The sequence below is a fragment of the Salminus brasiliensis genome, chromosome 22 (assembly GCF_030463535.1).
Source record: "Salminus brasiliensis chromosome 22, fSalBra1.hap2, whole genome shotgun sequence".
Classification (NCBI taxonomy): domain Eukaryota; kingdom Metazoa; phylum Chordata; class Actinopteri; order Characiformes; family Bryconidae; genus Salminus; species Salminus brasiliensis.
This window is the reverse complement of record NC_132899.1, coordinates 23,477,513-23,581,922: the sequence shown is the minus strand read 5'-3', so window position 1 is coordinate 23,581,922 and position 104,410 is coordinate 23,477,513. Positions and strand designations below refer to the sequence as shown.

The 104,410-nt window shown below is 40.7% G+C and overlaps 6 protein-coding genes across 9 annotated transcripts; 3 read left to right on the top strand and 3 right to left on the bottom strand.

Annotated features, from left to right (window-relative positions):
• Positions 1 to 1,817: 1,817 nt before the first annotated feature.
• Positions 1,818 to 27,292, top strand: tex2l (testis expressed 2, like). Of its 2 annotated transcripts, none has more exons than XM_072667276.1 (12): positions 1,818 to 1,920; positions 7,543 to 8,872; positions 12,034 to 12,234; positions 13,669 to 13,951; positions 15,518 to 15,765; positions 16,645 to 16,785; positions 17,748 to 17,847; positions 20,243 to 20,375; positions 20,570 to 20,710; positions 21,717 to 21,926; positions 22,699 to 22,819; positions 26,527 to 27,292. In XM_072667276.1, exons 2-12 carry the CDS (start codon positions 7,574 to 7,576, stop codon positions 26,683 to 26,685), a joined length of 3,036 nt encoding a protein of 1,011 aa, XP_072523377.1. In that variant the 5' UTR covers positions 1,818 to 1,920; positions 7,543 to 7,573; the 3' UTR covers positions 26,686 to 27,292. The 2 variants fall into 2 exon arrangements, with proteins under 2 accessions (XP_072523377.1, XP_072523376.1); XM_072667275.1 differs by having other exon boundaries at positions 21,714 to 21,926.
• Positions 27,293 to 29,109: 1,817 nt separating this feature from the next.
• rnf151 (ring finger protein 151) lies at positions 29,110 to 33,073 on the bottom strand. Its single transcript, XM_072667872.1, has 4 exons — positions 32,986 to 33,073; positions 32,252 to 32,397; positions 32,065 to 32,161; positions 29,110 to 29,696 (listed from the first exon to the last, which is right to left on the bottom strand). The coding sequence occupies exons 1-4, from the start codon at positions 32,986 to 32,988 to the stop codon at positions 29,202 to 29,204; spliced, it is 741 nt and encodes a 246-aa protein (XP_072523973.1). The 5' UTR covers positions 32,989 to 33,073; the 3' UTR covers positions 29,110 to 29,201.
• Positions 33,074 to 40,560: 7,487 nt separating this feature from the next.
• Positions 40,561 to 45,927, bottom strand: noxo1b (NADPH oxidase organizer 1b). Its single transcript, XM_072667365.1, has 8 exons — positions 45,776 to 45,927; positions 45,563 to 45,643; positions 45,383 to 45,455; positions 44,878 to 45,061; positions 44,534 to 44,742; positions 44,205 to 44,318; positions 43,316 to 43,433; positions 40,561 to 42,602 (listed from the first exon to the last, which is right to left on the bottom strand). The coding sequence occupies exons 1-8, from the start codon at positions 45,839 to 45,841 to the stop codon at positions 41,993 to 41,995; spliced, it is 1,455 nt and encodes a 484-aa protein (XP_072523466.1). The 5' UTR covers positions 45,842 to 45,927; the 3' UTR covers positions 40,561 to 41,992.
• An 18,800-nt stretch (positions 45,928 to 64,727) lies between these two features.
• On the top strand, positions 64,728 to 71,049 carry atpaf2 (ATP synthase mitochondrial F1 complex assembly factor 2). The gene is made up of 9 exons (XM_072667320.1): positions 64,728 to 64,804; positions 64,989 to 65,131; positions 65,270 to 65,314; positions 67,045 to 67,193; positions 67,292 to 67,389; positions 68,660 to 68,740; positions 68,854 to 68,966; positions 69,637 to 69,752; positions 70,629 to 71,049. Exons 2-9 carry the CDS (start codon positions 64,996 to 64,998, stop codon positions 70,764 to 70,766), a joined length of 876 nt encoding a protein of 291 aa, XP_072523421.1. The 5' UTR covers positions 64,728 to 64,804; positions 64,989 to 64,995; the 3' UTR covers positions 70,767 to 71,049.
• A 338-nt stretch (positions 71,050 to 71,387) lies between these two features.
• Positions 71,388 to 85,807, top strand: tom1l2b (target of myb1 like 2 membrane trafficking protein b). Of its 3 annotated transcripts, none has more exons than XM_072666792.1 (15): positions 71,388 to 71,579; positions 72,385 to 72,469; positions 73,084 to 73,162; positions 73,258 to 73,407; positions 75,357 to 75,491; positions 75,643 to 75,813; positions 76,264 to 76,380; positions 76,578 to 76,711; positions 77,476 to 77,524; positions 79,991 to 80,156; positions 80,870 to 80,987; positions 82,055 to 82,130; positions 82,735 to 82,794; positions 83,394 to 83,430; positions 84,518 to 85,807. In XM_072666792.1, exons 1-15 carry the CDS (start codon positions 71,528 to 71,530, stop codon positions 84,670 to 84,672), a joined length of 1,584 nt encoding a protein of 527 aa, XP_072522893.1. In that variant the 5' UTR covers positions 71,388 to 71,527; the 3' UTR covers positions 84,673 to 85,807. The 3 variants fall into 3 exon arrangements, with proteins under 3 accessions (XP_072522893.1, XP_072522892.1, XP_072522894.1); XM_072666791.1 differs by having other exon boundaries at positions 75,637 to 75,813; XM_072666793.1 differs by lacking the exon at positions 82,735 to 82,794 and having other exon boundaries at positions 75,637 to 75,813.
• A 12,597-nt stretch (positions 85,808 to 98,404) lies between these two features.
• foxl3 (forkhead box L3) lies at positions 98,405 to 101,259 on the bottom strand. Its single transcript, XM_072667617.1, has 3 exons — positions 101,083 to 101,259; positions 99,693 to 99,861; positions 98,405 to 98,824 (listed from the first exon to the last, which is right to left on the bottom strand). The coding sequence occupies exons 1-3, from the start codon at positions 101,187 to 101,189 to the stop codon at positions 98,405 to 98,407; spliced, it is 696 nt and encodes a 231-aa protein (XP_072523718.1). The 5' UTR covers positions 101,190 to 101,259.
• Positions 101,260 to 104,410: the final 3,151 nt, after the last annotated feature.

Below are 104,410 nucleotides of genomic sequence, written 5' to 3'. Positions count from 1 at the left end.
TAGTTCTATGGTTTCATCCTACTCTAGTCTGGGCTTGTTCTTCTAGGTCCTAGTTCAGCATTCTTAGCTTTAGTGTATTTGGTTGTAGTTGTTTCTTTACGTCCTTTATTATTAAACTGGGCTTGTATTTGCATCCTGCCTTCAGGCCTGCTTTCTTACTGCAGCGCTTCACTTCTACTGTCTAAAATTTGGTGGTGCGCACCAGTAGTTTCACTTCTCATTAAAAGGGGAATCCACAGATTTTTTTCCAGAATGGTTTGATATACAGTCAATGTTTAATTGTGGAAAATTAGATTCTTCACAGAGTTTTTCCCAGTAGGTACCAGAGGTCACAATTTCAACAATACAAATACAGTACAGCCTTTTGGTTCACTATCCAAAATAACCAGTGCAGCTACAGGCGTCTTACGAGTTACACATGCAATATGTATAATAGTAAAAATTAGTAGTAAATAGAAAAAATATATTTCTTTGGGGACTGTTTTTGTTACAATGTTTGTTATCGGAAAGTGGACACACACTGAACATGAACAGTAATATAATGGCAATATTGGCCTTTCAATAATTTCTTCAAACTGGTGCAGAATAAGTGTTCAATAAGCATTTTTGATTTGAAAAAATCAGTTTACAAGGCAGTTTTTATTTTTTTATTTTCTGAAATCAACATGTCTTTTAACTAGTGAAGGCCTCTTAACTTCCTGTTAGTGATCGTGATTGACTACAACTGGTAGCTTCTCACTTTATAATGCTTTGTCTGATAGCACCCATTGGATTGACCAGCAGACGTAATGATGTGAAAGTCCAAAGAGCTTAGACGTGCAGAGGTGCAGAAGGAGAAGGAGAAATGTAGATTTACACAAGGCAGGACTTGCAGTTTGCTAAGGTTGGCAGCTGACCACAAGGACAAAGAAAAAGCCTTCTGGGGAAAAGTTTAACAGTCAGATGAGACAAAGATGTCTGTGAGTAAATGAGAGACATCCAAGCCCAAGAACACTGTACCAACTGTTAAGCATGGTGGTGGTAGCATGAAGGCGTATGATTTTCACCCTGTGTTGATTAAAAAAAATCTAATTTAATCAATAAAAATGATTCTTTTCTGTTATTATTTTCTAGGGCACTTATTCTGCCCTAGAAAAAGTCACTAAAGCCCAATATTGCCATGACACAACATATCTGTAACCAGTTCATGTAAAAGGTTCCTGTAAGGGAGCTTACAACTGTCTGTTCTAACAACTGAATAATGCAGAACTTTGGAAAATTCGGTGGAATTGCCCTTTGATGTGCAAATGTAACATGCACCCAGCTCAGCATGTGCTGCAATGTGTTTGAGGGTGAGTATGTTGGGGCTGGGGGTGCTTAATCTGGATTAAAGTGGACTGCAGCCATGCACTGCATAATCAGGATTGGTGAGCTGCTGCTGTTGGCCAAATCACATCTGTACGGAGGCAGAAAAGGGGGAGGTGTTTGACTCAGTAGAGGCTGTGTCGTGCGACTGCTAGATTTAGAGCTCAGAAACACACACACAAAATGATCAGTATCAGTGTGATTTCACATCCATGCCAACTAATACCCACCCATATGTCCAAACCAGCAGGACTGGACACCCAACAACAGCAGCAGCTGCTCATCCATTAGGTTAGTTTTCACACTCCTGGTTCAGTTTCTGCTCCGCTCGCACGAGAGAGAGAGAGCGAGAGAGAGAGCGACAGTGAGAGAGTGAGAGAGAGAGAGAGAGCGACAGTGAGAGAGAGAGAGAGGGAGAGAGAGACTCTTGCTGCTGCTGCTGCTGCTGCCCTGAGCTGCATCTCCAGCTTTCTGAAGCTGAATGGTTTGAGGAAAATGAGCACAAAGTGCCCTCAGGATATTTCGCTGTGTGGAAGATTCACATTGAAGCCCAAGTGTAGGAGAAACCAGAACTTGGTAAGTATATATATTTTTTAAATTCTCTTTTTTATCAAGGTCTCCTGGAAGTAGATGTACAGGACTGACCATTAACTGCTCAAGCTCAGCAACCAATCAGCAAAAGCCTTTACTATCGTCAGTATAGCATTTTCTAATATACAGCATATAACTGTTTAACCTTGAAAATATAGATCAGCTTCCTTGTGTATAAACAAGAAGTAACTGTTACGCCACAGAAAAATAGCAGATGATTATTAATGTACAATCTGTCATTCTTCTGCAAAAGCATTTAAAGTAATATTGAACCATATACATATGTAAATACATTATTATTATTATACACTATGTGATTGTTTCAGGTTTTACAACCCTGCTGAAAAAAAGCCTGTCCAGCTCAAGGAGATCAAGTTGGTTAACCTGGTTAACCGGCTTAGCTTTTGCCCCGCACAGGTTATGCTGGAGTTTGAGTTAAATGGTGTAGCTGGTCTACCAGCATGATCAACCTGACCAAAATATCCTAAGCCTGTTGAACAGCATGATCATCATGACCATGCTAGTTGACCAGTAAGACCATGACTAAGAGGGTTAACCTGCATGACTATTGTGACCAGTGCTGGTTGACCAAAAATGTCAACCAAAGGTTTACCAAACTTGACTGCTTGAGGACCAGCTTGGTCAAGTTGGTCGTGCTGATAGATCAGCTGGCCCATCAGACAGACAGAACCGCCTTGACCATCAAGGACCAGCTTAGACCATCTGGTTCTGAGCTATATGTTGGTAGCAGGGTAGTAAAAGCATTACTAATGAAAACTTGGGTAGGTTTGTCAGTTCTTTCTGCTAGAACATTAAGAAGAACTGGTCATGGAGAAAGGCAAAGGCATCCAGCACTCTTTCTGAGACCACATTATGGATCAGTCAAATAGCAATCCCAAGATGCTGGGTAAAACCGGCCCTATAAAGGAAGTCCTTCATGTGAGCAAATGACTTAACAGGGAATTCCAATGATTTTTCACAATATCTGCATAATTAAATGGTTAAAAAGTCGTTCAGGTTTAGCATGAAACTTACAGAGTCAGAATTTCACAGTGTTTACTGAGACGGTAAACTGAACCAGACGTCTGCAATGCCTTCCAAAGCTACCTGACAGCTAACACTGGTACGTTTACCCACAACACACCAATGGACATTAAACCACATCTGTGCAGACATTATGAGAAGTCTGTGAACTTCCCCTTTAATCATTACTTGGGTATGTATTTATATAGTTTGGCGCTATGCACTTATCTGTTTCAGTGAAGCCTTGTTATTATGAAGATAATCCATGGGAAACATTTGTCTGATGTGACACTTAATCTGTTATGCTGAAGCTGACTGTCTCTTTCAGGGCATGTTCAGCGCACTCTTCGGATAAAAAAAAAAAAAATTCTCTTTGGCTTTTTTTAGCTCAAAGAAAACACTGATGAGGACCAAAATATGTAAAAAGCTGAATGATATTTGCTGTCAGAATGTCCCCATCTTACATAATATATATTTAAAAAGAACTACTTCAAACTATATATAAATAGTTCCAACTATTTTTAACACTTTTATCATCTGGTCATGTGAAAAAATGAGGACACCTAATGAAAACCCTTAATGGACATTTGATATTGATTTGAACAATCTTGAGAGGTGTGAGGAACATTAAGTGACTACATTAAGGGTCTGTTTACACCTGGTATTAACATACACTTTCTATCCGGAAAGAATCTGGATCTACTTTGACCCCGATTCTGTTCACACTTGCCATTTAAATGCATCCCCAGTGTGATTGAGTGTGACTGATTCTTCCTGTAAACAACAGTTTCTCATCAAAACTATCCTGCTCCGGGAGACTGTAAACAGGATACCATCCAGATACTGGTCACATGACGTGATCAGGTGTAAACAGGTTCTTTGAGTGGTTTTATTGAAAAGTGGAAGCATTGAAGAACCACAGCAATTTAGCCACGAAGTAAGAAAACACGTAAAGTTACAGAGCGGGTCTTTGAGTGCTGAGGGGCATAGTGCGTAAAAGTCACCAGCGCACTGCTGACCTGTTTACTGCAGAGTTTCAGACCTGCTGTTAGAGCAGGTTTACAATGGGATGGTGTGAAAGGGCTTGTGGGTTTAGTGTATAGGTATCCCAATACTTCTGTCCATATAGTACATCCATGGCAAGATCCAAAGAGCTTTCTGAGGGCTTCAGAAAGAAGGTTGTAGGTGCAATTTAAGTCTGGGAAAGAATTTAAAAACATCTTAAAAAATAGAAATCAGTATGAAACAGACCGAATGGCTTATCTGCAACATTGAAGTGCTGGTAATCATATTATTAAGAATTCTATGGACTGTTGGTTTTGCATTATAAGCAGTCCAGGATGTCATCACTGTCCAAAAACAACCATATATCTCCAAAACACTACATTTACATTAGAAGGAAATTATTTGAATATAAATGAATGTAACTAGATTACTACTAGTAACTAGATTTTGTATTTTTATATTCTATTTTATTGTATTCAAAGTGGACTTTGGATCATTTCTACTGGCCATTTCTACTGGCCATTCACCATGAAATGTTGTGATGACACAATGTAAAGGGCAGCTGCTGTGTGTTCAAATGGAGAACAATGGTGATACATGGCTTTGACAATATGACAGCAACAATGTTCTGCATGATCTAAATGCAAACAAATGCAGTAAGATGAACATCAGCACTTTCGAGCAGTTAGTCTAATGGTCTATTAACAGCCATTACTTTACTGATGTTACAGTACTACTTAATTGTCATTTAGATGAATGTAAAGCCCACTGAGGCATTTCCCAATGTCCTGCACCAGGGTGAGACAGAAATGCCTATATAGTCCAGAAATGGATAGCAGTGTCCTAATCAGATTTAAATTAGTAAGGTCCTTTACCCCAAAATGTAATCCGCCAAGACTAAAGCTCCTTTAGACTGGCACTGGAGCTGTCAGGCTAGCATTTACCTTAAGCTTATACCACACCATTAGCATTAGCATTACACAAACCTCACCCCCAAATCACATTTTTTCTCAAGCCTTGTTGGGTTTGGTAATCCTAAATACACTTGCTGATGTGGTTTCTGTATGACACATTTATGAAAGTGCTCAGAACTACAGACAAACTCCAAACTTAAAGATGGTTGCTTTCACAACACTAGTGAGGGCAGACCAACACAGGCCCCCTCCAACACGTGCACAGTCAAACCTCTCATTTTTCGAACTGCTGCTGATGTAACATCACCAGGAACCAACACGTCTGGAGGGATGCGCCGCATACCTGGCTCAAGCACACCAGCCTGTAGACGCCAGTGGCGGCCAGCATCACAGCAAAGCGTTGTGGGGAGAGAGAGCGCCTTCTACCCACCCTGGAGAGGCCAATTGTGCTCTCTCGGGGTCTCGGCTGGGATTTGAACCAGCAATCCTCTAATCATGGTGACAGCGCCTTAGTCCGCTGAACCATTCAAGACCCAGTATTAATTTCTGGTCATTTTTTGTGCAAAGTTTCCATCAAAATGAAAATTTGTGTAAGTTCTGTCCAGACCATTGCTTTAACATAACCTAATATGACCTAGTCACTAATAATGTGTTAAAACATCTCTCTACTCTCAACCCTGTTCACTAACCCTGTTTGTTTGTGGCCAACAGCTCAATGTGTTTTTTACTTATAGTAGTAAAAATCTGAACCAAGATCTATTCCAAATCTGTGCTGTTTTACAGAATCATTTCAATTTAAAGCAACTTTATATAGCATTTTCACCCTAAAATAACAGCTTCATAATTATTGAGATGCTTCACTGACTTAGACACTCCGGGCTTGGAGTAGCTATGCTGCAGTATGTAACTTTGTTGAAGCAGTCAGGACTGCGCTAGTGGGAGAGCTGTGTAACGCAGTGTAACTCCAGTCATATTTGTGTAAAATATAGTAATATTACTCTACCACGTCAGTCCACATGCTTCCTTCACCTTTCAGTGGCGGTTCTGTATCTCTCAGCTCGTCCAGAAAAACGTGTCCTTAGTGGCGGCTCAATGTGGCTTGAACCATAGTGTTGCTTTAAGTCCAGTGTTTATTAGCAGTTTCTTAGCATCTCCCTTTGTAAACCTATGTTCCTTGAATGCCTCTAAAAGCTACATCACAGAAAGCAGTTAAAGAGACTCTGCCTAATGCCTGAGACATTGCTTTATGATAACAGTCAGATTTATCATTATTTTCGAAATTATTAATATCTACTGTCAACATTACACACAAAATTGCTGTATAGTATAGTATAGTAAATAAGATGGTTATATGTTAGCTGTTGAATTGAACAATCCCTGGTTTCCACCACATCCACTGTAAAGAAATTGAGGGGGTGTGTTTAACTGCTTACCTTAGTCAGTTGTGCAGAATGCGCTACGCCTCACGTGGTACTTGTTGATGACTGTTTATGTAGTATAGGATTACATATGACAGAGATTCTACTGTGGCAGGTGTGTGCTTTGTGTGTTTAGTCTGACATTGCTGTTTGCCTGCTATCTCATCCAGCGGAAGTACAATTTTAAGGGAATTCTCCTACTTCTGCTGCCACTGCTGCAGAATGTGTGTCACAGAGTTACATAACCGCAGGAGGTAGTCTTTAACTCGCTTTTAAATGCTCTGTTTGACCCAGAAAGATAGGGGAAGCTCGTTGCCTTTGATACAGCTATACTTGCTAGTATCCAAATGATGTGACTGCAGTACATGTTTCCCTGACAGATCATTCCCCCCCTTTCGTTTTCAGGAGGATTCTTCATCTGCCAAGGCCCTGATAAAGCTACGAGAAAAGCGCTAGTGATTACCAGAGCATCGCTGCTGAATTGTGATCAGTTCTCATGTGTCTTAAGCATTACATAAGCTTTCTCCAACAGCTCCAGCAGCTGATGCACAACGGCAGCGGCCTGCGCCAGATAACATTCTTTAGTGCATGGAAACGGCCACTGCGGCTTGTTTTCTCTAAGGTGGAGCGTGTGCGAATCGTGTGCCTTTGGGGCAAACTCTATTCCCAGTGCTTTATGGGACACTGGCATTGCTCTACCAAGCAGAAGGTGAACTACCATAAGGAAATCCAGCCATTCAGGGAATTACATCCTGCTCCAGTAGTTCGGAAACGACACGTCAATATGTCGCTTGAGAAAACGTTCATGTGCAGTATTAGGGTTTAATCCACATGGTGACTAGCTTCATTGACTTTCTAGACTGTCTGTGATGACAGCTTAACGTAATCACAGATTGGGCCTTGTCCTCATTTTTTACATAATGTAAAAAAAAAGAAACAACAACAATTTGCCCTGTTCTATTTTGGTGTATATCTAGACCCTGTATTAGTGTGTCTGGCAGCAGATGGAGAACCGATTGCTGCTTATATCAGAAGAGAATCTGGCTGGTGCTTTATATGAAAAAGGCAAAATGACTAAAGCAATTACCCAAAGGCAGTCAGTCGTTCAGTCTCGAGTCAAAACTTAATATTGAAATATAGTGTTGATTTATGATAAACTGTGAAAATGCTACCAAATAATTGAATCATTTCATATTTGTGAGGCAAAGTAGTTGATGACTTTTATTGTCTTTTCTTTTCACTTAAAGGTGGCTCGCGTCTGCAGCGCTGAGATAAGACATGGCAGGAAATGAAAGATGCCCCGAGCTGTCTTGCGGGGCCCAGTGTCCGTCCCGACAGCCTGGTCCCCCTGAGCAGCATGAGACTGCCAGGAGGGGAATAGTCATCCAGCTGACTGGAACAGAGGGTGAATGGGACAGTCTTGATGACAACGAGCTAATATTCACACTGGACAAGGATGGGAAGAAATCCCTCAGCTCTACAAGCTCCCTCCCAAAGCCCAGGCCATGCTCCATGGACATCCGGGCAGATGACGAATGGAGTGTCCCCTCGTCCATATTTCATGTGCCCCTCTCCCCATCTTCCCCAGGTTCTTTGGGAGATTGCTCATCCTCCTCCGGCCTGGGCTTCCTCTCCCCCACCCATCGCCCACTAGCCAGCCTGGTCAAATCCCTGTCCACAGAGCTAGAGCTTAAAGACACTTCCTCGCTCAGGCCCAAGCCTCTGCTCAGCCTGGTCAAGTCCATCTCCACTGAGCTTTCTCGCAACGAGCCTGAAGTTTCCCAATCCAAGTCGGATTCCAGGCTCAACCTGCACCTTTGGTCGCAACTGACCCAGTCCAAAAGTCGCAACGGGGACTCGCGTACCGCCCCGCCATCCCCTGTCGAGCTGTCCCCTTCTGAGCCCAAAGCAGGCTTCTTCAAAACGGAGCTGGAGGACACCCGCCGCAAGCTGACCGAGGCCATGCATGAACCCTTGAGTGTCTTCAGCAAGATCATGCGCGAGGACAGCATGGGCAGCCCCAAACACCACAAAAGCACAGGCTCCATAGATTCTCTGTTTGGAAGATCAAGTGGTGACCATACAATGCCCTGGGAGGGTCCAATGAGGACTGGTAAGAGAGTGGAATGCGATGGACTTCCCATGTGTAGCTGGGCAGTGAGACGTCGTAAGAGGGGTCTTCAGAGATCATACCTTACCTACAGTCACCACAGCAAACCAGAGGAAGCTGAAGCCATGCCAGAGGTTTTCACAGATGGAGGTGTGCTGCAGACTGGAGATACTACCCACAGAAGTAGCCTGGCAGCTGACCGTGCCCTAGAACTGTCCTTTTCTCCAGTTCCAAAAATGGCTCTGTGCTGTGTTGCTGCTTTGTCCTACTGCTACTTCATCTTGCCTTGGTCCCCTTATTGGTCCGGAATGTTTATTGGATTGGCATTTGGAGTCATGCTAGGGCTCCTTCTTATCCGATTAGGATTGACCAGGCCCAGGTTTGCTGGGCACCCCTATAGATTCATTGAGGATCCATACGACTTGACTCACAATGAGACTTTCCAGAGCAACACACACATGCTGAAGGTATATTTTATTGTAAAAAAAAAAAACATAAATACACTGATTATGAATTAGTAGTAGTATTAGTCCTCTAGTAGATTGTCTATGAACACATAATAGGATATTGACCTTTACATTGCGAACGTATTTAATATGTCAGTGAGCCCCTCAACCAATCACAATGTTTGCTTTGAGCATCCTGACCAATCAAAGCTCTATGGTGTTCTGAGTGTTTCTAAATTGGCTTTGATGAATTAGGACTGGAGATTGATATCAGTAATGATACTGATACTGTGACTTTGGTACTAATTGTTTGGATAAATATATAGAATATCATAGCATACTAAATGTAATATAGGCAGATTACCAGCAGCCTAACATTTAGAACAAGCATGCTTATTGGCTCATGGATGCTAGACTGACCACCGATCCACCATGGCATTAAAATCACTGACAGGTGAAGTGAAAAACACTGAATATCTGGTCACATGTCAAAATTCGGGATTTACATATTAGGCAGCAAGTAAACATTCAGATCTTACAGTTGATGTGTATAGAAGCAGGAAATTTTTTGGGGGATAAAATATTTCTAACAAAATTTTTTCTTTGCGTTTCGCATTTTATGCTCTCATTTTTTTCTTTACTTTCCCCCTCTTGTGTTCCGCTTTTTTTTTTTGTTGTTGTTTCATGTCATAAATGTTTAATGTGTACAGCTGGAGCCATCGCCTCCCTTCCTCACCAATTTAACAAATGCTATTATAACTGACGCTAGCCAAGCTGGACCACAGCTATTTATAGTTTATAAGTTAACATTAATAATTCATTAGCATTCATTAGCTTTGTTTTCAGTGTTTGCAGCCAGTGACTGTGATGATATTCTAATATGGCAAGCAATTTTAAATGTACAGCCGAACGGTTCCCATGGCTGCACATGCTGGTGTTGGCCCCTTCAGTTCATGCATCTCTCGGGCTCGTGCATTGACTGCATGTGCATTAACACTGGATGTTACAGAAAACAATACCTGTGGTTCAGCTTTGCTAGCATCTGTTATGTTGGCATTAGTTGGATTGGTGGTGTGGCCAGTAGAGAGGACATTAGCCTCCTGGCTGAGCAGAAAAGCACAGTAGAGAAACAGGCTGAGAAAACAGTGGGCTGTACAGCGATGGCTCCAGCTGTAGATGTTACTTGTCCATGACACGCCTCTCCATCTTGGCCACACCTCTTCTTCTTCCCATGCCCCCCACATCAAAATAAGGTCAAAACAGACAAATAAGGCAAATAAGAGTCTAAAACATGAAACCCCCAAATATTACCATTCATACTTATAAATCTTATACATCATAGATAAATGGGGAATTGTAATGATCTGAGCCAATCTGACCAAATTGTGATGGCTAGGGCCAAATTGTGATGGCTCAACAGATGGGTCATTTGGGTCTTATTGGGTGTTTCTGGTATGCTGTAGCCAGCACCTACCAAAAGAGGCCTAAGGAAGGACAATTGGTAAACCAGCAACAGGGTAATGTACACTCAAGGTTAAAGCAAAGGTTAGCTTTTGTGGTCTGATCCCACAGAAGAGCTACTATAACACAATTTGCAGAAAAGGCTGGCTATGACTTGGGCAATTAAAGTCTCAATAAGGCAGATCTGTATTATTAGGCAGGTGGTTTATTGTTATAGCTGATTGTTATGAGAACTGAAGTTCAGATGTTTCTGACTATAAAAACGTACTGAATTTTATTATCCAGACCTAATCAAGATATTGATGGATCCTTAGCAACAATGCAAGCCAGGTTAATTGTTTATAAATGTATTTTCAAATATATTATCAAGCATAATGCAATTGCAATATTCACTAATGGAATGACAACACTAGTCTAATTCTACAGACTCTTTCAGCAGACAGCCATGGCATTGCTCCCCAGGTAGCAGTCAAACGGCAAACTGCTGTTCAGCTAAAGCTTTTACTTTTTATAATGCTAGAACATTGGTCCCTGGGGCTTTATTAACTTAGAACATGCTGTGCTGACTCTCAGAGTGTGCAATTAATGTCTGGCTGCCCTTTTTTCCCGGAATGTGCCGAAGCTTTCATTAGCGTTCTGGCCTGTGAAGCTCAAAAATGGCTGATGCAGAACAGCGGTGCCCACGGCCTGTCAGAGCCACACGCTGAGTGTAACGACATCTTGACTGCTTCACACGAGAACTTCAATGGACAGTTTGACATATTGAGATTTTACTGCGCTCCAAATTTAGTTAATCAGCCAAGACATGTTGGCAAAGTATGCTTCTTATTGTTTGCCACCAGGGCTGTCCATAAATCATCAAACACTTATCACAGTGTCGAGTAGGTCTGTCAGACTTCAGGATGGTTTTTACCTTTGTAATATTTTATTTATATATATTTTGTAGGTAACATGGTGTCATAATGCATGCCAGAAACTGTCAGTTACTTTCACAACTTATTATGTTGGATTGGATTGGCTGAAAGAGAAGTTACATAAATATATGTAAATATAAATGGGACATTTAAAGACATGCCTTTTTTAGGTATCTATCACCAACTGTGAAATTAGACCACTCTGCCAGTTGTTGTGGGCTTAAATGAGAAAACATGTAGTTAAGATTTGGCTCAGCTTTCTACGTCCCAAGCTCTCTCATCAGACTTATTCCACCCCTTATCTGAATATCTCCATCTAGTACCTTTTCTAAGTTTCAAAAGGCAGCTACTTTTTTGGGCTTCTACAAACAGCTAGACTGTAGACAGCAATACATGACAAGCTGCATCTTGTATATCAAATCTGGTATGAGTAGCTGGAAACATATGGAAATTCAGATACAGCAGACTACAGCTGGAGGAAAGAGACAGAGAGAAAGAGATATGAACTCAAGGTGAAGTAAATGTTAGCCAGATGTTAGCAAACAGTGACAAATTAGTATAAACTTAGACGTATAAGAATTTGTGTAGACAAGAGGACTAATGACAAGGGTGGGGGGTAGCTGTGTGAACAGTGGTTTATTATCATTTAAAGAAACAGGTACTTTAACTTTTACAGGCTGTAAAACTGGGTGACAGTAGGTGCTGTGGTGCTGGATCCTTTAGGTACTTTGACCCTAGCATGCCGCAGACAACTCATTGAGAACCGAGAGAACTGAGCAAACTTTGTGTATTGTTTGTGTATTGCAGGGCTGGATGAACGAGATGTATGTATATGATCCAGAGACCTACCATCCGTCCCTAATGCACTCAGTGTACGTCACACTGGACGGACAGTGTCTTCGGCTGGATTATCCCAGAAACAACATCCCCCGCTGGGCCACGTTCGATGAGCCGCCCCATGACAAAACGTTCATCTACACTCGTACATTCCAGCTGGATGGCAGCAAGGTCTGTGCACCTTGTTGTTAAAATGGTCATTTTTTTTTTTTTTTTTTTTTATAAGACCACTTAGAACAGGATCATTTCCATCGCTTTATTCTTTAGAATTAAATAGACTCTTTTTGTAACTCTAAAATAATGTAAATGATCTCTGTTCTGATTGGATACTTGTGTTGTGCTTCATTCAGACTGAAATGTACAGAATAATTTTTTTTAAAGCTTAAAATTAACATTTAAGATATTGGATGTCCTGATTGGACCAAGATGTTTGGGTTCAGGGCAGATCCATCATATAGTAATGGATCAGGCATCAGCTATTTTATGCCAGATCCAGTTCCAATCTTTTGTTTTTCACTGTGTTCCAGCAGAGCGCCCTCTTGTGTCTTGTAGGCAGCATTAACAAGCATTCGATACACAGTTGTTGACAAAAAATGAAAGAGATCAGTTCTGAGTGTGTACCACTATACACACATCACACCCAGGGTCGGGCGATATCCACTTTTTTTATACTGTTTAAAAATATTATTTCGGTATACGGTATAACCGGGGACGAGGAGTAGTGCAGATGGTCCTGTGTTTACATGGTTTCCAATCTTATCCTGCCTTTAAAAACAAAAACGTCTCAATCTAATTGAACACCATGCACACTTAAAATTAATCTTTTATTAAATGTTAAATCATCACTCGACTACAGATATACTGAGTATTAGTGAGTGAAGTCGAGCGACTGGTGTTGAGAGTAACAGAAAGACGAAAGACCACAGCACAGACTGTGTACCAGCTAACTGAGGCTCGATGAATTAAACAAAACTAATTGGAGGCTCTGAGTGGTCCAGTGGACTAAGGCTCTGCCGCTATGATCCGATGATTGCAGGGTCAAATATCAGGTCCATCAGCAGCCAGAGTCAGAGGAAGCACAATTGGCCTTGCTCTCTCAGGGGTGGGTCACTCCTACTTTAATTTTGGTCAGTACAGGTCTCTGTTAGCTGTTGTATCGGAGCTTTGGATGCCTAGGGGTGCTGCATTAGCAACTGTTCAATAAGAGATTGGGAATGGGTAATTGGCCTTTCAAATTGGGAAGAAAATGGGGTAAAATGAGTAAAATTGGAGTGTAACTGAATCATCAGATGTCTGAAGAGCTCAACTTCAGGCACTTCTACACTTTAGATGTCTGGAGCCTTTGGAAAGCTGCAGTGATAAATGTGCTTTCTGATAGCTAGGAACAGCATAACATTCAATCGATTCTCCACATCTTACACTCCAATACCAAGGTTCAACGTTGCAGCATCACAACATTTTCATATATGGACTAGTTCATTAAGCTGTATGTCAAAAAGTGAAGGTGTTCCATAATATGACCCCTTTTAAAAGTCCCTCATGCACAGTTCCTTCAATTTAATACCACAGAGCATGAGGCCATGAAAGCTGTTCTTTTGGCAACAGGTGTTCCTGCTGCCCCCGGTCCTGGCACGCAAGAGAGTGTGGAACAGAAAGTATCCCATCTGTATCACACTTGCTAGAGGAGAAGAGCGAACCGAGGAGGTGGCACGGGAGACTCACCATGAGACGCACAGAGCTGAGAAATTAACACACCCCCAGTCTAAAGCCAGCCACCCTACCACACTCTTCCTCTTTGGAAGAACCGGGAGGGAGAAGGAGGAGTGGTTCCATCACCTTATATCTGCATCCAGTGTTACAGAAGAGGGCCAGTGTGAATCTACTTCTGGTAGGAATGCTCTGATCTTCTACTAATGGAGTGATATCAGTTGAAAAAAGTCATGTTTGGTGTTTAAAGCTTGCTTATTTAGTTTTGCACTGTTGTCCATCGATCTTAAGTCCATCGATTTGTCCATCTGTCCTTTTGTCCACTTCGTTCTTTTCGCTCGCTCGTCTGTCCAGCCGACAATTCAGCAGTAAAGAGAATCTTACCTTCTTTCAGGCATTCACGTAATGCAGAGGTGGCAAACTTATTTGAAGTAACAGGCCACACGGCCTGATGTCAAGGGGACTGGACTCATTTATATTGGAGAACTTGACCCTGTGTCCACTTCTGTTAAAAAGTGACATAAAGTGACAGGTTCTTAGCACAATTTGGCTGAAGTGTCAAATGAGAGCCTTCTCTGAACGAATGAAAGGCCACTGGGCCACTGACTGACTGACTAAGGGTGCTTTCACACCTACCTTGTTTGGTAAACAAAATAGCAGTGTTAAAGGTGCCCCGGAACCACATTTCGGACTGAAGGACAAAAATATAGCCTGACTAACAGAAGTGGTCAGCACCGCTTCTGTTATTAGAGGGGCCTAATAAAATACTCTTGCTCCCCAACTTTTTACTTTGATGAAAATTGGACTTCCATTGTACCTGCATGAGGATATTACAGTTTTCATGTAAACAAAACACACAGAAGACACACAGTCTTGGTCTCTCAAACTGAACCACAGGTTGTTTCATTTGCAGAGCTGCAACTGCAGCAACCTGTCAAATTGACAACACGCCCAAGTCAGGTGCTCGCTCCACTACAGACCAATCAGTGTCAAGTATAGTGGGACACAGCCTATGTAGGTGATGACAGATGATGGGTATATCATGCAGCTCTGTATACAACCATTGTCAGAGCAATAATATAACAGTATGCCCATTTCAGTGCACAGTGCTCTAACCAGCAAACAGCTGCTAGCTAACATTTCTGTGGAACATTAAGTCCTGTTTTAGTGAAGCAGCACAGGTTCAACGTCAGGAAAAGTCTGAGTTTGACAGCTTGAGAATCTGATTAGTTCTGCTTCTGAGTTTAATGGCCTGTTGTCACACCCCCTGCTGAAATGGATAGTTTGATTGGTTGTGCCTCTGAGTTGACTGTTTGTTGTCCTGACCCCTACTATAACAATGATTCTGATTGGTTCTGCCGCACAGTTTGACTGTTTGTTGTCCTAACCCCTGCTATAACAATGATTCTGATTGGTTCTGCCGCACAGTTCGACTGTTTGTTGTCCTGACCTCTGCTATATAACAGTAATACTGATTGGTTGTGCCTCTTAGTTTGACCGTTTGTTGTCCTGACCCCTGCTATAACAATGATTCTGATTGGTTCTGCTGCACAGTTTGACTGTTTGCTATCCTGGCCCCTGCTATAACAGTGATTCTGATTGGTTGTGCCTCTTAGTTTGACTGTTTGTTGTCCTGACCCCTGCTATAACAGTGATTCTGATTGGTTCTGCCGCACAGTTCGACTGTTTGTTGTCCTGACCCCTGCTATAACAGTGGCCAAATCTAAGTCACTGTTGTCTCTGCTAGATGTGTCTGTGACGCAAGATGAAGGCTCCTGGTGTCCAGTGCAGGCCACTGGGGTCTCCAGCAGGGACAGCATTGAGAACATCTCATCTGTACCTGTAGTTCCTGCTGACCTGGTGGGCAGAGTGAGGGAGAATATCCTGCTGGACTACACCTCCTACATGACCTATCTCATCTCCTCAACACATGCCAGTTCACCTCCAAACTCCTGCCACAGCAGCACACAAGGCAGTCCCACTGACAAAGAGCAGGTATGGAATAATACACACCACATTCCTACTGCACCACACAGGGCGTTTTCACACAAGAGCTTTATTCTGGGCCCAGGTCAGCTGGTTTGGTCGTTTTCGAGCCTGGGAGTGGTCCAGAGCAACGACCTCTAGTCCTCCTGAAATGGTTGGTCTGGGGTTTGCTTTAAGTGAAATCTGGTTAATTTTTTTCACCATTACTATAATAATAAAAATCAATAAACGGATAAACTCGAGCACTACTATTGGTTGCAGAAAAGTGCCGTTTGAGGGGCAGAGTGGTCCAGCGGAATAAGGCACTGTCACTATGACCAGAGGATTGCTAGTTCAAAACCTGGTCATTCTGCTAACCATCGGAAGCTGAGACCCAGAAAGAATACCACTGACCTTGCTCTCTCCAGTGTGGGTAAATGCCACTTTCCCCCACATCACTTCAGTGCAGTGCTGGCCAGCACTGGCATCTGCTAGCCAATGCATCAGAGCCAGGCACAAAATCGGCATTCGATACTGCCCATTCAAGCCATGGTTTGTATGGAATCCTTTCAACAATCACAAACCCCTCAGAATCGGTCCTGAGTGCAGACTCGTGTATTCGGGGCAAGTGTGATAAGGCCCCCAGTCTACAGAATGTTAATCTAAGGTTCTGAAGATACAGTTAATGATTTTTTAGCACTCAGTGGCACTGCAGGGAGTGTGGGACTTATTAATAAGCAGCATTGTAATACTTTAATCATTCAGGTCTTGCTTATCTTTTAATTAGAGAAGCATCTCTAAGTGCTGCCACACAAAGTCTGAAAGTGGTTTTTGATAAGATATAATGTACATTTATGTATCATTAATACACATACATACCTTTTTGCTCCTACTATTTTGAAACTCCAGAATATTTGCTATCATGGGGAGGAAACGCAGCCTGTGTGGATCAATGCCCTAATTGGTCGAATCTTCTGGGACTTCCTCCGAGAGAAGTACTGGGCCGATCAGGTAGCCCACAAGATTCAGCGCAAGCTCGGCAAAATAAAGGTGAGTGACAGGAAATCTGAGAAATCTGACTAAGCTATTTTTCAAGTGTTTTTAATGTATTTGAATAGTTTCATCCAAAGTGTAGGGTCTCCAACATGGCTACTCTGTAGTAACCTAATGCACCTTCATAATTTTTGAGTGTAATAAGGTCAGGCATAGGTACCTGAGTAATGGAGCTAGTGGAGCATGTTCAGCACTTCTTTTATTAAAGGAGGCTAAGTAATAAAAAAAAAAATTATTTGATGATAATAGGACATTCATTATAGCTACATGAGGATATTATAGTTTTCATCTAAATTCATCAAAATGCTGTAAAAAGACACTGCCACTCAGATGCAACGGGCCCATTTTCTCAATGTTTATGTTAAAATATTGGCAAATTTAGGAAAGCTGTTATCAAAATAACCTTTGAAATAGAGTTGACTATGGCTAGTTTCTTTTACTGAATGTTTTCTTTTTTCAGGATTAGGATTGTTAAAATGATGTCTTATATTCCCAGGATTTTTATTAAATATGTTGAAATAATGGCCATTGTTCCAAGATTTCATGCTAAAATAATGACTTATATTTTCAGAGTTTTTACATATTGGCTCATTTTCTCAAGATTTGGCTGATTATGTCATAAAAACGGCTCATTTGCTCAGGATTGGACTGATTGTCAAAAAACTGCTAATGTTCTCAAGATTTGACTGATTATGTCATAGAAACTGCTCACGTTCTTGACTGTGATTTTGACTAATTGTCATAACGTCTTATTTTCTCAAGATTTTGACTGATTATTTATGGCTCATAATGGCTAATGTTCTCAAGACTTTGACTGATCATGTCAAAATAATGGCTCATTTTCACAAAATGATGACTGATTGTCATAACATTTTGTCTGATCATGTTATTAAAACTGCTTACGTTTCTAAGATTTTGGCTGATTATGTCATAACGTCTCATTTTTTCCCCCTCCACAGTTGCCTTACTTCATGGATGAACTGACCCTGACCGAGCTGACCATGGGTTCCTGCATGCCCCAGATTACTGGCACATCTCTGCCACATGTCAATGCCAGAGGTGTGTGAACATGAGTGGACAGAGCCTCTTATAAAAACACAGATTAAATGTGTTCTCCCACAGGAGGCTGTGGCCTGCCCGTGCATATGTGCTGTCATGTTCCTGTGCTGATCAGGACGCATAATCAGTATCCCGCTGTAATCTCAGGGTGCTGGAGACCATACAAGACCACGTCACTACTTATTGCGACAGAATATGCTATGTGTGTGTGTGGATTTTCATACACAGCTGTATAATGAAAGGCTGTGTAGCTGTTGAGTGTATGATGGATGCATTATTCCTGTGAAGGGGGTTGTTTGTGTATGTGGCTTTTGCTCCTGTCTTTCTGATGATCTGCAGGCGTTATGTAACGCTGTACGTCAGCGCCCAGCTTTCATCCCATTTACAGACTTATAGCACTCATTATCAAGGGTTTGGGGTTCATAATCTGCTGTAATTGTTTGTAATTTGAGGCCTGTGTCATCACAATCCTCTAATCTTCTCCACTAAGACCCGGATTAAGCTTTCATTGACTTGGTTTTTTTATTTAGGCCCCATGCTTCTGGTTATATTCTGGAAAAAGCAAATGTCCTTTTGCTCTGTTTTTGTTACTATACTCTATACTCTACTATACTATACAAATAAAATCGAAATCATTGTAGAAGTGACTTTACAGGGTCAATATTCTGCATTAAGACTGATATGCATTCAGGCCCATAAGTATTTGGACAGTAAAATAATTCTTATACCAGCTCAGTGTATTTGAAATTTAACAGTCAAGGGGTTTAACAAAAATATTGCATTAAGCGCTTAGGAATTACAGTGATTTTTGCATTGTAGGATTATAAGGAATATTTGTAAGATTTTGATGCACATTTTTCACTTTTGCAGGGAAAGTCTTGAACCCATGGATTTCCCTTGAGATAATTAGTCAGTCATTCAGTTGCTTACATTTACATTTACGCCATTTAGCAGACGCTCTTATTCAGAACGACTTACAAAAGTGCTTTGCTATTTACTCAAGAATAACCTCAGCTAGTTTGAATAGACTAATAATTCAAAGATATCTCTATGCTTAGACACTACTAAACACAAGTCAATATGGAGACCATAGTACTCTACACTTCACCCAAGTGTTCTTGGAAGAGGTGGTTCTTCTGTCTGCGTTTGAAGACAGCGAGCGACTCTGCCGTTCGGACACCCAGGGGAAGCTCGTTCCACTACTTTGGTGCAGGACAGAAAAAAGCCTGGACGCTTGTCTTCCGTGGATTTCCGTACTTGAAGCTTGAAGGGCTCTTGGTGCGGTCGGCTTTTGATCATTGCCATCAAGTACGGAAGGGCTGGTTCTTTCTGGGCTTTGTAGGCCAGCATCAGGGTTTTGAATCTGATGCAGGAAGCAGCTACAGGAAGCCAGTCAAGAGAACACAGCAGTGGAGTGACATGGCTGAATTTAGGAACGTTGAAAAACGACGCAAACCGTGCCGCTGCATTCTGGATATGTTGCAGGGGCCTGATGGTGCGCAGAGGGAGACCAGCCAGAAGAGAGTTGCAGTAATCTCTTCAGTAGCAGTTGCTGTTTTCAGAGATATGCTGAGGTCAGGTGACTGACTCTACCATATGAGAACATTTCATGTCTTTGCTTAAAGAAGCTCTTGGGTTGCTTTTGCAGTATGTTTTCAGTCATTATCCATCTGTGCCGTGTCCCTCTTGTCAGTTTTGCAGTATCTGACTGATTCTGAGCAGAAAGTACATCTGTAAACACATCGCAATTCACCCTGCTGCTTCTATCAGCAGTTCCATTCTGAATAGGTACCAGTAAACCAGTTCCAGCAGCAGCCATACATGCCCATGCCATAACAGTGCCTCCACCATGTTTGGCAGTTGATGTGATATGCTTCGGATATAAACCCTAACTTTCCTTCTCCATGCTCAAGTTAATCTTGTTCCAAAACCAAGCAGGCTTTACGGATGTTTTCTAGCTATCTAAGGCAAAATAAAAAAAAAAGTAATTGTCTAAATACTTATGGACCTGTAGGTAAACAACCACTGTTCTGTTTTGATTGGGTGCCCTATGTTGTTCCTCATTCAGAAAGAGCTTTGAAACTATTCTTACATTGTACATCAAACCACTGAATCCACTGAATTACGAGGTCATTAATGATTAATGATTCATACATGCTAATAGCAGGTTAACAGCCCTGCACATTAATATGCTGTTGCATGGAAGTAAGTTTACCGGTAAACTTTAATGCTACTGTATAACAGCAGTAGCAAAACTTTGAATCTTTATTTCCAAAATTTTTTTTACAAAAAAATTTTGGAAATAAGGCCAAATACATGAACATCCGCAGAGGTCAGTATGTAAGTGCTGTGCCAGGAGACAACCACTGCAAACTGTGTCTTCTATGCGTACTAGGACTGTGGCTGCAGCTGGAGGTCGAGTACACAGGAGCCCTGCAGATGACCCTGGAGACCAAGATTAACCTGTCCAAACTGGGCAAGGACGGCGATCCAGTGATGGTCAGAGAAGTGGAGACCTGCCTTGTGCGGTGAGTGTGTGTTAGGCACATTTAACCCGTACCTAAGACATCTCGCCACGGCTCAGCCTTTCTACTCTGTTTGACTGTTCGTTCAGGATCTTTAGTTTGTCTGTCAGACCCTGGCAGAATGGCTGAAGAGTTTGTGTGGTCACACTGCCAGGGTGTGGCTAATGACTGAAGAGGCTGTTTCTGGCTTTCCACAGCAGCTCCAGGTCCAAGCTCTCTGTTCTGGCTGACAGTGATATAGAGTCCTCTAGCGCCGGATCCTCTGATGAAGAGGAGGCTCCAACCACTGAGCCTCAAGGAACGCTGGGAGAAAAGGGAACTCTTCCTGGTGCTGAAAGGTGACAGATTTTCAACCTGAACATCTCTTACTTACAGTGTTGCTTAAATATTTGTGAACCTCTTTAAATTGTATATTGTATATATAGAATTATTTATTGTATATTATACATACTGTATATTTCTGCATCACAACAGAACCAAATCAAACAAATGAGACCAAAATATTTTACTTTGTCATTTATGTATTGAGGAATATGATCCAATATTTCATATCTGTAGGTAGCTAGGACTCTCTCACGATGCTACTAGTGCTGGGAAGGTGAAGGCTAACATGTGCTTGCCACATAAAGCCAGCCAGCCACTTCTTTTCCAACTGCCACTAAGGCAATGTTATTTGACCTCACGACATGCTTGGAGGAGAATGCTGTCTGCCAGTTCTGCTACATCAGCTTTTCCATCAGATTGATGAAGAAGAGGAACCCACAGAGACAGAGTGAGGCTAGTTAGGCTCTCTGGGACTCCAGGATATGGATTACTGTGGCATCACCGGGGATCAAACCAGTGATTTCCTGATGATAAGGCCAGTGTCTAGAAGCCAACATAATATTATATCATTTAAGAAATAGCACATTGATTCTAGACACATGAAGTTTTTACTACCAAAATAGAAGACTACAGTACTACCTTTAAGTTAAGGCCAAAACCACTTCTTGACGCCTGGAAAGCAATGCAATTACAAGCCTAATTATCCAGAGCATGTTAAGCAAATCTGTGATGGTCAATTGAAAGGCCGTGGGTGATTTCGCTTGAACTGACCCAGAATGTGATGTTCTTTGACTTAGAGACTTATCTCTTCACACAGACTTGTACACAATACAGAGTTTTTGCTCTAGATTGAGATGTGTCACCATTGACCCAGATGTTTAATCCTCTGCGTTTGCTGTCATCTCACCATATTACTTCACTCCAGAGATGTTGTTGTTGTTGTTGTTGTTGTTTGTATTTGACGGTTTACTCAGGTCAGTGTGATGAAGGTTGTCTGACCCCGCCTTCTCTTCACAGCAGCGCGGCTGGGGGCAGCACAGGCCGGCGGATTTTAAGATTTGTCGACAAAATCGCTAAATCCAAGTACTTCCAGAAGGCCACGGAAAACGAGTACATCAAAAAGAAGATTGAGGAGATGTCCAACATGCCTCTGCTGCTCACTGTGGAAGTTCAAGAACTTTCTGGACTACTCGCTGTCAATATCCCGCCTCCCCCAACGGATAGAATATGGTACAATCTATGCTCATGTAAACTTATGGCTATATATAAGCTTATGGTTAATTAGCTAATGGTTATATTGTGAGGGTATGGTCCTAAGTAGGGCTGCATGACATACCCCAAAAACTGGAAAACAAAAGTATTGTGATTATACTGATCCTGATCTGTGTGTAACGAGTATTTTTTTTTTAAGTTATTTTTTATTTTTTTTTATTTTTTAGTTGTTTTAGTTGCGCAATGTAAACTGTATTGAAGACATGACTAAGATACAGTACTAAAATGTGGGGCAGGAGAACGTCTGACTAAACTAACACTAACTAACAAAAAAAAACATTAATTAGTAAAAATTGTGTAATTTTAAATTAAAGTTACATTTCGTCCCATTTTATATGTTTTTTAATCATTTTTGAAGTACATTTAAAAAAAAAAAATGTTATATGCAAGTGGATTATCTTCACTCTATCTCCTAATATCTAATATCTGCTCAAAAATGAGCAACAAGGCCATTTTGTCTGGAAATTAATTTACTGAAACATTGCACAGTACTATATTGTGCAGCTACAATCCACAGTGGCCTTTCATTAGTTTTGTACTGAATAATATAAATAGTTAAAAGTGTTTTGATTTAGTTGCCAATATCACTAAGAAAATAAAATATATACTGGTTCTGTCTATATAAACCCTTTTGTGGTCAGTGAGATATAAAACATCTGTTAGCCGTGTGTTTGTTCTGCTGACGGGTGTTGGAGAAAATGTTTTACGAATGTTTCTGTGTTCGTTTCAGGTACAGTTTCTGTGTGCCGCCAAAGCTTGACCTGCGAGTCAGGCCCAAACTAGGAGAACGAGAGGTGACCTTCTGTCATGTCACTGAATGGATTGAGAAGAAGCTGCAGGAGGAGTTTCAGGTTAAACGTCTGCTGACTCTTGTCGAACTTTTTTTTGACTCAGGCTAAATGTAATTTGTGCACTATGTCAGCACAAATCTGATAAATTTGGTTATTTGATATAAATATGATGTAACACAAAATTACGGTGGCTGAGAGGGGTAAATACATTTACAAAAACAAAAACACATTTACAAGCTGTGAAACACTTCGAAACACCAGTTTTACTAGTCTGAAACACTTTTACCAGCCCAAAACACTTTTACCAGCCCAGTCTGAAACACATTTACTAGTCCAGAACACTTTGATCAGTCTGAAACACTTTGACCAGTCTGAAACACCTTTTGGGCTGTTAAAAGTGATTTACCCATTTGTAAAAGTGTTTTGACCGTTTGTAAAGGGTTTTGGCTGTTTGTAAAAGTGTTTTGGACTGGTAAAAGTGTTTTGGCCGTTTGTAAAAGTGTTTCGGACTGGTAATAGTGATTTAGCCATTTGTAAAAGTGTTTTGGCTGTTTGTAAAAGTGTTTCGGACCGGTGAAAGTGATTTAGCCATTTGTAAAACTGTTTTGGACTGGGGAAAGTGATTTAGCCATTTGTAAAAGTGTTTTGGGCTGGTAAAAGTGTTTTGGCCATTTGTAATAGTGTTACGGACTGGTAAAAGTGTTTTGGTCGTTTGTAAAAGTGTTTCGAACTGGTAAAAGTGATTTGGTCATTTATAAAAGTGTTTCAGACTGGTAAAAGTGATTTGGTCGTTTGTAAAAGTGATTTAGCCATTTGTAAAAGTGATTTAGTCATTTGTAAAAGTGTTTTGGTTGTTTGTAAAAGTGTCTTGGGCTGGTCAAAGTGTTTTGGTCATTTGTAAAGGGTTTTGGCTGGTTGTAAAAGTGTTTTGGGCTGGTAAAAGTGTTTTGGTCGTTTGTAAAAGTGTTTTAGGCGGGTAAAAGTGTTTTTTGGTCATTTGTAAAAGTGTTTCGGGCTGGTAAAAGTGTTTTTTGGTCGTTTGTAAAGGATTTTGGCTGTTTGTAAAAGTGTTTCGGACTGGTAAAAGTGTTTTGGCTGTTTGTAAAAGTGTTTTGATCGTTTGTAAAAGTGTTTCGGGCTGGTAAAAGTGTTTTGGTCGTTTGTAAAAGTGTTTTGGACTGGTAAAAGTGTTTTGGCCGTTTGTAAAAGTGTTTCGGACTGGTAATAGTGATTTAGCCATTTGTAAAAGTGTTTTGGCTGTTTGTAAAAGTGTTTCGGACCGGTGAAAGTGATTTAGCCATTTGTAAAACTGTTTTGGACTGGGGAAAGTGATTTAGCCATTTGTAAAAGTGTTTTGGGCTGGTAAAAGTGTTTTGGCCATTTGTAATAGTGTTACGGACTGGTAAAAGTGTTTTGGTCGTTTGTAAAAGTGTTTCGAACTGGTAAAAGTGATTTGGTCATTTATAAAAGTGTTTCAGACTGGTAAAAGTGATTTGGTCGTTTGTAAAAGTGATTTAGCCATTTGTAAAAGTGATTTAGTCATTTGTAAAAGTGTTTTGGTTGTTTGTAAAAGTGTCTTGGGCTGGTCAAAGTGTTTTGGTCATTTGTAAAGGGTTTTGGCTGGTTGTAAAAGTGTTTTGGGCTGGTAAAAGTGTTTTGGTCGTTTGTAAAAGTGTTTTAGGCGGGTAAAAGTGTTTTTTGGTCATTTGTAAAAGTGTTTCGGGCTGGTAAAAGTGTTTTTTGGTCGTTTGTAAAGGATTTTGGCTGTTTGTAAAAGTGTTTCGGACTGGTAAAAGTGTTTTGGCTGTTTGTAAAAGTGTTTTGATCGTTTGTAAAAGTGTTTCGGGCTGGTAAAAGTGTTTTGGTCGTTTGTAAAAGTGTTTTGGGCTGGTAAAAGTGTTTTGGTCGTTTGTAAAGGGTTTTGGCTGTTTGTAAAAGTGTTTCGGACTGGTAAAAGTGTTTTGTCTGTTTGTAAAAGTGTTTTGATCATTTGTAAAAGTGTTTCGTGCTGGTAAAAGTGTTTTTTGGTCGTTTGTAAAGGGTTTTGGCTGTTTGTAAAAGTGTTTTGATCGTTTGTAAAAGTTTTTCGGACTGGTAAAAGTGTTTTGGCCATTTGTAAAAGTGTTTCAGACTGGTAAAAGTGATTTAGCCATTTGTAAAAGTGTTTCGGACTGGTAAAAGTGATTTAGCCATTTGTAAAAGTGTTTTGGCCATTTGTAAAAGTGTTTCGGACTGGTAAAAGTGATTTGGTCGTTTGTAAAAGTGTTTCGCACTGGTAAAAGTGATTTAGCCATTTGTAAAAGTGTTTTGGTCGTTTGTAAAAGTGTTTTGGGCTGGTAAAAGTGTTTTGGTCATTTGTAAAAGTGTTTCGTGCTGGTAAAAGTTTTTGGTCGTTTGTAAAGGGTTTTGGCTGTTTGTAAAAGTATTTTGATCGTTTGTAAAAGTTTTTCGGACTGGTAAACGTGTTTTGGCCATTTGTAAAAGTGTTTCGGACTGGTAAAAGTGATTTAGCCGTTTGTAAAAGTGTTTCGGACTGGTAAAAGTGATTTGGTCGTTCGTAAAAGTGTTTTGGTCGTTTGTAATAGTGTTTCGGGCTGGTAAAAGTGTTTTTTGGTCGTTTGTAAAGGGTTTTGGCTGTTTGTAAAAGTGTTTCGGACTGGTAAAAGTGTTTTGGCTGTTTGTAAAAGTGTTTTGGTCGTTTATAAAAGTGTTTCGGGCTGGTAAAAGTGTTTTGGTCGTTTGTAAAGGGTTTTGACTGTTTGTAAAAGTGTTTCGGACTGGTAAAAGTGATTTAGCCATTTGTAAAAGTGTTTTGCCGTTTGTAAAAGTGTTTTGGACTGGTACAAGTGATTTGGCTATTTGTAAAAGTGTTTTGGACTGGTAAAAGTGATTTGGCTATTTGTAAAAGTGTTCTGGACTGGTAAAAGTGATTTGGCCGTTTGTAAAAGTGATTTAGCCATTTGTGAAAGTGTTTTGCCGTTTATAAAAGTGTTTCGGACTGGTAAAAGTGATTTGTCTGTTTGTAAAAAGTGTTTCGGACTGGTAAAAGTGTTTTGGCCATTTGTAAAAGTTTTTCGGACTGGTAAAAGTGATTTGTCCGGTTGTAAAAAGTGTTTCGGACTGGTAAAAGTGATTTGGCCGTTTGTAAAAGTGTTTTTGAAAGTGGTAAAATTGTTTGGTCGTTTCTGAAAGTGTTTTGGGCTATGTTGAATGTGTTTTTATTATTTTGTATTTCCTCATTGACTAATGCAGGAAAGCTGTCAGCTAGTTGACATTTGTTTTGGCATGGCTGAATAATGAGAGTTTGGTTCATGGAAGTGACAAACTATGAACCTCAAAAACACTTTTACTAGTCTGAAACACTTTTACCAGTCAAGATTTTGCCTTTACAACAGCCAGAGAATTCAACTCTTCCTCTGTCGAGAGGCCACCCAGGTGCTTGTTCAGTCTCTTGTCTGCTTAGAGTGATGAGGAAAGAGATCTGCCCGCCAAGATCTGCACGCCTAGAGAGAGCATGGCCAATTGTGCTCTCCCTGACTCCGGCCGGCATTTGAACTTGCGACTCCCCGGGCTGCAGTGGTAGCACATTAGGCCGCTAAGCCACTCTGAGCCTTATTTCAGAGTTTTGATATGACAGATGTTTCATTCATGCAGAAGTTCATGTACACCTTTGAATCAAGCACATGTTGTGAACTGCTTTCCTCAATGCAGGAGATATTTTTTGAGCATCTTTTAAAACCTCTTCTATATTTTCTTATGTTTTACAGAAAGTGTTTGTCTTGCCAAACATGGATGACATATACCTCCCTCTGATGCACTCTGGGCTGGAGAGCCCGCCAGCGCCTCAGCAGAACCCAGCACCATCCAGCCCTGCTGCAGACTCCACTGAGACTAGCCCCCTCAACCACACTTCACCCTTAGACTAGTGCCTCCCTGTGGACACTTGTGACAGTACAATACCACCACTGCAGTTGGGTAGGCCATGGATTTTTCTTCAGTCCAGAAAACAGCTGTAGTGCAGTTCAGACCTGCTTACGTTTCGTTCCTATGTAGATGATAATAAAGGGATGACCAAGTGAAATGTCGTTTTTCTGTTTGCTGTATGTGTCCATTAAACTGTTCAATCTTAAGGTTGATGAGCCGACTATAAACACGGATTATAGAATGAGCCCTGTTAACCTGATTACAGTGCTGTTTCATTATTAAATGCACCCTTTTTTCCGACTCTGCTCGAAGGTATGGGGATTATTACGACAATTCAACAGCACAGGCTACAGTAGCAGGCCTGGAGCAGGTCGCTAAACTTCACAGCAGAGCTCTCTTCACCTTCACAGTGTATGTTCTTCAGTGAATCTGTGGAAAGGACTGCTCTGTGTAGTCTGAACTGTCTTTAGCAAGTGATAAATGAAGATTTGCGACCCAGCTGTTGGGAGTGCGTTCATTTAGTCCCAGCACTGTTTTTCACTTTCACTCTTATGCACCGGTGACTTTGGACTGCAGGGCAAATAGGACTGGATAGAAGCACACAATGGAAACAAGCTCATTTTCTGAATGTAAATATACTGTAATTTGTTATTAGACTAAACGGTGAGGCACGCACAGTATGTAAAAACATGCTACAATGTGTCATATTATTCATTTGTGTCCATAATAACATTTACAGTGTAAGTTTAAAAATTGCAAACAATAAATAATTCTATTAAATGCTTTATTCAGTATTCAATAAAAAAACTCATTCACATTTCTGTGAACAGCACAACAACATTATATGATAATGTAATACTGTGAGTAATACTGTCTTTATTTCCAGCCTTTATTTTTTGGACATAAAAATAAATATACATAACATTGCTATAAGCCTGAACTACGATACATTTCTCCAGCACTGCTCCTGTGAGCTCTATCCACAGATTTTTAATGATGTTTATGTCAGGGAACTGTAAGGGCCATTAAAAAAGAAACGTCAGTTTGTGCCTCTTGAGGTAGTCCATTATGGATTTTAATGTGTGTTTAGGATCATTATCCAACTCTAGGAACAGATGGTGTGATGTTTGCTTCCAGAATCTGCTGGTATTTCATTGAAACCACACTGTGCCACTGGCTTCAACACAAACCCAAAGCATGATCAATCCATCCCAGTGCTTCACATTTGGAGCCACCTGTTTTTCTCCAAACATATCTTTGCTCATTGCAGCCTGAAAGGTCAACTTCACCAGTCCATAGTACATGTTTTCAGAGGTCATAAGGCTTGTTTAGATGTGCCTCTGAAACACATCTGTGGTAAGGACGAAAAGGTTTATTCCTGATGACTCTTCCATGAAGATCAGATTTATGCAAGTGTTGCTATACAATCTTCCTGAATGTCTTTAGCAGTCAAACAGCAATCCTATGAGTGTTTCTTTTGGAAAGCTTTCTTAGTCTACTTCAACGTGACCTTGTCTATTCCTGTTAGCTGCTATTTATTAATTACTATTAAATACGGGCTAAGAAAACAGCTACCTGAAAATACGTTGCTGTCTTCTTATTGACTTCTCCTGTTTTGTGAGCATAGTAATAGTAATTTACATTTTCAGACTGCTTGAGGAGCTCATGGCTGCTGATTGTTGGGATGAGGTTTGAGTAGTCAGAGTATTTATTAAGCTTTGAAATTTGCATTACTTGACATTTCCTAATGATTAATGACTAATTAGGGTCAGAGAGATCTCTTGAGGTGCCCAAGTGTTTGCATGGTGTTTCTCTATTTTTTCATTCTAAAATTGTACACAAATAATACATTGATTTTACTTAAAATGTTAAAAAGTTTCATCTTACTCACTTAACTTAATTTTGACCAGGGGTCCCAAACCTTTGCATGCCACTGTACTAGTCAAAACAGTCAGGGTTCCCCTGTTCACAGCTGATTTCGGTTCATTTGCGCCATCACGGGTACACAATATAATACATCATTGCCACCTACTGATTATGTTTTTGAGCAGTAACTATGTACATGAATTTGTGAGTTTATGATTAAGGATTATATTTAAGTATTATTGTTTTAAAGGATGTAAGGATTTGGGGAATGTGTATTTGGGTACAGATTTCTGTAGCTCTGCAGCTCTGCTACACATACATTTTCTTTTTTTTAATTCTATATGTAATTTGCACAATATCACATTAACATCATTTTGTACAGATGTTCTTAACTAGATTAGTTTAATATTACGGAAAGCAGTTTTTAAAAGTAGTGTAAACTAAGGGTGGGCAATATAACATCATTACTATTATTATTGCAATACATCACGCTTTTCTGAGCAGCAAAGAGGTGCTCAAAGGACACTGACCAACTGCCTGTACCATTGTAAAGATGTACAGAAGAGTTCCAATCCCGGTAGTAACACTAGCTTCATATTTCTAAAAACACAGATCCAAAACTTTGGAACAGGGGTGTATAAAGGGTGTTTCCTCAGGAGCTGCTGCTGGAGCCGGAGTTGGAGTTGCTGGAGCTGTGGCTGGCCCTGGAGCCTATCCCGGTGCTGGTTCCCTCTCCGGGGTCCTCGCTTGGCTCCTCAGCCACCTGGCTGAGTTCCAGGCTCTCACAGATCAGGCCTATCTGCCTCCTCAGGTGGTTCATGCTGCTCTGCAAGCGCAGCATCTTCCTGCGCAGTGCGGCGGCGATGGTGCGCTGTGTCTGCCTCTGAGCCTCGTAGCGCTGCTCCAGCTCTCTGTAGCAGTTGTGCCGGACCTGGCTGTCCCGGTCCAGCAGCACTCCACAGCCCATAGGGCACAGCTGCCTCCAGTGGCCGCAGGTGCGTGCATGCTCCTGGGCATCCTTTCGCAGCACCCGTGCCCCGCAGCCTGGGTGAGGACACAGCAGCCACTCGAAGGGACACGTCGAGCTGTGGAGGTACTCGTCTGAGAGAGGGAAGCTGGCTCTGCAGCCCTGCTGTTCATTTCGACACTGAAATAACAACAAAATAAGACCATTTTGAATATAGTATTTGCATAAATCTGTCATGGGATTGATATTAATTAAGTCTACATGTCTGTGGACACACACACACTTGTCTAGTCTGTGTAAAGAAGTACTGCCAAGAGAAAAGAACTCTCTGGAGCAGATAAACATGAACCTATTGGCACCATGCTGCCTAATGCCAGGTGTGGGTTAGAGGGGTAGAAAGCCCCACAGCATTGAGTTGTGGAGCAGTGGAACTGTGTTCTCTGGAATGATGCTTGGTGCTGCATGAGATATTTCAGAGTTGAGGATGAGGTGGGGTGGTGATCATCCTAAATTCTGACTTTACTAACGCTCTTGATGCTAAATACAATCAAATCCTCACAACAATGCTTCTCCAAAATCTAGTAGAAAGCATTATTCATTGGGCAGTACAGACAGTTACTCCAACAAAAGCAGGATAAACTCTTTTTAAATATTCCTGATTTTGCAAAACAAAACAATAATTAACAATAATTAATGAACTGATGTCCCAATACTTTTGCCCAAAGCCCAATCTCAACAACATATATTGTTTACAAATAGTATACTAATGTGACAGACATGGCTGACACTATACAAATTAAAAGTGCCCTGAGATTTGATTTTAGAATGTTTAAAAAAACATTATTATTATTATTATTTAGATATTTATTAGTATATTTGATTAATTAATTTAAATAATTTTATTATAATTAGTAGTATTTTTGATTAATTATTATATTATTAACTGATTTTATACAACAGTTCCAATAAAAAAATGAGTAAATAAGTTTCATCTTTACCATTTCCAACCTTCACACACACTCTTACAAATAGAGGTGCTTCAAATAATTCTTTGGAACCATGTGTGGGACAGAAATGTGTGTGCGTGTGGAGAACCTTTACATTGGTGAAGAACCTTTACATCAAGTGAAGGTTTGTTAGACCTTTAAAAGGTTCTTTACACTCACACACATCTTGCTGGTTTACCGGTTGTCCTTTATTGAAGTGCTTTTGATAGGTATTGACCATTGCATATTGGGTAATGACCCAGCCGTCTAGCCATCGCAATGTGGCCCTAGTCAAAGTGGCTCGGATTCTTCACTTGCTGCATAGTACAGCCACTCCTTGACAGATGCCACTGTAGATTTTACACTTCACCTGTTAGTGGTACTAATGTTATGGCTGATCGCTGTACGTTTTCATTTGTGTCATTTAGGAGACTATGCCACTTAGCAGACTAGGCTAGTGACATCTAGTGGTTTAACTGGATGTCAGTAAACATTCTGTGTTGGGTTGTTAGCAAATTATTATGTTAATTATTATATTAATTATATTATAATTATATTCATAAGTATATTAATTATTAAACAGATCACTGCTTGCATTCATACTCCTGCGGAAATTGGTACTGCTAAGTGAGGGGCCTAGACTTAAGATACTAGAAGTCTGGATAGTCTGTATAGCACAGGGCTGTTTGAACCACACCCATTTTTAAAACTGAACTAAATCTCATTTATATCTTTTTAAATAAAAAAAACAAAAAAACAACAGAAATAAATTATTAGTGGGAGGATATGAACTTCTCACAATGTTCACCTTAGCCGTAACACTTTAAATACTAACCCTGCCGCATGGAGACTGTACTATAGTCTGCCTAGATCTCACTGTGAGTTGTTTACATCCATCAGCCACAACATTAAAACCTCCTGCCTAATATTGTGTGGATCTCCCTTGTCCCTTGATGAGTCGAGGATCTGTGATATCTGGTGCCAAGACGTTAGCAGCAGATCCTTAGAGAAGGTCCATGAAGCCTTGGGCACCAATGAGCCTGTCGTTGGGTCTCTGGTTGTCCTTGTCGTGGAATGCTTTTGGTAGATACTGACCACTGCATATTAGAAACCCTACAAGACCTGCCTGATGTTTGGAAGATGCTCTGACCCAGTCGTCTAAGCCCATGTTTCTCAAACCTGGCTCTGGAGGCACCCTGGCCTGAACGTTTTAGTTGACCTCCTGCTTTAACAAAGAGCTTGTTAATGAGCTGATTTGTTGAATCAGTTGTGTTGAGAGCAGGGAAGGCACTAAAATATGCAGGACAGGGTGCCTCCAGGACCAGGGTTGAGAAACACTGGTCTAAGCCATCACAGTTTGGGCCTTGTTCTTACGCTGGCCCTGTCCATCTGTCCTACTTGCTGCCTAATATGTACATCCCACCCCTTGACAGGTGCCACTATAACCAGATAATCAATGATACTTGCTTCAGTGGTTTTAAAGTTATGGCTAACGGATGTATACACTGTTGTACTCCAATTTCTGTCACATATTTTAGTGTTCGTATCCAGGTTCTGCTTACCTTGATGGGTAAACGGCTGATGGATCTGCTCAGCTTGAACATAACAAACATGAGGCTCTGACTGATCGACTTCCTGCAGCACGGGCATGTTTCCTGCCTGGATTAAACAAAGACAGGCCGTTCAGAATATCTCACACAGCACAGTCATCACACTTCTTCTTGTGGTAATCCCTGGAAGTTCTCGTACCTTCTCATCCACTGTAAAATACACTTCTTACAGAAGACGTGGTTGCAGGCCACCCGCACAGGGCAGCGTAGAACACCTCTGCAGATGATACAGATCAGGTCATGGTCAGGGGTGTCCACAAACAGCTCCACTTCATAGCCACCGCTCTGACAAACATAACCGAGCACAACAAAAGTCAGTTTCTGGAGAGTTAGCGTCAGGCCACTACTATGGAAGAAGTGGATCTCTATGGGTTGACTGGTCTAGGCCTAGTCCTGTAGTAAACTGCTATTGCAAAGCAACTGATTCACCATTGAAATTCATCCTTTTGAATCCAGGCCTACACTTAATCTTGGTCCAGGGAACCAACCTTAATTGTTACTGGTGGGAAAAACATCAAACTGAAAGAAGGCTAATGCTATGTTAATGTTATGTTAATACTAGCTGAACTGAAACATGAATAGGCCTATTGATAACCCTGATTACAGAGAAGCCACCAATGATATTTGGACACAAATAAACCACAACAACATTAGTTTTTAACCATATTTAGCCATTTTCAAATTAGCGCCATATTCTAGATATGAGAGTCTGAAACCAAAGTTGTCCATACATTTGGTCTGTCATACAATACTGGAAATGACCATTAGATCATTTTAGCTAGCGCTACACTGACCGCTGTACTTTATAGTATATGAAATACAATCTTTCAATTACTGTTCAATCTTATATTCACATCACAAGCATCAGCTTACCATATCTCACTGTTCCAGTGTTCGAGGATCACAGGTAGTAGTGCAGTGATACATGCTAAACGTTGCTGTGCTGCTAGCAGGTGCTGCCATCCCATCAACACACAGCTTAAACATGCCCAGATGAGACCATTCGACCCCTGGATGATTCAGAAATCTATTCCACATCTCCATTTTTCTCTCCTTCTCTTCCCTTCTAGCACAAGTGATAAATGTGGCTAGCACCTGACAACCTGACAACAAGCTCTCCACAGAGGCCCAGTTCAGTACCATCCAGGTTTTACTTAGTGGACAAAAGTGTTGCTATGGTCACCGCTCAGCTTTCAATGGCCGCCGGCTCTAGAGACTAACAAGCTCTATTCTGTGGAGACCGCGGCCTCTGAATGGCTGTGGGGAACAGTGTGGCATGTTCTGTAGGCCGCCTGGTGTAGAGTGATGTGGTCTCCATCACGTGGAAATGACACTGTTATGAATGCCTTCATTTTTTATCTGCATGTTTCCAAATATGCCAGATTTTTACTCATTATTCAGGACACACAACACATTAATTAAGGCTATTAATAAATTGAGGTCATTCATTAATGGAGGTTAGCATTAATAGAACACTGAGTTCTGCTTCATTTCTCTTAAGAAAAGACATTTTTCCTTCTGCAAAATTTATTTTCAAATCCATTCATGAGAGAGGTTATTGCCAAATGACCAAATTATCTTAATTAACATTAATAACATTAAACATAAATGTCTTTTTAAATATATTTAAACATATAGACATTTGATCTTTGCTTCAATAATACTAAGAAATAGGACTAATATAACTACACCCATTTAACTAAAAACATTTGTAAAATGTAATTAGTATGAATACTAGATTCCTGTGATGAAAAAGTACAGACACCCCCACATTTATTACTACTTTCACTACTATTACTACTACTAATGCCTAGAAATAGAAACAGGTGCAGCACATGGTTAGAGGGGATTTTGGAGAAGGTTGTCGTATTTAAACCTCAGACATTTAGTTTGGTTTGCTCATGATTGGCTCTCTGAGGCCTTCGGAACAGAGGCTATAGATGCAAAGTCTGGGAAGGAGTTTAAAAGATATCATAAGACAGGTCAGGCCGTCCTAACAAGTTCAGTCCAACTGCAGAGCACAAGATGTGGAAAGAAGTCTTCGACAATCCTGAAATGACATCACTGGGATCTACAGGTAGCTTTTGCCACAGCTGATCTCCAAGTACCTGTCAGGGCCTCGTTCTCATGCTCTCCCCCTGGGCAATCCCAGGGCTCCGCCCATGAGCACTGTCAGGAGCCAAGCTTCTGGAGAGTGGCTGAGCATGCGCACTGCAGCCGCTTCCCCTTCGTTAACCTCATGCACAACACCTGGGACGGTTGCTACAAAAGCTTTGGGCCTTCATGAACTGGTTGCCGTGAATTCACTGAAATGTCCTAGGGCCAGAGATTTCCACAGCCTGCTCAAGTAGTGTCCTTCCTTGCCATGTCTCTTGTGCTCTGTTTATCTTAGGTAAACTTGCTTTTGTTGTTATTGTTTCTTATTGTTGTATTGTTTCTTTGTTATACAAGACTTATTAAAGTCTTGCATCTCGTCCATTTCCTGCAAGTGTTTCCTGGTTTTTCACTGCCACGCCTGACCAGGCATGACAGAACAGCATCTACCATCAGAAAGAGAGCCCACATTTTTCATTTTCATGAAAGGTGAGGAAGCTGGAAAAATCATAGCAAGACTTAAAGTTTTAGACCTTGGTCCAAGACCATTACATCTGGAACAATGTGCTTCGGATAGATGAATCTAAAGTTCAATTACTTGGACGCAGTAACCGAGGATATGTTTGGCATTTGGGCATAAGCACCCGTATCAGCTGTGAAGCATGTAGGTTAAGAAGATGTCCTAGTTGGGGCTGCTTTTCTGCAGTAGGGCTTGGAGAGCTCTCCAACATAGAATCCACTAGGAATTCTTTATTGTATCTTAAGGAAAATATGAGACCATCTGTCTAAAAACTAAAGCTGAAAGAATTCTGCATAGAGGAGTGGGCAAACTGTCTCCCAGTTGATGTCAGAGACGGGTAGATCATTATAGAAAATGTCTAACTGAGGTTATTTCAGCCAAGGGGGAAATATCAGATATTAGGTCATAGCGTGTCTTAACTTTTTAATAAAAAAAAAAAAGCATTTTCATTAATTACATTTTACATTAGTTAAACAAGATTTTTGCATGAGTTGCATGTTTTTAGATATATTACTTCCATCTCTTAGTATTTAAATTAAGATCTAATGTCCATATGTTTAAATATATAAAAATGTGATGTAATATGTATATATACAGATCAGCCACAACATTAATACCACGGACAAGTGAAGTGAAACTATCTATCTACAGTGGCATCTGTCAAGGGGTGGGATATATTAGTCAGCAAGCGAACAGTCAGTTCTTGAAGGTGATGCATTGGAAGCAGGAAAAATGGGCAAGCATTAAAATCTGAGACACTTGGACAAGATTGTAATGGCTGGATGACTGGGACATATCCAAAACATCAATCATATGCAATGGTCAGTACCTACCAAAAGTGGTCAAAGAAAGTACAACTTGTGGACCAGTAACAGGGTCTTGGGTGCACAAAGCTCATTGCTGCTAATAGAGGTCCCAGGACTCAAAGGACATGTTTCTACTGTCTTGGTGTCCACAGGGCACCAATAGTACTACTACTATTACTACTACTAATGCCTAGAAATAGAAACAGGTGCAGCACATCAGCTGCAGATGATCAGAACATGGTTAGAGGGGATTTTGGAGAAGGTTGTCTTATTTAAACCTTAGACATTTAGTTTGGTTTGCTCATGATTGGCTCTCTGAGGCCTTCGGAACAGAGGCTGTAGATACAATTGAGTCTGGGAAGGAGTTTAAAAGATATAAGACAGGTCAGGCCGTCCTAGCATGTTCAGTCCAACAGCAGACCGCAATGTTTCAGACATTGTGACGCCTGGTCCCTATCATCACCACCGCGAATGGATAATAGAGTTCCCCTTGGTTCTTTACCAATTTAAAGGCTTTTTATGCTCACATCTCTTTTACAAGAAAAGTTAATTATGGAACCAAACATAGTCCTACTATGGCATTGCTCAAAGAACCCAATGAACACTAGCACCTTTGTTTTTAAGAGTGTCGCTTGTCTCGTTTGCCACCATGCACTCATCAACACCTTTTTTATTTGGTTCTAGTGAAGCCCGATCAACAAGAAGCTGCTGACAGCACATGCTTCAACACGCTCATCCACTGCAGTGACTGATTTGAAAAATCGGGCTGTAAAAAAGCAATAGAAGGCCCAGCAAAGCTTTCAATGTCACAGTTTATCAAGGTAATTGCATTATCTAGTGAGAGATAAGACATGGAAGCAAGGATGTTAATGACAAGGAAACAACACACTTCAAAGTCAGTTGTTAATCATGTAATCATGTATTTACAGGAGATACAACAGTAATTACAGTAGTGCTGTTTCTGGAAAATGTCTAGTGTAGTGCAAAATCAGCACCTGGGAGAGCGACATTGTGTATATTGTAGACATTAAAGAAGATGTTTAGATAAACAAAGGCTTCATTTTTTTATGCTGTTCACAGTTTGTCATCTGGTTTTGCCACATTTGGTTGATCTTACTCGTAAATCTTATCACGGCAAACCGCAGTGATGATAAGACAAGGGATCCAGGAAATGGCACGTGCTTTAGACAGATCTGATATCAAACAGCCTGGTATTTTTATTGCACATCAACAGAACAGAAATAAAGTCACCGATTTCACACGCTATTAAATCAAATTCCTTATGGACTTACTTATGTAAGTACGTGTGTTTGTATTTAAAAGTCAAGTCAGTGTTGCAAAATTACATAAAATTCATATTTCACAGCCATCCTTCTTTCCCCTTCCCTGCCCTCATAGTTAAAATGCTGATTACTGCATGGAGCACACCTCTTCCCATCAAACACAGAGTCGTTTCCTGGTCTGTACAGAAAGTAAACAGCCATAAAAGATTTCTTACAAATGTAGACACACCTTTATAAAAAGTAAACACTGATGTAACACCATACAATCAAAGCAGCCAGCAATGTAGACGCATGCTAGGAGTCTGGTTTAAGTAGCCATGGCTGAGACTGGTTAAGAACAGGCCTGGCCGTGCTTTAATCTGGAGTTCATTCCCAGCTGATCTATATCCAGCCGACATTTAGGCCTAGTTCTCTTTCTTAGCGACTGTTGCCAGGTTGGACAAGCCTTAAAGAATACTGGCAAATGTAGACATTGGCAGAATTCAGAATTCTTATTAATAACCAAAACCAACTGTGGAATGTTTACCCAACTCTGCTATGCAACACCCTAGCAACTCCAAAGGAATCACTTGGAACATCATAGCAACCACTTCCTAGCAGTAATGCACAGACTTGGAACAGCATATGACTCCACAACAATCACTTGGGATACCCCAGAGGAATCACTTGACATTTGGAATAGCATAACAACCTCCTGGGATGCCATTGCAACCGCTTAGCAACAGAAAAGCTTTGAACAGCAACAACCTGGGACACTATATGGACTACTAAGCAAACCCCATAGTAATCAATTAGAACTGCATAGAACTCACCTAGCAACCCTTTAGCAACCAACTAGGATTCCATAGCACCCACTTCCCAGTAGTAAAGCACACATTCAGAACAACATATCAACTGCCTAGCAACCACTTTGGATACTCCAGGGTAATCACTTGACATGAGCACAGGAACCATTTGGAACCACCTGGAATACCAAAGCAACCGCTTAGCAACTTGATATGCCATAGTAACTACTTAGCTACTTAGTTTAACTTCATAGCAACCACATGAACCACACAGCATAGCAATCACATAGCAACCACCTGGAATACCAAAGTAGCCACTTAGCAACAGTACAGCAACAGTACAGCCACCTGGTATGCCATCGTAACTACTGATCCATAGAAACCACTTCACAGAAACCACTTGGAACAGTGTAATAACTGACTGGCAACATCTTTGTAACCTGGCTTGCCTGGTGCAACCACCTGGGAAACCAAGCAACAGCATAGAAAGCATTTGGAACAGCATATATACTCCATATTAACCGCCTGGGATGCTGTAGCAGCTGCTTAGCAACAGCATAGCAACTTCCTAGCAACCCCAAAGCAAACCTATATAACATGCTAAGAACAGTATGGGGATTGCTGGAGCTGCACAGTCGCTCTGCATGTTCTTCAGGAAAGGCTCTTTTCTAGTTTCCAGGGCTGTTTATTCAGGCAGGGCTTCGATTAGCTGCACCACAGTCCAGCAGTATTAGCATGCATTAGTGTTGTGTAGCAGCTATGAACAAAATCAGTACAAGTGTTCGGTACACTGTATGAGGTTCTGCCAGCTGTCAATAAAGCTTGGGCGGAGTGTGGGTGTTCTTTCTCTTGCCTGTTATTAAAGCTACACCCAAAAACACAGTACTGCAGTTCGACTTATGAATCCCGACTGACAGTCAGTTTATCTAGACAACAGTGTAGTCCTACCTATGTGAACTGAAATCCATGTGTGACAGTGTAAGCATGCCTGCGGCTATTGGTTTCTGGACTGCTGCCATGTTGTGTAATTTTTACATGCCTTTCTGAAAGACTGGAATGAGTTCTCTTTCGGAGGTAGTGGTATGCTCGTTACTATGAATTAATGACTCTATTTGAATTCTGTATGTAATTGTATGAATGCAATATGCAGTATCTGCAGTTTTTTTATATTTGATGAATTATACGATAATAGTGGGTTGTATTTTTACAAAGAATCTACATATCTCAGCTTAGCTACAAGTGTCAAGAGTTTAAGAAGAATTCGGTCGCAAGGGGATGCTAAAACTCAGACCATAGTATAGGCAGGGATGGAGGTGCTACAATTTAAAAAATAAAGGTGCTACAAATGGTTCTTTGCTTGATGCCATAGAAGAACCATGTTTGGTTTCATAAAGAATCGTGTTTTCCATAGAGATGTGTGAGTGTGAAGACCCTTTAAAAGACCCAACACATTTTCTCTTGATGTAAAGGCTCTGTATTCATTTAATGTTCACATCTCTATTACAAAAATTATTGCTTTTATGGAACCAAAAGCAGTTCTTCTATGGCACCGCTCAAAAAAAAAAAAAAAAAAAAACCAGAACATTTTGTTGCACATTTATGGTTTTAAAGTGTAGTTGTAACACGGGGACTTCTTTCATTGCAACAGTGTGTTAAAGCTAACCCCCCAGTGTGGAGGCTGTATTTTAGCCTGGCTAGCTCTCACTGTGAGTTGTTTACATGCCTAGAGTGACTAACAAAATATTGGAGTGAATTCAGTGACTTCTACACACAACTCAGCCCACGAAAACACTTTTTAAAGAGTGTTGAGATCTGCTGTCAGAATTCAGAGATGATGTAGTCATAAGCTTATAAGAAGACAAGTCTTGTCTATTGCTCCAACATTGCTCAGGTCTTGCAACATCGGGACTCTCACTGATCCTACCTAGCTTAGAGGTAGGGGGCAGAGGCTCTCATTATTTAACTGGGGGTTGTGGGGACAAAGGAGGGAGAGATGTGAAGTTCTGAAAGCAGCAAAACAACAAACAAACAAACAAAAAATATGATTATTATCATATTATACTGAATTGATATTATACAGAGTATTATTACTTTAAATTCAAGATGTAACTATTTAAGGAAGATTAGAAGGGAAAAAACACATCAAAATTAATTGTTATTGTAATTGAGATTTTATGTAATAACAAATGTCATAAAAAATACATTTTTATTAATTACATTTTACAAATGATTTAAAAAGACCTCTTCAGTTTTATGGGTTTAGTTATGGGTTTAGTTATCTCCCAATATTGTTCAAATGAAGATCAAACGTGCAAATGGTCAAATATATTAAAAAAAAGATAGAAAGTCTTCATGGGGTGTCCTAACTTTTCTCACGACTGTACATATTACTGATAATGGTCATCTTGATCATCTTATCACTCTACAGCTAAGCAGTAGATTTTGTGACTGGCCTTACAGACGTATCTACTGCCTATGAACTGTATTTCTACATGCTTCCGTTTACTGTCATCTGTCGGCCTCCTGAGCAGCCTGGGAAGCCGACGAAAACCAAAAGAACCCAAAAAAAAAACGAAACAACCGACAGTAGCTTAGTGTGAGAGTTTCGATGAAATTGGTGAGTTGCCTGACATAACAAAGCAAGCTTAAAATAGTTCTTCAATGAATCACTGGAAACAGAAACAGACACAATGTTGAAACACACACCCACACAAAAAGCATGTCATACATGTCTCTGACAAGATGCCAGGAAAGACATGTCCTTGTCATACTTTCATAGAAACTCCTTAGAGTTTATATTCTAACTTATAATGCAGCCATGCATTAATAATACTGATGACGGCAGTGTTGTCCACCGTTTCCTCAACTCTCGGACAGGGGTTTATGTCCTGTCCAGCTACAAAAAAAGACAGCTTCAAGTTGTATGAAGTAAATAATATTTATTATGGTTATATTGGCAAAACATGCAATACTAGTATACAACTTCCACTATGGAATATAGATGAGAACATGTAGTACATAGAAAAATAAAGAGATCTGTAACCATAGAAAAAAAACATGTAACTTTGCAAATAGAAAAGAGATATATATGTGAAATGGCAATTCCACAGATTTTTCAAAGTTTCTGCATAATTAAATGGATAATATTTAATGGTAAATATGGTAGTTCCTTCGTAGCTCCCCCTAGCACAAGCAATGCTCCCGACACTAGGAGGCTATGCGAAGCCAACCATCCCCAATTTCAAACTTCCGCAGATGCAGCATTGCAGGGCAGCCGACACACTCAGAGGAAAGCATCGGTTCCCCAGTGCTGGCCAACATCGCTTAAGAAGGATGAGGGCTGTGAGCGCCATCTACACATCCGGTGAGTCTGTAGTTTTAGAAGGTTCACATTTACCACTATTTCATGATTATTAACATTACTAATAAGACTCATGTAAGTTGTTTTGCATTGTACATAAAATATTACATTTGCAGTGAACACATTGTGACAACTGGTTCACATCACCACCACTGTTTCAGTGAACTATTTCACCCCAAGCCACATTTAAACTGCATATTTTTAGAAAAATCGATGGACTTCCCCTTTCAATATTAGGAACTGTCTGAATTATTTATAGAAAGCTGTTGAAACATGTTGAGAAACAGTGGTCACACATATTTCATAATGGCTATTATTTCTATAAAGGTGTTTCCTCCTTGCCTGGTGCCGCCATCAATGACTGTCAAAAGGAAAGTGAAAAGATCACTCCTAAACCTGTCATTAGAGGAAAAACGATACCAGTACAGGTTTCAGAGTGCTAATAGCGCTGACGTCACTACTGCTATTGCTGCAACCATGATTTTACATGCATATGGATATGACTAGGGATGAGTTTTAGGTTTTTCTGAGCTTTGTAAACAGGTTTACATTAACATATAAAAGCAGAACAGTAGCTCTATGTGTTAGATTACAGATTACTAGATTAAAGTGTCATTACTTTAAATTCAAGATATGCAAATATAAACATATATTTTATAAATAATGTTATATATTTAACATTATATATAATGTTAAATAATTTAAATATAAATATATATTTTAAGGGGTGCCCAAATCAGTCCTGGAGGGCCGGTCTCCAGCAAAGCTTGGTGGTTGCCCTACTTAAACACACCCACTTTGCCTGGTAATTGACTAAAGAGTTGAATCAGGTATGAATCAGACTTGGCTGGTGAGCGGCCTTTCAGGACTTGTGCACCCCTGGTCTACAAATATGATGATACCCATGACATGCACTCATATTAAGACTATTAGGACAATCACGAGGACCATACCAGACAGAAAAAACAGACAGTCAGATACTAAAGCATGACAGAAGTCCAGTGTTCCAACAGTGTGGTTTTATCTACACTCTAATCTCTTCCAACACCTGGGGCATTAATCTCGATTCTCTCAGGGAACAGGCGGGCTTGGGTGGCCAAGGCTGCTTTGCGAGTGTATGTGGTGCAGCGGGTGAGGATCTCCTGGGCCTGTGGGCGAGGGGGCACTCTGGGGCCAAGTCTGGATGAGCCGCTAGCTTCAGCGCTACTTGGCCTGCTGGGCTGCTCCTCAGACAGGCCACTGTCACCGCTGTTTAATTCGGCATCTTTCTCTGCCTGTCTCAGGCTGTCTTCCCCCTCTGAGCCATAAAAGCTCAGGCCCAGAGAGCTGGAGGAGCTGAAGCTGAAGTTGGTGTCGTCACTGGTGTCACTGATGCTGCTCTTGCGGCTGTCAGATTCGCCTTGCTGGACCTGGGAGCTGGGCTTGGCTTGGGAGAGCACCTCTATGGAGCGTGACTTGTGAAGACTCTTCAGCCTGAACGACCGCTCCTGTGGCTGGGTGGAGTAGGATATCTCTTGCAGGAAGGTGCGTGTGGTGGACAGGTTGAGCGTGGAGCTGTAGAGCTTCTTCTGCAGGCTGAGGGTGGGGCTGGTGTATGGCTGCAGATACATGGAGGGAACGTAACCTGCTTTTCCGTTGTATCTGGAAAAACAGACAGTCGTATATATTGGGATTAGCTCATTCAGTGTCGGTAGTAGGGTTGTAGTAGAATTCTGATTTCGATGCTGATGCCAGCAGGCATTATCTCAGTGCTCAATAGCAGTAGATACACTGACGAATGTTTATCTGGATTGAAGACAAAGGAAAAAATTGTTTTGATGGTATTGAGGTAACTGGCTTTACGTTTTTCTATGTACAGGGAAATGCATCAAAATTATTTTTTCTGGCAATTTACTGTGCTACAGTTACGACAGGTTGGAAAATCACTGGAGTATTCCTTTAACCCCTTGAACTCTAGACCTATCAGTTATTAATCTTAAGCTTCATCATTCCATAGCTACCTAACTCCAAATATTTATTTCTTTACTATGTTAAAGTATCTGATATTAGTTTAGTCACAAGATCTCCTAACTCTCTTAAAAGTTTGGTTATTAGTATTAAGCTGTATCATTCAGTAAGTACCATAAATACTTTATAATTAAATACTTTTAATATTTAAGGCATGTAGTACAGAGTGAACAAGAGTATAGAATTAAGGGTCCACTTAAGGGTTTTTAGAATATAAACAAGCGTGTCATTGAAACAAATGAGCCATTATGTAGTAGTCGGACACGGACTGCACCTCGGCACTGCGGTTTAACATTGTCCTCATTCCACAGGATCAGTAATTGCTCTAAAAAGACAGAATGAATTACCTAGCGAGCCACCAGCCATTGTCAGACTTCTGCAGCACCTCCAGCACGGCGCCGACGGCCACCGATAACTCGTCCTTTGTTTTAGAGGTGTAGCTCCTTACAGCACAGTACAGAGACCCTAGAGAATAAAGAGCAGAGGACCTTAAATTTCATAAAAGACTTATTCAACCAATGCTATTTTAACAGAGTAATACTAATGCGTATACACTATATGTCCAAATGTTTGTGGACACTCCTTCTAAAAAAGGCTCTCAGCTACCCATTGCTGACACAGATGCATCACTCACAAACGCACACACAGGTAGTAGGTGTTGAAAAGAACTGCCAACAGAATAGGCCTAATGCCAGGTTAGAGGGTATAAAGCCCCCAGCATTGAGCTGTGGAGCAGTGGAACTGTAAATTGGGGATGAGGGTGGGTTGTCCACCAAAACCGGCGCTCTGCAACCATGATGTTGTGTGGAGAAACACCTTCACTGCTTGTAAGGGGACATTACCAGTGACTCCTAACACTTTGCCATTACTTTGAACAGCTTCCTGACCGCTTCAGGTGGACTGCTGCCTATAGAGATGTGCTTGGAGTGCCGTTATCATGAGATATTGGCACTCATAGAATGGCTCTCAGCCAATCACAATGTGAGGTCAGAACTAGATATTCATTGTGTATCATTAAAACCTCCTTAAGCATCTTTTCCCATCTTTCGAACCTCTCATTTTGTTTGTGGGGCTAGGCTGGCTCTCAGTTTTTTTCCAGTTTGAGCATTGTATGTTTAAATAGCCAAGTATCTGGCTTGTTATCATCTGAAACTCAAGGTTTCAGTGGTAACACATCATCTCTAATTATAAACTACATATGCGATACTGAGAATAGGCATGAGCTCCTCAACTTACTCTCAACAACTGCCATATCCAGCTCGTCCTCTTCCTCGTCATCCTCACACAGTTCCAAGTAGGGGGCAGGAAACCAGGCTAAGCGCTTTTCCTCATTTTCCACCAACCACCAGCCTGCAGATAAGATCCATGAATACACACCCTGATAAGTGCATGGTCTGCTTCATCACTAAACATCTGCTAAATGTCTTCACATAATATTGCAACATGTTAAAAAGCACAGTACGTACTACAACGATCTAGCATGATCAATCGTTTTACCAGTATTATTTCAGTAACAGTGGCTTGTTGTGGTCTTAATGATGTGCAGGACTGACGCATACGCATACCTGCTTGGTCTTTGATGAGCACATCCAGCGTTTCATCTACAGCAACCTTAAACGGTCTGTTCTTGGTGTCCTTGGTCTCATACGGCGCCACACAGCGGTATGTTTTGGAGACGAAAGGCTGGGTCACGTTCCCGGCATTAAGATGCCTGCTGGACGAGTCGCCTCCTGTTTGCCCGTTAGGGATGTCCTCTGACTGGAAAATCATCACACTGGTCAGGACAGACGAACAAGAAAAAGGTTTAGCAATTACGAAAGTGGCAAAAAAAGGGAATGGAAAGGACAGTTGGTCATGTTAAGATAAAATGTAGAATGTGGTGATCTTTCTGTTTAGCTGATCAGCCTACCTGTTTTGTACAAACTCTGGCTGCAGCTCGTGCTCCTTGGGCAAGAAGAACTGAACGAGGTCGGTAGCTTGAGTGATGCTGGGGTCACACTTTAGCAGTTCAGTGCAGTACTTCTGCAGAGCCTTCACCCGGTGCACAGCCCGGGCTGGAGTCTTCTTCTGTAAGCTCACCTTCAGCATCCGACCTGCCAAAAACACCCCACAGCCTTTTAACACACTCAGAAGAGACAGATGGACTTAGTGTAAAGGGATGGAGTGATGAGCAGTGTAATATGAGTATTATGTATATATATATATATACACATATATTTTGCTATATTTGCTATGTACACTCCAAAAGCCCCTGTCTTCAATTCCCACTATTAAAAAGATTTCTTTAAAATGAATCATTTCATATCAAACCACCCTAGATGACTTTGTTTACATCCCAACAACTGTGAAAGTATTCAGACATTTTAAAAAGTGCAATTCCCTGAACTATTCCCACCCTCTGCCTGTTACTGTACCTCCAAATCTTGGTAGAACTCTGCCTCGTTTGCCAAAGGGGTTCTCCACTGGAACCTTCTTCTTCAGCTGCCTCTGTTTTGAACCGAGGTGAGAGATAAACGAGTCAGTAAGTACAGAAACCTACTACTCCACTGTACTCACAGACAGGACAGTGTCCTCGACTTCCTAAAGAGCCTTACATGAAATTTCCTGAAGTCCTGGACGGACCTATAGACGACCACTTCGGTCTTATCTGACCACAGCACGGATGCCATGTACACCTGGAAGGGAAGGGAAGCAGGTGATTAGCAGATGCATTTCAAGCCCTGTTTAATGATCAGACGAGCTCTCCGAGTTCCTCCACCACCACCACCACCTCCACCACCACCACCACCAGCAGAAGCACGTCTTACTTTGCTCTTCTCTTTGTACATGATGCCGATGATTCGGACGCTGATAGGATAGCGGAATTCCCCCATCGGGACTGGCAGCAGGTTTCCTCCAGAGCAGGGTGGAAAAGTCGCCCTCTCTCCCCAAGAGCCGAGATTTATCCTCCATCCAGCCCTGGTCCTCCCCTCTCCGAGAGGTGGAGTCGAGGGGCGGAGGATTACCTGACTTCTGTAAGACACACAGACAGACGCACCCTCTCCCCTCCTTTCACAAACTACGTCCTAAAATCTTCTACCTAACCTAAAATATTTTCTAAATGGTGGAGGAGCAGAGAACAACTTACAATTATTATATTTTGTGTATTTTGTCAAATATATTTAATCATAAAAGGCAGAAGCACTACAGCAAGCGCCGGAAATGACAAGGGACCGTCTAAAAAGAGCGGTACTTGTTTAAAAAACGTACAGCATATACAGACATGAGGCGCCTGTTGTTGTTCGTTATAAAGACGTGAAACCTACTGAACAACAGACATGTTGTGAAAACCATAATAATAATAATAATCATAATAATAATAAAACCCCAAAAATAATACTGTGACATATCCATCCTTTAGTTTGGTAGGATATGCCTTGATCAAATCTTAATGTAATTAATTGTGTTACATCCATATGCCTTGCAGATATCACTAACACATCACTTGTAATCCGCAGGAACACATGTGATTAACATACTACAAACTTTTTTAATGCCTTGATTGAAATTTATTGAATTTTTTTAAACAACATCGGCACTTTTTAGACGGTCCCTTGCCGTCTCCGGCGTTTGCTGTAGTGATTCTGGCTATTTTGATTATATATATTAGGCGAAAAGGAGAGATCGAGAATTGAGACAGAATACAATGATTGTAGCTTGTAATTTCAGAAATCTTAGGATGTTTATTGTGAGCAAGAGGAAGGGCGAAACGCTAATATCTGCTGAATATAATCTAATAACCTGTTAACTCACCACACCTGGTCTATTACAGTCATTTTCACTGAGCAAAAAGAGAGACACACTCTCAAGGTTCATCTGTCACACACTTGCAGGAGAGGTGAGATGTCTTTGTAGGCCCCCCTCGTACCACCTAAAACAGCTCGAATTGCATGAATTCCTCAGGACCTTAGCAGACATTAGCAGCAGATCATTTTAGTCCTGTTAATTGTGAAGTAAAGCCTCCATGGATCACATCAGTGACCCTCTGGCACCCTAAGCAGAGAATGAAGTCACACACTCTCTGTGTGGGTTGTTTTCTGCTTTTTGTGTTCATAGCTGGTCCGGCCACGTGTGCGTGTTATCCCCGCCATGCGGAAACATAGGCCCACCTTAAGAGACAAGGCAGTGACCGAACACACTACATTGTGTATACAAGATGGCAGAGAGCAGTACGAAATGGTGAAAGCGACCATACAAGTATTCATCCACCAAAAAACTCTATAAATCAGTTTTCAGCTAACAGCCGGGCTCAGCATGGGTGGCAGAGGTTAGCTATGATGAGAACTGGAAAGCTATATTTTTTCCTTATTTCACTTTAGTCACGCTCTTTGTGCAGCGTTTTGCACAGTACCTGAATCTGTTCAACTGGATTATTAAAAAATAAAAAGTGGTTCAAAAGATTCAATTCATTTACCAGTTGGATAAGCCAGAGCTGAGTACACTGAAAGCATCAGCAGTGTGCAGAGGGATCATGGTGCCCTTTGTGGTTTCCCCCTCTCTGCTCTTGACACACAAGGAAGCAGAGGCTGGTCTGTAAGAGTTTATCTTTCGTATGTTTGCAGTGTGTGTGTGATTTCTTTGTGTCTGATTAAGGCAGGAAAGCTACAAGAAAGATGGGAAAGTACAGGGTTTCCTACTGTACCTTCCTCCTTGTAAAACTGCAATCCTCCTTCTTCACCTTCTTTAGAATAGTGGTGTTAGCCACTTATCATCCTGGTTGTAGGAATGTAGAGGTTGGCTATCCTTATGAGACAGTATGTTTAAGATCTGCCCTCAGATTTTCAATGATGTTTAGGTCAGATGATTGTGAGAAGCCTTACTGAGTCACATTTGCTGATATTTAGTGGAATCCTTGCCTCCACCTACCCATGCAGTGTGCCCTGTGCCACTGGCTGCTACACAACCCCAAAGCATATTAGATACAAACCTCTACTGAACAGTTGGCAAGAGCTTCTTTTCGTCTTTTTGTTTGGGGATTGTGGCCAAACGTTCTTCATGACATCAGCCCACAGTTCTTCCCTCTGGCTTATATCCAGCTATCTGGATATCTGTCTTATATACTGTGACATTCACTTTTGCAATGACGTTGCGGATAAAGTTTTTTTCCGATGACTGAAGGCCTTTTCAGCTAGTAGCCTTCGATGCAGCCCAGATGAAGCCTGAGCACTCCCTTGGATTTTGTTCTGCACTAACCCCCAAACAACACCACTGTGTACATGCATAGACACCTGTTCTGCACCTTTTTGTAACAGGCTAGAAGATATCTGTCTTCTGCAGACTGGGATAATTGTGAAATCTTCGCATTCCTTGGAAAGTTTCATGTTGGGGGGAAAAAAAGGCCTTTTTGTGTAGTTATTATTGTACTCGGAACTGCCAAAAAATCCTGGAGTGATATGCGAGAGGCTTTCAAGAGAGGCCTTGTTTAAATCTGTGCTTTTCCCAGCATTAGCACGACTTTTTAATCAAAACAGGGCCACGTGAGTAGTCAGTTCTGAGCTATCATCTTTGGGCAATTTCTCCGAGATGACCCTGCCTTCTGTTGGAGGGGGGTTTTCTTGCAGGTGTCTCTTCAAACCGAGGGTGCTGAGAGGGAGCTGAGCATGCAGACAGGTGGGCAGCTGATCTGAGGCGGCTGGTGTTGCCCTGTCCTGTGAAGGGAAGCCAAAAGCTTGTCCAGAGGGCTCCACCCAAGGTCACCTGCAGTCCAACCTGTCAAGATCCCACGTGACATCATCATCACCTGGTATAGGAACCCCATCAGCACGTTTTTTGTTTTTCACAAGGGGAAGCACAGCACGTGCCTGGCATATATCACATACACTGGGACAAAAAAGAGACACATTTCCATGGATGGTTCTTTAAGGGAGTAGTTTTACATGATTTATCACTTACACCAGATGCAGTTGATCAGCCAAGACCTATTCAATGTCTTTAATAGACATTTAATAGTGTGCCACTTGGTTTAAAGCAAGAGATGTTAGGCTAACATTGCTAACAAACACTGGACTCATCTCTGTAAACACTCAGAAATGCCTCAGAAAAACACTACAGGACTGAATGTTAACAGTCTGGCTGCAGCCCTGACCTACCTAGTCAAGAAAGTCATGAAACTCCTGGGCCTAGCCAAGCTGGACGCTGTTACTGACCTTCTGCTGGACCCCCTCCAGTCTGCATACAGAGCAAACAGGTCTTCAGATGGTGCCATAAATTTGGGCCTGCACTTCTACAGGTGCTACAACACCTCAAAAGTCCAGAGAGCTATGCTCTGTTCTATTTTTGAATAGAATATTTCTGAATTTCAGCTTGGCTTTTAACATGGTTGTTTCAGCTCCTGCAGGCCAAACTGACTGAGCTGTAGGTGCCAGATCCCATCTGCCAGTGGATCCGAGATGATCTGAACAACAGGGGGCAGGAAGCACAGGAAACCATGTGTCAAACACCCACCCAGACTCTCAGTTCAGGTGTACCACAAGGCAGTGTGCTCTTACCCCTTCTTTTCAGTCTTTACACCAATGACTGCACCTTCAAGGATTAGTTACAAGGTTGGCCTTGTAACTAATGATGATGAATCTGCCCAAAAGTTGAGCAGTTGGTGTCCTGCTGAAGCAGAAACCACATTTTGCTGAATGCACAAAATCCTTTAGAGATGAGTATGATGTTCAGACCCACCCACACCACCTCAACTTCCACAGCTCTGCAGTTTCCACTGTGAAGTCACACAAGTTCCTGGACACCACCATATTCAGGGACATGAAGTGGGAGGAGACCACAGCTCCATTGACAAGAGAGCCCAGCAGACGATGTTCATCCATAACCATTGGGTTTGGATCGTCCACCTCACAATAACGAAATGAGATTAGTAACATTAGCCTAGCATCTCCCATTATAAACTGAAGAAGTATACATCAGATATTGAACATGTCTTGGCTGATCAACTAAGCAACAGTGTGATTTTCTATGGGGTTCAAGTCAGGTGACTGTGATGGTCACTCCAGAATCTTCCAGGACTTCTATTGAAACCAAGCCTTGGTGGACTTTCAGGCATAGTGACGCCCAAGCTTCTGGCATGATGTTTTCTCATAGGATTTCCTAATACTTGACTGAATCCATCTTGCTCTTCACACGCTGCAGGTTTCCAGTGTCAGAGGAAGCAAAGTAGCCTCAGAGCATCACAGAGTCACCGCCATGCTTCACTGTAGTCAGAGTGTTTTTTTAAGTGTATGCTTCATTCTTCCTCCTCCAGACATACCGCTGATCTATAGGCCTGAAAAGTTCCAAAAAGTTTTCTTTCACTGTGCCACAGAACAGAATCCCAAAACCCTGGTTTTGAGCAGATCGGAGACGACTGTTCTTGTGCTTTTGGGTCAGAAGAGGTGTACGGGCACGGAGCCCTTCGGTGCTTAGTATGAGCTTTACTGGGCAAACTGAAACCTTGGGGCCTGCTGTCAGCAATCTTGCAGCAGGTCATTTGCAATCCTTCAAGGGTTTTTGACCATCTACCTCCTTAGGAATCTGGTGGTAGTTGGTGATGGCTTCCTCTTTCTGCCACGTCCAGGTAATCCTTCAAGGGTTTTTGACCATCTACCTCCTTAGGAATCTGGTGGTAGTTGGTGATGGCTTCCTCTTTCTGCCACGTCCAGGTAGTGTAGCCAGTGTTCTTTCAACTTTAAACTTGTGAATTTTGCTTCCAGCTGGATCTACTGGATCATTCAGTGATTGTCTCTCTTTTTGTATCCTTTTCCTTGTTTCTGCATAGCAGTGATCGCTTCTCTGAACTTTTTGGACAACTCTCTTGACTTATTTATAACATGCAGTCAAATGTCAGAATCAGCAAACCCCTTAGCCAGTCCTGGTATTTGATGGGTTTTTATCTCAAGCATACCTGATGCAACTAATGAAGCCCTTGATTTTCCACCTGATTTGCAAATGTGTGCTCTTATGTGGGATTCTATTCAGGGGTTGAATAATTTTGAGACTGCAGTCATTGGATTGGTTTAGTTTGTTAGGCTGAAAGTTTGTAAATTTTTTTTGTACAAGTTAGGAATTTTTTACTAGACATCCACGCTAAGAACTATTTTATTAGTTCTGACCATGCTAACTATGATGATTTGGGAGAAGACTTCAGGTGGCTTCTGTCTTGGTAGGAGGTCAGCCCCTCCTCTGATATGTGGAGCCAGGATAACAGATGACAGGGTTAAGAGGAAGGTGATGGTGTGGTGGAGGGTTGTGCATACTTTTGTAGACACATGAACAAGGTAGAGGTGGAATTTACAGGATGTTTGATTAGGGAGGAGGGTCTTCAGGCATGTTTAGTTATTTAATAATTCCACTTGTGAATAAGATTTTAACAGAATGATGGTCACATGGTACTTGAGTTTTAAATGTATAAATAAAGTACAAATTTGAATGAAAAAAAAGTCAGTGCATTCCTTTTTTAGTTGCACAGTTGCCCAGTTTTCAGATTCGAGAAAAAATGCTTCCTGAAACTACACCTTGTTTGTGCTGAAAATCCCTGGGATGTTCCTTATGAACAGAATTGCTTCATCAATGAATGTGCCTTTGTGAGTGAAAAAGGTCACTGGCAATTTTGCATTTACGTACAGTATGGCTGCCAACTCCATCTGACAGCAGTCCAGCGGACTTGCATTTTTTTTCCTGTCAAAGAAGATTCAACTGTCTTGTAGGCCGGTAAGGCTGGACGTGAGTACATGTTTTACAGCTTTGTTTAAACAAACAAAAAAACAAAACACAGGTAGAAAAGACAAACAGAGCATAAGAACTTAACACCGTCAAGGAACCAAACTAACATCATGACAAGGCCAATTCCAGAACAGTGGATACAAAGCACCTCATGAGCCTGGCTTGTAACTCACCCACTCCTTGGGAAGGCCACTGAAGAACACTGAACTCATTGTCATGTTCATGAAACCAGTTTGAGACAAGTTTTTCTTTGTGGCTTGATGCATTGACAGGCTAGAAGTAGCTGTTAGAAGATGTAGGTAAATTGTAGTCATGATTAGATGTCCAAGGTCAGTAACAGTACTCAAATAGTCTATGGTATTCAAGCAATAATTGATTGATATTAACAGGCCCAAAGTTTGCCAAAAAAAAAAACACCAATACACCACCTCCACCAGCCTGGACAGTTGACACAAGGCAGGTTCGGTCCATTCATTCATGCTGTTGGCACCAAATAATCCTAATCCTAAATCGAGATTCTTCAGACCAGGCTACATTTATCCAGTCTTCAACTGTTCATTGTTGGTGAGTCTGTTCACCACTGCAGCGTCAGCTTTCTGTTCTTGGCTGACAAAAGTGGAACTAGATGTGGTCCTCTGCTGTTGTAGCCCATCCTGAGATGCTTTTCTGCTCACTGTACAGACATGTTATCTGATGCACAGATCTTCCAAAGAAAGTGCTTGGTGAGTTTAGTAGAAATGAAAGTTTCAGATCCTTCCAGGGTTGCATCCTTGGCTTTGAGACATGGCTATTCAGACTTGCACACTGGTGGAATGAAACCTCTTTCTACTCACATGCATTAAAGATGCTTTCCAGACAAAGTGAAGAATTTCAACATCTATTGTTGACATGCCTACACCACTTTGCACTGCGTTTCCAGGAAGCCACAGAGGGTTGACATTACTGCAAAGAATACAATGCCTGTATTATTAGCCTCTACTTTGATGGCCATGTTAATAGTCAGAATTTCTTTATTGCCATGGGGGCATTCCAAGGATTCCCAAATGCATAGTACATGCTGGGTATGGTAGTAAGAGATGATTGATGAACTATTAATAAATAAATTCTTGTTTTCGTATATATACAACACGCTTCTCAATGGACATTGTCATAAATCCAGATTCTGAACCTCAAGTGAGTAAACCAATGGCAACAGAGGCAAGAAAAAAACTCCCTCAGATCAAGAAAAACCGATAGAGGAGCCAAGACTAAAAAGGGGTACCCACCCTGCTCTGGCAGACCACAGAAAGCACAACAGATGAGAAGACAGCAGTAGAATAAGTGGTCAGAAAAAGCTGCTCTTATTGTATATGCTTTTCTTATGATCAAGTACAGGAAATGTACTGTTGGTCACTTCATTTGTCCAGACCTGCCCAAAGTGCTTTGTTTGGTATACTTAATGAGTCACATTTAGTAATTAACCTACATAATTGGGTTTCCAACACTTGTTTCTTCTTATGGACAACAATGGTTCTTCTAGCAGACTGTGATAAAGTTCTGATAAGACTATAGAAAGTATTAGTGTACAGGAATGATGCAAATAGGTTAATGAGCTCTGTCTAATTTTTATAGGCCACATCTGATTTGAGAAATTTGGGAGCACGGCCATGCCTGAATAACTTACTAAAATCTCTACCATCCATGTTCCAGGGTTTCCTCACCCAACTACCACCTCCTTTCCACTTCTCAGATGGAAGTCTGGCCTTCTAGCTTAAAGAAGAAGCTGCTTTACCTCTAGCCCAAAGTTCTCTCTCCTACAATCTCCTTTTACATGAACTCATGCTGATGGTCTGATGATGATAATAAAACATTTTCTAAAGACAATATTTATTCATTGTTTTTGGATGTAAAGCATCTAGCATCTAATTCTATTTCAGATATACAGATTGGTGTACAGATAGGCTCTCATATTGATCATAACCAAGCTTCCACAGCTCTGTTATCAAGAAGTGAGGGCTGTTATGGTAATCTACTATGTAATGCTACTACGTGTTTGCGTCGTAAAACAAATAGCAGGTGCAGATGCGACTGGCTGCATGCTTCATAAAAACAGACCTCACGTGTAGAGAGCGTGGATTGTTGCCCGTGTGTCTAGTCCAATATACTGAACGTGCCTTTAGATCAGGGCTTACAACATCTCAAATGAAAAATTATGACTGGGATTAAAGGTCTATTTCCACCTGGCCCCTCCGGTCCAGCTCACACAGACCACCACCAAAACACATGCAAACACCAACAAGCCAAAACATTGTGCATGACTGTTTTATTTTATTGTCTCTAGAACGTTCTCTTTAATTCATGCTTTACCTAAATGTTCTCGCCAGTCACACTGTTCTAGAGTATATCCCCTGTTCACACTGATTTCTCTGCTCGAACATACCTAACAAATCTGCTTATTAACAGGTGAGTTGAATCAGGTATGTTTAAGAAGGAAAAGCAAAGCTGCAGAGACCGGAACTCCAGGACTGGATTGCCCACCCCTGCTCTAGTATGGTATAGCTCACCCCTGGTCCTGGAGGCCCAATTGCCCAGCACTTTTTAGTGTTTTCCCTGCTTCCAACTAGTCCAACTGATCAGCTAATTTATGGGCAATTATTGAGTTAAAGAGGGTGCATTAAGGCAGGGAAAGCACTAAGGTGTGAAGGCAGGGGGCCTTGAGAACCAGGGTCGAGAAACACTGTTCTAGAGTGTTCTCCACTTTCACACTATTTTGTTAGTGTTTTCAGGAATTCAGGAAGCCCGAGTATGGCTCGTTTTTGAACACTGCACTGTACTAGAATGTTCTCGTCCATTCAGGAAGCCAGAGTACAGCTCGTTCTTGAACACTGCACTGTACTAGAATGTTCTTGTCCATTCAGGAAGCCCGAGTACGGCTCATACTTGAACGAGAACACTGTGCTTGAATGTTCTCGTTCATTCAGGAAGCCCGAGTATGGCTCGTTCTTGAACACTGCAATGTTCTAGAATGTTCTCGTCCATTCAGGAAGCCCAAGTATGGCTCGTTCTTGAACACTGCACTGTACTATAATGTTCTCGTCCATTCAGGAAGCCCGAGTATGGCTCGTTCTTGAACACTGCAATGTTCTAGAATGTTCTCGTCCATTCAGGAAGCCCGAGTATGGCTCGTTCTTGAACACTGCACTGTACTAGAATGTTCTCGTCCATTCAGGAAGCCCGAGTATGGCTCGTTCTTGAACACTGCACTGTACTAGAATGTTCTCTTCTATTCACACTCTTCTAGAATTTTCGGAACACAATGTTCCACACTGTTCCCCCGCTGATGATGTTGTAGAATCATACCGTTGGTTCATGCTGTTCTAGAATGTTCTAATTCATCCAGAGGGATGATATTACTGATATTTACTGATATTACAGGGGTCTACAGACTTTAGGGTTCTTTTCTGTCAATCACGTGGATGCAGTAGTGTTCCTTAATACATTACACCAACTGGTGATGTTCCTCACTTTGCTACACCAACTGGTAATGTGAGCCACTACGCTACTCTACCTGGTGATGCACTATGACCCAGTGATTTTTTCCACCCTTTCGCATTGTTCCCCATTGTTCAATGGTGTGGTTTGATTGTTGGGAGACTCTAGAAGGTTCTCTCTTCATTCAGTTTGCTTCATGAGGTATATGAGTTCTTTTTGCAAAACACTTCTGGTCATTGTTGTTCTTTAGCCTTTGGGATGCTCTCTGTTCTAGATACCCCCCACCCCCCACCCCCCCCACATACTGTTCACTAATGTTTTCCATCATTCATACTGGTTCTAAAAAAAAAACTGCCAGCATTAAAATGTTAGTGTTTGTTGGTGAGTGTTAGTGTCCATTCTACAATTCTGGATTAATAATTAAATATAAATTAATAATGAAACATTTCATGAAGAAAGTGATTAGATGCTTGTTATTTTTTTTACTGACCTTACTGGTGTCTTACATTGACTGACGTCCAGCAGAAACAGTTGCTGGTTAGCTCAGATTAACAAGACTTTGGTCAAACAAGGAAATGAAAGTCCTGCCTGTTACAGTAAACGGCAAGACTTTCATTTAAGAGAAGCTGACCTGGAACAACATTGCCTTTGTTTATTACCTGTTGTTTTAGGACTCACCCAGACACACCTGAGCGGTGTCAACAGTAACCCTTTCAGTATTTCAGGGAAATAGGAAAGTCCATCATGGACTACGTGCAAGAACCACTTTTATAGCAACTATATGTGATTTATAACACTGTAATGCCACTTGTCAGTTTACTGTTGACATCTCATGCATCTCTAATCACTCGTGACTAAACTTACTGTCAACAGTTTGACTGTCACTCCAGGTAATCATAAGCCTTCACTGGGATGACCAATATTTGCAACACCATCTCATAGGAAATTCCACCACTAACGCGCCTTTTTGTGTGAACTGGACTTTGGAGTCTTGTGAGTAAGTGCACATTAATTACAGAAGGTCACGTCCAATTATGATAACAAATGTACGCAGATTAAGTCATCTGTGTTTCACCCACAATATATAATGTATGCGGATGGACTTTTAAACAGAGAAAAAGGATAAAAGAGGCTGAGGGTAACTTTAGTCAATAAACTCTGTTAGGTGAAGGCGTGTGGCGTAAAGATAACATAGCTTTCTTAAAGGAAGCAAAGCGCAACAATTCAGCTGTGGAAATACACTGCAAAGCCTACAGCAATGTTCAGAATGGTTTTATGACACAGCTTTATGCAATAGATTCTGTTTAATAATAAAATATTAAACATAATAATAAATAATAATAAAATTAATAAAAAAAAAATAAAATTAATAAAATAATCTGTTAAAAATAATAATAAAATAAAAGTTGTTGTAAATATACTGTGAATGTCAATTAATAAAAATGTATTTAATTACATTACATTAAAAATCTTTGTTGAACAAAAACAAAACATTTTAATTATTTAAATAATTTTAGGTTATTGTACACTGTTTAAATAAAGTATATAATTTTGCCCCAATTCATTTTTTATACAGTTATTATTATGGTTATTTCTACAAAATGTACTTAGAAAACTCATGTATTGTAAAAATTTTGCCCATTAACGTATAAATAAACAGTTCAGTGAACGTAAATAAATGATTTTTTTTAATAAGACAAATCTTTTTTGAATTTTACAAAATTTTAATTAATAAGTTAACAGAAAACAAATTACACTGTGAAAATAATAAGATTACATATACTATATCATTAAATTCTTAACATATCATTAAAACTATGCCTGAACATTCATAACAATAATCTAATAAATGTAAATTTACAGGTGAATTTCCCGTGTTATGGTAAAATGTAAGTGCACATAAGTGCAGTTAGATTAAAACCTCATTTCACAGTTTTTCAGAGTTACTGTGTCTGTGTGATCTGTTAAAAACCAGCCACTACATAATTTTACTTGTCTTAATAAAATAGTAAACAGAGCTCTCTATACAGCATTTATTTTGAACACATTTTGGAACATTGTCCCTTAAACAGCTGATCAGTATCCAAAGCTGAAATACAACAGAACATCTGGAGAAGCCTTTGTAACTTAACACGTTAACCGTACAGCAAAGTGGACTGCTGGAAATGGGAAAAAATACCACATAGTAGTAGTATATTAAAAAGTATATATCCTATACTCACTAATGAATATAGATCCATACATACATTTATAAAAGCTTAAATAATTATAATTCATAATGTTGTAGCATTGACAGATTAGGACATGTAAGATATGATGACATAGAATTACAGGGATACTTTTTTTTTCATTTACATATCAATCCAAGTGTGCACCCCTGCATATATGCAATTGTATTACAGTGCTATGGATTCTGCTTATGCAGTTCTTGCCAACTGGATAATCTGTTGAATTAGGTGTGTTTTCAAATTCATTCAGGACCCAAACACTGCAGACTCCAGCATACCGCTCCATTATACACACCTAATTCAACAGATTATCCAGTTGGCAAGGACTGCATAAGCAGAATGGGCCACATGCAAAGAGTCTTTTGTGTTCTGAAAAATAGGGCAGCTTTTTGTTTGCACTAGTCTACATAGTTATGTGTCAATCATTTGAAGAAGTTAATGCTTTGTGTAAATCTGAGAGTTTGATTTTGACAGAACAATAACAGGTTTCAGTTCCATGTAAAGGAAAATGAATAATTCACCTTAGTGTGTAATAAGCCTTGAAGCGTTAAGGGGTTCAATTTTACTTGAGTATGCTGCGCTGAATTTTAAACATTTTGTGATGAGGGTGAAAGATTTTCTTCAGGAAACGTCTCTTCCACGAATGTCATTATTGTGCAGGTGTCGCTGCACAGTAGAACAGTGCACCACCACTGTAGAGTCTGCTAAACCTTCTGCTTGACCTTCACTGAGCCTATTAACCACTATTTCTTAATTACATTACTAATGATCTTCTTATCGCATTCTCCTGCTTTTTGAGCACCATTTCTTTATTTTCAGAGTGGTAGGCAGCTGGAAAAATGACCCAGGGTAAGGCCTATGGGAATAACAGTGAGAGATAAGAAATGGTGAGGTCCCGCAGCTTGGCTTTTTTTTAATGTGCTCTGGCAACCCAGTGGAGTCTTACTGTAGCGCTATTTAATTATGCAAGTGAAAGATCTGTCAATCAAAAAGTCTTAAAACGGATATTTCAACCATTTCAGTGTTATCAGTTATGCTCTTCACTGCATCTTACCCTGCTTTAGTTAGAAGACGTGTGGCATGTGCCTTCCAGCATTATTGTAATGGCTGGTGACAGATACAATCTCTGAGGTATTTCACCAGACAGAGTCACCTTTAGGTAACAGACATTTCCTCCTGCATTCCTAAAAGTTCTACTGCAATTGTATACCAAGTTTTTCCAGTAAATAGAAGGGAGGAGGTAGGTCTGGTGCCATCCTCAGAAATATCAGGAACCATGAAAAATATCTTGCAAAGAAAAGGAAGTGTCTCACTGGCACTAGGCAGCAGAAAAGGGATTTTAAGTGTATAAGGGAGCATCTTGAATAACAGAGGGACTGCTGACCTCATCAGCTCATATTCGCCAACTTCCTTATACATTACACCATGATATTGTTGTAGTTTTGCACTACAAATCACTTGTGGCACTTTTGTTCTCACTCAGTCACACATACAGAAAGGTAAAACCCTGCAGAATGTGGGCAGAGGTGGCCTAAGCGATTAGAGCACCAGGCTATTGATGGTTGGGTGGTAGGTTTGATACCTGGGCTCGGCGAAACTGCCTTGAACAGGGTCCTTAACCCATCTCTGCTCCCCCATGCACCGCAGCGATGGCTGCCCCCTGCTCTGGGCACGTATGCTCACCGTCACTGTGTGTGTTTGCTGCAAGGATGGGCTAAAGGCAGAGGCCAAATTCCATCTGTGTCTAACGCAAATAGTGAAGATGGTTGTCTTGTCTTGTCATATTCGACACAACATGTGCACATCGTCGCTGTCCGATGAAAACCATGTATCTCCAAAATGGTGACTTTATAGGAGAAGGCAAAAATGTTCTGAGCTTTGAATGGAAGTCAATGAAAAATAAGAGCTTATTCCAAGTAATTCAGGGCATTTCTATTTGTCTATTCATCCATAAATTAACTAAACTAAAAATGGAAAAGAAATGGAGATACATGGTTTTCATTGGACAACTGGGAATACTGCAATAATTGCACCAAACACAAGATTCATTAGTTGTGTATTTTTATTATTATAATAAATGTTTCAACTCCCTTAAAAGTCATCAGATTTATTAGGATTATAAATAGCATATTTTTTCTAATCAAAATCAACAGAGCTGGCTTAGGGCCCCAATGTCACCAGGGGGCCCCCAAAAGCAGGATATTGTGATAAAAATACATATTTAAAAAAAATAATAACATTGAATAATAAATCAAAATGGTATCACACAGAGTAAAGTGATTTTTATATGAATGAATTTGCATAGTTGGCACACCAATACGAGGTTAATCAATTTCTGCTGTTGGCTGCTGCCACTGTTGGGCAAATGCAGATATGCGCCACTCTGGTGGTCGATAAAGGCCCGGCCGCTTCAGCTTATTGCAAATGAAAATCTGCTTAGGGCCCAATAAAGACTTGGGCTGGAATGCTGGAAAATGCTGCTTTAATAAGGGTTCCACAACTTCAGACTTGTATTTGGTAGAACCACTTTTAGGTTCCTGCCAACTTCTGTTCCTTCCAGTTAAGAACCTGTGGCAGTATTTGAACATTAAGCATCTCTCAACCAACCAGAAAGACCTGGAGCAAGTATACGCTCTTAAAAATAAAGCTGCTACAAATGTTACAAAAGTGATACGAAAGAACCATTTTCATTAAACATGAGCGTAAATTGTTATTGACCCTCTTTGAACCTTTAATTGTTCTTCACACATACTTATACACATATCTCTTGCAAAATTGCTTCTAAACGGAACCAAAAATGGTTATTCAGTGGCATCGCTCAAAGACAGCTTTGCAGAATCTTTAGTTTTAGGAGTGTATATTTGCTCAGGTTGGTTGAGTGATGCTTGTGGACCGTAATTTGGACTGAGAAAGAGCCATTGGAGCCATTGTAGGACGTTGATCTCTTGGGTGTTCATCGACTCCTGATTTGCTTTGTTCTTGCTTAAGTTAGAAGATAAAAGAAGATGTTAACAGTTCCAGTTTTCAGCAGACTGAAGCAGGTTCTCTTGTTGGATCTTCTAGTGTTTTGCTCTGTCAGTATGTCTTTCAACAAGATGCCTAGTACCTACTAAGAAGAAATAAACCCATTCGATGCTGCCACCCCCATGCTTTACTTCTGAGAAAGTGAGAAGTGTTTGTTGAGGAATGGACAGTATTAGGGTTGTCTATCACTCCTCCAGTCAGTCCCTATCAGCAATACAACATTCCAGTTGTATGCAGAGCTCTTGTTGTTGTTGACTGGTACACATTCTTCTATCCATAAAAGGCCATTTCTCTAAAAAAAAATGCAAGGCAATTTCTTCCACAGCAGAGGGGAATATTTTTGCAAACAGCAAATGTAATGTAATGTAATTTAAAGACTGAAATCACTAAAAAGTATTCATTTGAAATATTTCGATAAAATATAATACACGGTAGATGAATCTGACGACTAAGGGGGTCATTTTGCAAGGCAAGTGTGTTGCACTGAAACAAAAACATGCATTGTTTTTTCTTGTGAAGAAAAAACACTGTACTGGGCCTTATATATCTATATATCTAGAACTAGATCTCCGCATTTGCCCAATTAAAAAGATCCACATGCAAAGGATTGATTAACTCAGACCTTACAACAGACCTGAAGGTTGTATCAAATATGTTTTCATTTTAATTGGCAGATGCTTCCACCAAATAAGTGGTTCCACAGTGTGATGTATAAAACTGTAATCAACAACTTGGCAAACCAATGCTTCTGCCTACGCTTAGGCTTTGCCAGGCTTGAGACTTCATCTATGGAGGCTCCGGCTTCACCTGTCTGCCGTCTGTCTCACACTTGTGGCTCATTTTCCAGCTCATCTCACTCATCAAACTGTATCTTCCCTTTACTTCCCGACGTCTTGGCTTTCCTCAGTCTAGCTTTGTTTCTTTGCCCTTTTGGTTGGTTACTGTCTTGTTTCCATGTATGTGTTTTAACATGTATACATTAGTATCTGCTTCAGTTTCCTCCATTCATTCAGTTCTTTTTGGTTTAATGTCTTATTTGTGTTTTACATTAAAAAACACTTCTGTCAGTCTCCTTTTGTTACAGCAACCTAAAAGTTAGCATTTCACATCCTCTTTAGTGGGTCAATTGACCACTGTTCTGAAATGGACCACCAAAAAATATGTCCACACTGGTGTTATTTGCATATTGACAAGCTTGTTTCATAGGGGTTAGTCCTAGTCCCCTAGTCCTGAGTAGGGGGCTTCAAGGTGAAAATACAAATACTCTAGAAGATCCACTTTGTCTTCCTTGGAATCTTTGAACTATAAGGTTTTCCAGTGGTTGGTTTAATTCCCAGTATGCACACACTGGACCAGATAAATAAAACACACTGTCAGATTTAGTGTGCTGTTGCACCTCCACACGTTATCACTCATACACATGATCCTGGATTACTGGGACATTTTATGTGATGTACAGTTTGTGTGATGTGGTAATACTGAACCTTTACCTCGTTTGCATGAGCTGTTAGAAATTCATAACAGAACACTGCCCCACAAAAAAACACCACCTGGATAAAACCTGGAGGTTACTGGTTGTCCTGGTAGGGAGCCAGTGTGGACTGAATCACCATTTTATAATATGGGTTTAACTGGGTTTAGTCACAGTCATCAACAAGCAAGTCATCAACAAACCATGCATGCACACTCATTGTGTTGAGTAACCAGCAAACTTCATTGGCACATTCTTGTATCTGAAGGTGTGGATTGTGCAACACAGACATTGCAGCAGGAGTACATGAGTAGCAGGATTTCAGAGGGCATTCACACAAAAATCAACACTCCAAGTGTGGAAAAACGAATTTGCTGCTCTTTCAAGATTTCTAAAATAGTTTACACTTGGATAGTACACTAATTCTGTCCTTAACCTGAACACAAATCCAATTAAAGGGCCCATATCATGTATTTCCCTTGACATTTTCAGCTTTTTTTTTTAATTGAAGCGAACTTCCGTGTGTGCTTTGTTTTCCGTGTGTCGTTTGTCTATTTTCCCTTCATTCATTGGCATTAAACAGACGGCCTACACTGCTGCCTCTCCATTCAAAAGAAAATTCCACATGACCAAAACAGAGATGACAAATGGCCCAGTTATACAACAAGCACAACCGTTTTGTAACAGCCTTTTTTCCATGCTAGGCTAAAAGCTGACCCTAGATGACCAGCATTACCATCTCTTAAACTGGCTAACCGCGCACCATGCCGAGAGGACAGCACCACAATCTGGTAAGGTTCTTGTTACAGTGCTGAAAACCAAAATATGCTACACTGGGTGGCTCCTGTGAGCTGTTGCAGTGACATACCGCAGCCTATCAAAGCAAATCTGTCTATTTTTTTTTAGGGGAATAGGCTTATAAAACTCCATTTTTGCCGCAATCAAAGTCACATCAAGTGACAAAATGCATTCTATGGCACCTTAAAGTCAGAAGCTATGTAGTTTTTGTCAAATGCCCGGACACCATACTGCTTTTATAGAACTTGTCATTGGACAGCTCAACGCATTGAGATGTATAAAGGAGTTTAACAGATGCCCACACTAGCTAGCATCATGCTGAGTGATGGGGAAGAAAATAAGGGCCATCCTACCTGCCCTAGGCAATGAGCCCAATCATGCTCTTTCGGACTTGTAGCCACAGATGGCTATGATGGTGATCCTTTAAAGGGTCGCTGCCAGGGATTTTGAGCCCCATGAAAAGCTGTTACACTGGGCCCCACAACTTTTCTGTTTTGGATATTCTGCCAAAATACTTAATCAATGCATTTTAGGGCCTCTGTCAGTCACAGGGCCTTAGAATCACGCCAACTAACCCTCCCCCCTTGCCCATACGTCACCCCTGCTTGTGCCACATGAGCCCCAACATATTAATTCTGCCAGGCTGTAAGCATAGACACGTATAAACCAACCACAATGGCAAGAACAGACCAGGTCTGATCCACCCTTTGTAAAAATGAGGCTTTTACTGTGCACCACAGCACAGCTGATTTCCACTGAATGCCTGGAGGGTCTCAGCATTGTGTGTGAACACCTAGAAGATCACTTTCATGCTTTCATGTCTGCAGGAGGCCGGAGAGGAGAACATAAGCCTGTGTGCAGCTGTAAGTGTGAGAAGGATTGTGTTTCTCTGACAGTCTATGTGTAATACCAGGATGTATTACGAAAGTAGTCTTTTAATGGAACAGGAAACATCTCACAAGCTGGAAAAGTGATGTCATGAGATCATTTCTGCAAGGTAGAGGAAAAGCTGAAGTTCTTACAAGAACCAGCAGTTTCCATTGAAAGGTTTATATCTGTAGACAGTCCCATCAAGAATCTATTTCTGACTTGTATGACGGGTCGTAAGCCACACGCATCCTCGCCAGTGTGGACAAGCTTCACAAACCGCTGAAGAAACTACATTTGAACTCAGTTCTCAGTTAAAAATGTAGGAATTATTCCGTTTAAAAAAAATAAAATTGTTGACCCCCACAGTGTTTATTTACAGTTCCACAAAATCATTACAGCCTTCACAACCTCAACCTTTTCATTAATCATCATAACATCTTAGTGTTGTTAGTTCTGGGGTTCGATTCCCAGTCTGGGTGACTATGCTGCGCTACACCAAGAAGAGTCCTTGGACAAGACTCCTAACACTACATTGGCCCACCTCTGTAATATGAGTAACCCTGGAAGTCGCCCTGAAAAGGAGCGTCAGCTACATGCCATAAATGTAAATAAATATATTTGTCATATATATATATATATATATATATATATATATATATATATAAGAGCATCAGCTACATGCCATAAATGTAAATAAATATATTTGTCATATATATATATATATATATGACAAATATATTTATTTACATTTATGGCATGTAGCTGATGCTCTTATATATACACGCACACATTATTTATTTAATTAATAGGTAATAATAACTCTATAAGTCGTCATATCAATCACTCTACTGCACATCAAAGAGTGAACGCAGTTCAGTACTGTCCCATATCAGGTACTGCAGGGGGTCCAAAACTTTTATTTCTGCGACTTCTACATTTCCTTCATTCCTTCATTCATTCAATCAATCATTTATTTATTAATTTTAATAATAATTAATTTTGGGAATTTTTATTTTTTGAAAAAAATGCTTCACTGCTGCCCTCTATGTAATTAATGTAATGGGGCGTGCGACTAAAAGATGTTTGGCGCCCCTTGCTGGTACTTCACAACTGGCAGAGTTGCATGAGTCGGGACTTTTATTTTGAAAATAAAGCTTTTCTCTTCTAAAATAACGAAAGTCATCCAGAGAGGAAGGTCAGCATGTGACAAGTTAGCTTGCATGGGATTTCTTTTGGTGAATAATCTTTAAATTAACTTGAAATGTGTGTTTCTGTGCTGTTGTGGTGAAGGGTCTGCGGTCTCTCTGACTGGTTCATTCATTCAGCAGTCTGCTGGTTTGCCAGCTAACGTCGCTCCGCTAGCGCTACTGCTGCGCAAAGTGGCTAGTTATTTATCCTGCTCGTTTTCTACTCGTCTAGTTTCACGATGTTACCGAGTTTATGTCGATTTCACCGGCAGTTCAGTCGGGCACTCGTGCCTCTTGCTGGTCGGCAGGTGGAGTTAAAGTTATTGAGCTCTTCAGGACACGTGCAAAAGGCGAAGTACGGCACTGCTACGACAGGTAAGCGTGTTAATTCAGTGCAGTGGTTATTATTATACGCTTTTACAGAGTGTGTTGTTTAGCTGTATGTTAAGACACGTTTCTAATATTCTTATTATTTTTATTCTTATTATTTTATTTTGATTTATTTTTTTGCAGAGCGTAAGAAATTTTATAGGGACGTCACGATCACTCAAGGTGAAGGTGAGCATCTATCATTTATTATTAGCTAAAATGATTACAAATGATTTTTCAGGGTCTAATCAAGTGCTTATATACAGCTAACATCTGGGTTGGCTGTTCCGCTTGCTAATAATGAGCATCTGGATGTTGTGGTCAGACGTTTACCTGCACTCATCATAGGCTTGAGCGTAATGGCGACATTGGGCTTTCAGTGATTTCTTTGACCTGTCCTTTTTCTGAAGCAGAAAAAATGACAACATACATCTTTAACAGAACAAAAATAGCTGATGATTCCATTTTTGTTTTTGTTTTTTCCTAAAATCAACACAGGTTCAATGGTATACAAACACCCCTAATATGTGGTTAAATGTCCCTAAGCATGTTGCACTTGCACCAGATGCTTTTGGTAGCCGTTAACAAACTTCTAGTAGAATTCTGGTTGGGTATTTAACCCCTCTTCTTAAAATGATTCAATTAAGTTAGTTGGTTTTCTGGCACCGACCTGACCTTTAAGGTCATTTGAGGTCAAGACTTTGGGAAGACCGCTCCAAAAGTTTAATGTTAGCTGACTTTATCCATTACACAGTCACCTTTGTTGTGTGTTTGGGGTCGTTGTCCTGTTGGAACACGGTATGGTGTCTAAGTTTCATCTGTCTAACTATCAGAGCTCAAAAATTCTGATGCAGTCCTCCTTCCACATTACTCTATCCACTTTGTACCAGTTCCACTGGCAGCAAAATGCAGAGCCCCAGAGCATGCTGCTACCACCACCATGTTTAACAGTTAGTACAATGACCTGTGGGTTAAATGTTCTCTAAACCTCTTTAAACATCTTTGTCTCATCTGACCATAAAATGTTTTAACCTGAGGACATTTCCGTTATGTCAGTGGTCAGTTGTAAACTTTCATCAAGCTTAAAGGTGGCTACTTTGGAGCAGGGGCTTCTTTCTTAGATGGCTTGGAGCTATTTAGTCCATGGGCTAAAAACTTGACTGAAGACAGTGACACTGGTATTCCAGCAGCTTCCAGTTCTCGGCAGGGCTGTGAATCAGTGGTTCTTGGGTTGTTCCAGATCATCTAAATCAATATTTGCTCAGCTGAGGGTGACTGTTTGAGTCTTTCATATTTTGGCAAAGTGGCTACGCCTCTCAATAAATTGTACTTGCATACAGTTGTTTGAACCGACGCTCTTGGGATCTGGATCTTGGATGGTCCGGTGGACTAAGGGGCTGTCACCATGAACAGAGGATCACTGGTTCGGATCATGGTCATGCTGCGCAACTGGTCTTGCTCTCTCCCTCGCTTTGTTGTTGCTGGACGTCAGTGACTTGTGCGTTGGAGACGTTAAAAATAAATAATAAATAAATAATTAAATAATGGAATATCATAAAAGCTCATGTAGGTGTCCCAATACTTTTATTCATATAATGTATGTCGATATTAGCTTAATAATAAAATGCTGCAATATTCAACACCCAGTATCTGTGCTATGTTTGTCTCTGTTGAACAGAAGTGGGTTCAGCACAGTTAGTAAATTTCCCTGCTCTAACAGACCTTCTAAACCTGGCAATTACCAGGCAAGCTGAATCAGGTGTGCTTCAGGAAAAGCACAAAACTGTGCCGGAATCCAACCCTCCAAGACTTGGAATTTCCTACCCCTGCTGTTGAATAAATGATTTAATACATATAGTTATTAATTATTCAAAAAAAGGGAGTTGTTGGGAATGAATGCTGTCTGTTGTGATCTGCAGGAGGCCTATATGAAATAAATCTTGACAGAAGAAAGCTGAAGACTCCTGGAGGGAAACTCTTCACTGTGCCAAATGAAGCCCTTGCTCTCGCTGTTGCCACCGAGTGGGATGCTCAGAAGGACACGCTGAAGTTCTACACCATGCATCTAGTGAGCTACTGTAACTGAAGGTGTAGGATGGCTGACTCTGGTTCTCAGCACTAACTGTGAGGTGGTTTATGTCATTTCATGTTTAATATTTCCTGTAGACCACTCTGTGCAACACAGCCCTTGATAACCCAACGCATAGGAGCAAGGACCAGATCATCTCTGCAGCACTGAAGTTTCTGGACACCGACACGATTTGGTATGCAGAGCTTCTTACTCTCAGGGGTTAGACAAATGAGTGTTCAGCTTGGGGCTGTTGTCTTATTGTGCCAAGGAAGCGACCAACCTGTAGGCTGTGCCCTTTCCAGTAACCCACAAAACGTCAGACTTGCAATATCGTAATATATAAAGAATAATATATAAAGTGGTATTGTTTTATGTATTGTGTGGCAAAAATAAAATACACACTGTCCACATTTTTATAGACACCCTTCTAATTAGACAAGACATCATATTCATCATTTCATGTCTTTAACCCATCCGTGCAATAACCACACACATACACACTAGTAATCAAACACACACAGTAACAGTAAGCAGCCATTGCTGCACTGCCTGAGGAGCATGGAAGGTGAAGGGCCTTGCTTAAGGGCCTAACAGTGGCAGCTTGCCAAGCCTGGCTATCATGCCCACATCCCTGTCATCAATAGCCCGGTGCTCTAACCGCTGAGCCACCTCTGGGCGCCATACATTCAGCTACTATAGGTTGCACCCATTGCCGACAGATGTGCCCATGTGGTCACACGGCTCGTCTAGTCCTTGTAGAGAAGCACTGCAAATAGAAAAGGACTCTTTGGAGCAGATAAACATGAACCTATTGTCACAATGCCTAATGCCAGGCGTGGAACAGAGGGGAATAAACCCTGGAATTCCAGTGTTCTCTGGAATGATGGTTGGTGCATCCAAAACTTGTGGGATGGTGGTCGTCTAACATCCTGACTCTTATTGCTGAATGCAGTCAAATTCTCACAGCAGTTTTTCAAAATCTAGTAGAAAGTCTGGACAGTAACAGTTACTCCAACAAAAGCAGGATTTACATTTTTTTTTAATACCTTCGGTTTCAGAAGAAACGGTGAATAAGCGGGTGTCCCAATACTTTTGTCCATTTTTAAACTTGCGCACTACTACTGCATTTTCTCTTTGTGTCAAAATATTGTGTTTGATTATGAGTATCCTAGTGCATTATGTCTTTTTTTATTATTATTTATTTATTTTTGCCATTATTGCCCACCGCTTACTGGTACATTACACAAAAGGGGGCATCAGATTTGGTCTTGGAGGGCCAGTGTGCTAAATAGTTTGGTGTGGTACCTGCTCAGGCACCTCTAAACCTGGTGATCAACATGTGAGATTAATCAGAAGTTCCAAACCGACAGGACCGTTGGTACAGTGCTTATACCAATTGATAACCAAATTGTAGAGGTTTTGAATGGTGAAGGGTTTTCTGTCTGACCACCCCATTTCTTTAGTTACAGAGTGGAAGAACCTCCAGGACTGGTAGAACTTCAGAAAAATGAATGGGACCCTGTTCTGGAGTGGATTGAGAACAGGTAAAGTGTGGAAACGTCCTTTTCCATTTGATCTGAACCTCTATGTGCGTTTTCTTTTATTCATAGAATATGACTTTTTATTTACTTATTTATTTGGCCATTTATTTCCACAGGTACAATGTTGTCATCGGCTCCTCCTACAGTATAATGGGCCCCCAGATCCCAGAGGAGACAAAGGACACATTTCGTCAGCATCTGAACTCTTATAACTTCTGGTCTCTGATAGGTACGGTTGATCATTGTCTTGATGTTGATTTAGTCAGTTCTGTGATGGTTATCATGAGTTACCGTGGTAACAGCCCCTAGAGAGGACTGTCTCTATGCTCATCATTAACACCTTAGTGCTAAATCACCTGCTTTAGACCAGGCCACTTAGTGATGTGGACAATGAAGAGCCAGCTGAATCCATGACATTTCAGGAGAACAACCACATCAGTCTAGCTTCTTCTGTGCCAGAACTGTGACCGAAGACAGTAGAGCGAAGTGAGTCATCTGTCTCAGGGCACCAGCAAACAAGACCATGAAGCCAGTCAAGCTACAGCAGCATGTGTTTAGAAAGTGTTGTATTAGCAAATCAAACATTTTTATTTTTAATGCAAATAGGAATCTAATTTTTAGTAGTTGGATTGTATTAATAGGATAAACTAGAGTCCCCAGAATAATGGTAGGCATCTTTTTCTGCAGGCATCTTGAGATCTGAGATCTATCTATAAAAAAAAAAAAAACTACATATATATATATATATATATATATATATATATATATATATATATATATATATATATATATATATATATAGTAGTATGGAGATTATTAATTTTTGCTCATGTGTGTTTTAAAAAATGAACAGAAGTTTCTTTTCTATAAATGTACTGAATCTTTGAATCTTTCTGCAGGGCTTGAGTATGTGATCAATCAGCTGAAGTCTGTGGTTCTGTCCTTTGGGTTGATTGACAGACACCTGACAGTGGAGCAGGCAGTTCTACTGGCTCGGCTGGAGGAGGAATACCAGGTATAACAATCCGGGTACCATTTGTATTTTTAAATATACATTCAGAATATAATGCTCCTTATGATCGATAGTCATATAATGGGTATTTTAATTTTTCCATTTAGTTAGAGATAATATGAATCTGGCAGTTTTTCTTTACTTTGTGTCAAATGTTCATTCTGAATAGACCAATAGAAATGCACCCATTTTTTATTATTATATATTTCCATTGAAAGTTAAAGCAACGCTATGGAAAAATGGCATTTCGATCTCCTGGGCTCCCCCTCTTGTCAGAAAGAGTAATTTGCGGTTTGAGCCATCCTTAAAGGGCACATTTTTCTGGACAAGCTGAGAGATACAGAGCCGTCACCGAAAGTGAGAGAAGCATGTGGACTGGCGCTGTAGAGTAATATTATAAGGGGGTTTAAAGTAAGACTGAGGTTCTGCAGCGTTACGCTCACTTTTCTGAAGTTACATAGTGCAGTTAGCAGCGTGCTGAGTCTGGAGTAGCAAAACCGGTGACTCTGTCCTCCCTATTACAATGTCAGTGGAGCATCTCAATGATTTTGAAGCTTTTATTTTAAAGTGGAAATTCTACATAGTGTTGCTTTAACAAGGTTTTATTTTTTCCTTCTCCTGTAAAGTTGCCATTTTGGAGACACAAGGTTTTTGCGTGACTGCAGTAAAATCCCAAAGAAAACATGTAATGGTTGAAATTACAGGAGAAGTCAATAAATCATGGAAATAATTTGAAGCAAACCGTTTTGTGCTGCTATTAACATGTTAGCATATGCAGTGCATTTGCTGTTTTCACTTGACTTCTGCGAGAAAATGATATAAAATTCTTTCAACATTTATAACCTTGTTCTCACATCATTGCCTTCTGTTCTCATCTAGATCCAGCATTGGGGAAACGTTGAGTGGGCTCATGACTACGACATGTATGAGCTGCGGGCCCGTGCTGCAGCAGGAACCCTGTTTGTGTATCTGTCGTCTGAGAGTGCTACAGTGAAGAAAAAAATCCTTCAGGACTGATTTGGCAAACACAGACGTCATCTTTTGGACTGTGATTAAAGCTTCTGTAATGCATGCAGACAGGCAATACGCTGCGGTGGAAGTGACAGTCGTGCATTAGGACATCACTGAAACTGTCCACAGCCTGTTATCTCTGTTATCAGTCGCTGTGTTATCTCTGATTATGTTCTGTCTGTTTTATGTAAACACATTGGCACATTTGGGTGCTTTTTAACTGTTGACCTTCAAAAACTTGTTAGTTGATTGTGACTGTGTAACATTATTAAATGTACAGTGGTTATGACTGCATGAACTGGATGTTGGCATTACTTTTAAATGGTTACTTATAAGGTAAAGTATAATATTAGCTAGGTCCTTAGTGTACTTTTGAGGGTGTGTGCTACATGAAAACACTATCAGTTACTGCAAAGGCTAAAGAGATAAGGTCTCTTACATGTAGGAGACTAGGTGTCAGTTTGTAGGTTAGCTAATTCTACTACTAATAATTATTATTATACTATTGCAACTTATTTAATTATAATAGTAGCCATAAAAATATTAACAAAAAATATCTAAATAAAATATTAATAAAATATGCGTCGCATTAGCTGAAGATGTTTCCCCTTTAACACCGGGGAGCGACTTTCCTGTCATAGACATCAGATCTGACCAATAAACGTGCAGTCCAGCGCTCCGCCCTCCAATAGGATTATCCCGGGGGCGGGACTCGACTGTTTACAGCCTCATTCACTGCAAATCGATGTTGGGTTGTTGTTGACAAGATGGAGTTTTTACTAGGAAACCCGTACAGTACTCCGGTGGGACAGTGCATTGGTATGTGCTTTAAACACCAGACGATATTGTATTCGACGTTTAAGTGTAGTCTTTTGGTGGGGTGCATTGGTTTGGCGACCTTTCAGATTAGCAGTTGCTCGCTAGCTGCCCACCTAAGTCGCTATGCGCCTCGCTAGTCTGTTGCCTTTGCTCGCAGTTTAGCTAGCGCTAACTAGCTAACCTTCACTCTGTTATTCGCACAGACATTAATAACGTTCATTAAATGGGGTGAGCGCGTTAATTCTTTATCTGACACGGTTTCACTGTGTGTTTTAACCAGCTTGTGCTGGCAAGCTCAAACCAGCCCCGCGTAAAAGGAGCTGAGGGCTGGTCAGCTGTTAGCTAGCATAGCTAGCTCGCTGAATTAGCTGCTGGTCTGACTGCATTCAGTCACTTGGTCTGTGGTCTGTGCGCTAGATTAGTTCTCACACAGACAACCCAGCCTCTGTAGATGTAGCTAGCTAGATCGTCCTTGATTAGAACAAATGCTTCGACATTTAGCTAGTAAAGGAATAGGAAGTCTCAGTCGCAGTTGAAGCTTCAGTCTTAAGCTACAGATCAGCTGGCTGGCTAGCTGTGTCACCAAACGTAGCCTATGCAGCTCTAGGTTAGCCAGCTTTTAGCTGTTACATTGTTGTAATCTACACTAAAACATACACGTGTTGTATTGCAGTAAGTGAGTAAACAGCATGTTTCTCTTTTTGCTGTTTTGCTGTTTTGTGGACCCCCACGTCAAATTATACAGAGGTGTAAGAGGTGTTGCAAACGTTTCCCTGTTTGGGTAACATTTTGTTTTCGTTTCCAGAAAAGGCCACGGATGGCTCCTTACAGAGCGAAGACTGGACTTTAAATATGGAGATATGTGACATCATCAATGAGACAGAAGATGGGTGAGGGGAACTTTTTAAGAGGGTCTTCTTTGCATCTCTTCTTGAGCGAAACCATTGGTGCTTTGTTTTGCTGGACTCCTTTAGGTTATCTGCAGATGCTGAGATTACTTACATACCATCGGGTAAAAGGAGTCATTTATGGAGGGTGTGCACAAACCTTGTATCTCCAAAAATGGGAAATTTACAGGAGACTTTCAGCGGAAGTCTTCAGCGCATTTCTTTTGGTCCGTTCATCCTAAAATTGTGACACAATGTAAAGAACAACTGCCAGATTCAGATTATGGTAAAAAAGAGATGCAAGCTTTTTGCATGACAGTGACGATAAGCAAATCTTGGTTCACTCTCTTACAGCAAAGTGTTACCAAACCATTACAGTAGCTAAGATTCTATGAAATCGTTATCAGATCACTGATCCTGTAACTAAAATTGAATATGCTGGCCATTTATTTATGCTGTGATTCATCTGGCCCTGTAATACCAATATGCAGGTATTAATTCATATTTCATATGATTGGATTTGTGGGTCACTGCTATCAATTAATAAAACACAAATGCATTAGAATGCTCTTGATATGCTCCTAAGTCTGCATCTTGTTTGGTTTGTCTGACCACAGGCCTAAGGATGCCATAAGGGCTGTGAAAAAGAGACTTAATGGTAATAAGAATTACAGGGAAGTGATGCTGACTCTGACGGTAAGTGTGGCATATTTCTAATTAATAACTCGTTTTCCTGATCTCGCTGTTCTCTTACATAATCCACTTACTCTACTTTACCTCCTGCTTGCCAGGTTCTTGAGACATGTGTGAAGAACTGCGGTTATCGTTTCCATGCCCTCGTCACCACCCGGGACTTTATTGACGGTGTACTGGTGAAGGTCATTTCACCTAAAAACAACCCCCCTGCTATAGTGCAAGATAAAGTGCTCGCCCTTATACAGGTACCGTGAATAATAAGACTGGTTGCTTCATGGTGCTTTGGGATTTGAAGCTTGGTAACAGTAATGTCTGGAGGGAGAAAGGTCAGGATAGCCTGTGTACTTAGTCATGAGAGGCCTTGTAGTCAAGGGGATCTGGCAGATGCTGTGGCCCAGGAGTTGTGCTAATAACCACCAAGTGTGATCTGGTTACCTTGAGCAGCTCAGGTGTCCGAGGGCAGCTTGAATGTGTCCCTGTTAGCCTACCTGCTGTTTATAGAACTGCAGCCTGTAGTGAAAGCCACCTAAGATTCTCGCTCAATATAACGCTATAAATAGTTTTAAGGAGGTGACAATAAAGACAGTCTGGCCCATTATTGTTTGCTATTTTTACCAAAGAGAATTACTCATGCAGTTAAAATATCACAGCTGCCCTGGAATGGGGGACTGTAAATGCTGAATCTGTCATTATGAAGAGCTTCTGCATTGTCTGCTAAGAGTGTTAATAAAGGGAAAATTAAGGAGTTTTCCTGTTTCTCATAGGTTTTGAGGTGATTGCTTACATTGTTTAAGGCCCTATGGAATCTTTACTTGTTCCTCCTTTTTTTTAATTATTTTATATTATTTTATATATTTTATATATTTTATATTTACTTTACATTTTTATCCAGAGCAATGATAATGTCTCTGCTCCAACACACCTGCTAAATCTAGAAATTAACAGGTGAGATGAAGCAGGTGTGCACAAGCAGAAGAAGCACAAAACTGTGCTGCAATCCATCCCCCCATGGTTGGAGTTCCCCACCCCTGGTCTATTTATTTGTAATTTGCATTTACAGCTACTAAATCAATTTGAAAAAATGCAAAACAGCTTTTTGCATTTTCTTCATTTCATAATAGCAGGAAGGGAGCAGTGTTTTAGTTTAATGCAGCCTGGTCAGAACGTATTTGTGCAGTGACTGCCATAAAGGCCCATGCCCAACAGTGCCTCCATCATGTTTAACAGATGATGTGGTATGCTTCAAATCATGACCCCTTCCTTTCCTTCTCCATATCCATGAAAATGTTTCTTTTATCTGTCTAAACAAGCGTGGTCAGGCCTTTTTTTCTGTCAGTCTAATCTGATGTTTTTGAGTGTGACCAGTAGTATTTACGTTCATGAAGATGTCTACTGATTGTAGACTTTGACAGTAAGTAGGTATGTATTGGTATAGTTTAGTAGCACTCTAGTTTTCTCTGTTCGTTTCTGATGGGAATCCTAGTCTTATGTCAGTGCGTCTTGTTTCACATGTTGTGGTGAAGTGGTGGTGTTCCTTTGATTTTACCCATTTTCTCCCCAATTTGGATCTCCAATTACCCAACCCATACATATTCTATCCCTATCACATGCAATGCTCCCAACATTGGAAGGGTAAAGACACATGCACAGCCAGCCCCTCCTCCTGGAGAGAGCAAGGCCAGTTGTGGTCTCTCTGGGCCCCGGCTGCTAATGGCTAGCAGCACGCCCGGGACCCTTTGGTCCTAGTGACAGCGCATTATTCCACTGGACATGTTCAATGTTTACCTTGCACCTTGAACTTTTAGTGTTCTCCTGAGTGGCTGTTCCTACACTCCTTTTGTCATTTTATGAGAAAAACCTGCCATAGAGGTGCAATTGGTTGATTTGCAGATATGGATGGTATTTAATCTGTTTTGCACAGAATATATACCTCACCAACAGTTGAAAGGGACCCCAACAGGATTACTTATAACCACAAATCTTATATGAGTGATGGTCTATTCCACTGATGAAGGGTGACAACACAGATATTGTGTAGAAAACTGTTTAATTATAGTCTGTAATGATTTCCTTGAAGGTTTGTTCAATAAAGTGGCCAGTGAGTGTGTAACAGTCGTGAGCCTGAGTTTAAATGAGTTCTGGTTAATTTTAGCAGTTAATCACTCTCTCTCTATCTCTCTCTCGTTTTTCTCAGGCTTGGGCCGATGCTTTCAGGAGTAGTCCAGATTTGACGGGCGTGGTCCACGTCTATGAGGAAATGAAAAGAAAGGGCATAGAGTTCCCAAGGTCAGACATGGAGACCTTATCACCTATCCACACCCCACAGCGGGTAAGGCTTCCTAGTGTTCAGCATTAATTGCTAAGCTTATTTGGCACATGCTCTTTGCTGGAGATATGATTTTGTGAAGTTCTATTTACAGTGTACGCAAGTTCTGTGAAAATAGTGTGGACTCATGTTGTTCTGCTATGCTCAGTTGCAGAGTGCTCCAGAGGGGGATCATAAGTACAATGCTCCAGTTCAGCCTAAACCCCAGCCCCAGCCCCAGCCCCAGCCTGGCTCCGTCCCTGCCTACTCTGCTCCCCTGGCTCACACTTCCCCACAGATCCCGAATCTGCACATTTCTGGACCAATTAACCCCACCCCAGAACAGGTAGCCTGATTTCCCTCTTGTGTCGGCCATCTGCCTCCCATCTGAAATTGAATGAATTTGTGCATTCGTCTATGGTTGTGAGTGAAACTGACCAATCTCAGGACCTCAGAAACTCGTCTCCTGCCTCCTGTCCTTTATTCAAACATTCCACTAATGATGTGAGGACTAGCTAAGCTAAAACCCATTTCAAGCACCAAAACAATTAGTCTAGTTGGGTATGTTTTCACAAGAAATTCTAAAATCTGTCTCTTTTAGGTCAGAGTAGCTCAAATGTATGGTCATTTAAGAAAATGGATTGATTGGATAAAGATATTCTGTGAAATAATGAACATTTAAACGTTCCAAAAACAGTTGAATCACCAATCAAAAGCATTAATGCCTTTTTACAGCCATATATGCATAGAAAACAGCAAACTATCACCTGCTATCTACATTGAGGTTGTGTATCAGATTTGCAGGCTGCGCAGTGAGCTGGACATTGTGCGTGGGAACACTAAGGTGATGTCCGAGATGTTAACAGAAATGGTGCCCGGCCAGGAGGACCCATCTGACCATGAGCTTCTGCAGGTCAGTGACTCAGCTTTTTCTTGTTCTTGTGTATTCTGTGGAAGGCATACATCTGCGTGTTAAATCCTTATCCCCCACAAAGGACATCTTTTACCACTATTTAATGCTTGGTCTGAGAATGTGAGAAAGTCGCACTATAAGAAATATTATCACTTTTATTCTGCACAGCATTCATGTTCTCTTTGTGTATTGGTTAGGAGCTGAACAGGACCTGCAGGGCTATGCAGCAGAGGATAGTGGAGCTCATCTCCCGTGTGTCCAATGAAGAGGTCACAGAGGAGCTGCTCCACGTCAACGACGACCTCAACAACATCTTTTTGCGATATGAAAGGCATGTCTTCCTCCCTGCTAAACACAGCTAAGCTGAGTGCACACTACACGACTCATGAATCTGAACAAAATCTGGAAGCATCACACATACAAAGTCAGTTTCTAATAGAACTAGATACGTTTGGCTACGAATAAGCATTCAGAAATTGAAATCTTGCTTTTATCACATGACACACCCGAAGCAGAAACTAGACCACACTTGTTTGGGATTTTCTGCACACACATTGAGCGCAGACAAAACACAAATGCTGCATAAATATGGTGTTGGAAACTGCATAACGTCCTGTTCTGCTGCAAGATCTGGAGGAGTATGAACTGGCAGCTGGTCTGTAATTGTGAAGTGAGTGCTTTGAATTGCGAGCTACATACAGTCATAAGCATATAACACTTTAAAGGCACTCATTCATTTGCTAGTTCAACAAGCAGCCCCTCTATCTCCTCAACCTGCTGCCCATACAGAGTGCATACATGTCCCTTCTGTTTTCCTCTCTGCTAGATCTCTCATTGACTGTCGCCTGAATCCTTTGTCATCTTCGTCTTCAATTATAGAACTAATTACCATTTTTTGTCATAAACATCCAGCATGTTTGAAAATATTGCAAGGTGTCAGATCATTTGATTGGAAGAATAAAAGTTGGTGCACATCCACACTGTTGGACACTTCTGATTGCGCTCAAAACCTGACAGTTCACTTCAGAGAATCAAAATTGAGCTTTTATTGTGTTAAAGTTTGTTTGCATTATTAACAAATTCCTTTCTGCACAGATACGAGAGGTTCCGCTCTGGCCGAACTGCTCAAGGTGTCAATAACGGGGTAAGTTGTGTGTTCTTGTCATTTTTATCTTTTGTAAGATGATGATGATGATGATGATTGTATTCGTTAACCTGACAGAAATCAAATGTATACAATTTTCTGCTTACCCCTAATGCAGTGGATTGGATTAGACATCTTCAGTGTCACTTTATATTTGCACTAGACCTATGAGGTTAATGTAGGTAAAAATGGACATATAAATGAAAATTCATATTATATTTCTATTTTGTATATTTTTGTTGTCAACAGTGTATCATATGATATCAGAAACTATAAGTATTAGTATAAATTTTACATAGATTTGACACACAGAGACAAAATGCAACAGTAGTGTCATATTTTAAAAACTGCTGTCTAAATACCGTCACAGTTTATTACAGTGATCTTCATTTATTAAAAAAAAAGGGCAATTATTCTCAGAAAAGGCATACTGATACATTTACTCACATAACATGTCATATAAAATGTTGTCATGTTGCCCACCCCTATTAACAACCTATATGGTTTGAGGCAAGGGTTGACACTGGTGGCTATAAGCTTTCATTGCTTATGAGCTACATTAGCCTCGTAGCTTCAGTGCAAAACTAAAGAATCAAACTCCACCAAACATGTTATTGCTGATCAGCTGTGTTTAGTTTAAAGGGTAAAACTGTGTGAGGGTTTATTATTATTTATTTATTTATTTATTTATTTTATCAAAAATGTTGGTACCTTCCATGTATCTGTAAGATAAAGAAATCATGCCAAAGCCGATGCTCTGGGACATGCTGCTTATTTTTCTGTTTCCCCTCATTGCTTGCTTGTCGCTCTTTGTATCTTTTGTACGTTTTGTGTGGATCACACGTTCATGTTCCGCAGATGAGTTGTGAAAGCATGCTGACATTATTTATGGTGTCTTTCTGTTCTGTGTGTTTTTGTTTTCCTTTTTTTCTTGTTTTTTTTTTACTCCGTATTGCTAGCTGAGGGAGGCAAGTATAAAAGTCATCTAATGTTCAGTATGTGCTTTAGTTTTTTTAACGTTAGCCGATCGTCAAAGTAATGCTGGTGCACTGGCTGGTTTATTCGCACAATCTGTGTCCCCCCATGTTGCATTTGGCATGTGCTGTATGTGAATCCTCTGTACGCCCATGTTAGAAGAACCTCCCCCTGCCTTCCCCATCCAGTTTTGAGGCCGCTGCTCACCACCCGCCACCCGCCACTGCTTTTTCCCATCCCAACCTGCCTGAGACTGAAAGGGATAATGTTAGGCTTCAGACTCTCAGTTGAAATCTTGCACTGAACAGTAAAAATGTTGGCTTATTTATTTGTGAATTGCTTAGGAGTAAATGTCAGACATAGAAAGAGAGAGTTCATTTGGAAGCTTTTTTTCTGTACATGATTATTAAGTCTTCATCTTCAAATGTTCTGTCTTGATCACATGTATCCCATCTTCACTTTTCTCACCAACTCCTGTTAGCCATGGTGATGGTAGAGACAGATGCTCACGAGGAGCCTTTTGTTTACACAGTGGATTGGTGAAACTAGTGAACTTGAATTTTTTTACTGCTTAAAAGTATTAAGCCAGGACCGACTACCCCTCAAGGTAGCAACTCCTAGTTAAAGAAATATGCCAGTAGTTTTCAACCTGATCTCTATCTGCTGCATCTGCAATACAATCACAGAGGACACTTTCAGCACATTTCTCTGTAATTAAAAGTAGGGATGCGCGCTAATATCCTAGAAATATCAATATTGGCAGGTTATTTGGTTATGAACACGTTATCGGCATCAGATAGCTGTTTAGATCTGAGCGATATTTAAAACTGAGATTTGCTGATGTGTTAGAAGAGCAGAATGTTTAGGTGATGCTGGACTGAACCCTAACCCTACAGAAATAGATACTCTTCCCTTCAGTGCTAATCCAGTCACCTGACAAATATTGGATACTAGCATCGGCCCACAGTTCATCCATTGGTGCGCTGCATTGGTGCATCTTAGAAAATAATAGAGAGCCTGTTGATGTTGGTGGAGGTTTTTTTTATTATTTTTTTTTTTAATATAGACTTGGTCTAGGCCTCTGAGGTGATGATAACCACTAAGTTTTTTGTATGACCAAGAAACCGAACCAGGTCTGTAGATAAACCAGTGTTATTTGATGGTATGATGCAGATGCTGCATGCAGAGATTAGCTTGAAGCAGTGGAGTATTCCTTTAAAATGTAGACAGTAGCACATGCAGATGGGTGGTGGGTTTGTAGTATTTTGATTAATAGGAGAAGTTAAAACACCATGCCAGTAGCTTCTTGTTGTTGTTGCTCTTTTATGCTGATGTTCAGGACCAGTGGCTTTCCTCTCAAACTCAGAACTTTCCAGTAACAGCAGTGGTCTCTGATCAGTGTGAAAAAGCAACGCATTCCATCCGCTGGTGCCATAGGCCTTGTGGTTTGATGCAGTTGCTTGTTTGTGTGAAATGGTCGTATATCCACAGGTCCTGAGTGAGGCTACCGAGGATAACCTGATTGACCTGGGGCCGGGGTCTCCGGCGGTGGTCAGCCCTAGAGTCAACGCCACCCCTCCGTCCAGCCTGCCTGCCTCTGTAGCTCCTGCCCGATCAGCTTCTCCTGCAACACTGTCCTCTAGACTGGCAGGCCTGGGTGAGTCCTGTGTGTCTGTTCTGACACATGAACCTATTTGCCTGATGCCAGGCTATCTAAAGGGTAAAAAGCCCCCCAGCATTGAGCTGTGGAACAGTGCTGTCTGGAATGATGGTGCTCCATCCAGTACTTTAATGATGAAAGGTGAGATTGTGAACATCCAGCATTCTGTCCTCACTAGTTCTCTTGTTGCTGAATGCATCATATTCGCATAGCAGTGCTCCAGAAACCTAGTAGAAATGTATTTTTATTATTATAAATACACTTGATTTTGGAAGAGATGAGGAATGGGCAGGTGCCCCAATACTTTTGTCCATATAGTGTTTTGGCAAACATGCATATGGGGCATGGGGCACTTCTGTTCCTTTAAGGAATGGTTCACTTAAAAATTTACATGATTTTACTACCCCAAGCATAGTCAATCAACTTAGATACATTGATGTATAAATAGTAAGAGCATAAAAGCAACGAGAATAAACCTTTTATTTTATTTGGTTATAATGATTAATAGTGAATTATTTAGAAGAACATATGATATATAAAGTGTGCATGTAATCCACATAGCCTTCCACACAATCATACATACAGTCATGCATGCACACACTACTCATTCTCAGATCTTACACATCATGTTATAAAAATCCCAGTAAGTCTAATAAACAGTGTTCTAGTCTTTGACCGCCTATATAAATTCTGGTTATTTGTGTTTTTAGATGTGGGTGCTGACAGTGTTAGTGGTACCCTGAGTTCACTGAGCAGCTGTCAGCCGCAGGACGACTTCGACATGTTTGCCCAGACCAGAACCGGTGCTGTGTCTGACCAGCGGAAGAAGTAGGAGAAACTTATACTATACTAATAACTGTATTTTAAAAAGCTTTTGTGCACAGTGTGAAAACAGTGTGTTTTTCTTTATATTGTTATTTAAACCCTACATTTTAGGCCAGTACTAAATTAATGTGACAGTTTATTCCACTGCATCGATTTCATAGTGTTAGATTGTCTAATAATAATTATTAGAAGTATAGAAGAAGAACTGTGATTTCTGCTACACAGTTTGGACTCATGGATCATGGTTCGGTCTGAGCAACAAAAACCCCAAATGCATAAGACTAGGTTTCTTTAGTTTATTTTAAACAGACATTGGTTCCAGTTACAGCTCCACTTAGTGCTGTATCATGCCCTCCTGAGGTAGCTGCACGGCCTGTAGTGTATTAAGCTGTAAAATAACAGACATGCTTTGCTAATTGGTCGTATTTATATGCATGGCTGATAAAAAATAAAAAACTACAATAGACTACACGTCACACCTGGCATGAAAGTATAAAATAAATAGAAAAAAAATAACTTTCATTAGGAGGAGGGTAAATATATAGGATAACCCCTCTTGCTAATTTGAATGAAGGAGCCAAGGTCTTGTAGCTCCTGTGTGTCCTAGCCGTAGTCACCGTAGACTCCACTCAGCCTGAGCTAAGCTTAGCACTGCATGCTGCTAATTTGCTAATGGCGTACAGCTTAAGGTTTCCTAGGTGGAACTCACGCTTGAGAAGGTTGGTTCCGTATTATGTTCTTCAATCTTCACACGTAGGCTACCATGTAGTCAGTACTACTGCACTGCACCAAACTGTACCTTTTCGAATTCATGAACTGTTCGACCGCTAATAATAAAAATAATAAGAAGAATTTTGGTGAATGTGTGTGATATGTGGTGAAAATCAAGCTTTCATGACCGTAAGTCTGAGGAACTGTGATCATATAGAAATGTAAATGTGCATGGTATATACGCAACCACATGGTAGCTAATAAAAATCATTCCTAGAATATAAGCTATAGAAATATAAGAAACGTTGCAAATCTTTCAGAACAGCTCATTGTCTTTTCTTTGTCTAAATAATTTCTAGCGCACCATTCGAAGACACACAGGCAGCAAGTGGAGCAGCTCCTACTCTTGACGTTAGACAACACAACACTGCAGGGGTGAGTATGAGTCCTCAGTCTGGATGGCTGTGTGTGTGAGTGTGTGTGTGGGTGGGTGGTGGTGTTTTGTCTTTTCCCTTTATTGTCTCTGCATGGAGTCGAACACAGAGAACCAGGGTTGGTGTGAAACACATCTAGTCAAGAACTGTAAAAGGGGATGTACGGGATCGCGTTCATGGGTTATTATTTATTTTTTACAATTTAGAATCATTTTGAGTTGTGTTTGAGATGTGTTGACATGTCAAGAGTTTGGTTCTTGGAACGTCTGTCTGATTTGAGCCCATTTTGAGTGTTTTGCCTTTTATTTCCTCCTCATTTTCTCCGTTCTCTCCTGAATGTGGACGAACTCTGAATTGTACCTTGAAACCATGTTTACCTTTAGCTACATGCTCCTTTGTTTTCCTATGTGTGCATGTGTTTGAGAGTGTATTTCTATCATTTTTACAGTATTTGGAGAAGAGGATTTACATTTTCTGTTAAAGTTATATTATTTTGTATTTTGTTTTTTATGCTTTCTGGATTTTTGTTGTTTTTTTGTGGTTTGTTTTGTTTTTGTTTTTTGTTCAATTCTGTCCCTTGGTTTGTCCATGACTTCGGTCCAAAGGACGCTCATGTCCAGTCCTCTGTCATGGATGACATTGAGGAATGGCTCTGTACTGATGTGGTGAGACCGGTTTTTGTTTTTTATTCCATCTCTTTTTTTTTTTTGTTGCTGTTTTTGGATGCTGCATAGCAAGCTTCCCTTGAAAAAGAAATATGCTTGGCTTACGCCTACAGCATATTTCTTTTCTTTTTTTTTTTTTGTATTTATTTGCTTCTCATTGCTTAACCAACCAACCTTGCTATCTAGCACCTTCTTTTAGGTGGCTTGTGGCCCATTAATGGCTTTCATTGTTTCATTGGATGGTGAATTTCTGTATGGCTTTTCTGGGATGTTCTTTCTAACTTTCTAATTCACCTTAGCGAAATGTTTAACTTGGCCAAAAGCCAAGTGAACAAATGCCGGCTGCTTTTAGCGTAAATTAGTAAATTATATCTTATTTCTCTTACTAATGTCTTTCCTTTAGTCTTTGCATCCAGAGTGAGCTGTACTAGAGGGTTGTATTAACTGGCAATGGGAGATCTGTTTGACGTTTCTTCTAGAAATTCTTAATCAGGTTTTTAATCTGTTTGGAGTTTGGAGTGTTCTACTGTCAAAGAGGCTGCTTTCCTCAAATTTCTCCGCCATGCCGTCTGACTTGATTTTTCCTTGCTTTTCAACAGAAAGGTGATGAAGCAGAAGAAGGTGTGACGAGTGAAGGTATAGTACATTTCAGTACAAATTTTTTACGTCCATTATAGGAGAACATTGGGAAGCCCTTGTATGCCAATAGTTGGTCATTAACTAGGCATTAGGCCTAATGCTTTGTTAACTACGGTTGGGCGGTATCCCGTTTTTTCATATCGTTATACCGTCTCGAAATAATACCACGGTACGCAGTACATCAGAGGAAAGGGAGTGGAGCTTCCATACAGTCTAATGCTAAACCTCACAGGGTGCAGGTTAAAATCAGCCCCTCAAGAAATGTTAGGTTCAGTTAAATTACAAACTTTAAACTTCTCTGAATCAGGAGAGAGCAGCTGGTTAGCATTAGCTTAGTCAGGTGAATAACAGTCTGCTCACCACAGAACAAATTCAAGTCTGTCTGACAGAAAACACACTTCAATTAATTGGGCGAGTGGTGACTGATGATTGACTGGATTTTTCTCCAAAGTGTGACCTCACCAATCTTTAAGCACCCACAGCGCCCCCACCCGGTGGCCCAGGGAAATGTGCTTATTTGGCGGTGTACTAGATGGACACAACAGAAATTTGACATTATTATTGTTGTTATACCGCCCAAGCCTATAACTAACTGAATTTTATGGAGAGGACACAGGACATGTTTTCTTTTTTTCAGGTGTCACTGCACAGTAGACTAGTGCACCACCACTCCACAGAGTCCGATCTCTTGGGGTGCCCTAAAATAATACACTAATCTTGCATAAAATGTTTCAGCTTTCTGCCTACATCTTCTACTTACCTCACTATTCCCAGTAGAACAAACTCTACCAGTAGATTACTGGTGCCCAAACTTTTGCATGTCCCTGTAGATGCAATTTGTAGGTTAATGATTACTGACTGTATCCCATCTGTTACTGCACATCTGATCAGGCCCAGTGTAGGGACCACAATAGGATCCCCACTGAACATGAGATTTGTGCTAGATTGTGCTACAGTAAATAACTGTAAACCCAAAAAGTGCTTAGGAGGTTAATGTGGAAGGTGTCTCTGATGTATCTGGATGTATATAGAACCACAGTCTGCCTTCGACTGACTCCTCACAACTCGTCTCTTTCTCCTTCAGAATTTGACAAGTTTTTGGAGGAGCGGGCTAAAGCTGCAGAGATGGTCCCAGCTCTTCCATCGCCCCCTAGTGGAGACCCTGCCACCACTGCAGGCTCGGCCGTAAGCGCTGGGAAAAAAGCTGAGCGGCCTGAGGACGCGCTGTTTGCTATGTAGGAGGGGTCTTTTACACCCCTCAGCAATGTCTCAGCTGTGCTCGGCCTCCTCCATGTGTGTGGTAAGTGGGCAGTCGTGCAGACCCAGCGGCCCCCCCCTGTCTCTCTCTGTCTCTCCTCTGCTTCCTGCATTACTACACAGTCGACCCTACGGAGGCTGCCTACTATGCAGTTTGTATCCCCGGACGTAACCTGGCTGATTTTGTGAAGGGATCCTGAAGACGCACATTTTCATAACGGACATTTTCATACACTACAAGGTTTTCATGTCTTTGACTTCAACCCCCCGTCCCACAAAAGCGCTTTACAGAAGCAGGAAGGGTCATGGTCACATTTTAGCAACATATTGAAGCACGTGGCAGGAGCTGGCAAACCTTTAACTGACCACCATTATGATTCTCTGTTATGCATGCAGCAACAGCAGTTCCTGTTTTGCCAGATTCTACCCATTTTCCAGGTTTTTGGATTCTTTGAAAGAATTTAAGGAGGCGGTTGTTTTCCCCATGAATTGTCTTCACCCATAGAGTCTTTAAATGGAAGTATAGAACAACCTTTTATGTTAATTAGCTCGCCGCTGCTAACGCAGCTCAGAGCCGTTTCCTGCTCTGAGCGACAGATGCTACTAATCTTTCACGACAAAATCGATTCCTTTGTACGATGAGTTGGTTCTGATTCATTTAAGCTGCGTGCATCTCGTGCATCCCTGTGTATCTGAAGGCTGTGGTACCACAGGAACTTTTGTGGTATTGAGAAGTTTCGTAGTTTTGCTGTAAAAGGGATTTATTTGTGTGTCTTTTTTTCAGCATCAGTGAGAATTCACATGATTTCATCCACTAAACAGAAAGTCAGCAGGTTTAGAAATAGTGCTTTATTTAAATGGTTCATTTGGCTTCCGCTACCTGAACACACTGTGCTGTGCTATTGGCTGTAGGAAAGCGGCAAAGCACAGAAAGACGGACGTTCCCCAGACTTAACTTGCAGGCGATTCTTCACTGCAGTTGTTGATGATGGAGTAGCGGATTGCTATCGCATAGCTGGTCATGTGTCCTCATTTTATTTATAAAAGCTGTTTGAGAAATCACAAAAGGGATTGAACGTTTAATATGTATATTTTAGTATAAATTGCACAGGCTTTTTTTTTTTGGGGGGGGGGGGGGGGGCTGAAATAAAACAAGAGCTTTGGTTCAAATGCAAATGGTAGCTGCCGTTGATTTTAAATGCTGCCTGTTCAGGAGAGCCGTAATTCCAAGTAAATAGAGTTCATTGCGAGCTGATGGTAACTGCAAGGCAGTTTAAATTGGATTTTTCCCGAACACACCTACTGTAGAAATGATGTCAAGCTCACTGTTGTCGCTCGGGAAGGAAATTGGTCTGCCTTAATGAACAGAAGTCCTTTAGTTAGAGAAGGCAAAAGGTGGCTGATGTTTCTTTCGTGTTCAGGACTCTCATGTTTGCACATCTTATGAACTTTGATCTGTGTGTTGAATGTGCTCCTCCTAATGTCATTTTAGTGCTTTGCTGGTGTGTGATTTTGCGTGTGTTGGGCACGCACGCTGTTCTAGTGGACCAAGTGAATAAACTTTAGTGATTTTGTTTTAATGACCAAGTCAATACTGTCTAAGTTATACCTGGAGTGTAGTATGAGTGAGTGTCCAGGATGGTAACTGGTGTTTGCAAAATTTCTTATATATATAAAAATCTATATATATTCTTTATCAAAGGACCGGAGTGTTCTTAATATAAGTTAATGATTACTTAATGAACCGTGTGACTGATTGGCACATAACTGGATTGTGTTCATAATCTGTAGTCCTGACAGACACGCACACACACACATGCAGTTCTAGTGCTTCTTTGATGGTTATGTTATTTAGGTAGTTCATTTTCATGTATTTATGTAAATGGTGGTCACTTAACCCCGTTGAACAAAGGGAAAAGTGGTCAAATCAGTGGAAACATTTTTGTCTAGTTTGAGAAGTTTGGACCCCTGTCTACTGATCCGCCCACTGATTTGAAGAGAATTCTATAGAAAGGGAGGAAACTGGCCTATCTGCTTCACCCACAAGTGAGTCTTTTGTATCAGCGCTTGCTAGATTGGGCCTTACAGAGTTGTACAGAGCTTGTTAGGGATGCACTCAAATAGGAATTGTGGGTCATTTTTTCTTGTATGTATTTGTTGATCTGGATACTTTAAACAGTACAGACACTACTTTTTTTTCTTTTCTTTTTTTTTTTTGAAAGCAGTAAAAGAAACGTGATTATTTTAATGGCGTATCCCAGCCTCAACTAAACTTTTTTTTAAATATAAATCTGATACTTGATTGTGGTTTTGTATAGATTCCACCAATGTTTTGTTTGCCCAATAATAATAATTTGAGAAATTTTCACTCTATACAATGTCACATTTCTTTTTTTTCTGACATCTGATGGCATGGCGGTACATAAAAAAAATCGTACTGTCAAGGTAACTTTACCCAGAGGGATGTTTTTGTTTTGTTGTTGTTTTTAAATGTATTTCTTTCGTTCTGTAATGTGTTTAACAACTAATCACAACACTACCACACCGTTCAACAAACAAATAGGTGCTTTAACTCAAGTTGACTGAACATCAGGGGTTACGGTAACTGGTTGCTAGATTAATGGTTAATAGAACAAGGCTGTACTGTTGAAGGTCAAGTTAACATAACGTTTTGATGCCACCAGTTTCCGAAGCTGAAGTTCAAGCTTCTGTAAGTTACTGAAGGCACTATTTCGGATTAGTTCAGTACTTAATAAGTACATATTACAAGAAGTTATTACTGCATAGTTACGTTATTACATTCATGAACACTTTCCAGTCTCTTGCATCCAGTTAAAGGATGCTAAAGACCTGGTTTGGGGTGACCTACTGTTTTTTTTTTTTCTGAACGTAGCAACACTAATTGAGCTTGTTAAATATGTGCAATGTCTGTCAGATGATTTTTGGGGGTTAATGAAAGACTCATGAGCTTCTGTTTTCCATTTTAATTAATTTAGGACTGTAACATGTGCTGTTTAATCCACATTTGAAGATGGTAGGAATGACTTAGAGTTTTCGTTTGTGTCACGTTGTCAGTATTGGGGCAGTAAAAATGAATGCGATTTTCAGTTTCTCAGTTGTTGAGTTTTGTGTGTGAGGTTTTGCTTTGTTTCGTTTTGCCTTGTAAGCTACTCTAGATGCTCCGTCACCTCATGCGTCTTTCGGTACGACTATCAATTTCAGTCTGAACACACGTTAGACTTTATTGGTGAAAACATCTCACAGGTTTGCCTGAAGTGATGACCTGTTGAGGTCAGTGGTACTCCCTTCCACCCAGCATGGGATCAGATTAGATGAATTTCTTCAGAAATGACCTAGAAATGTGCTTGGAGCATTTCCATGTATTTATAGAAACAGCACTTTTTTTCTTTGACTGGATATGTGTTTGGAGTTCAGCGTGTGTGTGTGTGTGCGTGTGTGTGCACTGTACGTGTGTGAACAAGTTTCCGTTACTCGATTGCTGCAGAAAACACCTTCATTTGTATGGAGAGAAAGAAGGACGAGCGAAGCTGTGGAGAGTGCACTGTGTATGTGTGTGAGCGAGTGTGTGGGGCATGGATAAGCTGTACTCTGTTGGCCACTGATCACTGCTGCTGTTGATGGTGGTTGTTCAGGTTGTACTGATGTGCTGGTCTGTGTGCTTACCTGTTGTTATACCTCAAGTTGCACTCTGTACTGTTTGATTCATGCATGTGTTTATCTCCAATAAAGCCAACCAAGCTGGTGACCTTTAATCAGATCAGCCTTTTCACTAATTCACTCACTAACTGAGCATGTGACTTGAAATGATTTTGCATATTCATGCTTGTTATGCTTATTATAAAACAGTGCTTTTATATTACTATTATATTATAGTATATATCCCATAGGAATGAATGAGGTGCAAGGGGTCATAATGCTACACATACACTAGTAACATCCGACCAGCCACTCAGGGTTTCACAGCAACCATGGCATACTATAACCACCATCTAGCAACTGCCAAGAAATACAATAGCAACTACCTGAATTACTATAGCACCCACCTAGCAACACTATAGCAACTACTTAACAACACCATAGTAACCACTTTTTTATAGCAGCAACCTAGCAAAAACAGTTTCACTCTAGTGACCACATAGCAACAGCCTAGCAACTGCCTGGAAGTGGGCACCACTTAAGCTGCGCAAATACACTATTAACACCAAACCAACCGAATGGGGTACCACAGCAACAATTTGGGATGCCAATATCCCAAGTTTCTATATCCATCACCTAGCAACCACTGAGCAACAAAGTAGCAGCCACCTGACATACCATAGCACATGCCTAGCAACCTTTTAGTAACACCATAGGAACCACCTAGCATTTACTAAACAACTCTAACACTTTTCTAATTTCCGCTTTTTTGTTTACAGTCTCCACACAGGATTTTAATAGTAACCACCTGGAATACCATAGCAACATTTAGTGACTATATAGCAAGTGTAAATAGAAACCACTTAAGCTGCACAAGCTCCTTTCTTGGGTCACAAAATAGAAATACACTAGTAACACCAAACCAGCCACTTGGGGTACCACAGCAACAACTTGGGATGCCATATCAATCACCTAGCAATCTTTTAGCAACACCATTGCAACCACCTAGCATCCGCTAAACAACTCGGAAGCAACTGCCTGGAATTGGGAACCACTTAAGCTTTGCAACTACCCTGCATTTCTTTCAGGAATTTCACCGTTTACAGTCTTTTACCCTCTTCGTTATATTAGCCGTGTAACGATGCACAAACATGACATTTTTCTGTCCAGTTTTGCAGAGCATGTGTCCACTGCAGCCTCAGCTTTCTGTTCTTGGCTGACCGAAGTGGAACCTCTGCTGTTGTGGTCCATCTACCTGAAGGTTGGACGTGATGTTCATTCAGAGATGCTTTTCCCTTATCAGAAATGCATTTCTGTCTGAGCAGGTGTACAGGTCTTCCTAATAAAGGGCTCCGCCAGTGCTTAGCCCCTATGTTTTTAGTCATGCTTCTGTTTATTACTGTGAATAAAAACATGCCATGATGAGTATGTGGTCTCATCAAACCCTCATGCCCATTTTTTGACTATCTGGAAACACTAGCTGTCTTTTAGACTGTGTGAACACTGCAGGGAGAATAGATCGATAACGATGATACACAATTTACATTTACTCTGTCAGATCAACTATATTAATGTTCTATATCACTAATTGGAACTTTTCCTTTCTCCTGGAGGAGAACCAAGGTCATGAGGTTGTAAGCTCTGTTTGTGGAAAGGATTTTGGCTGTGAATATTACTGTGAATATCACCAACAGCCTGGTGAACAAATCAGTCTGGGTTGTTGCATTATTCCGCCTGTCCACCGTGCCAACACGTCACTCCTGTGTATAAGGTTACCTCTCACATCCTTCTGTTTTCATCCACAGCTGTCACCTGAAGTCATTTAGAAAAAATGCAGTTTACCCCATTTACCTGTGAGGCTCTTTCAACTCCACGTCAAAAACGGATTACCCCGTATATAAACAGTGGCGCAGACAGATGCCCAGACTTGATGTTAAAAGTGCTTAGAATATCCTTAAAAAAAGAAGCCGGCGATGATAAGAAACATGCTATTACTGTGTCCTGAACAGCGGTGGCCTCCAGGTATTGAAATAATCCTCATTAGCACCTGGATCATTCAGACATATATGTAAATATCCACCTCTGAGTTATTCAGAGAGCACTGCATCCTTAATCTTCAGCAAAAAAACAGACCTCAAGGAAACGGTTGTTAATCAGAAACGGAATAATTGGATTTTTGCCTCTCTTCTACATAAACACTCATAATGTATTTAAAGAAAAAAATATTCCGCAAAGGAGTCATCATTGTCAGTTTTGGCACAATTATTTCTGGACAAAAATCCAATTATGAAACGCTGGGGAAAAAAAGGTAACGAAAGGGAGGAGGGGGGGAGAAAAAAACTGTTGACTAAATTGGCTGTTTATGTTTATGATATGGCTGCTATTACTGTTGCACATCACTGATTTCCCAATTTCCCCTCTCAATTCTGTTTACTTAGCCCTAAGCTCTTAATTCCACCAATGTCACATTGGTGCCTTATAATGCAACAAAGTTGTGGGTGGTGGGTGGGGGGTGGGAACACCTCAGAAAACCAAGTTTGCGGTTTTTGGTGTGAATAGATACATTACGAGTACTGAACCACCCTTGTTTACGTATTCAATCAAATGAAAAGGCCAAAATAGCATCAAATGAGCACTGAATTTGAACTCTACACTAAAGCTAACAGCTTAATGTGTTCTTTCTAAAAGGGCTGTAATACATTATTCTAAACTAATAATAATGAATAAAAAATAAATCAATAATTATGAATAATCTAAAAAAGAATGAATAATAGTGGAACTTAGTGGAAGATAGTGGAACTTGATGCTGTAGAGAACCATTTCTTCAAATAAACATTAAATTGTTTTCTTATCAAGTACTCTTCCCTCAAGGGTTCTTCAGTAAAGGTAAGAACCTTAGAGTTTTCTGTATGAGGGGAAAGCTGTGAATGGGTGTTTAAAGAACCTTTTAAAATGGTTCTATACAGAATTGAAAACAGGGTTCCTTCCCTCACAATAATAGTAAAATAAAAGGCTCTTCATACATGAAACATACATGAATGTTTTTTTTTGTCAAACACTCTTAAAGAGGGTCCTTTTAAGGGTTTCTCAGTAAAACCAATGGTTCTTTACCTGATTCGAGGGTTACGGGATGGAAACTCTTGTAGATGGTTCTTTAAAGGTCCTTAAAAATGATTCTACGTAGTACTAAAAAAGGGGTTCTCGAAATATTAGTTGAACCATTACGCAACGCCTATTGCATACACTCTTAAAAAATGCCTTCCTCAAGGGTTCTTCAGCAATTCAGTAATTATCCATAGACCTCAAATGGTTCTTTGCCCAGTTTAATGTTTTTTTGTGTATGATTGAGAAACTCTTTATTCTATAAAGTGCTGAAAAAAGGATTCTTCCATTCAAAATAATAGTTGGACCCCAATGCAAGACTTATTGTTACCATCAGACTCTCTTCCAAAACAACTTCCATTGGTTCTTCAGCAAGCTCACTGGTTCTACATAGAACTCAAAGAATCGTCTTGGTTCTTTGCCTGGTTAAATAGTTCTTCTGTATGATGGAGAAACTGAAGAACCTTTAAAAAAAAAACAAGGGTTTTATTTCTGGAACCGTGTTCAGCACTTACTGTCGCCATTAAGCACTCTTTCAAAGGGCTTCTTGGAAGGGTTATTCAGAAAAACCAGTGGTTTAATGGTTCCTCTGTATGAAATGGTTCTATAAAGTACTGAAAATTGGGTTTTTCTAATTAAATTAACAGTGAGATCCTTATGGAAAACTTACTATCACCACCAAATCCTCTTTAAAAGGGCTTCTTCAAGGGTTATTTAGTAAAGCCAATGTTTCTTTTTTTATACAGCTCCAATAACTGTTTGCCTGGTTTAATGGTTCTTCTGTATGATGTGAGATCCTTGTGGAATACTTACTGTCGCCGTTAAGCACTCTTTCAAAGGGGTTCTTCGAAGGGTTATTCAGAAAAAACAATGGTTTAATGGTTCTTCTGTATGATGGATAAACTGTTTTTGAGGGTTTGGTTAAAGAACCTTAAAAATGGTTCTATAAATGTAAAATTCACAGTGTGATCCTTATGGAACACCTACTGTTGCCACTAATTTCTCTTAAAAAGGTGTTCCTCAAAGGTTCTTCAGTAAAAGCAATGTTTTTTTGTACTTATAGAACTTAAAGAACCATTTGAATGCTTATGTGGTTTTCTGTAGGCTGGAGAAGCTGTTGTGTTTGGTTCTTTAAAGAGAATCTTCTCAAAATGGTTCCACTGTGAAGAGCCTGTATTTTAGTACAACGTGGAAACCAGTGCTAAGACTGTGCAGGAGAACCAGCTCTTTGAGTTGTAATGGTGCTGTGCAAGCCTTTACTAAAGAACCCTTGCAGAACCCCCTTTCTTTAAGGGTGAAGGGGACGTCGGGCTGGTGGCTCTGGTCTTTTGTGTTCTCTCCGGTGTTTAAGCGCGGGCCTTGGAGCACTTTATGCTAAGTTAATTTACCCAAATATATCCACACCACAGCCCACAACATCAACAGCTCTGTTAATAGAAACCTGCTGATCCATAACAGTTCTGGCGCTCGGCGTGCGCTTGGGGTAGTGGGTGGAAAGATGGGGAGTGGGGGGTCTGGGATGTGGGGGGTGCAGTGCAATATTAACGTTAATATCAATGATCGATCAGAGGATTTGCAAGCCGGCATAAGGCATTTAATTATAATTGCGTCGGGAGTGGTGTTGTAGTGGCAGCAGGATTTGAATAAGGTCACATCTCCGGCTAACCTTGCAAGTGTAATGCTATATTAAATGCCACTCATGTTAAGTGCGTGGAAAACCCTGGTGATGTAGTCACAGCGTAATATTAAAGGTTAAATTGAAAAATGTCCCCTCTGCAGCACAAACGCACGCCATGATTGATACACCTTAGAAGGAAAATAAATGTTAACAGGCTTCCATTTTAAACTCCCACCTTTATGAATGAGACACGTTCTAATGGAGGCTTGGGATCAAATTGAGAGTGACTCGATTTCAGACGAGCGGGAAAAGGTCAGTCAGAGAGATTAGCGGGACTCGGAGAAGGTTAGGCTGCGCCGGGCTGGCAGCATGTTAATCACCGTGTCACTGAAATATAGACTCCTGAAATACAAAGAATGACACAGTTTTAATCTTTCCCATGAACTGTATTGACACCTCCGCTGTAATGAGCTGGACAGGACGTGGTGGTGATCAGCTGCTTATTGAACAGTGGAAAGCTGCTCATTAGGCTCGTTTCTGCAGTTGATGTGTTGAGTGTTCATTTGCCTGTGTACAGTAGATTTCTACAGTGGTCAAATGAAAAAGCATAAATAAACAAAACTAATAAATGTAAATATATAAAGTATAATATAATCATGTTGAATATTAATTATTAAATTGCTCACAGCTGAGTTTTTATTCCATAAGATAATGCTAATAGCATACAGAAACCCAGAACCCTGTCAGACCTAATATCTCACACTCAAAAATCTAGTTTTCCTAAACTGCAGTTGGTTTGGACAAAGGTAGGTAAGTAAAGGTAGGTTCTAGGTCTAATATTTATCAGGTGTTTATCAGAACCTTTCTCTTATGCTGAGGTTCTTTAATATTTAAACTCTAAATGGGTTCTTTCGGGCTTCTTTCAGTATAATAGTGGAACATTTATTGTTGCTATGTAGGAAAAAAAGGTTCTTCAAATAAACAAAGTTACTTAGAGGTTCCATCAAACACTCTTACAAAGAGTTCTTTAGCCAAGGTAATGGTTCTATATATTTGAGTTCTTTGCATGTTTTGTTTTCCCAATTTTTAATTTTCCCAAAAACAGTCCTAAATTCTGGTGTCAGTTAATGAAACAAGACTTTAATTTAGGGAAATTCGGGACTACAAGATTCTCACAGGTGCCGTGCCCTGTATATGAGGCCAGTAAGTAAACTTTTAAAAAAGATCAGAGCCCAGTTTCCACAATACATCTTGGTGCTAAGATCATCTTAACTGGTAGAGAAACATCTTTGTGCTAAAATGCTTTTGGGAGATCAGCATCTTAACACTGAAAAATTCAAATCAAAGGATTCTTTGAGGAACGCTGTAGAACTGTCATATTTCCTTATAGAGGTGGAAAATTCAGGCCCACAAAGCTAAAATCCGCCCCAGGTTTTTTTTTACCGCTGCAGCAGAGCTGCCCAGGCAGTTGGAACAAAACCCTGGGGTGGATTTTTACATTTCAGGGCCTGAATTTTCCATGGTGTAAAGATCATCTTGGCTGCAGCAGAGCTAGGCCCGCTGGCCCTGTAGGCCCAAACAAAAGCCTGGGGCGAATTTCTATTTTCTGGACTTTAATTTTCCAAGATCAACTTGGCACCCGTTTGGAACAGAATCCTAAGGCAGGTTTTTTACTTTCTGGGCCTGATTTTCTATTTCTATGTGGTTCCCTCAACAACCAAAAGTAACCATTTGCTATCAATTTGTAGGTTCTTCCCAGGATCATTGCATGGTGTAAAACATCCTCCAATTAAAAAAACGTTGCTCAACATCTCACATCTCTTTTATAAAACTGATGTTCTTCAAAGAACTATCCAATGAAAGGCTCTTTAGGGCACTAAACGTGGTTCTTCTATGGCCCCTTTTGGCACCTTTATTGTTAGAAGAGTACATACACACATCTTGTCCAATCAGAGGTACATTCATAATGACCGCAACACGCTCACACTGTACTGTCCGGTATTGCACAAAAAAATGACCTTACGTTCTCCTATCCTACTGACTGACCAAAAGATTAACAATGCATTCCTGTTACATTTTACAGTGAAGGTTTACTCATTCAGCCCAGATCTGTAGCAGGAAGACATATGCAGTGTGTGTGTGTGTGTGTGTGTGTGTGTGTGTGTAGATCCTCGTACACAGCTTCAGTCCTGAATGTCTTCTGAACGTCCCTTTTGTGGAGCTACAGAAGCATTTAGGTGATTTAGGGGATCTGGGAAGAGCGCGAAAGTTGTGGAGTAGAGGAGTTTGTCGTCGCCAAGAGCAACATGTGCTCTGTCCATAAATGACTGGCATAGATCAGAGTGTCGGGGGGAAATGATACATAAGATAAACAGCAAAAACGCATAAACAGTGCAGTCACTCAGCGTTTCCTGTAAGCAGTGGAGTGAAACGCTGAATACACAAACTCCGCAGTCCTGTTAGCACACTCTCCAGAGCGCGCCGGCCACAGCATGAGAAACACCAACACAAAACAAACAAAAACCACAGGCCAGGTTCTGCTGCCCTCTTCTAAAAGCTTAAATGGGTCTCGGTTCGGACACAGGGCAGGCTCTTTAAATTCCAAAAAGATTCTACATAATCTAATTTCTAAAAAAAGGTTCTTTAAGAAACATCAGTTGAAAGGGAACCAAATGTGGTGCTTCTATACATCCAATGAACTTATTTTTGGCAACTTCATTTTTAACAGTATTGGTAAAAGCTGGACTGGACTGAACTAAACTGAACTGGAATTGAATGTAATTAACCAAACTGATTTAAAATTGAATAAACTGAATTAACTGAACTGAACTGAACTGGAATGAACTGGAATGAACTGGAACTGAGTGAAATAAACTGAACCGAATTAAACTGAAACGAACTGGAATGAACTGGAATTGAGCGAAATAAACTTAACTGAACTAAACTGGAATAAACTGGAATTAAGTGAAATAAACTGAACTGAACTAAACTGGATTGGAATGTAATTTAATTAACTGAATTTAAATTTGGAATTGAATTAAATGAACTGAATTGAATGAAATTAACTGGGCTATAATTCAGTTAACTGAACTGAAATGGAATTAAATTAAATCTGAAAACTGATTTGAAATTGAATTAACTGAACTGAACTGGAATGAACTGGAATTGAGTGAAATAAACTGAACTGAACTAACTGGATTGGAATGTAATTTAATTAACTGAACTTAAATTTGGAATTGAATGAAATTAACTAAACTGAACTGAAATTGAATTAAATGAATTGGAATTGAGTAAAATTAACTGAACTGAACTGGAAATTAACGAACTAAACTGAAATTGAATAGATTGAAATGAACTGAACTGGAACTGAATAAAATGAACTGGACTGTAATTTAATTAACTAAACTGAACTGCAATTGAATTAAATGAACTAGAATTGAGTGACATGAACTGAACTAAACTGAAAATGAACTGAACTGAACTGGAATTGAATTAAATGAACTGAACTAATTTGAAATTTGAATAAAGTAAAAACTAAGTGGAATTATGCCATAACAGAATTTTAGGAGAGGGGCCATGCCCCAAACCTACCTCTCCTCTTGATCCTTTTACCCTTTATATACCCTGCACCTCACAACTTCACACCCACCTCCTCCCCATGTCCTCCTTTTCTTCCATCACTCACCACAGGGGGGTCCCAGTATCACCTGCTGGCCACAGAAAAGCCGTTCCGAACTCCAAGCCTAAGTACTGCAGAATCAGCTCTCTCATTCTACCTCAGGGCTTGATCCGCACTAGCAGGAGTGTACACCTTTTAAACAAAGGTACTTTAGTAAAGATGATAGTGAAAAACCAGCTGGAAGCTTAAAGGTTCTTCTCTGTGACAGAAAACCTATTGGAGCTGGTTCTGTATAGTAAGAAAAGGGGTTCCACTACATGCAGAGTCCAGGAACCCTTTGTCTTTAGACTTTGGGCTTAAGAACGTGTCCACACTGAATGCCTTTTTACATTTATCATGTTTCAGGCTGACTGAATGTATTTGCCCAACTGACTCTTTAGACTTCTAAGGTAATTCTACTAATCTTCTGCATCATTAAGATGTAAACAAAGGTGCTGTAAATACAGAGGGTTGACTCCGAGATTCAAACTTCTGGTGTCACTCTGGTGTCATGTCCAGGAACAAGGACAGATGAAACCAAGATTAAAAGGCATCTGTCATCTGTCAAACATGGTGGAGGCACTGTTATGGCATGAGCATGTAAGGCTGGTAATGGAACTGGGTCAGTGGTGTTTATTGATGATGTGGCTGCTGATCTAAGCATCAGGATGAATTCTGAAGTGTATGGAGCTAAACCTTCTGCTTGGATTTAGTTCAATTCAGAGAAATTGGTAAGCTGTTGCTTCACAGTGCAGATGGAGAATGACCCAAAACATACCAGGAGAGCAAAGACATGGTAGAACAGGAGCTTCTGAAGACATTGAATGTTCCTAAATGTCAGAGTCAGTAACCTGAACTCAACCCAATAGAACATTGAGGAGCTTTTCACCTAATGAAGACAAACAAGCAGCAACTGAAGTAAAAGCCTGGACAAAAATCTTAATGAAGGAAACTTTGGTCATGTCCATGGCTTCCAGACTTTAGTTTGTCCAATTACTTTTGAGTCTGTGAAAATGACACTAGTTCCTGAACAGTCAAGCCCCTTGAATTAAAACTGTAAGCTTCAACCACATCTTAATTGCTTAAATTTCAAATCCTCTGAGGTGGTGTAAAGAGGCGAAAATCACAGACATTGTGTCACTGTCCAAATACTTTTGGGCCTGACTCTATGTATGTTGTGACACCTGGTTCCTATCACCACATTAGAGTTCCTAGGATTCTCCAAACCACTCTGAATCGCTTTGTTTACATCTCAATAATTGAACTATGCAGCAATTTTGAAAAAATGGTGGACTTCCCCTTTCAGAGATTAAGTAGTCTTGATGAGCCACACTAAGACCCATTTGTGCTTATCCTTACTGCAGATCTGCAAGTTTACCCCTATAGTCTGGAGTAAGGAGTGACCTGTTTATGTGGATAAACAGAACCAATGACTAGAAATGCAGATGATATTAATAATCATTATTAGACCGTGTGCCACTAAGACAGCTGCCAGTCTACGGCAGCTTCTTGTTTGAGTTATTTTCCTTTGCGAGAAACGGTGAGGAACCGTCCACAGTTACAGAACTGTCCCAGTACACTCAGACACGCCTGCCAGAAAAGTTCCTTCTTAGACGTCTCGGAACTGGGACCCCTCGTGTCCTGCTGCTCTGATGTCTATCGCAGTGTGTGAGCGAGTGTTAAAGGGTCCAGAAGTGCAGGTTGAGCTGCTGTGGCTCCAAGTGGTGGATGACGGCTCCTGCGGGGCCACTGTGTGGGGGTCTGAAGCCCGGGGAAGGGTCCGGAGTGGACAGGATGTAGTCAATGCTGAATTTGATCTCAGGCTCAGGCTTGCTGAGTGGTGGGTTGCCATGAGCGACCCTGTGGTTCGATGTCTCTGGGCAGAATGAGTTGGGGTCAAGGGAGCGCCCAGATGTGCTCTGAGGAGCGTCCATGGGCCCGAAGGCTTCGGCCGGCTCTCTGAAGCCCAGCTTTATGTTGCGGCGGCGACGGCGGCGGCGGAAGTTGCCGTTTTCGAACAGGTCCAGCATGGACTCGCAGCCTGTGGCGAAAGTCCAGTAATTGCCCTTTCCCTTCTCGTTCCCCTCAGTGCGCGGAACCTGAGGAGAACAAACAGCAGCAGGTTTCCCACCATGCGAAAAATCTCCGACTTTAGTTCTAATGGAATTGCAGTGGACCTGAAAAAAAGGCTGTGAAGGTGCTCAGTCAGCATGACTGTCCACTCTTAAGAAGAAAAGGTTCCTAAGAGGTTCTTGGCTCTGAAAAACCCTGAATTGTCGTTGGACTTGTGGAGGTTCTGACTTAAAGGTGTCATTTGCAGTTTTCTTGGATGACGCTGACACTAAAAGGTTCTTTAGGGAATCAAAAGGGATTCTCCTTTGACATCACCTCAAAGAACCCTTCTAGCACTTTGATATCATCACTGTCACGCCAGAACCTTGCGTCTCCAAGGTGGCAACTTTACAGAAGGAGGGAAAACCCTCTTGTTTAATGGAAATCAATGTAAGAAGATTTTATTCCAAGTCATTTTGGAGCATTTCTATTGGTCCTTTTATCATCAGATTCTGATACGATATAAAGATCAAGTGCCAGATTTACATTATGTCAAAAAGCCAAAACAGCAAAGATAGAGATAAAGGATTTTTGTGTGACAGTTACGAAATATAATGTTTAAATTACTGTATAAACACACTGAATTGAGTTAAGCTGAGTTGAATAGAATTAAATTGAATTGAACTGTAATTGATTTGGTCTGGTGTGTTACTCTACTCATATGGCTAGTCGAAAGTGTCAGGAGCTCAGACTATTAAGAAAATCAACAAAACACCACCTCCTTCATCACACAGGAGCAAGTAGTTTAACTGGAGAGTGAAACCAGTAAAACCAGTGAAGCATTGCTCCAGTTACACTGCATATGTCAGCGTGAGCCTCTGAGTCAGTGTGTTTGGACGGGTTTGTGCATCTTACCTTTATGAAGCAGCTGTTGAGAGAGAGGTTGTGGCGGATGGAGTTCTGCCACGCTCTCTGGTTGGATCTGTAGTACGGGAATCTTTTCATGATGAACTCGTAGATTCCTGAGAGAGTAACCTTGTTCTCTGGACTCTGCTGTATGGCCATGGCTATCAGAGCTATATAACTGAGAGAGAGAGCAGTGTTATTAACAGTGAAGCACCTTGTGCTCCTGGTGTATTCGCAGTGAGCAGTGATGACAGTGGGAACAGTGATCACACACACAGTAGATTACTATAATAATAATCGTATGGTCAGTAGATTAGTGTAATGTAAAATGTTGGGTGAATGTTGACTAGTGGTGTCACTGCTCACACTGGCGCTGACACAGCAGGACTTTAATAAAAGTAGAAGAAGTACAGCAGCACATGCTTTACTCTTTCTACTGGTAGAGAAAAGCAGTTGTTCTGGTATAGAAATACATTTTCTGTGCTTTAACAGTGACAGCAACAATCACAACAATAGTTACACTTATTGTAACCTTAACAATTGTAAATAATAATATTAATAATATCGAACGTAATGCAAATAAGCATTCCTTGCATTGTATTGTAAATTATTTGTCTTTATAATGTATAATTGATTAAAATTTTATTTTTAATGATTTCTTATTTATTCCTCTCTTTTTATTTATTCTTCTGTTTCTACCTAATATTATCATTTTTCCTTCTTATTGTTATTATTGTTATAATATGTAGTAATAATAATTTGAATAATTGTTGTAGTAGTAGCAAAAATAACAAAATAACAAACATAATTATATTTGTATTATTATTGTTATTATTATTATTTGTATAAGTTACACATCCTTCATATAATCATTTATAGTATTATTATTACAACAACAACAATAATAATAATGTAATACATTTCTTAATTAACAAGAAATACATTAATTAGCTTGTTAGCATTCTGTATACATATAATTTTAATGACTATTTTTTTATAATTAATAATAATACTAATGAATAATTTCTATTATTATTGTTATACTTATTAGAAATATACATTTCAAATATTACTTTAGTAGTTAGTAGTGAATAATATTGTTGATTTATTTTGAATTAATTTATTTTAATGGTATATTTTAAAACTACTGCTACTACTACTACTACTACAAATAATAATAATAATAATTTTTAATTATTATTATAATAATAAAACAATAATAAGTACTTTTAAATCATTATTATTGTTATTATTTTTTATTGTTGTTACTGTTGTTAGTGGTAGGAGTGTCACTAATTATTGATTATTACATTTAGGTTATTTAACCATAATTAAACAGTATATATAATATATATATAATTTGATGTAATTAAACCCACAGCTGAGAATGGAAGCATACCTGTACGCAGGTCGACACACCTTCTTCCCCTCATCGCTGCCACAGGACGGGTAACCATCTCCATCATAGTTAAAGCAGTTGTAGGGATACTGCGAGTTGTCAAACATTGCTGAAGGTCCAGGTTGGCTGTTGTGTTCAACACACTACAGACTGTAACTGAAAGCAAAGGCTGTCAGATCAGTGAACGGAGCTCAGCGCAGTTGAGGAATGAGAGGAAGTGTTGGTGGAGGAGTTGAGGAGTGGAAGCCCCCCTCTGCTGCTGCTGCTGCTGCTGCTGCTCTGATGCTGGAAGAGGCTCGGCCAGTGTGCGTGTGCGTGTGTGCACGCCTGAACCCTGGGCGGGATCACTAAAGCACTCCCTCATTCACCCTTTGATTCTGGGTGGTCCGGGCCCACTCGGCACTGGATGTTTTTGCTTCGTAATGTTTCTTTTTATAGCTTAATCTGCTTAATAATCGCTGGACGAGAAATCAAACATTAACAAACATGCTTGTTGGTGAATCAGTCTTAACTCTTTGAGGTTGTTTTGGTTTCTGCCTTTCCGCAGCGTTTGTGCGTCCTCCGTCCCGTATCTCTCAGCAACAAATTGAGTCGAGTAGATGTAATCTATAATGCTGTATAATGGCCAGAAATTGGGCTGCCGTGACTAAAAGGGGGAAGTGTGGACTACTGTCAGCTGCAGAGAGCGCGGCAAACAGCCTGCGGGGCGAGGTGTGTGTGCGTGTGCATGAGTGTGTGTGTGTGGCCTCTGATCTTGCAGATAATGCTGCTACTGCCCTGGCCAGCGAACATGCCACACAGGCGTTCACACATCCAGACGTTCTTTGTGTTTTCTTCTGAATTTTCTTCGGAGTTCACGCCGAACATCGTGAGACTGTAATGATATGTATGTCAATTCTGTATGAATCCAGTAAATTCAGCGCATTAGTTTTCTCACAGCCTGAGCAATGCTGGTGTTCCCGATCACACAGCTCTTTTTGAGTGTAACCGTTGGCCTCTGATAGAGATAAAAGCACCTCCAGTCTGGAATCCTCTGGCATATTATTGAACGAGATGCTAAGAAAGTGCAAGAACCTGTGGAGCTCATGTGGCTCACTCTGGTCCTAAGTGCACGCAGAGTGCGATCTGATAAGATTCCCGCCGGACTTCCAGTGCATTCCCATGACTCCCCCTTCCTCCGCTGGCCCGTCTGCTCTTTGCCTCATTCCGGCAGGGCTATTAGTGCTCCCTGTCCCCCTAGACTGCCTCTGCAGTTTCCGTCCACCGCTTGGGCCCTGAACAGCTCCTGTTGGGTCTCGGTCTGCAGTCACAGGCTTGTTCCCTGCAGCGATGAGGGAGGCCATGTGAAGGTCATCACAGTAACGTAGTCTAAACATCACTAGAACGAGCTCAAAAACTCAGTAAGGGCCTAATGGGGTTCTCTCGGACACAGCAGTAGCTGAACTGGGGGCAAATTGCCCCAAATGGTAGCAACTGTTACCATGGTTACCATTGTTTCCCTCTTCTTTTTGTGGATTTTCACGCCAGTTTTCGCGCCACTTTAGTCGTTTCTAATTCCCACCCACTTGCTGGGACTCCTCCATCACACAATGCTACCAGTGAGAGGAGGGTGAAGGTTGGCATGTGCTTCTTTTGAGCTGCATGAAGCCAGACTACAGACTACCCCTTCTTTTCAATTCAGCGTCACAGACTGCAGCCCTTGGAGGAGAGTGTTAACGGCCAGTTCCGTTACACCAGCTAGCAGACGCTGGTGCTAGCATGGTGCTAAGGGGTGAAGGGAAGGCCAATCCTATCCAACCCTAAAAAAGTAAGGCTGGACTTCCAGCCACAGTTAGCTATAGCATCACCGGAATCAAACCGGAGGTTTTCAGATGTTAGGGCCAACACTTAGATAGCTGTGTCACTGGAGAGCTGCTACCGTTGTTTCTGTTGTTACAATTTTACTGTTGTTACTATGGTTACCACTATTCCTACTATTCCTGTTACTGTTGTTCCCACTGTTACAGTTGTTACTGTTACTCCCATGGTTACCCCTGTTCCTAACTCTTTCTGTTGGTACCATGGTTACCACTATTCCTACTCTTTCTGTTGTTACGTTGGTCCCACAGTTACTATTCTCATCATGGTTACCACTGTTCCTACTCTTTTAGTTGTTACCATAGTTCCCACTGCTACTATTGTTACCATGGTTACCACTATTCCTTTACTTTCTGTTGTTTCTGTTGTTCCCACTGTAACTTTTTTTTTTTTTTTTACAACAGAAAGAGTTGGAATAGTGGTAACCATGGTAACAGCAGTAACATTGGGAATAACGGTAACCGGTAACCATGGTTACCACTATTCCAACTCTTTCTGTTGATACCGTTGTTCCCACTGTTTCTATTTTTTCTGTTGTTCTTATTGTTCTTACTCTTACTGTTGTTCCCATCGTTACTGCTGTTACAAGTGTTACCATGGTTAACTGTAAGCAAACTTACAGTTTAATACAGTTCTAGAGGGAGGTGAATGTAATTTTAGGAATCTTGCCCAATAGCCTGGCGTTTTTACCCAGGTGGGTGATGAAAGCCCAGTTTTCCAAATGTAGTGGAGTGCAGCAGTGCCCGCATGCAAAACCCATCACAAAGGACCAACCTCTATTAATGTACAAGCGAATACCCAACCAAAGAATCGCTGTGTTGCTTGGCAGCTTTGGCCTACCATTAAAAAACTGCATGGAATTATTAGTTGCTTGTTTATAATATATTTTATACAGTGTTTCGCATCATGCCTAACATCATTTCCTGTGTGGTCAGATCACTGTAACATGCAGCCTAAGGCTGCGGTTAGGCGGTAAAGCACATTCTCCTCCAAAAGTCATTACATCCTATGGCAGAAGGCACATTCAGTGGACACCACTCGTTCCACCGTGGATCCCAGCAGATCGTGTTGGGAAAATATATATTTTTAAAATCTGCTCAAAGACAAATATTAATGCCCTCGCATGTATTCCGCTCTCTACATCACTATCACTGAGGCACATTCTCTGCCTCTGAAAGCATCTGTCCACTTAGCGTGAAGTGTGATGTGATGTTGAACATAACACCACCTTCAAAAGATAAGATCTGCTCTGCTCAAGCTCTTCTTAGTAAAACTTGTTTGTTGCATTTGGGAATGCAGCCTTACATGGCTCACTCCTTCTTTAGCTGTAAATATCCTTTTGGATGAACAACTATCCAGACATAACACATGACTCATGCTCTGACACGTAACCTATTATTTTTAATAGTGGGGAAAACCTTTTTGCCCTAAACGTTCACGGATTCTGTACTTCTTCAAGCCTTCTGGTGTC

Coding starts and splice junctions, on each gene's coding strand:
- tex2l (XM_072667275.1), top strand. CDS start 7,574: ATGGCAGGAAATGAAAGATGCCCCGAGCTGTCTTGCGGGGCCCAGTGT. Junction 12,235..13,668: donor TCCAGCTGGATGGCAGCAAG/GTCTGTGCACCT, acceptor TTTTGGCAACAG/GTGTTCCTGCTGCCCCCGGT. Junction 15,766..16,644: donor GTCCCACTGACAAAGAGCAG/GTATGGAATAAT, acceptor TTGAAACTCCAG/AATATTTGCTATCATGGGGA.
- rnf151 (XM_072667872.1), bottom strand. Junction 32,162..32,251: donor ATTTTACAGTGGATGAGAAG/GTACGAGAACTT, acceptor TGTTTAATCCAG/GCAGGAAACATGCCCGTGCT. Junction 29,697..32,064: donor TCAGCCGTTTACCCATCAAG/GTAAGCAGAACC, acceptor TTGTTATTTCAG/TGTCGAAATGAACAGCAGGG.
- noxo1b (XM_072667365.1), bottom strand. CDS start 45,841: ATGGGGGAATTCCGCTATCCTATCAGCGTCCGAATCATCGGCATCATG. Junction 44,319..44,533: donor GCTCATCAAAGACCAAGCAG/GTATGCGTATGC, acceptor TCTTATCTGCAG/GCTGGTGGTTGGTGGAAAAT. Junction 42,603..43,315: donor AATGGCTGGTGGCTCGCTAG/GTAATTCATTCT, acceptor CTGTTTTTCCAG/ATACAACGGAAAAGCAGGTT.
- atpaf2 (XM_072667320.1), top strand. CDS start 64,996: ATGTTACCGAGTTTATGTCGATTTCACCGGCAGTTCAGTCGGGCACTC. Junction 65,132..65,269: donor GTACGGCACTGCTACGACAG/GTAAGCGTGTTA, acceptor ATTTTTTTGCAG/AGCGTAAGAAATTTTATAGG. Junction 65,315..67,044: donor CACGATCACTCAAGGTGAAG/GTGAGCATCTAT, acceptor TGTGATCTGCAG/GAGGCCTATATGAAATAAAT.
- tom1l2b (XM_072666791.1), top strand. CDS start 71,528: ATGGAGTTTTTACTAGGAAACCCGTACAGTACTCCGGTGGGACAGTGC. Junction 73,408..75,356: donor AAGTGCTCGCCCTTATACAG/GTACCGTGAATA, acceptor CGTTTTTCTCAG/GCTTGGGCCGATGCTTTCAG. Junction 76,712..77,475: donor ATCTTTTTGCGATATGAAAG/GCATGTCTTCCT, acceptor CTTTCTGCACAG/ATACGAGAGGTTCCGCTCTG.
- foxl3 (XM_072667617.1), bottom strand. CDS start 101,189: ATGTTTGACAACTCGCAGTATCCCTACAACTGCTTTAACTATGATGGA. Junction 99,862..101,082: donor GTGTGTCGACCTGCGTACAG/GTATGCTTCCAT, acceptor TCTCTCTCTCAG/TTATATAGCTCTGATAGCCA. Junction 98,825..99,692: donor TCAACAGCTGCTTCATAAAG/GTAAGATGCACA, acceptor TGTTCTCCTCAG/GTTCCGCGCACTGAGGGGAA.